The following is a 134038-nucleotide window of genomic DNA, read 5'->3' on the forward strand; positions in this document are numbered from 1 at the left end:
AATTATTTCAGTAGCTTGTTTTTAAGTGGCAACCATATATGAGGATAAACATGTAAGGAATGGTTCACATCAGTTTAAAAGTAAGTGTATATACTTAGTTCGCTGGTTGTACTGGAATACTAGAACACTTTTATTACAGTAAACATGCATTCTTTTCACTTATTTTTTAGCCTTTTGAGTATGATCGAACAAATATCTGGCGAAATGCACTTCTCCATTTTTCAAGATGGCTGGTTGGTATTTTTGATGACAAAGATTGGTTGATTTTAGAAGACAATCATATTCCATTTGACAATGTAGCAGTGATTAGTTTTTTCTCGTCTGGATTGAAAGTATTAGAAAACAGTCACATGTTAAAGAAACAGGTATGTGTTTTCATACTTTTCTTATTTCCTGCTTTTTCTATTTATTTCTTTATGATTGGTCGCATGTGTTAAAATCATGATATATGTGTTATACGTCGCTGAGAAAAACGACCATAAGATATCAGCAAATAACGTCGGAATAGTCCTATGTTAAACAATAAATTTGAAGACACCAAGAGGTCAGCTGACATCCACAAACAAAAGATATAGTCCACTACAGTCAATCAGACAGCAAATCGCCTCGATTATTAAATATGTCAATAATTTTGACTATAAATTATGTTCGCCCAAAAATATTACTTTTTATTGACTTTACAATGATTTTTATGTTAAATATTAAACATTACATGTAAGCATTGATGGCATGCAGGTATTCGAATTTGTGTGTAGACCGGATCATATAGCTATAGATATGTTCCTAGGATGATGGAGTGTGTTGTTATTCGAGACTTGTTTTTCATTATTCAAATATGATTTTGCTGAACTTTTACTGGTGTGTATCTGTTTCAATACCTTTTAATTAAGAGTGCATTTTTATGGCTTTACAGAAGTTTCACAAGAATAAATCGTACCAGACATTTATTTAACTATAGATAAAGTAAGTTCTTCATATATTTAAAAAAAAACCCAATAAAATCTTGAATGGAAATTGAGAATGTGTCAAAGAAACAACAACCCGACCATAGAGAAGACAACAGCAGAAGGTCACCAACAGGTCTTCAATGCAGCGAGAAATTCCCGCATCCGGAGGCGTCCTTTACAAATATATATACTAGTTCAGTGATATTGAAGCTTGTTTGTATTTTAGCAAAACCCGTGTTCACGTGAGGCAGATAATTGTAATTGGTTTCCAATCTATACCCTATTGTGGCACCAGGATCGGCGTGGTTTATCTGTTGTAAAGTCAAATGGAAGTACACTAACAGATAATGAAATATTTCCAAATGCAAAGTTTGGTTTTAATAAGAGAAAGTTTCTGGTCAGCACAATACCTGTAAGTAAGTTACTGCCTATTTGATGTCCGTCATTTAGCTATTAATAGTATAAGTCACTCTTATAACATGTATATTGTTCAACTAATTCAGCAGACAAAGATATTTGGAATAATACTCTGCTGCACAAAACAAGTGCCACATAATATGCAATAACTGTGTAAAAGAATAATGATAATTTCTTATGTTTTATTATTTTTAATGGCAGTTAAATACTGTCCTTCTATAACTTAAGAACAGTTTACTTCTCACAATATAAGACCTGTTTTTAAATTAGCTGTTCGTGGTTGAACTCATTACCCAGTGACAAAATAAGCATTTTACGCTGAACTCGTAAAGTTTATGATTTTGTCTAGAAATTTTCATTTATCTTACCTTACAGCAGAAACCTTCTAGCGGTGTCTATTTTTGTTATTAACATTATTGTAATTCTCGTTTTTGTTTAAAATAAGCACATGTCTATGGTTGTGTTTTTGATATTGGGAAAGATCCGTTAATTCTTCATCTCAATTATGTCTCTAAAAACATTTTCTGTTCAAATTCGCCTGTCAACTGTTCTATTATAGTTATTTATTATTTTTTGTATAACGCCATGGCACTTTGGAAGAAATCATATTTACCCCAAATTTGACTAGCGATATCTGTAGACTGAAATGAATTTTCAGACCAATATATTTTATTACAAAAATATAAAAAAGTGTGATGTATAAATAAACTCATTATAGAAACCAGGTTTAACACTATCTACGCCAGACGCGCGAATTTATCATTAAAAGACTAATCAGTGACTCTCAAGTAATAAAATTAAAAAGCCAAAGAAAACATCTCAAGGACCGAAACCGCAGAAAAATATACGAAGCTAGACAACTCAAAGTATTTTACATCGTGGATTTAAGTGTGTTGAAAGTCAATTATAACAGGAAAGTACCGCGCATAATTCCAATCATGATGATACGAAACCCAAATTAGTAAAAAAAAAAATTAGAAAAGATTTAGTTTTCGATACTTTCTGTGCATTTGTGCATTTGAAAGCAAACATTTTAATTATATATTAATTTGAAAATGATACATTCATTTTATTAATGATTCACAATACATTTTTGTACGCAGCATTCCTTACATAACAACTTCATTATTGATATATGCCGAATATCTTGACTTTATGCAAAAAGAAAAATCACAACAATACTGAACTCCCAGGATAATTAAAAAAGGAAAGGCCCTATGCACTTAAGTTTATAATGTTACCTTGATTTGTCTTTGTAATCGATTACTAATATTTTAATTTTTTAATGCCTTAGTTTACATAGATGACTGTGTTAAACTTTCTAAAGTAACATTCTTCTTTTTCTGTAAAGTCGTATCCATTTGTCGTGTTGAATAACCGAACAAAAACATACACTGGTATAACAATGGACCTACTAAAGCACCTGTCAGACGGTCTTAATTTCACGTAAGTATTTTGCGTTTTTGTTAACATGACACTTAACCATTTAGTTTTCATAGATTTTCATAATAAGATCTAGATATTTTTGTATTTACCTTAATCGAATACTATGCAAACAGTTCTTACCGTATGACATGTATTGTAGATTGTTTCAAGTACTCTCATTATCTCGTGGATATTTTGGGTTAGTGTGAACGGATTCGAAAACGCAGTATAAAGAAAGTTGTTGTCAATAACAATCCTGTTTATATAGATACAAAGTAATAGTATGTCTGATACGTTTTGATTTGAATATTCATGTAAAAATGCTTTTAAATTGATTGTTCAAAAATTGAAAACGTCAAAATTAACCGAAACCTGTATGGAACCTTCCACTATCTAACTGTCATTTCACAGTGTTGAATTTTGTAACTTTTCGCTATTTTGTATTCTTAACGCATTTGTCTTACAATATAGCTTTTGATGGACAATACTTGTTTTAAAAAATAGATATGATCTCATTGGACCACCCGACGGTAACTGGGGTGCAGAAATTGGTAATGGTACTTGGAATGGCATGGTTGGACAACTGCAACGAAAAGTGAGTATTTTTTATCTCGGTGGTACACACTTTAAATTGTAAAATGTTACCTCCTTTTCAGTTTTGTAACCATACAATAGAAACTTGCTTTTAATCCTGTTTGAATGGCAGTCTAAATAGTATTGTTGCTTTATGTGGACAAATTAATTATAATGGACACAATCCCTCGATTAACAAAGTAACTATGAAAGGCAATTTCTATTTTAGGATATTGACCAACTAATTTCACTACACCCGACGTGCATATCAGCAATAAGTATTTAGCATGCTCGATGCCAACATAATTGAAATGAAAAAAACACACATATTAATACAAACGTTAAAAAGCTGATAAAACCAATAAGGAATTATTCATACCCGGACACTGAATCAGAGCTGTGTTTAAAACTGAATTGTTCCAAATTAAAGTCAGTTGTTTTAGGTGGGCTGACAAAAGCCACCGATAACGTATAATGCTGCATTAGTTTTTTCCGTGTTATATATTACAGGAAGTTGACATGGTAGCCACTGCTTTTACAGTTCTTTCACAACGGGAAGTGGTGATGGATTTTACACAGCCTTATTATTATGAATCCACATCAATTCTGATAAAGAAGCCCGATCCAGACGATAAACAATGGACTAAACTACTTGACCCTTTCAGTTCAACAGTCTTTTTATGCGTCGGAATATCGGTACCATCATGCGCGCTTTTACTTTTCTTATTTGAAAAGTACAACCCGTTTTACAGAAAAGTCAAAGACAAAAGGGAAATACGGGTACTACACCAATTTTCTGAATCAGTTTGGTATATGTATGGTTCACTTTTAACACATGGTAAGAACACTATCACGATATAAGCAAAATTATCCACACATTATTATTATAAATTATTCTTGATTTATACTTATTTGTAATAATTTTTTATGGTTGACAGTATTTGACCATTTCATCTGATAAAGAGTGTATATTCTCATATAAAGACATCGAATATATTGCTAACATTAAAAGATATGTTTATTAAAAGGGTCGCAAACACAGTACTTTCTATAATCCTACTTCAGAAATCAAAATTGTACACATATGTTAAATATTATTTTTACAGTTAAAGTCCTGGTCACAACGAACCCACGACACATCAATGCAGTGCCACGACATGAAATTTAATCAAATCGCAGGTCATCTGTGATCGACGTACGATAGTCGCAAGATTTTTTTAGCATCGTGGCGCTGTCGTATGTCGCGGGACGAAAATTTGACATGCACTGTTTTTGCCCTACGATTTTTTTGTCGTGTCACTGTCTTGTGGCTCTCGTGAGATTCTTATCACAGCCGTGCGACTATCTTGCGATAAACACATTGTCGTGGATACCAACTTAAACCATTTTGATAAAAAAAAATCGTACGACTGTCGCTTAACTGTCGGACGATAATCTTACGACTGTCGCAAAACACTCGTGATACAGTTGCACAATTACCAAATTTCGTACGATGCTCGCACAATATTGATTGTCTGTCGTACGACAGTGGTACGTTCGTCGTGCAACATATTTTCATTTTATTAAGAAGAATACAATTCGGAGAATATGAATGTTTTGAAAAACATACCGTCTGTCTTTTAAAGAGGAAAGCTATTCCACCAGCATGTATATTAAGCTTGGCCCTGCTAAATAGGCCCCTTGTCGGACTCCAACAAGGGCAAAATATGGTCCTGTTAGCGTTGCTACCACCTTTCTTTTGTTAATTTGTCTTTTCGGGGGCATCCTGGTTTAAATTCTCTGAAGAATTATGATAAAAACTAATACGAAAAAACGTCGTTTACTTGGACCGAACTTATAATGACACTGAATGATGTTGAAAGCAAATGGCAAATGGATTGCAATAAATCGGGCCTTCTTTATTTACTAGTAGGTTGGAGTTAAACGCGCGAGTTATATTTGTTACAAATTTTTACGGTTGACAGTATTTGACCATTTTTAGAATCTGATAAAGAGTGTATAGTCTCCTGTAACGACATCGAATATATTGCTAACATTACAAGATATATTAATTAAAATGATCGGAAACACTGTAGTTTCTATAATCCTATTCCAGAAATCAAAACTGTACATACATATTAAATATTATTTTTACAGTTAAGAAGTAATCATGAAATGTACAACATATGTCGATCCAAAGTATGCTATCGTCACCGAGGGCATCACCAGCCCAGTAATCAGCACTTTGGTGTTGGCATGACTATCAATTATATGGTTATTTTTATAAATTGTCTGTTTCAAAATTTTTATTTTTTCGAAAAACTCTTGTTCATAATTGATATACACATTTCATAAACTAATCAACATTTATAACAAAGTATATTTAAAGATATATGCAGAAAATTGAATTTCAGGTGGTATACACATCGCTGCATCGACAGCAGGAAGGACATTTCTTAGCTGCTGGTGGATATTTTGCATAGTAATAGTGGCAACATACAGCGGGAATTTCGTTGCCGTTTTGAGTGTTACTAAAGAGACTCTTCCGTTCGAAGGCATTGAGGGATTAGTAGGACAAGACATGTATAAATGGGGTACGATTGGTGGATCCGGGTATGAAACCATATTTAAGGTAACTGCGTGAGTGTTATCACCTGAAAGATAAATAGTTTTAAATACTTTGAATAAATTTGATGTCTTGTTATATTCCTCTCTGAAACTGGATGCATTCAGCTCGACTTTCCAAAGCATCATTTCCGTCACAAATTTTTCGGGTACGACCGAACATAATTACTTTATTACTGTTATAGTTAATCAGTAGTTTGGCAGTGATGCGTTGTAACGCGATAACACTATTCAGATCTGTCAGTCACCCTTGTCCTGTTTGCCGAGACTCAATCACTATGTTTGTCGCCACATTTGTCTCTAATACTGTTCAACAGAATGACTTCATATTTACTTAACAGCTTATTAGAGGTATTACGATTCTGCTTTAAATTTTATAAATATAAATATGTATGGTTCATTCATGATAGAAGAGTATGATTTTTATATTTATTGCTTCCAAGAGATCCTTCATTCATTGTTTTGTCTTAACTAAGTTAAAATGAATTACACCGTTTTAAACTCTCAATTAAAACATACAGTTTGGTATTTATTAAACATCATGATATAAAATTTAAATCAAGAAATTTACTCTAGGCAACTTTTGGCTGTCTTAAATAGTCACATCATTTTACTGTTTTAAAGCTTCCCACAATTTTCGTCCTTATTTCACTTTGTAAACAAAGTCGTCTTCTTATTAAACCTAAAATACGTTTGACAAATACGCACATTTTTTTTTCTTAGTAAAATATATATACCTTTGCTGATTACAATTTTGTTTTATAAAATATTGTTTTTAAAATTCTATACACTTATCCTGCTTTAAGTTATAAATTTATTCAAAATGAAAATGTAATGATTATAATTCATTAACAGGAAAAAGTAAATTCACAAAAATACTGAACTTAGAGTAAAATCTAATCGGAAAGTCCATAATCACATGGCAAAATCAAATAACAAAACACATCAAAAACGAATGGTCAAGAACTGTGATATTCCTTACTTGGTACAGGCATTTTCAAATGTAGAAAATGGTGGATTAAACCTGGTTTTATAGAAGGAGAACAGCCAAATAATCCTACGGTATTTTAGAAGGCTTTGACATATAACAATACATAAATATGTGCTCTATAAGATTTGAAATAGTTCCTTCCTGTCATGCTCATTTTAACATGGGTAGGCATTTAACGTGATCATATCGTACACCTCTCTAACGCTTAGTGTAAATGTCGAAAAATGTAATGAATACCCATGTTAGAATGAGCATAGAGCATAACAAGAAGGAATTATGTCTTTATTTTACCATACAACAAACACCATACATCATACACTATCCCCCTTTAAATCTAACACAATTTGCATTATAAAACTGAAAAAAATAAACATGCAACATTCTTAATGCACCACATTCTATACCCTATATGTTTTAAACCATCAAACAATATACCTTACGCCATTACACCGTGCACTGTACATATTTACTCTCTGTTTGATTTGTTTTTAATACAAATATATATGATTATATATTTTTTGGCATTCTATATACCTTTTTTAGTCATGCCCGTTTTCTGTTCTTTTAATTTGTTTCAGTTCTGTAGTGATCTTTGAATTATTTTTTCATATATATTTTATGCCTTTAAAAATGGAAGGTTTGATATTTTTGAAAATATATGATCACCCCTGGATATTGTATTGCCTTGAATGCCTAGTTGTTGATTTTATGCCTGATGTTTTGTTGACATAGGTTGTCATTTTCCCATGGTGTTTAGATAAAGGAAGATGTGACATGAGTGTCAATGAGACAACTCTCCATCCAAGTCGCAATTTATAAAAGTAAACCATTATAGGTCAAGGTACGGTCTTTAACACGGAGCTGACACCGAACAGCAAGCTACAAAGGACCCCAAAATCACTAGTGTAAAACTATTCAAACAGGAAATCAACGATCTTATAAATATATGTTAAAAAAAAACGAGAAAAACTTATGAACCATAAAACAGACGACAACACCTGAATATCAGATTCCTGACTTAGGGCAGGTGCAAACTATTGCAGCGGACTAAATTGTTTGCTTTTCGACATACGAGCTTTTATTGTCCGGAATGTATGTATTATCTGCCTCTTTTTTGTTGTTTTAACTGTTTTCCTTTTTGATTATGTCTAAACAAAGTCACATATTTAGGCACTTTGAGTTCTAATCGTCCAGAAGGAAACAAATCAAAAGATCGGTCTGTTTGAATTATTGTAAGTTACTGTTTAGGAAATCGTATATTATCCTAATTTTATACACGTCAATTGGGGGCACGATTTTTATATACGTAATTAAATTTGTCCAGTGCTAAAATATGTATCGTTAATCATAATTGTACAAATACACAATTTGTAAATTAAGAGTCGAACATACAAAAATATAAAACAAATATGTGAACTGCGATGGTATATCGATCCGTTAGGGTCGCACTCAGAAGAAGGATTGACGCGCAAGTTATTTGCCAAATATGCTGAAATTCGATGATGAAATTATCACCCTTTCTTATTAGATGTATACTGACTGTATTTTCTTTGTTTCTTCGATTTTACGTTTCCCTGACTTTTAATATTATGGTTTGAGTGTTTAAAATGCAGGCGACTCTAGAAAAACTTTCGGACGAAATAAATCTAAAGAGTTATTTTCATTCATTGATAGATGTATTGTTAAACAATGGGAATTATAGTTAGTGTTATACACGGTAATGTATATGTGTATTGTCAAACAATGGGAATTATAGTTAGTGTTATACACGGTAATGTATATGTGTATTGTCAAACAATGGGAATTATAGTTAGTGTTATACACGGTAATGTATATGTGTATTGTCAAACAATGGGAATTATAGTTAGTGTTATACACGGTAATGTATATGTGTATTGTCAAACAATGGGAATTATAGTTAGTGTTATACACGGTAATGTATATGTGTATTGTCAAACAATGGGAATTATAGTTAGTGTTATACACGGTAATGTATATGTGTATTGTCAAACAATGGGAATTATAGTTAGTGTTATACACGGTAATGTATATGTGTATTGTCAAACAATGGGAATTATAGTTAGTCTTATACACGGTAATGTATATGTGTATGCCCTTTGTGCTAAGGGCCAACGAACTACTTAGAATACAATAGACGTGAAATAAGTACATATGATATCAACATAGTAACTCAAATAAAAACCGGGATTTCTTTTTTGTAAACTAAGAAATGACACAGAGAAAACTTTATATATAGAAGTGAAGAAGATGTAATAAATAGATTATTGAATAATATGAGCAAATCCGCCCTTAATAGAAAAAATCAGCATGTACAATACTGATGACGTTGTCCTGTTGATATAATTTAAGAGTTAATATAGCTTTTCGGACCAGTTTCAATTTCTTACGCCAACATGTAAGCTTACTTAATTTTGGATGTATGGTTATACATAAAATACAATCGTAGTAGCATTTTTTTAAGTAAAATAACACAAACAAAATGATGTTCCGTGTTTTATAACGTCTTGAAACGGAAATATTTCACAACCTTTTCGATTAAAACTTTCGATTATTATAACTGTTTCATTTCCGTTTATCAATTATATTCAGAACGCTGACGATTCAACAGTAAGAATGGTTAAACTTTATGCTTTATTCTTCCCAGCTACTTTATATTTACTAGATAAAATGAATTGCAATACCAGAAGAAGTTCATTAAACTTTCATATTTTAATCAAAGAATCGAAAAAATATTTTAAACGAGTGTTATACATTGGCTGTTGATTTTGTATTCGAGATTTTTGATCACCTGTATTGTCCCTAGACTGAATGAGCTTCGTCCCAAATACAGGTAGTCTCTAATCTTTAACAGGGCCAATACAGAAACAGCCAGTTACTCATACTATAATATAACTAGTACTGTTTTCAAGATGTCTTCACAACAAACATTGGAATCAAGCGAACATTATTCTCGGATTTACATGTTTGAAAGTATTTTTTTTAATAATAGTAATATCTTGGTATCATATATGCATTTTGTGTTTCTTCTTCAGAATTCAAAATTACCAGAGCGGGAAGAATTTTGGGATGGAGTCCTTAAATTTAGCAGGAGTGATCCTTCTGTTTTAAGAGGTGATTATGATGCACATATACTAAAGGTTTTACAAGGAGGTTATGCTTTTCTGTGGGACGACATTCCAAATGAGATATCTGTAACAAATAGCTGTGAATTAGCGAAGATATCAACTGATATGTTTTCAACGTATGCCATCGGTTTACCTAACAACTCGCCTTTTGAAAAGATTTTCACCGACGGGTAGGTAATTCTATAAAGACATTGGCAATTATTCTTAACAAATAATTCTACATATGAATAAAAGTCATAATTTTAAAATCTGTGTATCAATTGGTCTATTTCTTTTCGTAAATAAAAATTTCAAAATAATTTCTAAAGTGTTTGAGAAAGGTAAGATCATTATACTGGTTAAGTTTGTTTTAGAGGAAAATATCACGATATTTATACACAACCAACAAACAAACATATATCAAAATATGACAAAATATAACAAAAACGAGACATATTTTTAAATTAGATGTTGAAAAATTTAATAGAAGTTCTCGATCGTACAATATTGAAAAATTCAGCACTATCCAGAAAAATACAGAGAAAATGTGTATGCAAATATTTGTAATCAAATTAAGTCAGAATATCCTTCTTATTTTATTAAAGGATAATACTAACACTAGAGAGTGGACTCATTGATCTCTGGATGGCAAAGGTTTGGCCACAACACAAATCCTGTCGTGAATCTTCTCTCACCTCAACAAAACCAATAGCAATTTTTGACATACAGATTGCATTTTATATTATTGGAGGTGGGATATGTTTGGCTGTTTTATCGCTCCTTGCTGAATATTTCAAAATCAAATGTCAAAAATGTCCCCAGAAACAGCAAAGGACACGGGACGAAGATGATATTCAGGAAAAAGTCAACTATGAGCAAACTAATTCAAGAAATAAAAATACTAGATCTAGGATTTAGTTAGTCTACATTCAATATGAGATATAGGTTCAATATAATTCATAATTAAAATTGTATTCCATAATGCATTATCTTTTCAAGATTTATTTTGCTTTTTTTTTTGCAAACAACCAAACCATCTAATTGAACTTTCTAGTATTTTGTAAATTTTATTTTAAACGATTCGCATGGGAATCAAGGTAAAATAATTGGCACAATGGTTATGCTCATAAATATTTGTATCGTAACATTAATGAAACTCATATTTTTATTTTTGACAAATAATGTACTTTGTAATTTCTTTCCGATACATAAATGATAGCTGTGAAAATATCGATTAACCTTTGTCGTCAACAGCATAGAAAATAAGGAGAAAAACAATTAAAAAGTATTTTATCTAAATATCAGATCGGGAATAAAACCATTAGTGTCGTAAAAAATAATTATAGATGTTTTGCTTTTGTATGATGTTTTGTCTCATTGAAATTAAATATTTAGAATTTCGAAATAGGAAATATTTATGAAGGCAATACAATCTGTTTGGTTTTATAATAACGACATTTCACTTTTTAAAAACAGTAAAAAAAGTCAACAAAAACGAACAGCGCCCGACTTTTTCTGTACTCAATTTCTGACAAACAAATAAAAACAATAGTACATAGTTAATGGTTCTCAGTAGTTTGCGAGAATTGAAAGTTGATCCAATAAACTAAGAATAAATTTTGTGTTTACGCCAGACACGATTTTCGTCTACAAAAGACTCATCAGTGACGCTCAAATCCAAAAAAGTAAAAAAGACAAAATAAAGTACGAAGTTGAAGAAGCATTGAGGACCAAAATTCCTAAAAGTTTTGCCAAATACAGCTAAGGTAATCTATTCATGATGTAGAAAAGCCTTAATATTTGAAAATTTCTAAATTTTCTAAACAGTTATTTTATACATATGACCCTTTTAACGATATTTCATGTCAGCACAGAAGTGCTGACTACTGGGCTAGTGATGTCATCAAGGAATAAGAACTCCACCAGCAGTGGCATCGATCCAGTGCTTTGAGCGGTCGCTTTTGAAAATATATAATGTGTGCAATTATTAAGCCAATAAAGTTATACAATTATATATTATCCATTAGGTCTAATTTTTAAATTTTTTGAATTTTGTGAATTTCTTGAATTTGTATCCACTTTTAATTGTAGACTCTAGAACAAAAGAAAACATGTCCTTATCCTACTAACAGCTTTGTATTATTTGGACAGATATCAATTGTTGCTTCGACAAATGTTATATATCCGCGATCATGCCAATTTGAGGCAAACAACCAGACCATTACATATGATTGTCTAGTATTTGTACATTTATGTTGTACGATTCACATTGGAATCAAGGTTATAAAAATGGCACGGTGAATATGCCTACTAATTTACCTTGATTTATACAGCCGAACAACAAATAAATATGACTATGTTAATATTAAATAAACTTGCGGTGTAATTTAACTGTTTAATATGTATTGAAATAACAAGGATTGAGAGGTAGTTTTCTGGATTATTGCATGATCACCAACAACGATCAACCAGGCATAATGATTTAAAGTAGGTGGTTTGATTATAAAAAAGGTCATTGATTCGAGAAAGAATAATATCCTGTTAATGACGTAGTGAAACATGCTTATTTTCTTTCCCAATCAGTGATTATTTCATAAAAGTGTGATTACTTCATTTATTAATTTCATTTTTTCTCGCATGTGAATACTTTGGAAATAAATATCCAGTTTCAAAGAAAAAGTATTCAAGGAAGTGTTTAATTTGTTCGGCTTATGTTGGTCTTGCTGTAGTTTTATTATGTGTTTAATTTCAAAATTTACTAGTTATGAAAAAAAAACATTCCTTACTGAAAGTGCTGAAAACACATATAACAGATTCACTACCTCAGCTAATTTTCATTCACCATTATAAGAGGAATACATTGACTTGTTTCTGCATATGAAAAAGTAAGTTTTCAATCATCTTTTAATGTACTGTTCAGACAACCGTCGAATTCTCTGAAGATTCTTACGGAAATAGGCTTTAAGAAGATAGGTCAAAACTAGAAGCCAACCAACATTTAGTTTTATTCAATGCTTTTTTTTTAAAGGATTTTTATAATTTTCCAATTACTAAAAAAGTGTGTTGCTGTCTTTCGTACCCGCTTTCGTACTGTTTTTCGTTTACTATTGTCTCATACATCAGACTGCTTTTTTATTTTTCATTTGAATTGTTTAATATTTTGTTTTGTCTGGAAATTAAGGCAGACTTTACAATATATTGTTTTCATTTTTGATTGCCTTAAAACCAAAATTCACGTCGCTCAGTCTTAGGTGGAGAATTGTCTGATTTGCAATTATATCACATCTACATATTCTACAGTCTCATTTCGGGGGTTTATCAGTATTATCATCCTGCACTTCATCTAATCTCATTTAAGTAGTTATAGTAGAATAGTTGCTAAAGTGGGGTGTCTACTTGACTGCGTAAGGTGTATTGATTTGTACAAGAATGTAATGTTAATCTATTAGAATCAAGTTCCTACATTTGATTTGGGTTACACTTAAACTTATAATTATCCAAAAAACAAAAAGTCCAAAATAAACACTTAACAATGCTTGGACTTAATTATGTAGCAGCATTTCGTGTATGTTTAAGACTAGGTTCCATCTTTTAAATATCTCTCACCCAATTTAAATATACTGACGAGCATGTACAAGCGTTTAAGAAAATCTGTATATGTCTTATTGAATTGGTTCTATGTCATAGATTCAAAGAAAAATAAATCATAATCATGACTTCTTGTAGGTCAAAATATTTTTTCTGGGTTGCTCTCCTGTTGTTTCATTTTCAATGTTGAATTTTTTTTCTTTTAAAAAAGCTTTTTTGCTGATGTTTTACCCGTCTCTAATAAGAGCTAAAACCAAAGTTGGCATGCATATCGATTTAAATGACGTTGGATTGATTACCTGCACGTCAATAATACATCAGCGATATGTTTTGCTTTATTTTGACAATATTAAACTAATCGGAATAGTAATAGAGATGTAACATAAAATTCTGCTTTTACAAATGCAGGAATCCAAAGAAAAAAAATATATTTGTCAAAATCTTAGATAATGCCCCTTTAATTAATCAACACTCTGTTAAATGGGATAATCCGTACAGAGTATGTGATCTGCCTCATCTTAACAATGCTGGGATATTCCTACTTAGAGAATAATGACAATGGTTGATAAATCTGGTATTTTGTTGCAATTGAGGTTGTCCAACAAAGGTTTTGAAAACTTATAGTTCCCCACACATATTGATTATGTGCATATAGGTAAATGAATGTATTTTTTCTAATTTGAAAAAAAAATATTATTCGTAGCGAAACAACACAATATCATTAGGAATCTGTTTTTCCTAATTAAAAAAAAACATAATTGTCGAAGCGAAACAACACAAAACACATCTTTTCTTGAAAAAAAAAACTTGATGTTTTCTTTTCGAATCACAATGTCAATTTCGAAATGATAGCTTCTGGCGATGTTTATTCTCAGTTGTCGTCAATTGACACGTTGTAGATAACGGAAAAAAGCACAATAAAAAAGGTGTTTTGTCTGAATTTCAAATTTAACTTACAAAAGTTTTACTTCTGGTGTGGTGATAATAATTGGATGATTTGTATTTTTCTGTTGATTCATAAAATCGTGATAATAGAATAATTTATATTTCCGCAATATGAAATATTAATGAAGTCAAACAAATCTATTAGTATTTATGCTCAAGACATCCTTTTAAACATAATATATCCGATTTGAATCACTGTGCGTCATGGTTTCTTGACATCGTGTTAAAATTTAAGAAAGAAAAAATCAATACAGGCGTTCAACCATAAATCTAAAAAAGTAAGCTTTTGAACACAAAGATAGTCTATTGCCTTTCGTTTAATCAGTGATGGCTTTATCTATTCACCGGTGTTAATTGATAACCGTAACTGGAATTACGACGATCCCAATATGGCGACGGTATAAATAGGTAAAATCTTTTCACTCATTTTTCTCAAATGTAGCCCGTTGTTGTCAAGATTTACTCAGCTGCAAGGTTTTTCTATGCCATTACATCATATTTGAATTGTAACGGTGCACTTGAATTATCTAACCACATAGAAAATTGCCGTCGAAAAATTCCGGATGATAATCGTAACTCCAAAAAAAAATAATAAGAATTTCGGTAATAACAAATGAGAAGATTACCGTAACTGGATAGCGTTTGATTGATACTGACACTAAAAACTGTCTAAAATAGCATGATGAAAATATGGTGTTCAATTAATCACAGAAACATCTAACACATGGTACAGAGGACGTTCGAAGTAGTGAGAGCGCTTCGCTGCTTTCTGTGGTAAAAAAATATTTATGTGATTTGTAAAAGTACAATGTCTGCAATTATTCACTTTTTGAAAAATTAAATGAAAAGGAGATCTGGTATGAGTGCCATTGAGATAACGGTCAAGGTCGTAAATATAAAAATAAGAAAATGTTGTATGATTGCCAATGAGACATCACTAGACAAATGACACAGATATTAACAAATATAGGTGACAGTAAAGCATGACAGCAGCGTATAGCTTAAATACTTAGTTATAAACAAAACCGTATATAACTTTATTTACGGCACGGGATAACAAAATATAGAAAAGAATCAAATCAATACAAAACATGATAATAGTAGACGTTTACCAACGAAACCAACTGTTTTATATGGCTTCTAATATGTCACAAGCAGACACATAATTTGAGTTGTTAAAACATATTTCTTCAAATAGGATTTTGTATAAACATACTGTAAAAATCAGATAAGTAGTAAAGGTACTGGGTTGATACTACTACTGGTAGACTGCTAGTCCCTGGTGGTATCATCAGCTGAGTGGTCATGACAGTACACATGTTTTGAAACATCTAAAATTACCCATTCGTTGATAGAAGACATTATCAAGAAAGTTCAGGAAAAGTTGACCCTAGGTGGATTTGGTTTTGCTTTAGGTACTTTTTACCTATTATGTCTGTTTGTTTTTGTTCAAACATCGATCTTTGTCAATATAATGGAATTTTGTGCAACTGTCATACTAGTGAGAGGGTTAGCTTGCTATTAAATCATACAATAGAAGATGCCTGTATTAAGTCAGGAATATGACAATTGTTATCTGTTTGTTTGGTGTGTTTGAGCGTTTGATTCGCAACTTAAATATGAACTTTCCGTTTTGACTTTTCCTCGGAGATCAGTTATTGTTGTTATTTTTCATTTTGGTACTGCAGCTCTTCAAGTAAGCAGATGTAAACTTTTATTTTTTGGTAGACTATGTAGGTTAAGTCTTCTGCGTTACCAAAACAACTAATGATAAGCAGACTTATGGAATTCAAACATAAATGCGTTCCAGAAAAACTTGGTTTTATACCTGACATCTATAAAGCAGCCGAAACATTACAGATTATATTGTTAATTTTGCAAATACTGGTTTTTTCCCATCAAAAACACGTTGGTCAGTTATTGTAAATCAAAATATAAATGCAAGTGAAGAAACATGGTGGTCTTTCAGAATTTCATGCGATAATGACTTTTATATGTTTAGACATATTCATTCTGCAATCAAACCGCATAAAGCATGGACAATTGCGAAACAGTTTCCCGAACTTCGTGTCTCCGCCAAGTATGTTATTGACTTATGTTTTGTAGTACGTTATGAAGATGAACATTTACTTTGCGACAAATGTGGAAAGTTCTTCTTGAATATCGTTGAACACTACTGGTATCCTGTGATTTTATACAAGACTATAGAGATGATCTATGGCAAGACAATATTAACATTATTCCCATTCAGTTCAGTGTTTTTATGGACAGTCTTTCGGCACATGAATTAACAACAGCATTTCTCTCTTTCAATATGTTATATAACTTTTTTCTCTTTGACTTGTGTTCGTCACGTTGAAAAAATCTGCAGAGATTTCTACAATCGATAGAAGATGTGTCCGTTATCGATATTATTGACAGTGCTCATGTTTTCTTATAGTAACTTTTACCAGTAACTTTAATCTTTGTTTTTAATTTTCTGATTCATATATGTCATGTACACCATATCTCTATAATAGAGGAAATAAAGTTATATATATAGATCTGGAAATTGACAATGAGCGTTAATTTAAAACAAGAATTTACGAAAACAAATCGGATTTTAGCGCCCAAATTATAGGGTTTCTATATAGCTATTTCTGCGTAAAAAAATCCAAAGCACTTACGCTGATTATATCACCTAGTTTGTGTGATATTCAACATATTACAGTTCGGTTCATGAATTTCTTGGTAGATAGTTGTTGCCTTCATTGACGCTATTAAACTAAGAGTTCCAAGTATTATCCCGTGAGTATTTTACGAACGCCACAACGATTTGGTTGACAGTTAATGTTATTGAATATCTGTTTCCAGTTTTTAGTGGGGTTTGTGTTGTTATTTTCTTTTTAATTTTCTATGTCGTGTGTAGTGTACTGTATGCTTTTTTTCTAAATATCCTTGTGGTATCTTTTGCCTGTCTTAAAATAATTGCGAGCCTTCATCTTGGTCGACCAAATTTTGAGCTCCTTATTATTAGAAATAGTAACACTCCAAGTAAAACTGAAAACAGAAAGCCTTAAATGGCAAATCAAAAGCTCTTCCGTATCAAACGAATGAAAAAAAAACAACTGCCATATAGCTGATTGGTACAGACTTTTCCTTAAGTATACAATTGGGGATTTAATCTAGTGTAATAGCTAGCCAAACCTCTCATTATATTGAATGTTACGCGTAAAAAAAAAAAGTCTACATCACATGAGACAGCAACATAACGACACTTAAACTTAGGTGTTTTACAACTTAGTCGACTGGGAATAAGGTGCGAATTTCAACGTCCAATAGAAAATGAAGGAATATTAAAATTAAAATGAAGTTAGACATTTTGCCTTGTCACAGATCGCCAATAAAAGCCAAGATGCTAGGGGTCTTTATAAGGAAGATAATGTGGAACTCCCCATATAAAAAACATTGAATTTAACGCCCATATTTAGAACGGATGTATTTGTACATCCCGCACAATAATACGGCACTCCTCTTGCATAGCTGTATATCTCCAGATAATTATAGCGTTTTTTAGAAGACGATAATAAAACAATAATTAAGTGAAAACAGTTTTTATTAACAAATGTTAGAGCAAAAACGAATCGTCATAAATGCAAACAAATTAAAACCAAAGCACACTAGATGTTAAGTTTTGAATCTATATTTAAAAAAAAAGGATGTAACACAATATTATTGGTTACACACGCAAGCAAATTGTTCCTGATACTATACAACACCACACAAATTTTGACTCCATTTGGTGAAGATGTTTATTGATTTCAACAAACATCAAACTGTGTAAAATTAGATAACCCTGATTCTAGTAGCATTAATAGAAGACATGTACCAGAACATTTCAGTTTTCGTCGTATAAATATGGAATGCTTTCGTGTTTTTATTACTTTAATCTTTATCTTAAAAGTGTTCTAATTTAAATTGGTAAAACTTGAAAGGCACATCCGGAAACAGTAACGTTCGAATCGACAACATGTTAAATACGAAACTGATGTAATTTAAATGATAAATTATCATATTATCTTTAAAATTCATGCACGGATTTTGATTCATACAAATTTAAGGCATTCATTTCATCATTTTTGTTCGTTTTTGTTTTCGTGTTTGTCTTTTTTCAACGTATAATTACTTCTATTGGTATATGTTCTGCTTTGAAACCTCTTCAACTACTATTTTTTACACTGTCCTGCAAGATGATAGCTAACTCGAATACTGAAAAGCACAGCAATTACAAAACTTTAATGTTATTGGTAACTTTTAGAATGAGTCTAATATGAAGTACCGTAGCGCAGGAATGATCCTTTATTACCTTTGCTGGTGGACTATCAGTCCCCGATGGTATCATCAGCTCAGTAGTCATTGCATCGGTACTGACATGATTTAACAAACTTTACGACGTACTAGTTGTGATCGATTCATATAATCTTGGAATAAATGTCAAACATATTACGCGCAATTAAAAAAAAATATACAATCAAATATTATTTCTGCGCTATTATATAATTTTATGCAAAATGTGCTATGTAATGGTAATTCAATCAATAATAAATAGCGTGCTTAGATAAATGAATAACTCGCTTTCTTTAAAACATACAACAAATCATTATATAGACTTATAATCAGGTACGTTAGGTGCGCGTTTATTCTAATTAGGATTTATCAGTGGTTAAGTTGAAACAAAAACAAAATACTGAGTTAAAAATAATTAACAACCAAGTTTGCTCAAAAGTTGTGCCTAAATATGTTAAAGCCAATAAACAGCCGGTAGGTAGCAAATCCTTAGTTTCTCGATTACTTAGTCATTTAATAATTTGTAAGATGTAAACTTACTGAAAATGAACATCATTAGCTGTTACAGTATTTGTTTGCACCAGACCTAATTCAGGAACCTGTTGTTCGGTGGTTGTCGGCTGTTAATGTATTTCATAAGTGTTTCTGGTTTGTCAATTTTTATATCATAGAATAAATCATTAATTTTCCTGCTTGAGTGGTTTTACAGTAGTCATTTTTGGGACTTTTATAGCATGCTGTTCTGGGGTAAGACAGGATTCCGTGTTGAAGACTTTTACCAATAAGGGGATTATTTTTACAAATTGTGACTTGGATGAAAAGTTTTCTCATTGGCAATTATATTCAATTTTCTAGAGCACACTGATATCCGGGTCCGTGACTGCGTAAGCCTTATTTTAGTATTGGTTATCTTAGAAAGTCTTACTGATTAAAATACTACAATAGGGAACAATTTGACAATGCTTGAATTTAGTAGTGTTAACTCCGTGATTATGACCCGTGTATATAGCAAAATCCTAAATACACCGTTTGATGGTGCGCCTGTTAGATACGGAGCGTACATATAAGGTAATAGGTAACAGGTGAATATGCTATCGGGTATCGGATTCGACCCGGAACTTGTTACATGTAATTATTGGCAATATTAATTATGTGGAAACAAAAGGGTCTGGAGTGGTGTAATTTTTAATCTAAACCATTGTCTTATATTATCTATATATAAAGTTGAATTCTTCGACTTGTTATTTTTACCCGATGACGGCTGACAAATTGGACCTCGTTATTTTAGTATTATAGATATACGATATCAAAACAGTATTACTTGACTGGTGACAGGGAATATGTATACCACAAGCTACGATTAATAGTAGAAAATCATTTAAGAATAATCGAATAACCAATAATCAAATTGTTTTAATAATTACTTAAATAGGAGTGTTTGTTTAATTATTACTAATTGCTCACTTAAAAATATAAATCAATTACTGAGAAAAAAACGATAGACAGTAAAAAACTATTGCCATCTCTATAAGTAAATTAAATTTTGTTGCTAATTGCTCACTTAAAAATATAAATTAATTACTGAGAAAAGAAACGATAGACAATAAAAAAACTATTGCCACCTCCATAGTCAGGATTCTACTTCAAAATTATCTCCCCATTACGCCAGTTTATTTTCACAATCGTAGAAATGGAAGCCATTGTAGGGATGACGCGCTACTAATTTTGCTCTTTGAAACCGATAAATTTATCCACATTGCACCATTACGATCCTTATATGTCAGTTGTATTTTAAAAGACAAATGTATCAACTAGCTTATGAGCATCAGTTAATGATCTTGTCTACCTTGATTCAACTTAAAACTATTGTCTGATCGGTTGTCAGGTGGAGTTTTCGAAAATTCATAAACATTAAAAAAAATTCTAATTAAATATTTCGTAGAAGGGCAGACTAGATTTTTTAGTGGTTGAAGACTATAAACCCAAGTTATCATACACAAAAAACATTATAATTTTTCGAAGATATGCATTTTCATCATCCAACTTGAAAGTTTCAGTAAAAAAAAAGCTATTCGAACCCAGCTACTCTGTTTTTGTGATTCATTAGATAGGTATTCCACTTGACCCATATATTGCATCTTTTAATACTGTCATTTTTGTATGTTATAAAGTCAACCTGTAGCTTTGATATATAAAAATAATAGAATCTGAAGCGAGACAATGTATGACATATTCTTGCTTTGTACGATATCAAGACAAAATATTCAACTCAAACACGCCCTAACATAAAAAGGTGCACTCGATTTTCTCCTTTCGATACTATTGTTACTCATTTTTTGGAATTTTTTCTTGAGTCACTTAATGGAAGAGCAGACGCGAAAATTACTGTACTGATAGATTGATATGGTTTCTGTCCGTGGTAATTTATTTTTTTAAATCGGAGGTTATGCAATTTTTTCATCCAACTTGAAAGATACCCATGCCGTCGACTTGATATCTAATTGTTCTGCTTACTAGATACATTGAAAACTTATGCAAATGGTGTTTTTTTTTTTAAATAAAACACTTCGTAATTGAGAAGAAAATTGTCATTTTATTTGTTTCTATTAACTTTTAAAATTTTTGTCAGTATAGTAAACATTACAGTACACATTTATCGCCTTCTTTAACAAAGAGCCTCGATTCTTTTGTTCTATTTCAACCGGGTTAATAAGTAAATTAAATTTTGTTCAAACAAAACGATTGAATGAGGAACAACTCGACCAATTGCAGTTTGTGCTATGAATAACAGTTTAATCTTCGTCTGTACCGAGTAAACGTAACTTAATTGAAACACGAAGTTTTCTGTGACAATCAGAGATGTTATTAAAGAACAGTATAAAATATTTTATTGATGTAGCTTTAAAAAATAATATTGACATTTGTTATTTTGCATTTAACATTTTAATTACTTCGAGCAATGTTTTATGTAGATACATCTGTTTGTGCTAGATGCAAACTTTAAATCCAATACTATTCATTTGTTAATTAACAAAAGATGTAATAAGTACTTATCTCCATTCTTATTTTGTTTCTGAATTAGCAGTAGGATCATTATATTTGTTGACATGACGACTACTGCTGAAGCTTTATTTCATGGATGCCAGCCACCATCATGGAGTTTGATATATCCAAACAAAGTAGATAGTGCCACGCTGACTTTGATTTCTGTGATTACCCATCTTAAATGGACTTCAGTTTGTGTCATTTTCGATAAAAGCACAGGTTAGTACATTATATTTATTTGTATAATTTGTTTTTCGAAATCCGTAAAAAAAGCAAAAAAGTGAGCAATCATGATTCAACCAAAAAGTTGTCACTTGAGAATGAAGGAGCATTTATATTTTGCATTACTTTTCCTATATTAATTAAAGTATTATTCCACAATTTTGCGTCTTGCTAAATGTGTTTATATGTCCATTTGATATGACCAATTGTGTGTGAAATTCACGAATTTGATATGACAAATTATGATATCTTTTATGTGAAATTCATGACTTTGATTACGTTACGTTCTCAACATGTTTTGTCATCCTCAACTCATACTCGGGGATTCATATTTGAAACGGGATTTAACTGTAAAAGTTATTGGCTTTCAAAAGAAATAAAAGAGATAGATATTGCAATTACTCGCATGACTTAAAATGGGAAAAATGAACAAAAGAGAGACTTAAAGAAATTGCTGTTGGTTTATTTATTTCTTTTAAAAAAGATGGGGATCAGAACTGTTTTCAATTAATGTGTTTAAAGTTTATTGAAACAATAATGGTGAAAATGCTACCTGGTTTCCGATATGTAATTAAGCGAATTTATAACTATAACTATACTTTTCTGCTTGACAGATGCCACACATTCAGTAGTACACCTGATATCTCCCCCTTTTTCCCAATATTAAGTTTCTTATAAGCTTTGATTTCCCCTTTTTTATCTGCCATTATTTGTAACACGAACAATTTCTGTGGATTCATTTATTTTCATGGTTATCATATTTTGTGGATTTAGGAAAACTTCCATTTTCGTGGATATCAGATTTCGTGGTTTTCCTGTAGTCAGCATATATTTATATGGAACACAATTTTGTAATTCGTTGAACTCTTTAATTCGTTGTTTCCCTTTTACCACAAAATTATCAAAAATTTATATATAACGAATAATGAATACACAGTAGTCGACTAGTAAACGATCGTGTTGTTATGATGAATTGAAAATAAACAATAAAGAAAGTTAATGAAAACAGACGTCATCAAATGCCATAACCGTTTTCTAATACACACGAGAAAATGGTAAATTCAGATGAATGTTTGGCGTAAAATTCAATTTTCATATGCAGACAATATTTTTAATCAGGATTTTCATATGATGAAGACATTATCTTTCAACCAGTTTAATTGAAGTCTGGATTTAGCATGTCATTAACCGCTAGTATTCCTTAATTAATTTATGTTTCATTTTCGTTTTTCTCAGTTTCATTTGTTACGTTTTCCAACATCGGACTCGGACTTCTTTTAAACTGAGTTTTACTGTGCGTTATTAGTTTTCTATGTTGTGTCTTGTGTACTTTTATTTGTCTGTCTGTCTGTCTGTCTGTCTGTCTGTCTGTCTGTCTGTCTGTCTGTCTGTCGGTTTTGTTTTTCTTTTCTAGCCATTTCGTTGTCCGTTTATTTTTTATCTATGAGTTTGAATGTCCATCTGGTATTTTTTGCCCCTCGTTTGCTATCTTTTTCTCTTTTCTACATTGGCTAGAGGTATAGGAGAAGGATTGAGATCTCGCAAAATATGTTTAACCCCGCCCACAAGACCCAAATGTAAACATTTTCATAACACCGTTGCAACATCACACGTGACCATATTACACTAAAATTTCAACTAATTAACCATCTTTTGCACTTGAAGGGACCAAATCAAGCTCTGATCAACCCACCTTCTCGTATTTTACTTTATAAAGTCTACGTCTTGATACGATAAATCACAGTTCAAATGAGTCCGATTATTCAAAGGTAACAATCATTCGATTCCCTCCGCCCAAAGTGTTCTTTAGAACGCTATATTGCTGTGAATCATTTTGTACTTTCCTCACGTACAAAATTGAAAAATGTTTTTTGTTTGAAAAAAAGTACCATTCAGATTAAACATATATTTGGTTATAAGCTCGATTGTTTATTGGCATTGGTTTTAAAATATAACAACTATAATGTAAAAACAATAATAATCATTTGATATTGGTTATCTTGAACTACTTGCAATCCGTGGAGTAAACATCTTTAACATTAAAATATAATTTGTAAATGCACACTAATCGGCTTACAGAAATCATTTACCAACACAGGTACAATACCAACGTAATTGAATACTAATGTGACATGACATGCCATTTGCAAATAATGACTTAATTTTCAAAACGAAACAAAACAAAAATTTTTTAAATCGGCACGGTGCGGTTTTTTATTTTAGTTTTTGTTCATCTCTTCAAAAGAGAAGCGAAAGGTCCCAAAGGGACATTCAAACTTTTAAACCTAAAATTAACCGACAACGCCATGACTAAATAACGACAATACACAAAAATCTACATGGGAAACTAAAAGTTCAATCTGAGTAGTCAGGTCAAGTCATTTCCAACTAAACTTTACAGTTTGTTCGTATATATGTTGTGCTGTTACAACAGTCTTGCGTTAAGGTGGTGGTTGCCCTATCACAAATAATTATCTTAAAATCCGCCATATTCTATATATATCTGTCCTTCACACTGATACGTTCCGTTTGTTTTTTGTTATTTTTTTGTCATACATCAGGCTGTTGGTTTGTTGTTGGATTTATTTTGTCAAGTTTGACCTTTAATAAATGAATTTACAGTATGAGTTACACAATTTTAGATTTCTTAAATCTATTTCATTTTTACTTGTGTGTAAGTGGCTTAATGATAGTCATATAGGGTTATTGTATGAATATTGAGGTATATTGTCCCGAGTAGAATTTTATATTGCACGAGCTTGCGAGTGCAATATATGTTCTACGAGGGACAATATTCCTCAATATTCATGCAATAACCCTTTTATTGTATAGCAATATAATATTTGAAAGTAAAAATGGGTTTAAACTAACATTTTGTTGTTGATGACGTCAAGATTTGAAGATTTATTGCACTAGTGCAAGATTAGAATTTATTGCACGCTAACTGTTGGTTACTTTCTGTGGAAAATATTATGTTGCTATACAATAATATCACATCTCCTTATTTTACCTAATATTTATAACATGAAAACGGTGACAAAATACTTTGATGTGATCGCAAGAATACAAAATAAAATCGTGATCAATGCATCTTGCCTTTCTTATATACTAAATGTAGGAGATTGATTTGTTTCAAGTTTTAGAAATTGATGTTGTTTAAAACATTATTACCAGTTTTCTATAGAAATATAACATGTGTTTAGTATAATATTCATCGATCGCACTCGCGATGTCTTATTCCTTAACTTGCATTATAATTAAGAATTTATTGATATGCAGTAGAAACGTTATGAATAAAAATAATGACATTTTTATATAACACGCTAATTTCTAAACGTATTTTGGATTATTACAAAGAATCTCTACAATTAAGAAATGAGGTACTTTTATGTTAAATAAAGGCAACAGTAGTTTACCGATATTCAAAAGTCATAATTCGATTGAGAAAAAAAAATCCGGATTACAAACCAAGACCGAGGGAAACACATCAACTATAGGTAAAAGAACAACAGGAACACCGAAGTACAACAAAACAAACGCCAACATACATAAAACGGACCATTTGATAACAACTGTCATATTCCTGACTTGGTACAACACATTTTAAGAAAACATTGTGTGTTGAACCTGGTTTAATGACATGCCAAACCTGCAAACCGCTGTATGACAATGTTAAAAAAAATCTCAAAAAAACCCCCACTACGTTACAGAAATACAAACATATCAAATTTCTCTTGAAATTACGAAACATAAATGAATTACGGATAGTTTATTTTGATTTTAATTTGGTTGAAACGTTTATATAAATAAGTTCTAAACCCGAAAGAATCAGAAAGAAAAAATTAGTATATCTTAGATAAATCAATATACCTCAGAAACATTGAACAACTTTGTTTGAACGAAACACGCATCTGGCGTACACAATTTGTAGCTGAGTATCTATGATGATTTTATTTACATTTAGATAGATTAACACTCGATACATAGACAATGGAAATGTTTGATCTATTTATTGATATAAAGCTAAATGGCATGTAGGCGTCAATATTGAATAGGTACTGAGTTTCTTTAATCAGTCCGGATATTTAATAAATGAAATACAAAATGACAATATAGTCTATAAAATTTATCCAATACAAAATTTGAATACTTTACATTTAATTAGCGTTGAATAATAATTACATGACTAAAATCGAGAGAAGATAAATACATGAGTTGCCTTAATTCTTACAATCCACCATTTTCTACATTTGAAAATGCCTGTACCAAGTCAGGAATATGACAGTTCTTGTCCATTCGTTTTTGTTGCGTTTTGTTATTTGATTTTAGCATGTGATTATGGACTTTCCGAATTGATTTTCCTCTGAGTTCAGTATTTTTGTGATTTTACTTTTTTCAAACGTAGTTGATAATTGTTTTTTTTTTTTTTTTTTTAGAAATTGCTGATAGTTATAGCAATCCAATAGAGAATATTGGAGTTGGAAGGCAAAACAAATTGTATTGATTTAAAATCATCTAAAACAAACAATTAGTTTACACTTTTTAATACGGATGTTTAAGTACCAAGGGAAACAAGTGCGGATGGATAATCTTTTTTATAAAATTTGCAAATAAATGTCTAATTCTGACTTTGTAATGAAAATAACACTTTATTGTATCACTTGATATAGTGTTTGATCAAGTTTGCGTGCACAAATAATTCGTAATAATAACAATTTTCCATCAGTTAAGGCATATATAGCTGGTCATTTGTTTTATTTTGAATTAACACAGATGGTCTTAATATGCATTTTTTATTTGTTATTATTGGTAATAAAGATACATGTAAGCCGATTTATCGAAAAATGTTTTAGAATATGCTTCTTATGTCGTAACTACATTCCCGGTATTTCCCCGAATGTTACCTACCGGATTATACTTTTGTGGTTTATAGTTTTGTTGGGTTTCGTGATGCTCAGTCTTTAAATTTCTTATTGTGTTTTTATGCTATAGTTTGTTGGTCATTGTTTTCTTTTTTTTCCATGGCGTTCTCAATTTATATTCAACTTCTGAGTTTGAATGTCCCTTTAGTATCTTTCGCCACTCATTAAGAAGTAAAAACAGACAAGATAAAACGCGAAAGAATTATTCTTTAAGGTACTCTCAACTGAGTCATGACCAGGTCACGTTTTGATAACTCATGCTTTAAAAAAAACAAAGATGAACAACTGTTACATTTTTCCAAACTAAGCAAAAATTCGTATTAAAATCATGTTTTGCTTTTACTTATGTAATACGTATTCCGTACCTATATTTCTAATTTTATGTGACAATTAAAACAGTGTCAGTACATACGACAATTTAAACAATGGACTAATAAGATACTTAAGACTTTATTTACGCATCCGTCTTCTTTGAATTTGACAAAGTAATATTGAAGATCGTTAAGGGTAAACTGTCTATTTGTGTTGTTATTGAAAAATCCAAAACCAACATATTCTCAAATATAAGTTTCTCTCAATTTAGGAAAGACATAATTGCAAATAACTCCCCCATAATATTTCCTGTTGCCCAATCAAAATCGTAAAAAAAATGAATTGCATTATGATTATTCGCGATTAAAAGCTGGATATAAGCATAGTTCATACAGTTATATTTCAAAATCATATATTGACATCTTTGAAGCCTTTTTCATGTCATCTGTTTTGCTAATAAAATATATATCTTTGCGATTTCTATGCCTTTTACAAATAAGTCATGTTATAAAAGTTGTATATTAATGTTTCTTTTATACGAATTTTACCCGTGGAATACTTTATTTCTTTCTATAGATACAACACCAATATATTTTTTCAACTTTTACTACAGAGTTTTCAAAAACAATTTCTTTAAGATCTTTTATGTGCATTTAAAAAAAATTCCACACACAAATTTACAAAATCTAATAGATTTTATTTCTATGTTATGCATTTAATTATTTATTCAAAATTGTTATGTTTTTTTGAAAATTTACAATTGTCTAAGGACAAAGAAATACTGATTTCATCACTGTTATAAGTGTCTTACGACATTTATATACTCGAGACAATTAAAATTCAAATATTAAAAGTGCGAGGCTTTCAATCTTTTTAGATAATTAAAATTTACCCATTGAGAGTGGAGAAATGTCGTAATACACGAGTGAAAGTGGCGGAATTTGTTTCTCTAATAGTTTTCATCCTCCTTTTTCAAAGATTTGCTAAAAGGTGTTTTCTTTTTTATGACGTCATCAGGCTAATCGCTTTTTTCAAAAGAAACTAAAATCAAATCAGGGTCATAATTAAATTTCGAACAATCATTTGCTGGAAACAGATTTTTCACAAGTGATGAGAAATCTTTTTCATACCAAAATGTAGCGCAGGAACAAAAAGTAGAAAAGCAAGGAAAAAACAAAATCTTCGTCCTGAAAAAAATCTGTCCTCCTCCACGAACAGAATATACAACGTTGATACCTTATCCTAATTATGCCACTCATTTCTAAATATATCAGATATTTCACAACTAATGAGAAATGTTTCTCTCGCACCGCTCAGGAAATGTAAAAATAGCACAAATATATGAGGCAACATCGTTTCGGTCATAAAATAAGTATTTCAAGAGCCTGTAAATCAGGGGTTGTCGTTTGTTTATGTGTTACATATTTGTTTTTCGTTTAGATGTTTTACATAAATTAGGCCGATAGTTTTCTCGTTTGAATTGTTTTACTATTGTCATATCAGTGTCTTTAATGCTGACTTTGTGGTATGGGCTTTGTCATTGTTGAAGGTCGTATAGTGACCTATAGTTGTTAATGTCTGCATCATTTGGTCTATTGTGGAGAGTTGTATCATTGACAATCATACCACATCTTTTTTTTTGTATGTAGAATTCGTTTCTGTCACCAATATACTTGAGGATTAATTTCATGTTAAAACTATTTCATATTACCAAAATATTTTATGTTTTCCTGCATTAAAAAAAACAAAACCGTAAAAACTTCTCAATCTTTAATATTGATAAAAACCTTTCATTTAAAAACCAGATAACCATTAATTATACATGGCATAGCACTAAAATAAGAATATTTGCTTTTAATATGTATATGCAGGTCTTCAACGGTTCATGATGAATTATATAAAGTAATTATAACATCAGTGGTACATGCAAGACTTACTGAAGTCTTTCAAGATACATATCGACATTTTGTTTTACCTAATTCTAAAAGTAGCCTTCATTCCATCGGTAGCCTTTTTTCGTATAGTTACTTTTTTCCCATTAATATTCTTGGTAATAATCATACTGTTACTTGTCTCTTTTAGTGTTTTCGTATTTTGTTTTATTATTGCAATTTTTGGTTTGTTTACGGTAACAAATTTGATTAAATTCTTGTTCCAGGAACATATACGGAAATCTCCTCAAACTTCCCCATAGTTTTTCCCGATAAAAATGCTTTAAATCTCCATTCTGTTTCAAGTGCACAAATTATTCTTGGAATAACAGAAAGGCAACAATGATCGTCCTTTATGCTGTTATCAATGTTTATACGATCATAGTATAAAACTTTGTACCAATCATTTAAACATTTTGGCAGAAATCGGATTATTGAAAGCGATCAGAAAACAATAACACGGTTGTGGCTTACTGAAACATAGATGTTTATTTGTGAATTTTTCTTTTTTCTTTCTTTTAGAATTGGAAGCTTTAGAATTCCATCATAGATTATCAGTTGCCGGAAGGTACGCTGTGATGTATAGAATGGAAGACATGACGTCATCGAAAATAGACGATATCATTAGTACATATTCAAAATCATCAATCATGCTTAACTTTACGGTTTTCTGTAGATTAGATTCTTGTCAATCCTTTTTAAAACAGGTAATATAATAATTTTCCGTTAAGATTAAGATCTATCATTCTGTTGAGAAGTACGATATATGAAACATAAGCCGTCATCATCCAATGGACCATTTATAACCAACTCCAATTATATTGTAATCGCAATTTTAATGCAATCAGCAGTACAATGAGTACCTGCACAAACATTCCCGACTTAACCCTTGTTTTGGTGAAGTTCATGTTTGATTTTTCGTTGGAAAGGTTTCTTTCTAGATTATTGTTTGTCTGTTGGTCTCTTACGTTTTCCCATGCTTGGTGTTGTATGTCTGTTTTCAATTTTCAATACTCCAAAACATATTGTCCCTTTATCAGGTCAAACATCCTTTCAATAACAAAAACAAAAACTTGAAAAAGCATTACGAAATAGGTATTCGGAAGTCACATCTTAAGTCTTCGTGAATATCAATAATGTGGTCATTTTAATAAATTTCCTTTTACAAAACTTTGAATTTTTCGAAAAACTAAGGATTTTCTTATCCCAGGCATAGATTACCTTAGCCGGGTTTGGCACAACTTTTTGGAATTTTGGATCCTCAATGCTCTTCAACTTTTTACTTGTTTGGCTTTATAAATATTTTGATATGAGCGTCACTGATGAGTCTTATGTAGACGAAACGCGCGTCTGGCGTACTAAATTATAATCCTGGTACCTTTGATAACTATTTACACCACTGGGTCGATGCCACTGCTGGTGGACGTTTCGTCCCCGAGGGTATCACCAGCCCAGTAGTCAACACTTCGGTGTTGACATGAATATCAATAATGTGGTCATTTTAATAAATTTCCTGTTACAAAACTTTGAATTTTTCGAAAAACTAAGGATTTTCTTATCCCAGGCATAGATTACCTTAGCCGGGTTTGGCACAACTTTTTGGAATTTTGGATCCTCAATTCTCTTCAATTTTTTACTTGTTTGGCTTTATAAATATTTTGATATGAGCGTCACTGATGAGTCTTATGTAGACGAAACGCGCGTCTGGCGTACTAAATTATAATCCTGGTACCTTTGATAACTATTCGTATAAACAATAAAAAATTGAGAGCTATAATGCAGAATTGACGGAAAAACATAGTCAAACAATTTATGCAGGCACACTACCTGATGAATGTTGATCAAAGGTGGATGTAGTTATGTGCTCTGTATGGACAATCAGTGTCCACGTCTACAAATAATACCAATTATGTTGATCATGACAAGTATTAACCTAGATATCAATCGTATGTAATATGTCTTAGACGAGAAAAAGGGAACACGATCAGTTCGATTGTGAAGATACTGTCCAATCCATTACTTGCCAAGTACTTAGATACAAAGAACCCTTTCAAAAATTATTTCGCGTGCATGTATGGAAAATCAGATTTGTTTTTTACTTTCATTTTAGCCTTTCGAGTTTGATCGAACAAATATTTTGCGAAACTCACTTCTCCATTTTTCAAGATGGCTGGTTAATATGTTTGATGACAAAGACTTGATGATTTTGGAAAATGACCATATTCCATTTGACAATGTCGCTGTAATCCAATACTCCTCTTCTCAATTGAAGTTATTTGAAAACAGCCATACGATCAAGAAACAGGTATTTTATACTATTTATTGAATTTGTCATGTTTATGATATTAACAAATTTTAATTGCAACTGCGTACCAAATCATCGGCTTAAATCTTTGTAAAGTTTCTACGACCAGAGAGTTGATAACACAGTATTTTGAGATTTTGTGTTGTTATTGTCAAACTACAAATTTTCTGCCAATAACAGATTATAGAATATTCAACTAAATACCTTACTTTTTACTGGCTGCAACAAATGGAACATTTTAATGATCATATAGGATACTTGATGGCGCAAGTAAAACTCTGAAAGGGATATGACTTCAGCTTTAACACAAGGAATCATGGGATCAATAACCTCCTATAACAATTAACCCTATGTCAAGGAGATAAACTTGCTCTTGAATAATTGTAAAAAAATATCCCATCTGCAGACGGAATAGCGTTATATACATGTACATAAACAGATGTAAAGTTCACAACTTGAAAACCGAAATGTTCTCTTGAGTCTTAAAGGTTTGCCTTCAATATCAATTTTTAGATTTAATTTAAGTTAAGATGTATAATTAACTGTTATATTTTGTGGTACCCTTTTTCGCCATATGATATACGAGTTCAACATAGCCATAACATTTTGAATTATAAAGTTAAGACATCATATTTTCAGCCGAACAAGTTCTAAAATTTGAAGGATTATATTGACTTATTTCTTTGTTTGCAGATCCCATCCTCTTGTCGTATCACATACATTGAAAGGTTAAAACCGATAATGAATTGACCTATATCGACAAAATGTTATACCGTTAGTATTTATAGATGCATTGAATAGCTATTTCATCTATAGAGAAAACAAGTAAATACAATTTTTATCAATGATTATAGACATATATAAAAAAAACAGTTTGAAGCTCAATAAAAAAAAATGAAAAAAAATCCGACCTAATTGAATTTATAATTAAATCAGGTAATGACATTATTTGTTACCAGTGCTATTTATAGGCCACAGTAGTTTTTCGATGTTTAAATCTCACAAACCGATAAAAGGACAATCTATTGTAAAAATCCAGGGAATGGCACCCAAGAGAAACGAAACTAGTTAGGTCAACAGGGTCAGTGTCTCCCGCTTTGAAATACTGGCTTGACATATATAACGTAAATAATCATATAACATTTGAAAAACAAAAAATACAAAGTGAAGCTAATCACATTTCATATCTTTGTACTCTTTACTTATACATCTAGACCAAAAAGAATGAAATTGATCGCAAGCGTTACATAACATATATTAGCTTTGAAACTAGATCTTATTTCGTTATTATAATATAAAAAGTAATTGATGTAGTGTGTAATGTAGTGATAAAACAGTTTCGTCGTTTTAGATTTCTGAAAGCTTCGTGAAAGAGGTAATATCTAATCATATATAATGTAACATTTCATAATCCAATTAATAATTTGTTTTTATAGTCACGTAATATGGCTTTAAACAAATTTAATACAAGATATTAAGATCAATTTGCAATAAATTAAATAAACTCAATTACTTAAAGTTCTTGGTAAATATTGAAGACCATATAAACTATATTTTTTTTTGATTTACAAACCAATTTCTGCCATTTTTAACTCTTATACTACTTTAAATTTTACGGTAACCCTATCAGGATTATATATTGTCTATCTTATGAATACCTGCTTAGGAATACCTGTATACTGAGCTTTAGATTGTTCATCATGGAACATTCAATTTGATCCTATAGTACATTGTAATTAGTAGACTTAAAGATGACCATAAAAGATTCTGAATTCATTACTGTTTTAATTCATTTTGTCTTGGAATACATGATAACAAGAAAATATAAACATTTTCAACCTACAATTTATAAAATGAACATAATCCAAAGTAGCTGAAACGCATGGTCTTACACATCTTCTATGCTTTGAACTAGTCAGTAAATGCACACTGATGTTTTAATGAAATGTATAAATTGGTTAAAAATACGGCCATTTCTATGATAAAAAAAATGGTTAGCCACAAGAAATCGTTTTTGTTTGTATGTACATATATATAAAAATTGACGCGTCCTAAGATAAATTAACAAATACACCAAAATTTACACAATATATTTTAAAGATAAAGAAGTTCAATAGATAACTTGTTCTGTTTTTGGTTCGGAGATCGAGATGTCTGTTTCTGTGAAATCTAAAATGTATTTGGAAAATTAAGAAATAATTCATTCATGTCATGCTTTATGCTCATTTTAGCATGGGTAGGCATTATATTTGTCGATATTTTACACTGAGCGTTAGCGAGGTGTAAAATGTGGTCAAATTTAATGCAACCCATGTTAAAATGAGCATAGACCATGACATGAAGGAATTATTTCGATTCTAATAGGACAAATACAGTGTTTTTATAGGTCGAGGCGTCGAAATTACCGTAAAAATGTTTGGCTGTTCCCGTTTCCTCCTCAAGGAGTCTGTGCATTGCAGTTCCTATTTGATAAGTTTAAAAACTACGAGAAGGGTAAATATATATTTTTCATAAGAATATATATTATAAAAGTTTATTTTAGCTGCTTAAATGTATATATTTTGAAGGATAACAATGGAAATAAATTTAATATAAACAATATGTTCGTGCGCATGTGTCAAACATATTTTGTGCTCATTAGAACACGGCTTTGTTTACAAAGCGTAATAAGGACGTCATATTAGAATACATCAATTTACATGTAGTCTAAATACTCATATGGTCTGGTTCTTTTATAACCAAATGAGTATAATACTTATATGGTCTTCGAACCTTATGAGTATACGCATATTGGCATGACCATACGCGTATGTTCCAAATACTCATACGTATAGGAACAGTTAAATAAATCGCCACTAATACCTTGCATACAATTTTGTACACCAGATGCGCCATTTGACATTTTCTTTGCTTGTGAAACTTCGCTTCTCTTGTTTTTATCTTTGTAAGATATTCGGAATCATCTAGTTTTATCTATGTAGTGCTATTAAAAAATGCGCAATACCCATTTTTCATAACATTATTACGTATCGTTTTAATATCCATTTCTTTTTTTTTTACAATGAAAAAAGTGTTAATATTAAATGTATTGAAAGAATACCGAAAATAATTTTCCCCTCAATTTTTAAAAGCTTAAATCTCAAACACCAAGACAGCAGACCCTTTTACTACTTTTAAATTTATTTCATTTACATTTAATCAATGTATAATCGGCTTTTTATAAGCTTGTTATTTTGAAACAGACGAACGAACATCATGATCCTTCGTTTACTGTTAATGCTGCATATGTTATATTTTATTTACTGTTGTCTATGTTTACAACATTGATGTATTTTTAGGAAAAGTCATGTACACACACTGATTGTAAATGGTTTCCAATGTATACGCTTATGTGGCATCGGGACCAGCGTGGATTATCAGATATAAAGATTAACGGAAGTGTATTGACGGACAAAGACATATTTCCTAATGCAAGATTTGGTTTTAATAATAGAAAGTTTTTGGTCAGCACAATACCTGTAAGTAATATATTAGATTGTAGATGTCCCGTTTTAAAGGTTCAGTGTTAAAATGTTGTTACGGACAGTTCGTGGTTCTGTTGTGCTGTTTTCGTGTTCTGTCTTGTGTTGTTTTGCGTGTTCGTTGTTATTTCATGGTTAGCATGTCCAAATGTACTATTGTATTGTTAATTTGTGTAATTTTCTGTCCTGATTGATCTTGCATTTATTGTACAGAAGTCCTGTCATGTAATGTTGTCATTTTAGTAATTTAGTAATTCACATTGCAATAAAAGCACGAGGTTTGGCTGGCCACAAAACCAGGTTCACTCACCATTATTTTCTTGATATGTTCTGTATTAAGTCGGAAAATGGCAGATGTCATCTTATAGATCGTGTTTTTTGGTTTCGTGTGTTCAAACTTAATAGCGAAATGTTTTCCTGGCGTGTGTTTTTGTTTTGCACTTCAGTGTATATGTGTTTTCTTTGTTTTCCTCTTATAATTGATGTGTTTTCCGCGGTTTTAGTTTGGAACCCGGATTTGTTTTCTCTCAATCGATTTTTGAATTTTGAACAGCGTTTTACTACTGCTGCTTTTATTTAAAGTGACTATGCAATGGTAAATGTATCATGTAATTAGTTATATAGACCAGTCATTTTAATTAGTACGGGATAACAAGCATACAATATGCCTAAGAATATTAGGTACACACTATTTAAATATGACGTGTCTTCTAAATATTGGTACATTTGATCAAATGCTTATAATTTTAATCTTTCAGTAACACTTAAAAGAGTTTTTATCATATGAGCAAAGGAATAAACTTTCATATAAAAAATAAAAATAAAACCACCTGTCCGTCAAACAACCGGTACATGTTCTACGAATTAGCAATATTCCATCGTATTTCCTGTTATTGCTATCTTTCGGGAGCTCTATCTCTGGTATTTCATGGTATTGTAGTATTATCATATTTGATATTGTTTTTTTGTATATCATTGTTAATTTATTTTGTATATAAGTAATGTATGTTTCAGTGATTAAGTAAAGTCTACGTCTACGTTATTGAAAAATTAAAACTTACTCTTTTACATGGACCATTTAACTTGGATGCTTTGAAGTAACGTTTTCCCGAATATCATTTATTACATTATTTTACGTTACACAATAAAATTTGGCACATGGAGTGCGTAGTGCTTTACTGAAATGTCATTTTAATTACTGTTAAATAAAGTTTAATTGTGTGAGTATTATATATGTATATTTTTTTCTTTATTTAAGTCATATCCATTTGTAATGTTGGATAACACATCAAAAACATACACTGGAATAACCATGAAGCTTTTGGAACAACTGTCAGAAGGTCTAAACTTCACGTAAGTAAATTTTATATTTTGCCAGCTTGAAATTAAAACCTATAAGATGTTATAAACAAAATTATATTTTGATATCGACATGTTATCTTTACAAGATCTTGAAAAAATCCAAAGGAGCTTCATTTTAATACTGAACTTTATTCATAATCATTATATATTTTCTACATCTTACATACTTGTTCTCATTTAGAACAAAAACCCAATGGGTAAAGAAGGATGACATATGTCATCACTGTAAATTATCGGTCCGGAGTAAAGCCTTTTCTAAAGAGGGTGTATGAGACTTTAAAAGACAGCCTTGTTCGTTCTGAATGGTGACATTAAACTCGAGTCCTCATGTCGGGATATTGACATGATTTCTGAAACCTTCCCAAAAGTGTTCTAACATAACATAAATGAACAAATGTGTTTAATATTGTAACATTATCACAAATATGGAGCTACATAAATGTATAAATGAAAATATACAAAGTGGCAATCTAAAATTGCTCGTTTTTACTCGAAACTGGGTAAAAAATACTAATTTCAACTTAGGCATAGTTAATGTAACCCAAGACTGAAATGTCAATTAATACATCTTCGAAGAATTTAATGCAAAGACATTATGAGTAGTCTTGCAAAATGTATTACCTTGACTACTGTTAAAATATACGTATCGACAGGTTATGGGAATGGGAGTACCTGAAAAGCAAGGATGGCTATTTATGTTAATAATGTATAAAGAATTTAGTTCCATCACTGTATTGGATAACTAAACTACATAAGGGTCCTTACAAACAACGGTATATTGCTAGGTCTTCCAAGTGCTCCACGAAACCTCTTTCTAAATTATTAACATCTATTTTATCAGCAAGCAAAGACGGGCTTCAAAGTTATTGTGAAACTGCCTATTCTAGAGGTGGCGTGAATCAGATGTGGATACTGAAAAATTCCAAAGATCTTTTAGAGTACATACAATCTAACTCTCTTTCATCTTGTAACAGTATTAAAACATTTGACTTTTCTACTCTTTATACAAGTATTCCACATTCCAAACTAAAAGACAAATTGAAAGAGTTGGTATTACTTTGCTTCATAAAAAAGAATGGCCAACGTAGATACAAGTATCTTGTCTTAGGGAGGGATAAATCCTACTTTGTAAAGAATCACTCTGATTCAAACAAAAAATTCGCTGAAACCGATATTATCAAGATGCTTGTTTCTTGATTGACAACATATTTGTAACGTTCGGAGGACGTGTTTTTCAACAGACTGTCGGCATCCCAATGGGAACAAACTGTGCCACTCTACTTGCCGACTTGTTTCTTTATTATTATGAGGCTGACTTCATGCAGGAACTTCTGAGGAAGAAAGATAAGAAGTTAGCAATATCCTTTAACTCTACTTTCCGCTATATAGATGGCGTTCTTTCACTAAACAATTCAAAATTTGGTGACTATGTGGAACGCATCTATCCCATCGAATTGGAGATAAAGGATACTACAGATACAGTTAAGTCGGCTTCATATCTTGACTTACATCTAGAAATTGACAATGAGGGTCGGTTGAAAACAAAACTTTACGACAAAAGAGATGATTTCAGCTTTCCAATTGTGAACTTTCCATTTCTAAGTAGCAATATTCCAGCAGCACCTACATACGGGGTATATATCTCCCAATTGATACGATATTCCCGTGCTTGCATTTCCAATCATTATTTTCTTGATAGAGGGTTACTGCTCACAAGGAAGCTATTAAACCAAGAGTTCCAAATGGTGAAGTTGAAATCATCCCTTCGTAAATTTTACGGACGCCATCACGAGTTGGTTGACCGTTATGGAATAACCGTTTCACAAATGATATCGGATATGTTCCTTACGTCGTAACTACAATCCCCTTCCCTTTCATGAATGTGACCTACCGAATTAGACTATTTACCGGATTTGTAATCACATAATCAACACGACGGGTGCCACATGTGGAGCAGGATCAGTTAACCCTTCCGGAGCACCTGAGACCACCCATAGTTTTTGGAGGGGTTCGTGTTGTTTATTCCTAAGTTTTCTATGTTGTGTCATGTGTATTATTGTTTTTCTGTTTGTCTTTTTCATTTTTAGCCATGGCGTTGTCAGTTTGTTTTAGATTTATGAGTTTGACTGTCCCTTTGGTATCTTTCGTCCCTCTTTTAGTACGATGATGAAATTTTAACATTGTCTCAAGGAACATCAGCTGTCCAATTCATTTTCATCGACCTGCTTCATTTTCTCATATTTGATCCAAAAAACTTACTAAAACGTATATCCAAATTTCAATAGCAATGAATGCGCACGGACGCAATTATATGAATTCGAATTTCGTGTATATTTCTATGAAGACGTCTTCTAACTTTAGTATCGAGATAACCTTCGAAGACTGCTGACAGTCAAACAGTCAAACACTCGATATAAACAAAACTAAAAATAGATAGTTACCGATACCATTGTCTAGGTCTGTTTGATGTCATATTGTAGGTTACACAGTATCTTTATCATCGTTTTTGTCTGTATGAAAACGATTTTTTATAGATCGAATCAGACAACCAAAAAGTTCATCCTTGTTTCACTTTCAATGCTGAAAATCGTTTCCTTTCAATAGTTGTATACATGCGCAACCAATCTCAAGCTTAGGGAATAAATTGTTGGTCACATGAATATGGATTCAATGATTTTTTGTTGACACAATTGGCTTCTAAAAGTGAAATATTATTGCACAATATCACTGTTGAACATAAACAATCATATTTTACTATTCTATGTCTTGTACGAAGCTAATATCCCTTTAGAAATACTGTTTTTCAATGAAAAAAACGTTTTATTTAGAACTTATCTTCATTAGGAGCTTCATACATAACAAAACCGTTAAATAAAAATTAAGTATATATAATGTGTTACGCGATTTCTGCAAATATAGGCAAACTTAAACTGTATTAACAAAAAATCGAACTTCAAAGTAAAAACAAAAGGAAAAGTGTAAAAAACAAACCTGACAAAACCAAACACCAGACTTTACCAACCACCCGAACGTACACGAACGAACGAACGAATATATACAAAGTCATATTCCTGACCTGTTACTCGTTTTTATAGCATAATCTCACATGAATATTGCCCTCGTCTTTGTATCCATGACAGATAATTTATTAAATGTTTTTATTATTTGTGATTGAAAAATCCCGGATATAATGGTTGTCCAGAAATATACAGATTACGTTAGTTAAGATCGAAATAGAGATTTGATTGTCTATGATAAATTCAGAGAATCTGCATGTCCACAAATAGAACTCTGAAAACAATTATTCAAAGGAATCTATAAATAAACTTCTGTCAGGCAAAATGTGGCACAAACACCAATATATTATAGTAGTACTAGCTTCTTCATACTATGGAATTGTTATCAAAAGTGCGTTTTGTCTACATAAGACTCGCCAGTGACGCTCTCAGATCAAAATAGTTTTATAAAGCCAATAAGTACATTGTTGAAGAGCATTTAGGAACCAAAATTCCAAAAACAAGTCGTGCCAAATACGGCTTAGGTTATCTATGACTGGGATAAGTTTTTTAAACAAGAAATTTATAAAAGTGACCACAAACAAATCATAGTTTTAAATTCAAAACGGCATCTGATAACTGAACTGAACAACTTTTCTAGAATAAATTAAATTCAACTTTGACATATGATTTAATTTTGAAATGCGTAAGTATCTTTCAATCGTTTTATTGAATGTTCTAAGTTTATATTGATAGTGCATGCGTATATGTTCCATTTATATAACCAGATATGATCTAATAGGACCACCGGATGGTAACTGGGGAGCAGAACTAGATAATGGTTATTGGAATGGTATGGTGGGACAACTTCAACGAAAAGTGAGTAAGGATTAATCTGTAGTTGATATATGAATTATATATATTGCTTTCAACTCAAAACATACTACTTTGCCCAATAGTGTATCTGTATGAATCAAGATGGCAGTGTTAATATATGAGCTAGTAACCCTACACTTAACTGTAACAATCTATCAGCTATCATCTATCAACAATATAAAATAAACAGTTATTCGACAAAATAATTTGCAACTGCTTTGTTAACATTATGGATTATATATTTGTATGTTGTTTTTTTTAATCTGTTGCCATTGAATTTATTTTTGGTGTTTGTTTGTTTATCTGGGTATTAATTAGATTTAATTCTATAAATTAAAAATACTTTTATATTCCAACTAATTGATATTTGTCATGGATTTCCCCGGATATTACGTTTAAAGATATGTTTTGAAAGCGTTAAAAAATATCGTTCATCAAAAGTGAATCATTATTTCGGACTTTGTTCACTTAGTTACAAAACCAATCGACGGTTGACTAAAATAACTTTTAGAAATAGAGTGTTTTTTTTTTATTGAAACGATTTCATTGACTAAACATTGATATTTGCAATGCAATGAAAAAAAGAAACATGGCAATGCAATTTATAACATAAACACCGGACACATTTACAACACTAACATGCATTGACGTGTCGATAAAATTATTGAATCTGTGAGATTAAAATAACAAACACTCATTTATTTAAATTTTTCTTTAATGTGATTAAAAAAATTAAAATATGACATCAGTGCATCAACATGATCAAGTGGGCGGGCAGTCTAAAACCAACAAAATACAGTATTTTTGCAGATTTATGTAATCAAACAAATGCATTGCATATGATCATATAAAGCTTAATCACAACGCTAAAACGAAGAAAATTGTTGCTGAACAAATGTTTCATACAGAATATATACAATACTAATATTGTTTAGAAATTTTCTATTTGGTACACTAGGCTGAATTTTTAGTTGCATTCAATAAGATATCAGTTGCATCCCATAAAATATCGGTTGCATCCAATAAGAAATCAGTTTAATCCTAAGAAATATCAGTTGAATCGTCTTGTTTCGTTTTACAGGAAGTTGACATGGTAGCCACCGCTCTCACTGTTCAATCACAAAGGGAAATGGTGATGGATTTTACCCATCCTTATTACTATGAATTCTCGTCAATTCTAGTGAAGAAATCCGATCCAAGTGAAACACGATGGACTAAACTACTTGATCCCTTTAGTTCAACAGTTTTCTTATTTGTTGGGATTTCGGTGCCAGCTTGTTCCTTTTTAATCTTTTTCTTTGAAAAGTACAACCCATTCTACGGCAAAGTCATACAGAGAAGAAAAACCAGAGGACTACACCACTTCTCCGATTCATTTTATTATATGTATGGGGCACTTTTAACACATGGTAAGAGAAATATCACAATGTATTTAAAGATATTTTCAGAATCAAAAGTCTTGAACATAATTTCTTTATTGTTCGTGTTTATTTGTCACGTTTGTTACAATTTCAAAATTGTCTAATTAAACATCTTGTAATATAAAGTTTACATTTTTATGTAAAGAAAACTGCAGATTTTGATACATTACTGATAAGAACGCCAATATTTCAATTATTCTACTTCAGAAATCAAAAAGAGCTCTTATCCTAATCATGGTGTTGAAAGATGTTATATATAGCTAAGACAAAAGTTCCTTCTTATGACCAAATCGTAGATACAATATATAAAGGCATCAATTTCATACCGGCGTTCAAAGGTCATAAATGGTTTGAGAGAAAACAAATCCGGGTAATAAAATCAACTATAAGACGGAAAAAAAGGAACAACAGGAACACTGAATTGCAACAAAATCAAACGCTAATACACATAGAAACAAACAATTTGCTAACAACTGCCAAATTTCTGACTTGGTACAGGACATTTAATAAAAGTTATAATTTAAAAAAAAAATATTCTGAAAATCAACGTAGAAACAAATCAGGATGATGCCAGTTGTTTAAAGCAAAATAGGCAAAAACTTTTAGTGAAATATTATACGGTGTATGTATATAACAAATTAAGAGGTAGAGAAACCGACGGGAAATTGTATATGTAAATTAATATTGATATTCGAGTTATAAATCATTTGACATTTGTGAACGCATTACTTTTTATAAAACAGAAAATTACAATGTCTATTCGAACATGTTATTTTTAAGGAGGTAAGCACGTCCCTGCCTCGTCATCAGGAAGAACATTTCTTAGCTGCTGGTGGATATTTTGCATAATAATAGTAGCGACATATACCAGCAATTTTGTCGCCTTTTTGACTATTACTAAAGAGACGCTCCCGTTCGAAGGCATTCAGGGACTAGTAGGACAAAACGTATTTAAATGGGGAACGATTGGTGGATCGGTGTATGAAACTATCTTTAAGGTAAACAAACCAACTGTCTGTTATCGGAGACATGTATATAACATACTTCAATCGATATCGTTTTTAATTTGTTTATTTTATCACGATCGCCTGATTAATATATAATCATTAAACATTCATTTATGGTTTGTCTAATGAACACCACATCCAAATCTAACTTACCTTCATTTTTATCAAATTCGCATATAATAGTTATGATATATATAATAAATAAACCAAGCAAGTACAAATTTGAAGAGCATTGAGTGCGCAAAATTCCAAAAGGTTGTGCCAAAAACGGTTAAGGTTATCTATTCTATTCCTGGGATAAGTAAATCCTTATTTTTTCGAAAATTTCAAGTTTTGAAGCAGGAAATTTATAAAAAAAAATGATCATATAATTGATATTCATGTCAACACCGAAGTGCCTACTTTTGAGCTGGTGATACCCTCGGGTAGCATATTAATTGAAAAAAAACACTTCACTATAAAAGGCAGGAGCCGAATGGAAGATTCAAAACTTTGTTGGCGGTATTTTCAAGGCATACTTTTGGTTAATGTCCGGTCTTCCTAAACAAGCATGTTAGGAACGTTAATGTAGATATGCTTATGATTTGATTGGCTTATGTAAAGTCCTCTAAATACTACTTTTTCTAAAAAAAAATCGTTTATCGGAAGACAACAAGACCTTGTTGATAAACTTCACAAATAATACACGATGGTATTGAAGTATAGATTTTGGGTACTGACGTTGTTTATCATCTTAATAACGTTTTATAGTATAACGTATTCTTCTTCAAGTATATTACTTTTAATGTTTATATAAAAAAAAAAAGGAGAGGCGGTATTATTTCCAATGAGACAACAATTAAATTCATAACTTTGTAATGAAAACAACATGTCGTCAATTTATTTTTAATAGGGTCAATAAGCCGATCGACCAATTGTAAGATAAAAAGATTTGTTTTTAACTGGTATCAAATTATAAATATGGTATGTACATATGTAACGTCATTTATTAAAGATTGAAACTTTAGCTTCTATTAATCCTACTCCGACATTGTATTCAATAGTAAATAGTGTTCGAATTTCTACGGTAAAGTACATTTTTGGTTTTATTTTTAGAATTCGGTACTGGCGGAGCGAAGATCATTTTGGAACGGCATCGTTAGATCTAATATCACTGATCCAAATGTTCTAAGCAGTGATTATGATGAACAAATACTAAAGGTTTTAGAGGGGGAGTATGCGTTTGTATGGGACAACATACCAATGGAAATATCTGTAGCAAAAAGCTGTGAACTATCAATCATCTCCACTGATATATTTTCAACATATGCACTTGGTTTACCTAACAACTCACCATTTCAGAAAGTGTTTTCTGATGGGTAAGTCCTGAATCTAGAGAAATTGATGGACATCTCATTCATTTCTATTAGTTTGGGTATTAAAACGTGTTTTAAGATTAAATGTTTCTCTTTCGCTCTCTGTTTGATGCTGTCATCAGCCTATTAGTCAATGCTTCGGTATTGACATGATTCATAACAAATATTTTAATAGATTGTACGTTTATGAGTTAAAAATACAAAAAAAGACGAGTTTCAAATTTCCCAGCCACATTTAATTTTATGTTATGTTTATAACAATTTAGTCATATAACCTTTGAATTTGAAATATCTGATTCTGAGCGTTCTTGGTTAAAATATACTGTAGAGCTCCCCGAACCTGTAAATCTATAAAAAAAAAAATAATATCTATCTGAGACGAAATAGTCGGAATGTATTCTGCAAATTTTGACAAATATTGATTTCTTTTTATGTGAGTTCATGATAATCACGACCAAAAGGCAACTGCTATATACTGACCTCATACAAAGGCTATATTTGTTATATTATTAATTTCCGACCATGTTTGTATCAAAATCGTCATTTATGGTTTGTTGGAACTTTATAGATATTACATTGTCTCCTTGACAATAGCAACATATTAGGTGTTATTTCATTTACTTTTTTTTGGACATCTTATGTATTTGAAGATTTTTTTTTCGTCAAATAATCGGTCACAGATACCATTTGTTTCAAAGCGTTAAACAATATCCTGAAATTAATTACATGACGTCACAAAGTATATCGGTTTTTAGATATTCTAAAAATAACCGTGCAATATGTTATTTGCCGGTCAATATGCTTTTTGCTAACCGCCGTTTTCTCTCTACCTTCGAAAATATAGTTTAACATGTGACTATCTCTAAACGAATCAAATTTGTTAAAATATACGAATATACATGTATATAAGCATAATTATATACGTCATTAGTATCAATCTTGTTTTATTACAGAATAATGGCAGTACTAGAGGGTGGACTCATTGATCTCTGGATGTCAAAGATTTGGCCAAAACTTCATTCTTGTCATGAACTATTGTTGACGCGAGCAAAACCAATTACAATTTTTGATGTGCAGATTGCACTGTACCTTATTGGAGTGGGGATATGCTTAGCACTCTTATCTTTACTTACTGAATGTTTCAAACGTAGATGTCAAAGATGGCTCAAGAAACGTTCAAGGTCTCGACAAGAAGGTGAAACACTGGCGAATGTCAACCAAAACGAAACTATTTCAAATGCAGAAAATACTGAGTCACAATCAATATGACAAACAATGAATTAAGTGTATTTTTTCTGTGATATGTAAAACCTGCCTTGCAACGGCATTAAAATAGGGACATCAAAATAAAATCATAATTAGCATTTTATCTTAATATTAAAAGTACAATATTTATACGGAATTTATGTTGTGCGTTAATAGAATATTACGACCACTAAGAGACAAACACCCACATACACATTAATGTAGATGTCAATATCACTGGGGTAAAGCTGATGACTGTAACTGCACTCACGGTCATCCCAAGATGTCGGATGAAAAATTAGGTCATTATCTGTATTGTCTGTTAAGGATGTACTTAGGTGAGTTTAGGTAAAAAATAAGAAATTAAGAAATGAAAATTGATATTATTAGCTGGTAGAGCATCAATTAAGGATAAAGATAAGCTAAATATATTGACAGGTCATGGACCTCCTTTTCGAGATATTTGAGATTTAAAATATGGCGGAAAAAGGCTGACTCGGACTTTTACCTTATATTTGTATTGGTATAATTTGGGTCTCAAAACAAAAGAAAGAAAATCAAGAATCTTCTAAAATTTTGGTAAATGACCTTTCATGAGCTATTAAGTCTAATATGAAAAAATAAATGGGTGTTATGGGGCAAAATATGTTACATTGTATTGTATGGAAAAACACCAAGGAGTCCAAACATTTGACACAAATTCCAAAACCTCACCTAAGTACATCCTTAAAGTGTTTCTATATCGATTTCTTTACACAGCATATATGTATCTCAAAAGGGGCTCGGTTAGTGGATATAAATATGTTTAATCAATATCTTTTTAAGTATTTGCGGTATTTGGAGTTTATGAAAATGATAGTTTATTGCATTTTTCTCTTTACAAATAAAATATTTATTGATACCCAAGACGTTTAAATTTTAATACAAATAGACAGCGATACGACGAAAAGTTGGAGAAAACACCCTATTTATATACGAATATCCGGTAATCGAGCCCATGTGTATGGTTCCAGGGGAAGCAGATTAAAATATTACCATCTGCCAGAAAACTATCACATTCCCTTGACAACACCGGATCCAATAGAACTGCAAAATGTATTTGGCATTCAGTTCGTTTGACTGGTGTGTTTTCAGCTGATATTCCTTGTGCTTTATAACCTCTAAAAAAGTGAACTTCCTTACCCTTGAATAGTTTCTTTTAAAATAGTAATCCAGAATGCCACCGTTTCCGGAACATAACTTGCGGAGTATATTGTTGACTGGGAATTAAACCTTCCGACATCCAGTAACACATGAAAAGCAATAATTTCAGTAAATATTCCATTAGATATGGATTTCAATACGGAAATGAAGTCTTCGTATCTCCGTATCTCTTTTAGTTTTGCTTCAATAAGTTCAAAAGTTCATAAATATAAAAAAAAAAGATGTGGTATGATTGCAAATGAGACAACTCCCCACAAAGCGACGTACAGATATTAACAACTATAGTCACCGTACGGCATTCAATAATGAGCAAAGCCCATACCGCATAGTCAGCTATAAAATGCCTTAAATAACAATGTAAAACAATTCAAACAAAGTTCATTTTTACATTTCGGTTCACACCCTTCTTCGACACCGACTTTCAAATTTTAGGAACATCTTTTGAATGGAACAGTTGGCTCTTCTAAATTTATATTTGGCCTATAAATTTGAATTTTTCTTAACATCATTTTAAGTTTTGTTATATCAACTCCGAAATGTACGGACCGATATGCAGATTGACAAGTGTTTTCATCCAAAACTTTCTTCCTAAAACTAAATGTTTGTAAACCAACATGTTTGTCCAAAGTGTGTTTCAAAATGCTGTCGACATTCGATGAGGTGAATTTGCAGGTAATCATTATGTTTGACATGAACTTATCTGAAATAAAAAACATTTGCAATGGTAGTTGAAACGATATAATATCAACGGGTTTAAATGCATTGGCATTTTTAAAAAGGTGTATTTATTATATGACATTAATAGGAATCCCAGCAATAAAAATATTTTGGCTTGTAGTTGGAGGCTACATATGGTGAACTATGCATTTGAAGCACGTCTTAGTTTCTACTACTTATAGGATAATGCTGTCTTATAAATACGTTTTATACCAATTAATTATTTGATACAAAAAAAGGTAATACAAATACGGATATTTCTTAGAATTCATGGTTATCCTTTAAAAGTTACAGTCATCCTTTATAGATTACGGTCATCCTTTACAAATTACGGTCATCTTTTTACCAATCACGGTCATTCTTGTTATATGTTACGGTCATCTTAAAAATAGTTTGGATGCCACTGCTGATGGACGTTTCGTCCCTGAGGGTATCACCAGCCCAGTAGTCAACATTTCGGTGTTGAAATGAATATCAATAATGTGGTCATTTTTATAAATTTTCTGTTTACAAAACTTAAAATTTTTCGAAAAACTAAGGATTTTCTTATTACAGGCATAGAATACCTTAGCTGTACATGTATTAGGCACAACTTTTTGGAATTTTGGATCCTCAATGCTCTTCAACTTTGTACTTTTTTGGCTTTATAACTTTTTTATATGAGCGTCACTGATGAGTCTTATGTAGACGAAACGCGCGTCTGGCGTATTAATTTATAATCCTGGTACCTTTGATAATTATTTACACCACTGGGTCGATACCACTACTGTTGGACGTTTCGTCCCCGAGGGTATAACCAGGCCAGTAGTCAACATTTCGGTGTTGACATGAATATTAATAATGTGGTAATTTTTATAAATTTTCTGTTTACAAAACTTAGAATTTTTCGAAAAACTAAGGATTTTCTTATTACAGGCATAGAATACCTTAGCTGTACATGTATTAGGCACAACTTTTTGGAATTTTGGATCCTCAATGCTCTTCAACTTTGTACTTTTTTGGCTTTATAACTTTTTTTATATGAGCGTCACTGATGAGTCTTATGTAGACGAAACGCGCGTCTGGCGTATATACAAAATTTAGTCCTGGTATCTATGAGTATATTTATCGCAAATTATAACCCTGATACCTTTGATAACTATTTACAGTATCTTTGGTATCATTCACGTCTGTAAAAATTCAAAAAAAATTGTGATTAACAAAAACATTGAATATCATTCTATTTATAGAGAGAGCAAAATGACAATATTAGTTGATTACACTTTGTTAATACTTATTACTTAATGATTTTGTTAAAGCTAGAATCACATAGGTTTGTTATAAATCATGTTTGTAGGCTGAAAGGGCTATAAACGCTTCCTATACTTTCCAAATGAAATACTGAACTATAAAATATTTGACCTACATACTTCCTTATATTCTGTGACAATTAAATTATTTCGTATAAAGAAAGCAAAATTATTATGCCCTAAGGACTAAACTAAGTTTTAATGACCCAATTCCTTTCCAACTGTATATTTATCATCAGAGATTTAAGTTCGGGGACAAACAGTATTTTTGTGAAAGGTGCAATGACATTAAATCACTGTTCAAAGTTTATATAAATTAGTTAAGTCAACACCGAATCTTATTTTCGTGAAATAAGGGAGGCAAATAGGAAAACTTAATATCAAACAATGTCATTAGTCTATTAAACCCAAGTAACAATGTTGAGTTGTCTTTCTTAGATGCTTTTTATCAAATCGTAAATTGGAGATAACAACTTTGTCTTGAATGAAGCTTGAACGGTTGATTGATTGTTGTTTTTATTTCCAGCGTCAAATATAATGCATATTCCGGGCAAAAACGTTTAATTGTAATATGAATATTGACTATGCATTTTACAAATTTGAAACATGGAGCCGGATTTTAAACGTGTTAGTTCACAGGAAGACATGTCATCGTACCCTAGGCCTGACACATTATTATAAATCTGAGTTCACAAATCTTTGATGTAACTCATTTTAAAATGCCGCGTGCCTACAGAGGACGCTGCAATATTAATTCCAATGTCTGACTCTGCTGGTGTTTAAACCCACGAACTCCCTCACTCGAAGTAACACGTGACCAAGAGAACACCGAGACTGTTAAAGTCAAAACGTTATTGCACTTTTTTTCTATAAAGGGACTGTATTAGAAAGGGATTGGATCGAAACCTTTTACTTCAGCTACAAATATACCCACGGAATTATTATTTTAGAATATGATTAGTGTTAGTTTATTTATCTTTATCACACATTTAAAGGGGCACTAGCTACGAGATATATGAAAAACCTAATATATTATTGTTGTGGCTCAATCAGTAATGAAATACAAAAAGTGAAATAATAATTCCTTTCTAGTAGCCAATAAGGTTCAATTTTGCCAAAATTAGCAAAAAACATTGATTATGAATTATTCACTTGTAAGTGAATAATTCGACCTCATTGAATCCATATTAATGTGAACTTTATTGTATTATTTTAATTTTAGTTTCTTGTGTACAATTTGGAAATTAGTATGGCGTTCATTATCACTGGACTAGTATATATTTGTTTAGGGGCCAGCTGAAGGACGCCTCCGGTTGCGGGAATTTCTCGCTACATTGAAGACCTGTTGGTGACCCTCTGCTGTTGTTTTTTATTTGGTCGGGTTGTTGTCTCTTTGACACATTCCCCATTTCCATTCTCAATTTTATTTAATTATACCTGGTAGCTTGAGATGGATAACACGTGAGTGTAAAGTTATTTAAAGGAAGAGAATGCAGAGGATTTGATTTCACAGGATTTGAGCTTATTCATGTAAGTCAGTTCTAATCTAATACAAATTCTGTTTTGATATATATATATATATATATATATATATATATATATATATATATATATATATATATATATATATATATATATATATATATATAAGCATAAAAAATATTCTTCTTGAGTCATGTGTTCATACTTCCATTCTATTTCACTTTCTTTGTAACCACAATTTTTTTTGTCTTAAACAAAATGTAAATGATTTATGGATTGTGGTCATTTAAAGAATATGTCTGCACTGATGTATTATAACATTTGAAATGATTTTTATCATGTACAAATGTATACATATATGTATAAGTCATATTGTGTGGTCATCAGTTATGACAAAAACATATCATATTCTGGATAAGAACTATTTGCAAAAGATGCCATTTTTTAAATGGTTTTGAAGAAATAACTAGTTCACCTCACCACATATTCATGTACCCATTTAAAGTCAGAAACCATTTCAGTGGTTGTCTATAATCTCATCTTAATTAAAAGAAAATTATTCAAAGAATGTTGATGGCAGCTCTTGACTCATATTGTAGTTGTTTATACCATTTGCACCGGTCCCCCCTGCTTGATAAAAAAGGTACCGTCCCTAACTTTAATTCAATGAGAAATAAACCAGCCTTGTCTATAAATTAGCAATCATTTACCCAGAGGCGGATTTAAGGGGGGCCAGGGGGCCCGGGCCCCCCTTTTTGGGAAAAACTTTGGCTGCTTATATAGGGAATCACTGAAGCGTGACTGGAGCGGGTCCCCTCTTAGGTCAGTTAGTGGGCACCCACTTATGAAATTTTCTGGATCCGCCACTGTTACCACACATTTAGCTTTCAAATACAGAATTTTCATAAACTTGTGGGGGACCACTGACTGCCTAAAAGGGGGCCGCCCCAGTCATGCTTCAGTGATTCCCTATATAAGCAATCATTTTTTTTCCCAAAAAAAGGGGGGGGGGGTGGCACACCCCCAACTGCCCCCATAATCCGCCTCTGAAATAATATTTTACTGTCAGTCAATAAGTTTTCATAACATACATAAAATTTAGAATGGAAGTGGGAAACCATTGTCAAAGAGAACAACCTGTCTAAATAGCAGACAATAAACAGCTTTCTAATTCATCTAAGAAACTATATGAAAGACCATAAATTTATTCATTATAAATAAAGTCAAAAAGATATTTAAAAATTTGAAATCAGTTCTGAAGCAGATTTTATGGGAAAAAGGAGGGGTACCACTTTCCCACGGTACCTTTTCTTTTTACAAGTCTTTTCACACTTTTTGCATATCCTGAACCCATATCTGTCAATTATTACAACTTTATTTACTTTGCCTTTTTTTCTGTAACTATTTTCCATTGATTGGAAAAAAAATCCCATAAGAAATGGGGCACTCAAAATTTTACATTAACATTTTTTCCAGAGTTAATAAGGACAATCCTAAATAAACTACATAAAATATACCTAATATTTAATACAAAAAATTATATAAACTAAATAAAGATAAAGCTTTTTACCTGTTTTACTTTAAATTTTTCCCATTTATTGACAAAACCAGACAACTCATCAACTCTTAAGGAAAAGTTAACGACTACGGACGACGACGACGACGACGACGACGACGACGACGACGACGGACGCAAAGTGATGAGAAAAGCTCACTTGACCCTTCGGGCCAGGTGAGCTAAAATTATGGAGCAATTTTGATTGGGTCAAAAGCACATTCAAAGGAAATATTTCACCAAGGAGAAAGATTAAACTGGAATCAGGCAAGAAAATTTAAACTCTTAGGTATAAACTATGATCTGTTTGCTGTCGACAAGATTGCATGTAATTTCAAAGTGAAATTGAAAAGATAAAGGCATTATTAAATAATTGGATTTACCAAGATCTTACATACCTTGGAAAAAATACAGTCATAACGTCTTTAGCATTGCCAATTCTCATTCAGTCATCAACAATATTGCCAAATCCCTTTTGAAAATTTTAAGGAAATATTTTTTTACATTTCTATAGAATGGCAAACCAGATAAAATCAAAAGAAATGTACTAATTGGATCATATGATACTGTTGGACTAAAGATGCCTCATATTGAATCCTTAAGATATTCACTAAAAAGAACATGGATCTATAAATTATTAGACCCTTCAATCTTTCTCCTTGGAAAATTCTGTGATATAGATACAATGGATAAGCCTTGATTCTTGAAAAAGAAACCATGAGCCCGCAGGGATCAACGCTTATCCATTGTATCTATCACTTAAACTATTGTGATAATGTCTTTTGAAAATTAACGCCTTTTCTTAATTAGAAGGTATTGTAAGTGGGTTTAATTAACAATGATATTGTGTCAAACGATCCATTACAATAAATTAGATATCACAATTAAATGTAAAAAAAATACAAATATATTATACGTCTTCCCTTAAAGATCTTCATATCATCAGGCATCCAAATGTTATCCGTTTTTACAAAATAAGATATATTCGAACTTATTTCTATTTGAATTGATCTTAATGGAAATGGAGAATGTGTTAAAGGGACAACAACCGGACAAAAAACATATAGTGCATATAATAAGTATGTTTCCGAAATTTCTAGCAATAAGCCTAATTCAAGTAATATCACAATTTTCTAGCATAGGAATTCGCGAATTAAAATTTGTAAAATTATGTAGTAAAACAGACGAAATCATATAATATTAATTTATAAAACAAAAATGGACCAATATTATGCAATCCATTTTTGTTTTGTTTCAAACATATGGAATTGACAAAACCAGACAACTCATCAACTCTTAAGGAAAAGTTAACGACTACGGACGACGACGACGACGACGACGGACGCAAAGTGATGAGAAAAGCTCACTTGACCCTTCGGGCCAGGTGAGCTAAAATTATGGAGCAATTTTGATTGGGTCAAAAGCACATTCAAAGGAAATATTTCACCAAGGAGAAAGATTAAACTGGAATCAGGCAAGAAAATTTAAACTCTTAGGTATAAACTATGATCTGTTTGCTGTCGACAAGATTGCATGTAATTTCAAAGAGAAAATTGAAAAGATAAAGGCATTATTAAATAATTGGATTTACCAAGATCTTACATACCTTGGAAAAAATACAGTCATAACGTCTTTAGCATTGCCAATTCTCATTCAGTCATCAACAATATTGCCAAATCCCTTTTGAAAATTTTAAGGAAATATTTTTTTACATTTCTATAGAATGGCAAACCAGATAAAATCAAAAGAAATGTACTAATTGGATCATATGATACTGTTGGACTAAAGATGCCTCATATTGAATCCTTAAGATATTCACTAAAAAGAACATGGATCTATAAATTATTAGACCCTTCAATCTTTCTCCTTGGAAAATTCTGTGATATAGATACAATGGATAAGCCTTGATTCTTGAAAAAGAAACCATGAGCCCGCAGGGATCAACGCTTATCCATTGTATCTATCACTTAAACTATTGTGATAATGTCTTTTGAAAATTAACGCCTTTTCTTAATTAGAAGGTATTGTAAGTGGGTTTAATTAACAATGATATTGTGTCAAACGATCCATTACAATAAATTAGATATCACAATTAAATGTAAAACAAATACAAATATATTATACGTCTTCCCTTAAAGATCTTCATATCATCAGGCATCCAAATGTTATCCGTTTTTACAAAATAAGATATATTCGAACTTATTTCTATTTGAATTGATCTTAATGGAAATGAAGAATGTGTTAAAGGGACAACAACCGGACAAAAAACATATAGTGCATATAATAAGTATGTTTCCGAAATTTCTAGCCATAAGCCTAATTCAAGTAATATCACAATTTTCTAGCATAGGAATTCGCGAATTAAAATTTGTAAAATTATGTAGTAAAACAGACGAAATCATATAATATTAATTTATAAAACAAAAATGGACCAATATTATGCAATCCATTTTTGTTTTGTTTCAAACATATGGAATTGACAAAACCAGACAACTCATCAACTCTTAAGGAAAAGTTAACGACTACGGACGACGACGACGACGACGACGGACGCAAAGTGATGAGAAAAGCTCACTTGACCCTTCGGGCCAGGTGAGCTAAAATTATGGAGCAATTTTGATTGGGTCAAAAGCACATTCAAAGGAAATATTTCACCAAGGAGAAAGATTAAACTGGAATCAGGCAAGAAAATTTAAACTCTTAGGTATAAACTATGATCTGTTTGCTGTCGACAAGATTGCATGTAATTTCAAAGAGAAAATTGAAAAGATAAAGGCATTATTAAATAATTGGATTTACCAAGATCTTACATACCTTGGAAAAAATACAGTCATAACGTCTTTAGCATTGCCAATTCTCATTCAGTCATCAACAATATTGCCAAATCCCTTTTGAAAATTTTAAGGAAATATTTTTTTACATTTCTATAGAATGGCAAACCAGATAAAATCAAAAGAAATGTACTAATTGGATCATATGATACTGTTGGACTAAAGATGCCTCATATTGAATCCTTAAGATATTCACTAAAAAGAACATGGATCTATAAATTATTAGACCCTTCAATCTTTCTCCTTGGAAAATTCTGTGATATAGATACAATGGATAAGCCTTGATTCTTGAAAAAGAAACCATGAGCCCGCAGGGATCAACGCTTATCCATTGTATCTATCACTTAAACTATTGTGATAATGTCTTTTGAAAATTAACGCCTTTTCTTAATTAGAAGGTATTGTAAGTGGGTTTAATTAACAATGATATTGTGTCAAACGATCCATTACAATAAATTAGATATCACAATTAAATGTAAAACAAATACAAATATATTATACGTCTTCCCTTAAAGATCTTCATATCATCAGGCATCCAAATGTTATCCGTTTTTACAAAATAAGATATATTCGAACTTATTTCTATTTGAATTGATCTTAATGGAAATGGAGAATGTGTTAAAGGGACAACAACCGGACAAAAAACATATAGTGCATATAATAAGTATGTTTCCGAAATTTCTAGCCATAAGCCTAATTCAAGTAATATCACAATTTTCTAGCATAGGAATTCGCGAATTAAAATTTGTAAAATTATGTAGTAAAACAGACGAAATCATATAATATTAATTTATAAAACAAAAATGGACCAATATTATGCAATCCATTTTTGTTTTGTTTCAAACATATGCAATAGCCAACCATTATCCGATAATAACGACCAAAATCGCCTTTTTTACACAAAATATCCGCAATAACATTCAAAACAAGAACAAAAACTTGAAATCTAGACTATTGGAACAACAAAGAGAATTCAGGGATTCGAACCTAAACAGACAAGTCCTTAGCTTTAACTCATTTATCTTAACTACGAAACCTCGTGGCTACCAACTCATACTATACGATTACCTATTATGTATATATAAAGATACAACCCATGTGTGTCCGTTTTACCGATGTATATCATATATTCATTTATATATATATATATAGAATAGACTTTCGAATCGTAACCGATTTGTAGCCCAGAGGTTTCGTCGATATGTTAATGTTAGTAACAAGTTACAAAATTTATGGACGGGTTCGATTCCCAGTGGAGGCATATAGACATTACAAAAGTTAAAGGTAACTTTTTAAAAATAATTCCATTAGTGAACAGAAATCAGGAAATTAGTCAATTCAAACTTAATGATATTAGGCACACAAAGGAAACAATAGAAAATTATCTGGTGAGTCCATTTCAGCGACGGATTTAGTATATGTAAGAACATGATAATCCTCTTCTTCATGGTTAAGTACGAGCGTTAGCGAGTACTTATCATGAAGAAGAGGGTTATCATGTTCTTACAAACTTAGAACATATAAACTCTATTCTTGATTAATTATATGTACTGTGTTAAATGGTATACATGAACACAGTTCTTGAAAATATGGCCAAACAAATAACCCCTCTAGCTAACTGTCTTGCTCTAATGACTATTAAAAGTATTATTATTTTCAAGTCAGTAACATGTATGCATCTTTAAGTCTAAAATGAATCAACTTGTTGGAATTGGAACTTTTGAATTAAAAGAAGAAGTGTCCGAGAATGATTTAATGCTTTTACCTACTCAGGACCTTGTAAAATATGAAAACGAGCCGGTCGTGTGTGAGGCTGCGGCCCCGCGTAGATTTTCTGTTCCATTGTCGGATTCAGACTTACAAGAGAGAATTCTTAAAGCTATTCCGAAAAAGACTAGAAATAACAACAAGTGGGCTTTAGGCGTCTGGGTTGCGTGGACTTTAGAAAGAAATTTGTATCAAGAAACAATAACTGATGGTGGTAATGCAATACCAAGTGATCCGAATTTACTCTCAAATGAACTTTTAAACTATTGGATGGCACACTTTATACAAGAATGTAGACGTGTTGATACCAGTCCTTATCCACCAAATTCATTTGTCCAGTTAGCATTAGGCATTCAAAGGTAAGTTACAAATTTTAAATTTCAATATATATAACACCAGGACAGCCGTTACAAGTAAAATCATCAAAATCAACATTTTATTGGAATTGTAGTCCATAGCTTCCACAATACAGTATATAGCGTTTGATGTAGATGTTACATTGTACTAAAACTATGAAAATGTAATTTTATGAATTACATTTGTGTTGATTTTGATATTTGTTTTTGTAACCGCTGTCTTGGAGTTCGGTATAGTTAAACGGGTTGGTGGAAAGGGGGGGGGGGGGGGCAACAACTGTTGAAATACGTTCGTTTACTTGTTTTAAGGGAGCAAACATTTGATTTCGAGGGGAAAAGGGGGGTTTGCATTCTGGGTTTTTCAATACATATTGGAGACGAACTTTTACCTGAATCCTCATTTTACATTTACTGTGTCATATATATCTTGCCTTTTTTTTTACTTTTTGTCATGGGTCATACTGCTTTTTTTGGCAAAAGGTTTCACCTGTCCTTTTACATTTGATTTTAGCCCCTCTCCTTAAAATTAGTTTACTTTTAAAATGTATCGTAACTTGTTTTGTGGATGCAACATTTGAGGCAGGAATTCTAGGCAGGGGGCTTATAAAAAAAATCATCAATTGATTTTTTACTGCACATCAGAAAACCTTTCTGCATTTTCGTTTACAAGTACTGTCAAAAAGGACAAGCCTGTCATATTCATCCTACCAGTTTGATTTTATAACACTGCTCATTCTGCATTTTTTTCCTAAAATGTTCGATCGTATTTTTTTACTTAAAATATCTTCCCCTCCCCCTCCCCTCCCCCAAACCTCCAAAAATCAAAAGGGTGTTCCCTTGTTTTTTTTAAGGTAAAATCCTTTCCTTTTGTGTGTTTTTTTCTCTATTCGATACCATATATATACCCCAAACCCTTCAACCAAAAAATATATTATAAAAAGGTGTTATTTTAAAACTACTATTATGGACAAAAAAAAATACAATAAAATAATTTGACAGTTATTTTTCGGATATTCTAATAATTTTATTCTGCTTGCCAATAATTATGTATCCCAATGTTATTATTTCCGAATATGCTTAAATTGTCTCAACCTATACTTTCAATATACTGTTTTTAATAGATAATTGAGATATGATGTATTCGTGAAGAGACAGCAAACAAACAATAATTAATTCTAAGACATACTATTACAGTTTAAATTAGTCTAGTTTTAACATGGCTAATTTCATTTTGTTTTGATTTACTAAAAAGCTGTATATTCAACTCATTCGGCCAATTTTGGAAAGCAAACTCATACATGTATACATTTCTTGTCTTCTGGGGTCGTCTCCCACCCCCTCGCTCGGGAGATAAAACTCGCGTTTAAAAAAACACGAATGACAATTTTAATCTCAATTTTAACTACGTTTTTAAACTACAATGAAACCAGTGTAAACAGAACCTTGAATGAATCGAAAACCCACCTAAACTTAACATATATGATCCTAAGTCCAGTCATATGAAATTTTATGCGATGTGAATCTGTTAAACCGAACATCTAACAAAATCTAACAAAAAATTGAAGTACCAAGGAGGTCGTACTAGACAGGTTTCACTGTATTGCAATTCGTCGTCGGTTATTTTACTTTTCTGAAAAATAATTTCTTCTTCAACCAATTCATCTTTAAAAAGTTCTACTAATCCTTTATAAGTCTTTATATGTATTAAAACAAAGAGTAAAACCACCACTTTTTGTAGGTATCTGAGAACAGATTGTAACAGAAATGACGTGAGCCTCTTTGAAAAGGATTCATCTACATTTGCGTTTTTTAGAAAATGTCTTGACAGTCGAATGAAAGAACTAACCAATAATGGTATTGGAACTAACGTAAAAAGGGCAGACCCTATATTAACAACAGACGAGGAGGCCATGTGGGATAGTGGAGTTTTTAATTGTAACACTTCAAATGGGCTAACCAATATAGTTTTTTTCTACAACTGCAAGTTATTTGGATTTCGTGCTTTAGATGAACACAAACAACTTGATGCTAGTCAATTTCGAATTTCTGTGGACACAATTGGTAATAAATTACTCCATTATACCGGGAGGCTGTGTAAGAATGTACAAGGTGGCCTGAATAACAGAAACGTTGATGTCAAACGCATAACTCAGAAAAGTGACCCAACAAACCCAAGATGCCTAGTTACAATTTATGAGAAATACTTGTCACTTATTCCACGTGAAGGTAGGTTTTACCGTAAACCGCTACCACATATAGCTAACGATGGTTCTATTCGCTTTAGCGTCCAGCCGATTGGTATTAACACATTGTCTAGCAAAATGAAGGAATTATTTAAGGCTGCGGGAATTTCAACTACTGATCGTAATATCACCAACCATTCTGGGAAAGTTACATGCTGCACCACACTTTTCAAAGCCGGATTTTCCGATTCAACTGTAAAATCAAGAAGTGGTCACCGATCAACGGCCGTCGACACATATAAACACCCGTTAGAAACATTACAGGATAATGTAAGCAAGGCATTACAGCCTCCAGTACCCACAAGCAAAAACGTTAAGCAAGAAAATGACTTGTCCATTGCCAAAAGTAACCAGCACAGTTTCGAAGACAAAGAAAACGATAATAGTACCATGACAATAAATGTGCCAAATTGTATAAACAAAGTTGTCATTTTCAAAAATGGAAAAAGATATTGTTTAGAAATTTGAACTGCTTGTGTATTAAAGAATATTTATTACAGTTAAATTTATACAAATAATTGAATCTTGATTAAAAAGCCTGGGGTCATAACTATTTTTTCAGTACACTGTCCTTGCGAATTGCCTCTAGGCAATATTGGCAACACTAATTGGCCCTTTGTAATTCAGAGCATAACAATAAGATAATCACTAAATAAGAACATGTTTTGTGTCATTCTTCACTATTAAGAGGGTGAAAATCCTTGCATTTCATTGGTCGAAAGCACTTTACTATGTTCTAAGGAAGCGTTGATTCTAGAAAAAGAATCCACGGTAAATGAATAGGCTGACGTCACTACAATGGAATAATTTTAATGATATACATGTATATAGAAAATATGGTGCAGATAAAATATGGATGATAAATAAGGATAGTATTAAACTAATTTCAATATATTTTAATAGATTTTGGAAGGACATCCTTTCTAAATTGGACTAAACTGAGGAATGCTATCCATGACCAAAATGACTTTATGGGCCAACCTTTTTGGTTTAATACACTTTTAAAAACTGATAATAAAGCTATATTTTATGAAAATGGTGTGAGGCAGGAATATTTTTTTCAATGATTAACTGAATGAGAACAATGAATTTCTCTCTTTTAATCAATTTAAAGCAACATATGATATTGATAAGAAATTTCTTCAATTCTACGGTATATATCATACGATCCCAAGTAGGTGGAAGGACCACATAAAAAAAAACTGTGAAAAGAAAATCAACATTACATGCGATAAATATACTCATCATAGATACCAGGACTAAATTTTGTATATACGCCAGACGCACGTTTCATCTACAAAAGACTCATCAGTGACGCTCGAATCCAAAAAAGTTAAAAAGGTCAAATAAAGTACGAAGTTGAAGAGCATTGAAGATCATGATTTATAAAAGTTTTGCCAAATACAGCTAAGGTAATCTATGCCTGGGGTAGATTTTAAGTCCAATTTAGACTTTTTGAAAACAAATCAGAAATCATATGCCCATATTTTTATAAAATATTTTTGTCCACTTAAAAATACCCATAAAATCACAAAATAAATGGAAAGAAATTTTGCCTTTGGAAATAGCTAACTGGGATCTTTTCTATATGCATCCTTTCAAGTGTTCTTTGAGTAATAAAATTATCATTTTTGAACACAAATGATCTCCTATATAAGTGTAAACTTAAAAAGAAACACCTATGCATTGTTTTGCAATGATACCAAAGAAACAATAGAACATATTTTTTGGGAATGTAACATTGTCAAAAAACAATTTGGCTTCAACTAGTTGATACATGACATTCAGATTTTTACTGTTCTCATAACGTACTATATTTATTCTTGTAGATTGAACTGACTGTTACCTTGTGTAAAGATTGCACTATAGAAATTGAAAAATTGTTATAGTATTGAAAAACTATATTCCACCTTTCAAGTTCTCCTGCAATAGGTGAAAAAATAGAAAAAAAATGGGAACCATTTCAACAATTAATTTTTTGATACGAGAACGATAACTCATACTTAACTGAAAATAAATGGGTAACACAACTTGATGCACATCACAATTGGACAGTGGTTAGTGTGCATTCTATAGATATTATATATATGTATGTAAGAATTGAATATATGTTACTATGTTATGATAATAGGAGTTAAAATACTGTTTTTATATGATTTCCAGATATTGCCGGGAGAGAAAATAACAACAAAGTACAAATGTATGTGACTATATGTATTTTGTTTTATTATGTGTTTATGTATGAATAGAAAAATTAGGTTGCATTAATGATAATTTTAATCGATTAATCAATTTTAATCGTATATGAATATAAGTCAACGATTTTTTATTTTATTTTTTATTTTTTGTTTATTTGTTTTTATGTATTATTCATTGTGTTGTGTTTTGTTCTTTTTTTTCTGTTGTGTGTTATATTTTTTTGTTTTTTGTTACTTATTTTTTGTTGTTTTTTTTTTGTATGGGGAGGGGAATGTTAATATAAGCGCCGACCCTGACAGGTCAAAATGATTAAACATGTATTGTATTCTTCTTTGATAGAAAAAATGCATATAAATATTGTATGAGATGAAGACATACAAAATAAAGAATTATAAAAAAAAGTTCCAAAAATCCTCAGCAATTGCTGTTTAATTTTTTAATGAGGTATCTGTAGCGTACAATTTAGTTTTCTGATCTATTGTTCATGTACTATTGTTTTTCTCATTTTTCAGATGTTTATGAGTCGTTTGTCACGTGGGCATCTTTCGACATATTTTAGTTGTCTTTTTCTTTGTATTTTCCAGCTTTTTGCAACTTTACCTTACATTTCCTGAGAAAAATAAAAAGGCTTAAATCCTTTGATACAGACTTAGCATCAAATATGGAAAGAACACTGTATGCGTTCGAAGTGCTTATAAATTGTACTCTCCGCTTCAATTTACAAAGAACTATTACACAGAAAACAAAAGACTGAATCTTGAAAAAAATGGGTATCCCATTCCATCACTAATTTTATATGCACATGTATATATTGACGAAACATAATTTGCATAAGTTGTCGTTTTATTGCACATGTATACAAATGACCGACAGTTTATGCGTATTTTCGAGAAAAAATCTTTAAAAAAAAACACAAATAAAATTATTATTTTCCTTGGAAAAAGAACAACAAAAATACCGAACTCCAAGGAAAATTCGAATCGGAAAGTCCCTAATCGAATGACAAAATAAAACACGTCAAACTAACTAAAAACAACTGCCAATTCCTGACTTGGTTAATGCATTTCTGTATGCAAAATATTGTGTTTTAACCTGGTTTTATAGCTAGCTAAACCTCTCACTTGTATGAAAGTAAGCCGATCTATAAAGTACTTCCTGATATATTTTTTTTACTTGTCATGCTATCGCTTAATATAATAGGATTACCTCATTTAAATAGATTTGCAGTACTGCAGTCCATATTATAGGTAATTTGACGATTTGATTATGGGAGTTGAACACGATATGAATTCATTTTATATAGGTAACTTTATCGATAAGTTCAAAGCATAAACAAATCAAGTTTAATTAAATGGTAGCAATTGAGTATTAGTAGTTTTATATTGATCTTATCGATATATATTGGCTTCATAAGCACCTTTGTCTTAAAAAAAACCCAGAATTTACCAAACCACAGTTTGTTTTTGTACCATATGAGGTTATACTACAGGTACAGTTAAGTCTGCCTCATATCTTGAAGTACATTTGGAAATTGACAATGAGAGTCGGTTGAAAACAAAATTTTACGACAAAAGAGATGATTTCAACTTTCCAATTGTGAACTTTCCATTTCTATGTAGCAACATTCCAGCAGCGCCTACATACGGAGTATATATTTCCCAATTGATGTAATATTTCCGGGCTTGTATTTCCTATCATGATTTCTTTGATAGAGGATTGCTGCTCACAAGGAAGCTATTAAACCAAGAGTTAAGTGTTGAAGTTGATTGCTCCCTTCATAAATTTAACGGACGTCATTACGAGTTGGTTGGCCGTTATGGAATAACCGTTTCACAGATGATATCGGATATTATCAAAAAGAAGATAGGGTATGATTGCCAATGAGACAACTATCCACAAGAGACCAAAATGACACAGATATTAACAACTATAGGTCATCGTACGGCCTTCAAAAATAAGCAAAGCCCATGCCGCATAGTCAGCTATAAAAGGCCCCGATAAGACAATGTAAAACAATTCAAACGTGAAAACTAACGGCCTTATTTATATCAAACAAAAATGAATGAAAAACAAATATGTAACACAGTAACAAACGTCTCCTGACTTGGGACAGGCACTTACATAAATACTGTGGTGGGATTAAACATGTTATCGGGATCCCAACCCTCCACCTTACCTGGAACAGTGGTAAAACAGTACAACATAAGAACGAACTATAAAAGATCAGTTGAAAAAGACTTAACTCATCCGATGGACAAAAATACAAGTGAACGTGGCCGGTTACTTATACATCCCGACACGAAAAGACACAATGAACAGATCTGAAAGTACTAACAGTTATCTGACAGCTAGTTGAAATCCACTAACAACTAATAAAGAAATCATGCATCTAAGACTAAACCATCAATCCGGATACATCCAAGATCTATTGGATATAGTGTAAAGGCGTCATAAACAGTCAGAAAAAACATGACCTTGTGCAATGCCAAGTTACAGGTCTCGACAGATTGTAGATCCATGAATATGTATATGTATATAACATACTAGTAATATTTAGTTAGCTTTTAATTTACTGATAAGAAAATCAATATTTATACCAATGAAAACAATATGAAATGTTCCTTATGGCGTAACTACAATATCTTTCCCTTTTCACGAATGTGACCTACGGAATTAGATTATTTACTGGATTTGAAGAACCATAAGCAACACAACGGGTGCCACATGTTGAACAGGGTCTGCTTACCCTTCCGGAGCACTTGATATCACCCCAGTTTTTTGGTGGAGTCGTGTTGTTTATCTATAAGTTTTCTATGTTGTGTCTTCTGTACTTTTATTTGTCTCTCTTTTTATTTTTTGCCATGGCGTTGTCAGTTTATTTCGATCTTTTAGTTTGACTGTCCCTTTGGTATCTTATGTCCCTCTTTTATAAGGATTGGTGTATTTGTTTCTGTTTAATTTAAAATGCAAAGTTTTTAATAAGTAGGGTTGTGATGAAAGATGTAAATCAGTCTATAAGATACAACTCAATTAGAATTCAGTTTCCATTATATGACATTTTTTAGATGAAGATCTTTATCTAATAACGCGAGCCACACGTAGGCTGCTACATATGGAGCAAGCTCTGCTTACTCTTCTGGAGAACCTGAGATCATCCCTAGTTTTTGATGGGGTTCGTGTTGCTTAGTCCGTATACCTTTTTAATATGGACAAGCATTCTCCCCGAAATTAAATAAGGGAAACAAGTGTTTACATCAATTCAATAGTGCGAATGTGTTTATATGGATGTTACATCACATTATAACAAGTTAGAGGTTTAGCTGGATGAAAAACAAAGTTCAATTTACAATTTTCTACATGAGAGAAATGCCTGTACGAAGATGAAAAAGAAGTTCGAAAGATCCACAAGGGCATTCAAAATTATAAATCGAAAATAAACTTACAACGCCATGACTAAAAAAGAAAAAGACAAACACACAATCATTAGTAAACAAAGTACAACATAGCAAAAAAGACTAAGCATTACTAGTCCAATCGAACAAACTGGATGATCTCAGCTGCATCGGGATGGTAAGCAGATCCTGCTCCTCATGTATCACATGTTGTGTAGCTCATTTAAGTACAAAAAATAAGTACCAAGTCTTTTTAAAGAGGTCACATTCATGAAAAGGGGACGGGATAGTAGTTACGACATTAGGAACATATCCGCTATCATCTTTAAACGGATATACCCTAACGTTCAACCAACTCGAAAATTAACGAAGGGAGGATATCATCTTCATCATTTGGAAAACATGATAGCTTCCTTGTAAGCAGTAAACCTCTTGATAGCCCGGATATATCGTATAAATTGAGAGATATAAACTCCGTATGTTGAAAATAAAGTTAATGGATACTTCTCGAAGAAGTTCCTGTAAGAAGTCAGCCTCATAAGAATACAGGAACAATTTTACAAGAAGATATGCAAAGTTAGTTGCCGAATGATTGTTGGAAAACACGTCCTCCAACGGCAACACATATGTTGTTAATCAAGAAAGCAAGCATCTTGATAATGTCAGTTTCAGTGAAGTTTTTATTTGAACCATAGTGCTTTTTCACAAAGCAGGATTTATCCCCAGCGTAAGTCAAATACTTGTATCTACGTGGCCATTTGTTTTATGAAACAAAGCAATACCAACTTTTTCAATTTGTCTTTAGGCTTGAAATTGGGAAGACTAGTGTAAAGTATAGAAAATCAAATGTTTTAATACTATTATAGATGAAAGAGTCTTAGATTGCATGCAATCTCAATTCTTTTAATGTGTTACCTATTAGTGCAAAATTCAAAATATTTTATATGTGTATGAACGAGGTGAAGTAAAATAAGAAATGTGTTGGACTTTTTTGGGAAATATACTTGATTGCAGGTCTTCATAAGTCTCTAAAAAGTGTATTCTTTAAAGTGGACAGAGGAAAATCGAGGCATAACATCATAGTATATACACTTGTTTATTATTGACGAACGTGCACATACTGGGTTTTAAGTACCTTTATAGTAGTTTTTTGTATCGTTTTACTGTTATGGGTTATTGATGTATAACCAATTTTTTTGTTCGAGTACAGAAAAAGATAAGTAGACTTATTTCTTTCGATTTAACCTATATGCAATGGGATAAACGGAACTGTCTTGTTGTTGTTAAAAGATTATCTTAACTGAAATTTCAGGAAGCACATATAAAATGAATTCTGAAAAAGGAATTCAATAACTGCGTAGTTAATATGATTGATAATTTACATCATTTTATATAGAAAATTACTAGCAAAAATATATTTTGAAGGAAGTAGAAACAACTTAGTACTTAATAAAATTAATATCCGTGGTAATCTAATCTGCATTTCAATTCCTAATCAAAATATGATCGATAAAAGGCTACACGCAATTGATGATTACAAAAATGATATATTCGATACAGTTATTCGGTTGAAACATAATTTCAGAATCGTTACAAAACTACTATAGGACGAAGGAATTATGACCCGCATTAGTTCTTCATTACAGAGCAAAGATGTGTGTGTAAACAACGTTACTAATTGTAGCTCAGCCCTTTCTCTGATTTCCTTGATAGCTCATCTGAAGTGGTCATCCGTTTGCATAACCTTCGACAAGGAATCGGGTAAGTAAACATTTATATTACTTTATATTAATGCCGTACTGTGACTTTGAGAGGAGGAACAGCGCTGTTTCTTTGCTTTTTCTGGGTATTTTAGCTGTGCATATACTGAAGTTGTATCAAAAATGAATACCCAATATACTTTTTATTCTATTACCTACTGATTTTGTGTTATGATTGGCTACCCCATGTCCTTTTTTCTAGTAAATACCATTTCATCACGAAAGAACCCGTCTAATAAAGTATTGAGATATGGTTAAACTGTCATGTTCATTCTTATCGTTCATTTATTTTCAAAGTATGAACGGTAACTGTAGTTAATCGTTTCCTTTAGAAGCCTCATTTTTTACCTTGAGTTTTATATTAACTAAATACTAGAGTGTGGCTCTTAGAGTAGAGTAGTTTACTCTATCAATTTCCAATAATGTTATATTCAGTGATACTAAATATACTGCATTAATCTATGACAAACGAGATGAAATTATAAAATGTCCCCACCTTCGTAGCAATATACCAACTTCACCTCCATATGGGATATATATTTCCCAACTTATTCGATATTCAAGAGCTTACAGCTCCTACTCAAACTTTGTAAAACGTCATCAGTGTCTGAGCAGAAAGTTGATGATAGTTATCAAAAGTACCAGGATTACAATTTAGTACGCCAGACGCGCGTTTCGTCGACATAAGCCTCATCAGTGACGCTCATATCAAAATAGTTATAAAGTCAAACAAGTACAAAGTTGAAGAGCATTGAGGATCAGGGGTTTGTCAAAGAACGTCTCGTCCTTTTTAAAAAAAAAGTTCATCGGAGGGTACGAAGATCTTGTTGATGAATATTCCGTATTAACTTCACAAATAGAACATGATGGTCTTGGTGTATAGTTTCTGCGTACTGATGTTGTTTATCATCTTAACAACGTGTTATATTGTTCTTTCATTTGTCTTTGTTCTATTACTAATATTAATTTTACTGTTAGATTGTTTTATGTGATATCCATTTAACGTGGATCGGTACTTAAACATCCCGTTAATGTGTTTGTATTATCTTTCATTTTTTGCTGGTTTGTTTTGTATATGTGACTTTTTGTGTTTCTTTGGTTCTTATAAAAGTGACTCTGTACTTTAAAAGATCCCGTCAGTATGATATTGTACTATTATATGTCATTATGATATATTTCTATTATGAATTAGAAAATACGTTGAACCACAAACGTCAAAATATTCAATCGCGTAGTGGAATGAACTATTTGTGGATTCTTATAAATTCTATACAACTTTTGGACTATTTTAAATCTCGGTCTATTTCTGAAATTAATTCTTACATACTTTATATTTTTTGACCCTGTATGCTAACATTGCCCTTGTGAAATTTTAAAATTGTTTGTATATACATCGAACGACAAATATATAACACGATTTGTTTGCAATTCTGGGTAATAGAATCAAGATCACTAAATATTGAAATAAGGATATAGGGTATGATTGCCCATTAGGCAACTATTCACCGAAATTCTAATGAAGTGAATGTAAGCAATTAAAGGCAAACATACGGTCTTCAATGATAAGAAATACTTCTACCATATAGTTGACTATAAAATGCCATGATAAGAAAAATATGGATTAGTTCAATTGATTAAGCTTACGGCCTTATTTGAAAGTAAAATAATTTACGAAAACAAAATATGACAGACATGAACCAAATACAATCACTAAACAACTGGCTCTATAGATATAAAAAGAATATAATAATAAGATGCGGTATGAGTGCCAATGAGACAACTCTTAATCCAAATAGCAATTTTTAAAAGTATGCATCTTTTACACAAAGAATGTAGCGGGTTTAACATGTTATTGTTAAGAAACAAAATAATGATATTTTCCACTAGACATTCAGCAGCCACCAACGTTCCAATTCATAATACTAATTTCGATGTTTTTACAAAACACAAAAATCCAAAGAGAAAATTATACGTTTAATAAGGACATTATATCGACCTCAATAATGCGCTTTCAGTTTTTTTTAATAATTGAAGTCAATTGATTAAAAATGAATGCCTTTGCAATGAACGAAACATGCAAACTATTTAGTGTGGAAATATGGGGAGTTAATTTTTTTAATATGCGGTGGTTTATTGAGTAATCGTTTTTTCCCATGAATAATAGATAGCAATATTTTTACTGAATTTTTCAATTATTTCGACAGATATAATTATATTTATGAAATGTTATATTGTTTTTCTTGAAATCAGGTCATACAACAAACAAAGCGTATGATTTGATCATGGACGTATTATATTGACTTTCATTTTACCTGTTTGAATATATGGAATTGTTTTAGGGTATTCTCAGCGAAGTTTTTCTAATGAGACCAATAAGACATATTACTTTTAATTTAAAAAGTAGAGATTTACATTACGGTAACGTTGCTTAGGAATTTTCCACTCATTATTTTTGGGGTTAGATATTCAATATAACAATTCAGTATACAAACATTTGGGATCAATTAAAGAGAGAATGAATACTTGAAAAAGAAAGAATACATAAAGAGAAATTAAGGTTTTGATGATTAAAAACCTGGAAGTTTTGGTATGCTGAATTCTACACAAGTATAGCTGCATTCCGTATTCAGTATTCATCAAAACACAAAATAAAACACAAATCAAATGCTGACAAAATTAATTACAATGTGAATCATAACAGATTTACACGAAAAGCATTTGGAGTAGGGGCTATAAGGTCTAGTTTTGGCCCAAGAAAATAAAATGTTTAATAACCATTTCAAACTGGCACATAATGTTTAAAAATGCATAGGGTCAAGAAATATACAGGAAAAACATAAAGATTTTTATCTGATGACGTCACAATTACGTCATAATATGTACTGTTTTCACAAAAACGATGAAAAATACGGAATTCATGCAGTTTTCTGTCTTTATTTCCGTTGTGGAAACACCCTGCGCAGCCGAGAAACGAAAGCAGAATTTAAAAAAAGCTTTATTATAACTATTGGCATAATCTCACCAAATATAAAGCTGTTTCTGGGGTGCGCACATACTTTTTAAATTTAAAATATACTTAAAATTTGATTTAAAAACAAGGAAAATCACGAAATTTAACAAAATATGCAAATTAGGTCATGATTTGTTGCCATGGTAACTTGTTCCATGTCAAATTTGTTTTGTTTTCTTAGTACCTAATACCTTAGTCAAGTTTTCAGTAATTTAAGAATATGTATGATAATTTGTAAATTTGCAGTAATTTTTGGGCCAAATAAGGGCCTTATTGCCCCTACTCCTTTAACATGTTTAATAAAATACTGTATTGTTTAACTATGACAAAGTCAATCAACGATATGGATGATTGTGAAGCATGAAAAATAAACACTTGGTTAGTTTTTTTTTTGTTGGCTATTTCATAATTTTTGATATTCTTATTTATATTATAGGAAGATTTGTTCGCGTTCGATTTTAAAATGATGGAGAATTAAACAATAATTCGTAAAATTTTGTTCTTTTTATAAATGATTCTCGATGCAATCATCTCTTAATCGCAGCAAATCAAAGACCATGTAAAAGGTCAAATTTGCTGCAAAGCGTATAGATTAAAATTTCATTTCATAAATCACACACCGAGACATAGACGCTTAAAGTACAAAATTAAAACTTTTACAAGTTGATGAAAAATATCACTAACAACCTGTATTCCCTCATTTCTGAACCATATCAACTATTTGATATTCCCATTTGGTACTTAAAGCTTCAACAAGTTTATTTACAACCACTGGGTCGACGCCACTGCCGGTGGAGTTTTTAATCAAGGAGGGTATCACCGGCCCATGCCCCGTAGTCAGCACTTCTGTTTTGACATGAATTATTATTGATATGGTCATAATTATTAATTAACTGTTTACCAAACTTTGAATTTTTGAGATACTTAGGTTTTCAACATAACGAATGGGTTACCTTATACGTATTTGGCAAAATTTTTATTTTATTTGGCCTTATTAACTTTTTTGTTTCAGGCGTCACTGGTGAGTCTTTACTAGACAAAACGCGCGTCTGGCACATATAAAGTTAACTCCTGATATATATGATAAGTTTATTTTCCTTGACATACTCTTGAAAAATATCCCATATCTGAAAATATATTGGATCAAAAGTGACTTTGAAGGACTACTCAAAACCTCTACAAGTCAAATAAATAAAATAATATAACACTAAAGTAAAGGGAAAAAGTCCAATGTACCGGAGGAAATTAATACCTAAGTTTTTTATGTATGATATGCTCAACATAAGCATGTTTTTATTCAATTAACGCATTATTATTTTTTGGTTTTGAAGCAAATATATTAAGCACTGCATTTATAGTTACACATTCATCAAATATTTTTGAGAGAAAATATATTGCTTATTATTTGTTATTTTGATGAAATTTTTTTCGCATTTGTTTGTTTTTCATGTTTGGTTGTTTTTTTTACACTAGGCAATTAAATATAAAACAAACAGCATCAAAGTAAAAGCAAAATGTTAGAATCATAAAATCTACAATAGAATATGACATAAGATATGATGATCCTTAAACGAGTTTTTTTTTAAACCAAACTTGGATTAAATCCATTTTGAGATTATGAGTTAATCCCAGTAGTGATGTCGGCTTGTTAACAACCATATCCAAATAGAATACTTCATAAATAATTAAATGCATCCAATATAATATATAATGAATTCGTTTAAAATATTCGATTACAATGATTAACTTTTGAAATGTTTGATAATAAATATGCAGGCATCTTAACTTCTGACATTCATTAGGAATTCATTTGCATTTTATACGAGGAATGGGAATACTAATGCATAAGTATTACTATAATATGTTTTACAGTGTTTTCAATCGTTACGTAAATTAAAGATAATCCTTGACACGTGTTTATGTTTAGAAAGTACCATACAAAATAAGATGTGGTATGATTGCCAATGTGAGAACACAACATTCACAACTATTTATCACCATACAGCCTTCAACAATGAGCAAATATCATGCCCTGGACCAATTTATTGAAATAAATATACAATTAACGTGCGATACAGCATGTACAGCATTTTAAAGGAATTTATTGGTGTATAAACTCGAACAACTAACTCACAAACAAATAAAAGTCCTAACGAATTACATTGTTAACTATTTTTTTTTATAGGGTTGTATGCAGACCCAGGCAAACCTCGAAATAAAATATTCAAAAAATAATTTTTACAGTAGTTTTGAGAATTTCAAAGAAAAATAAAAACATCTCCATAAACAATTGCCTCCTGTATCTAATTTATAACAAGTTCATCCATGCCAAAAAGGAAACATTCCGGAGTATCAGAACAATTTCGTGAAAACTGAACAACATTTAAAGTACTTCATCAAACTGCTATTGGTGCTAGATTTAAACTAATTCATGGTAAATATTCAAAGGGTCTTCGGGAGTTTCACGTACTTGGGTTAAAAAAATAAGAAAACGGTCTTACATAATAAAAAAACTAATTTATACATAATTCACAAATAGGTAAACATTCTTGAAGATAATGTAAAACTTATATTTCAGGCCAGCAGGCATTTGAATTGCATCATGGTTTATCTACCTATGGAATACTTGCAGTAATATATCCTTTGGAAGAAGTCACATCTTCTCAGATTGATGCATTATCTAGTTCTTCACAAGATAAGTCAACCAACATCAATTTCACTGTTCTATGTCAACATGTTTGTCTCAAATTTCTTGAAAAGGTATATTTTATCTTCATAACAATCCTCGGTCTTTAAATTTTATTATTTTAGGTTTTTTGCGACAGCTGCAGTTTTACTTGACCTACCCCCACCTTTGCATCTATTTCATTTATTCATTTCAGAATTTCTATTTTTTCTAAAAAAAAAACTATGATAACCACAATTTATAGACATGGAATAAGTAATTTAGAATAAACGTTTTACAGATGACGACGGATATGTCCGCAATGTAGTTAGTAAAATTGTGTCTGAATCATTCGATTGTTAAATCACCGAATCATACTTCATACCAAACATGTACTTACAGTTTGACATGTGGAATAGGATCTGAGGAACTAGTTTTAGGTTGGGTTTAGTTGCACCAGTTGTGAATGTAGTGTTTTATAAATGGTGTTTTTCTTTTGGTAGTTTCGTTTTTGCAATGACGTTGTCAGTTTGTATTCAACTTACAAGTCCGAATATCCCTTTGATATCTTTTTTCTCGCTTTACCTTGACGATAAAAATGGAAAGCAACGAAACAAGTCAACAACACACTATATAAAAAGTATGTATCAACAGTAATTACACCACAATCTGGGGTGATGTCATGTGTTCTCAGAAGGAAAACAGGTCCTGCTCCACTAGTCACACGTCTTGTTTTGAAAAAATTGAAAAAAATACTTATTTTGCTGACAATCTGATAAAAGAGCATTGTATTTCCAAATATCACCGTTATGTCCTATAAAGATTAAAGATTTTTTTGCACATTTAATCCATATGTCTTTAAAAAGTAAAAAGATTCTAAGGGTTTAATAAAAGACATCAATTGAAGAAACAGAGCAAGAGTCTTTCTTCAACTGCTTTTTAAGAGTAAACAGGCAACATCATCACCAAAAGTCAAGCAAGTATACACAAATCATAAAACACAGACAGAAAACGACGGGGCAACGCGAATCCACAATTCAAACCCAAGAAGAGTAAGCACATCCTTACCCACTAAATGAAAACATAATGTTTACCAAATTAGTACAATTCCAGTGTTATATCGCATTCTATATGTTAAAAATAGAAAAAAAAACAATCGATTATGTCTAATACCTGTGTAACATTCTTTATTATTTGTGACGTTAATATGCCATAGGTTAGTGATAAAAACCGTAAACTTACACAACTAAGAACCCTTTAGTTAGTTATATACATTGTATGCAAGTATTAACTCTCTTAATCAATAAGGCATGGTCATCTTCCGATGAACATTTTTATAAAGACGTTTTTTACATAACCGTGGTTCATCAACTTTCTGCTCCGACACTGGTGACGCTTTAAAAAGTCTGAGTTGCAGCTGCAAACGCTTGATTACCGAATGAGTTGGTAAATGTATATCCCATATGCAATTGAAGTCGATATATTGCTGCTTCGGTGAGTGAATTTATAACTTTTGAATTAAAATCGCTTCGTTTTGTCATGGATTCCGGTACTAAGAAACCGTTCATGTCAAATAAAAGGTGTAAGTCTACAATTAATGCAGTAACCATCGACTTGGGGTTTAAAATAAAGGTCTCCATACGTCCATTGTATCTTGATAATACTTTGAACAGTTTATCCTGTTCAGCTTGTGTAACCAAAGATGTGTTGTGAAAATCAAACACGTTGTGTTTCAAATATATATTTTGTTTACATGTTTTTTGTTTTCATGTCACAATGTCTTGTACATTAATCTCTTTAAACATTCAGCCTTTTGAATTTGGAAGAAAAAACGTATGGCGGAACTCCTTACTTCACTTATCGAGGTGGTTGGTAGGTGTTGATAAGGTTGCAGACTTGCTGGATTTTGAAATAGCTGATATAAAGTTCGACAACGTAGCTGTAGTAAAGAATTATACAACAAACAAGAAAGAGATTAACAACTTAACATCAGTAAGATAACCAAAGCTTATTATACTAGAGTGAATGTCATAGCTAATCCTGCAATTTTTAGTTGTTCATCTCGAGAAGGATGTGTTCAATATTGAAGGCTGTACAAAGATCTAAATTTGTTAAATACACATAATTTTGACTCATTTGGTTGCATTTTTTATTTATTTTTTTTTAATTTCTTTAATCCTTTTTCTTCAATTGAATTGAGAATGCAAATGTGAAATATGTCAAAGAGACAACTACCCCCCGACCAAAGAACAGATAATAGTCAAACGCCTTCAAGGGGTCTGCAATGCAGCGGGAAAATCCTGCTCCTAAGGTGGACCTGAGCTTGCCCTTAAATAAGAATGTGTACCAGTTAACCATGTTAAACTCCAAAACATAAATTAACTATAGTTAAAAAAAATATATACAACACTTACGAAGGCCAGATACTTCTCACTTGGGACAGGGGCAAAAATGCGGCGGAGTTTGACATGTTTAGTGAGATTTCAACCCTCCCCTATACTTCAATGCCATATGATATAAAGAAACACACAGAAATACGCAAAGTAAAACTCAATGTAAAAGAAGTCCATGTCCGATGTCAGAAAAGCTAATGAAAGAAACTAAGCAGAATGACAATGAGACATAAATTTAAAAGGACTACACTACCAATAACTTGCCAACGTTTATTTGGTATATTTTTTTTTCTACCCTCTTACATATCAGTACTGTTAGGAAAGACTAAAAACTTATAATGTTATACTTTCTATTAATTTAGTATTGTTCATTATCTTACAATAACTGTAAATTTACTATTTTTTTTAATTCAGTACTGATTTCGTCAGTACTGTTTCAGAACTGATTTTTACAGTACTGTTTCAGTACTGATATTTTGTCAGTACTGTTTCAGTACTAATTTTGTCAGTACTATTTTAATACTAATTTTGTTGGTACTGTTTTAGTACCGATTTTGTCAGTACTGTTTCAGTACTGTTTTCGTCAGTACTGATGTTGTCATTAATGTTTCAGGACTGATTTTGTCGGTACTGTTTCAGTATTTTTTTTTTATATGTGACCGATTTTATTAGGACTGTTTGTGTATTGACTTACATTTCACTGCACGCATTAATAGTTCACTTTCAGTTTGTTCATTAAATAAAAAAAACCATTTAAGTACAATGATTTTTTCAAGGCTTCTTTGTTAGGTACACATTGGTTTATTTTTCTAACAATAAGTTACAATGTTTGCTAGCAGTAACTGACATGCCAGCTCAAGACCTCCGTTAAACTGATTGAAAGATAATGTCTTCATCATTTGAAAATAAACATACTCCCTCCCGTTAGGGGTTTAGTATTATACCATCATAAGATATATGAGAATACATAATCCGTATCATGCCAACAACTGGTTATAGAATTTTTTTTTATTTCGAATGCAAAGACCCTATCAGTTAACCAAAATTAATACCAAAAATATGCCGTCTGTTTGAAGGTTTTGTTACCTTTCGAGGTAAATGCGGACATTGTTGTGCTTTGTAAAGAATATTACCATAAAATATTTGATGAGGAAAACCTAAAAGTATCAGATATATGCGTGTTGATTTATATATACGAATTATGTCCTAGTACAGATGATAAAATTTAGTAAACGTTCGAACAGTTTGTGATATCGAAAACCCTGGTGTAATAACTTTTCAATAATACACAAATTTCTTTCTTTGCAATCAAATACATTTTTATATACACTAGCGAATCAAAAAAGATGAGATACATAAAAACCATAAGATGGTGACAAGGGAATTTCACCATTTAAAAATGGATAATTAACAATAGGAAATGAAAAATCATCTCTTTTATCATAAATCTTTGTATTACGCTTCCCGTTAAAGATATAGATATATAGTATCAGGAAAGGGCAGTGTAAATTGTTAGTAACTTAATCTAAAGTCAATTCGGCAGAATAAATCTCTTGAGTGTACATACTGAGGTCGTCACAATTGAGGACCAATATATCATCCATGCAATTATCTAAAAGTGATATCACATTTTTGAAATACATTTTATTTCGATGGGTCCTTGCCGATTTTAGTCATAAATTGTAACTCGTAACACTACAGAAACAGTACCGCAATAATAGGTGCACAATAAGTTCCCATAAGATCTAAAATTCCCATAAATAACTGAATTCCAATACAAAAATTTAAGGGAAAATTCAATAATATAGTATTTGTTCCTTTTGTACTTTTTTTCATTGTAGTGTCAATGATGACTCTTTTGTAGACGAAACACGAGCCGGGCTTAAAAATAATAATCCGGATATCTATGAAAAGTTGGGTTTTTGTTTTTTTGTCTCGTTGCCATTTGCAACCCTATCCGATCGCATTATTTTATATGCGTAACGTCATATATTTTCAGATACAGACTAAACGTTTTCATATATAAAAATTTCCGAAAGAATACACTAGTATTAAATAATATTGCATTTTACATAATCCTAACAAAGGATCCAATTAAACATTCAACACGTGTCCCTTTGTGTAGGAGTGAGAATAGTACAATCGAGTTATCTACATCTAATGTGACAACTATTTTCCAATAACTGATACATGTATAATAAACCGTCAACTTTCTTTGACAATATGTTTTATATGCATTACTAATAAATGTCAGTTCAATAGAAATAGAAATCAGTAAATGCACTTTTCGTCTTTTCTTCTTTCCTCGCAAATCTTTTTTGTCGTTTAACTGCAATTTTGATAATCGTAATTATTATGTGTGTGTTTTAGACTGACCAAGATGAGGGTAAGCAAGAGGGTTGTACCCATCAACAAATACATACACTTATGTGGCAGTCCAGTCGACGTAATTTGTCACCAGTGCTATATACAAATCAACAGTTACCAGAAGAAAACAAACTATTTCCAAATGCCGACTTCGGGTTCAATAAAAGAAAGTTTTTGGTCAACACATTACCAGTAAGAAAATGTTTCTACTAGTTTACTTATGTGTTATATAAAACAATCAATGCTTATAATCTCTTGTGGTTTCCAATAAAAATGAAAAAAAAATCTAAGGAATCATGGTATTTGGTCAACATTCAGATAAAAAAAATATATATCATCAGCATTAATGTCCTTAATTTTTTATTCTACTACTAGTACTAGAAACTCTTCAAATCAGAACTTTTACACTTATTAGGATCTGTTTGTATAATTAGCAATGGTCCATGCTTTTAAATCTACTAGTAATCCATCTAATTTTCAAAATGGAAATTCACCTTCTTATTTGTTGCGTCTGAAGTAATGTTCTGGATTTTCCTTTATTACGCACGCTAGAGCCCAAAACATAAAAATAAGAAGAAATGATATGAATTCTAATTAGACAACTCTTCACAAGAGCCCAACTCGTACAGAAATTAACCGCTAATGGTTACCGTACCATCTTCATTAATGAACATAGCCCATACTGCATAGTCAGCCATAAAAAGCTCCGAATTCACATCTGTAAAACAATCTAAAAAAGAAAACTAACGGCCTTATTAATGTACAAAAAAATGAACGAAAAACAAAAATGTTACGCAGCAACTAATGACGAATTACAGACTCCTGACTTGGGACAGGCACATATATACATAATGTGGTTGGGTTAGAAATGAACATGTAAGTGTGGGATCCCAACCTCCCCCTAACCTGGGACAGTGGTGCAAAAGTATAAAATAAGAACGAACTATAAAAATCAATCGAGAAGTCTAAACTCATCAGATGGATACAAATGAAAACACATCTAACAAAAAGAAATAAGTCTTGGCTGGTACTTGTATGTAATATTAGTAAAATCATATATTAATAGTTAAATACTTGAAAACTACAATGAGTGACTTAATTGTATTAAAAAAATACCGAACTCCAATGTAAATTGAAAAAGGGACGTCCATGAAAACTGAAAAAATAAAAAAATAAACTGAACGAGTGAAAAAGAACATCAATTTTATATTCATGACTTGGTGCAAACTTTTTGATTGTAGTTGGTAGAACTTTCTTTCTAAACAATGTACAAATTAGGTAGACTATCAATACATAGCTAAGAATATGATAATTGCACAGTAAAAAACATCCTGCGCCCGAATCGTACCTCAGGACCAATCTGTCAAGATGCACCTTAAGCGGGATGTATAAATTCCGAATCAGATCAAACGTCATATGGCTAAAAAGTAAAACAATTTCACTACCACGAAAAAGAGGGTAAAAGATTAACTAAGTATTATTTGTCTGAGTTAGGTGGTTACATAATATAAATTATGTCAGTACATGAGGTGATTTCTACCCCCAAAACATTGTTTAAACTGTTTTGGACATTGATGATCTTATGATTTATTTATGACAATCCCATCCATTAAGAACTTTTAACGTTTAACATTTCCTGAACTTCAACGATTAAAATTATTTAAGCAACCGATACAAATGAATCACAATCAGAATTTTGAATGAGTTTTCTCATAGTCTGGATCTTAAAAAGTTGATACGAGTCAAGTATATGAGATAAACACGTTACAAAACATATAGTCTTCTACGTTATAAAAACATCCAAGCTACACATCCTCCTCATTTTATGCTTGTGTTTGCGTTTATGTGTGTCTTTTTATTTTATTTTGTTTTATTTTATTCTATTGCATTGTATTTCTTTCGTTTTTCATGTCATTACAAAAAGAGTCATATAAGTACCACATTCATTGATGATTTTCTTCTCAATTGCAGTTTTCTCCCTTTGTACAGTTCAATATAACGAAACCGGTCAGTACACAGGAATCACAATTGAAATTTTGAATCAGTTATCTCGTAATCTCAATTTTACGTAAGTGTGATTATTGAGTTTTAAAAAGAATTTACCAGCATATAGTTAGTTTTATCTTGATATGTAAATATCAGTATCGATTTATTGTTCTTAAATATTACATTCATAATTTGGACGATTCATGAAAAAGGCTTGAATTTAATGTACCCAATATCACACAATGTCCATCCACATGACTCCATGTATGGTAACAATGCAGGAGCTTTCTTTTAGTAATTATTGTGTCATATACTTGACTTAAATAAACTCATCATAGATATATACCAGGATTAAATTTGTGTACACCAGACTAGTGTTTTGTCTGCAAAAGACTCATCAGTGACGCGCGAATAAAAACAGTTTGAAGGGCTCGAAAAGTACGAAGTTGAAGAGCAATGTAGAACCACAATTTCGAATTATGTATTGCTATTTTTGCCTAATTTTGTTACAAACTGCACAATTCGTCATAAAAACACAAGCAAACTCGAATATAAGCATATGATGAGATCATAAACATATTGATATTGTTTCTGAGAGGAAATCGTTGTACAAAGCGTTATTCAAATGCACTATTTTTGAGCTTATTTAAAATGTATGCAAATATAACGACAGGTGCCACATGTCGAGCAGGATCTGCCAACCCTTTCCGCAGCACCCCAGGTTTACTCCCAGTATTAGGTGGGGTTTGTGTTGCTCAGTCTTTAGTAGAATGTGTTGTTTTGTATGCTATTATTTGTCTGTTTATCTTTTTCCATTTTAGCCATGGCGTGGTCAGCTTATTTTCGATTTTTTAGTTTAAATGTTCCTCTGGTATCTTTCGCTCCTCATTTACATTAATTTCTGCTGTGTTCCTTGCACAAAACTTCTTAAAAAACCAAGACTAAAATCAACACCTCTCACGTTTTTAGGTCACAATCCCGAATTGGTTGTCCGATACTATTTTTGTGTCCTTATTCTATAGAAAACTGGAAAAGTCGTCTGATGTACAATTTACCAGTTGTGTCCTATTCTGGGTTGTGATAGTTTTATTGAGGGTTGATTTTCATGGTTGTAATGTATGCATAGCAAAGGATGCATACTCTGCCATCGCATCCAGTCTGGTTCATTTTGCCTGTGCAAAGTCTGAAATATGACAGTCAATTTTTATGGTGTGTTTGAGCGTGTGACTTTGAATGCCATTTGATTTGAGAAATTCGTTTTGAGTTCGATCTTTTTGATATTTTACTTTTTTGTAGTTCACGAATTTCCTTCATTTTTGTAAATTACGTTATTATTTTTATTCTTTAATCGATTTATCAGATTTAAACATCGGCTAACTAATGCTGCTTTTTGAAAGAATTCATGTCGCTGTATTTTTTACCACGTCAGTAAAATTTTAGTAAAGGTTCAATCAGGTTTTATATAAAAAAATATATATAATTTTGTAGCGTACAAACTATTTCTAAAACCAAACGTTATTGTTTTATGAACACACTTTCGTCAATCGGTGCACGCCTTATTTAGTCTGGGAAAAATTAAAGTAGGATATTTTGTATATATAATATAAAATATACTTTCGACTATATATAGATATGAAATTCAACCACCACCTGATGGGAATTGGGGAGCTGAAAAATACAATGGTTCATGGAATGGTATGATAGGACAACTGCAACAAAGGGTTTGTATAATTCATTAGGAAAGAGACAATGAATTGATTAAAACTATTTGTAACCATTAGTGAAGCTTCCTGAAATAATCATAAAACGTTTTTTATAATGTTTTTTTCAACAGTAGTCTGAAATATATAGGAAGTGAAAAATATAGTTCACATTAGTGATTTAAAAATTATTTATTTAAGTTACTGGTATAAATAAAGTCATGGCTTGGTCAGGAATGATCTAAGTTCATCTGCTTACCCTTTCGTAACATCAGAGTTCACACACAGTTTTTGATGGGGTTGATGTTGCTCAGTGGTTAGTTTTCTATGTTTGGTTATGAGTACTATTGTTCGTCTGTTGGTCTTTTTCTTTTCTAGCCATGGCGTTGTTTTATATAATTATTGATCATGAGGAATGTTTTTTAGCCGAAATAACTGTCAACATGAATTCAAAACATCATCTTCGTTTATTATCATCTTTATATGTTAGTACCGTTGTGCAAATGTTAAGACTATTATATATAAACTCTGAGTACACCGGTTTTACATAATTTATAAATACCAAGTATCAAAGTTAACGATGTTAAATCTGCAAATGTTCAGCGCCCTAGAACCTTCGACCAACTAGGATTCATCAAAATAAAGTTTCCTTTTGTCGAGTCATGATTTCGTCTTCAGCTTTATCTTTGTTTGTAATACTTTACATGATGTAAATATATAAAACCTTGATTATATTTTTAGGGGGTAGACATTGTAGCAGCAGCCCTTACAGTTCATGCAGATAGAGAAACAGTGATGGATTTTACATATCCCTACTTTTATGAGTTTTCCTCAATCATTTTCAAAAAGTCTGATCCAGACAATTCAAAATGGACAAGATTACTAGATCCTCTTAGTACAACAGTGTTAATATTGGTTGGAATTTGTCTACCTACTGCGTCCTTTATCCTTTGCCTTCTTGAAAATACCAACCCGTTTTACAACAAAAGACAGGGTAAAAGAGGTCTACATAATATGTCTGATTCATTCTGGTATATGTATGGAGCTTTGTTAACTCAAGGTCAGTCACAAAACTACTCTACGGATGTTTATTGCTACAAGTATTTGTGAGTAATAATATGCCATTACAGTGTCCCCTGTCTTTCGAAGCAATATATTAAATAAAGTTGCTATGCATGTTTGTACTTTTTGGACTGAACATTGATATCATTGTTTAAGATTGAACTTGATCTGTAATTTTTTAAGATTACTGTAATAAACCGCAGAACTTCATCCCAACATATTGCAACAAAATGGACAAATAGTGTGTAGACTATTGCTTTTTTAAATGTCATACAAGGTAATTCTTCAGAAAAACTTAAGCATGAACTGCTACCGCTCATATAGTGACTATTTACAGATAAATGATGCTATATCTCTATTTTAAGTTTAACACTTTCTTTGCTTTTTATACTTAAGTCAAAATGTTAAACTAATATCCGTATTTCTTGCCAATATTGACATGATTGCAATGCTGAATTAATGATCGGCTGAAATAAACAATTTTCATTAATTTGAATGTCTATAAGTAGAAGTGTTGTTTTTTTCTACATAAGATAATGCTTATACCAAGTTAGGAATGTGACAGTTGTTATCCACTCGTTTGATGTACTTTAGCTTTTGATTTTGCCATTTGATAAGGGACTTTTCGTTTTGACTTTTCCTCGGAGTTCAGTATTTTTGTGATTTTACTTTTTTCTTTGTATTTCTTCCGAAGACAAATGGTGATTGCTATTAACACCTTGCTTTATCAAATTATTAGAGAACTATTTGTTTTAATATGAACAATTAATCAAACATATACTATATTATAATAAACTGTCAATACTGTTCTTTTGGTATTTAAGGATAGTTTTATTTTTGGCCATCGTACCATATCTTTTTTTTATGTATTTAGATTATGAAATAAACAGAACCATAATTATTGTCCATATTGATTTGCCCGTTTTAATGAGGGGCTAAGAAATTGATTTCAGTTATAATTTGCACATTTCAGGCGGAGAACATATGGCTGCATCCTCATCAGGACGAACACTTCTAAGCTGTTGGTGGATATTTTGTATAATAATGGCGGCCACGTACAGTGCAAATTTTGTGGCTTTTCTGACAGTTCGAAAAAACAAACCACCATTCGATGATATCAAAGGCCTAATTGCTCAAGATGAGTATAAATGGGGTATTGCAGGTGATTCCATATACGAATCTATTTTCAAGGTAATGTCAAAAGATGCTGTATGCTTAATTAATGAAATTTGATTTATATAAATAAACATGACAAAGTAATGCACACAAATATTAAAATTCGAATTTATATTCTGTATGACTTGATGCAACAGTTTAAGGTAGCACAATACAAAGATTTTTTCACTCCCAATCAGACAGCTTTAAACTGATGTAATTCATGTCATCCTTCTTTATATTTTATTAATGAGGTACCGAAAGAAAGAAGAAAGATTAATCTTTCAAATTGTGATAATTTCATTGTGACATAACTATTACATAATTAATTCTTATGTAATTAGTTGCTATATTGTGATGTCCACACTTGAATGAATTTAGCGTCTTTGTTCTTCATAGCATCCTAAAATATTTTATAGATTTTTGTACAACACAGCTTGACCTCCAAAACTGTGTCTCAGATTTCCAAAAATATCAATAGAACAAAGTTTATACCCAATTAAATTTAGTGGTCTCTTATGAATTGATGTTGCAAACTTCATTGAAGATTTATGAGAGAATGAAATACAATAGAAAAAATCTGAGACACAGTTTTGGAGGTCAAACTGTGTTGTGCAAGAATCTATAAAATATTTTGGGATGCTATGAATAACAAAGAAGCTAAATTCATTCAAGAATGGACATCACAATATCAACTAATTACATAACAATTAATTATGTAATAATTATGTCATAATGAAATTATCACAATTTTAAAGATTAATCCTTCTTCTTTCTTTTGGTACCTCATTTATAAAGTTTAAAGAAAGATGAGTGGAATTACATCAGTTTAAAGATGTCTGATTGGGGATGAAAAATCTTTGTATTGTGCTACCTTAAACACGAATTTTCTGGCATTGATGCGTTGTAGATCAATCAATCCATATATTGTTAATTTCTGTGTCATTTGGTCTCTTGTGGAGAGTTGTCTCATTGGCAATCATACCACATTTTCTTTACTTTTTATATATCATATGTAACACTCAGAAACGTGTCCCCCTCCCAACGTGTCCGACTCCCCTAAACTTGTCCACATCGACGTCACTGAACTGCAAAACATGTCTAGTTGTAAAAGGGCTCCAAAACTTGTCTTTTCTTTAATTGGAACTATCATTCGAATGCATATTATAAATACGTATGTTGATTTTTCATTAACGTATACTCATTTTACTATTTCATAAAAAAACAAAATACTTTTGGCACAATATAACCTGAGTATGTAAGCAGCCCTCAGTTAAATTGTAGAGATTAAATCAGATACCTCATGTACAATGGTGTAGGAAGATGTCTCTTTCTCTGTGCATTAAAACATTTGGAGCATTGCATCCTTTAATTGTGCCAGAAGTTGTATTTTTGAAGGCAACATTTGTTTTTTAATTTCCGCACATATTTTTTTAAACGGCATCGTATTACATATCGGAGATTGAAATAGTTTCTTACTGAAGTCATAAAAAATTGAGCTTTACTCGCTCTTTTATTTTTACATGAAAATCCCAACTAGTGTTTAATCCTGAATAACCGTAAACATTTTGACCCAATCCTAAATTTCTGGTATGATAATACATTTGTATAACATATGTATAAACAAAAAGATAAAAAATGCCCTAACCGATCCAAGTTGGTATAATATTTCAAATTTGACAACGGTAGGACAATTGCAACAGAATTACATGTTTAAGCCTTCCAATTGAAAAGCAGTTTAATAATGATTAGAAGAATAAGTTTTATCTAATAAGGTAAAAAAAATGAACGTGGCTACGTACTTATACATCCATCCCAAATGAATGGAGCCCTGTAATTTAAACTGGTAATTTAATAAATCTTCAAACTGTATATATAATATTTTCCCTCCGGTTGATATGATCCGTTCATCCTATATTGACACTTAAAATTTAAGAGTCTATCTGAAATTGAGGGTAAATTATATGGCCTTCCAAATACCGTTTCGATCCCTAACATCACTGAAGAGACATATATTGTCGAAATCTAGATCTGGTGTACAAAAAAAATATTGACACCTTGTGTTTGTGGCATGACATCTTTTTCACAAGTTTATCGTTTTCTGTTTAGTATTAAATTTATATTAAGATCCATTTTGTTACATCTGGTAATCAATTTTATTTGGCAGTCAGCAGGGTTTAAGAACATCAGTTGTTCGACCTGTTAGTCAAATGCGATTTGTTTAAATATACTTTTTCACTTTTTTGGTCTTTTGCAAAATGTTGTTTGTGCTGTATTTAGACCCTTCTACAACGAAATTTGTTTTACATGCACACGTATAAAAATGGCGGGTTTTATCCAACGCAATCATAGGTTTGAACGTAGTTTTCAATTTAGACTCGTATATATATATATATTGCTTTCGCAAATGTTTTGTTCTTCCCTCGCCGGGAGTCGAATACATGCTAATGAGATATCGTGACACCAAATCGCCTGCACTGTAGCCGTCCCGCTAAACCACACGACCACCTGGGCTTCATAAAAATGAAGTTTTCGGTGGCCGTGTGTTACCTTTCCACGTCAGTTTTAATCTAGTATCGTACTACAGTACATGATATATAAGGCATGAAGATGTTATTCTTACAAATCAGCTAAATTACCTGTAGCAAATTTACAGATCTAACATTGTTGGGTTGATGTTTAGACGAGTTGTATATACATATATACATATATATATATATATATAACTCGTCTAAACATCAAACCAACAATGTTAGATCTGTAAATTTGTCACTGGTTCAAAGTTGTTGGGTTGATGTTTAGGCCAGTTATTTGTTTGTGCTGTATTTAGACCCTTCTACGACGAAATTTGTTTTACATGCACATATAAAAAAATGCGGTTTTTGTCCAATGCAATCATAGGTTTGAACGTAGTTTTCGATTTAGACTTGTTTAAATTTTTTCCTTTGGCCTTGTATCATATTTTCCCTCCGGTTTATATGATCCGTTCATCCTCCATTGACCCTTAAATTTCAAGAGTTTATCTTAAATTGAGGGTAAATTATATGGCCTTCCTAATATCGTTTTGATCCCTAACATCACTGAAGAGACATTTATTGTCGAAATCCGGATCTGGTGTACTAAAAAAATATCGACACCTAATGCATGTAATGTTTGTGGCACAATATCTTGGCCACAAGTTTATTGTTTTCTGTTTAGTATTAAAGTTATATTAAGATCCATTTTGTTACATCTTGTGATCATTTTTTATGGCAATCGCCAATGGCAGTCAGCAGGGTTAAGGAACATTAGTTGTTCGACCTGTTAGTCAAATGCGTTTTGTTTAAATATACTTTTCATTTTTTTTTTTTTTTTTTTTTTGAAAATGTTGTTTGTGCTGTATTTAGACCCTTCTACAACGAAATTTGTTTTACATGCACACGGTTTTGATCCAAAGCAATCATAGTTTTAAATTTAGACTTGTATATATATATGTATAGATATTTATGAGCTGATCTGTAACAATAACATCTTCATGCCTTATATATCATGTACTGTAGTACGACGCTAGATTAGAACTGACGAGGAAAGGTAACACACGGCCCCCGAAAGCTTTATTATAGAAGCTCAGGTGGTCGTGTGGTCTAGCGGGACGGCTACAGTGCAGGCGATTTGGTGTCACGATATCTCAGTAGCATGGGTCCGAATCCCGGTGAGGGAAGAACAAACAATTTGCGGATCCAACATTGTTGGGTTGATATTTCTACAGTACAAGATATATAAGGCATGAAGATGTTACTGTAACAATAACATCTTCATGCCTTATATATCATGTACTGTAGTACGCCGCTAGATTAAAACTGACGAGGAAAGGTAACACACGGCCAGCGAAAGCTCTTTTTTTGAGAGCCCAGGTGGTCGTGTGATCTAGCGGGACGGCTGCAGTGCAGGCGATTTGGTGTCACGATATCACAGTAGCATGGGTTCGAATCCCGGCGAGGGAAGAACCAAAAATTTGCGAAAGCAAATTTACAGATCTAACATTGTTGGGTTGATGTTTAGACGAGTTGTATATACATTATGTACACAGCCATGTATCACCATCATTGATGGCGCTCCGATGGATACATCTGTTGTAGAGTTGTCACTGACTCAGACGTACTTATAAATATAATTATTTTCTGTGACTGTATATTACATTAATTTGTAGGATCCTTTACTATAGATAATTTAGCTGATCTGTAACAATAACATCTTCATGCCTTATATATCATGTACTGTAGTTCACCGCTAGATTAAAACTGACGAGGAAAGGTAACACACGGCCAGCGAAAGCTCTTTTTTTGAGAGCCCAGGTGGTCGTGTGGTCTAGCGGGACGGCTGCAGTGCAGGCGATTTGGTGTCACGATATCACAGTAGCATGGGTTCGAATCCCGGCGAGGGAAGAACCAAAAATTTGCGAAAGCAAATTTACAGATCTAACATTGTTGGGTTGATGTTTAGACGAATTGTATATACATTATGTACACAGCCATGTATCACCATCATTGATGGCGATCCGATGGATACATCTGTTGTAGAGTTGTCACTGACTCAGACGTACTTATAAATATAATTATTTTCTGTGACTGTATATTACATTAATTTGTAGGATCCTTTACTATAGATAATTTAGCTGATCTGTAACAATAACATCTTCATGCCTTATTAGCACTGCAACCAGAGTTCATTTTTTAAAACTTTAATGGTCCGGAAGAACACACACCTAAATTATATATCGATGGAAAGAGGAAAACGTGTACAATAAGAAAAGTTGGGTCGTAAAAATCCACAGTGGTCACAATTTTGTGAAATTGAGGTCAAAGGTCAGACAAAAAAATATCAATATTTCAACCACAAGGACAAAAAGGAGAAATATTCTAATATTTATTCAATAGAATACTACAAAACGATTCAATCATAAGCATATGCTATAAACGATGTTAAAACGACAAATTTGACTACTTATATGAAGAGCTGCCATTACAAAATGGCGTTGATTTGGAACCTTCTGATTTTTTTCCATTTAAGACATAGCAAAAGAAGAAGTGGCCTTGACCTTTTCACATCCATAAACTTTCATATTGTGTATAGTATTTCACTATAGTATATTACAGAATTATTTTCTAACGTATAAAACACCAGTTTATCAAATTATTTCAATATTTTTTCTATCTTTGAAAAAAAACTAAATTGAAGCGCTGAAACATTGTTTTTAATTTTGCATCTTAAAGGTTGTGTATTTTGTTACCATTAGTATCTAGTTATAGATATATACATATTGTGTATTTGCAAAGTCTGGAAAGAGCAGTTATAACACAAAATATACTATAGTCACCCGAGGCGAATGCGAGGTTTAAAAAAAAATTGAGTGTAAAACAAAGTCAGTTTAAGGGAAGGATTAAAAATTATGCAATGCAATGCCAATTTTCTAATGTTGTAATTTAAAATCAGTCATGATCCTTATATAACTTTTAAAAGCGACACACAATAGCTCAAGTATTCATAAAATAGGGACATGAATCAATCTCGTAGTCATCATATGCGGATTCAGTACGCGTATTAGCATTACAAGCCACTTCCCTTTTTTATAAGAACAAGTTCGGCGCAGGACAGAGTTTGTGCAAAGCAAACACAGTTTTTGAGTACAAATGCTATCTGGAGCGTAAATACCGTCATGATTCGGTCAAACTCGTCAGATATAGTCTAAGCTTTGCATAGGAAACACAAAAGAAATGTGAGTACAAAAGTTCGATCAATGTTCGTGACCCATATTCCCATATTCATATGCATGATGTATCTGCACTGCCAAGCCCAAATGTAATGGGTCGAATGTTGCAATAGAAACGATTGATTTTGTAATAGCCATACATTTACGAATTTTTGTTATCTTTAGGGATAATATACGGTTCAGAAGCGCCTTTGTGTTATTTTTCATCAATTAACTAACAAATGGACTTTTGAGCCTAGGCTCCGTGTTAAAGACCGGACCGTGACCTATAATGGTTTACTTTTATACATTGTGACTTGGATGGTGTGTTGTATCATTGGCACTCATACCACATCTTCCTATATCTATTAACAAGCTATGCGGGCATCATTTCCATGGAAATACCAAAACGAGGACATAGCTCATAAGAGCACTGGTGGCAGGGTGAAGTAATTGTTCTTCTTTTAATGTATTTGGTATTTTCAGACACACCTTGGTGTAATTCTGAAAGTCTTAACATAGACTTCAATTTTCCTGCAGCAGATATGGCATCCCCTAAATTGAGTTCAGAGCTAAACTCTATATTTTATATCCCTTGGCCCCACTGTGTCTGAAAGGTGTCACAATATCTAGTTAGTTCTTGATTTTGGCAGTTTGGTAAGCATCAGAGACAATCTTGGGTAAAATTGATCGGTATATATAGAGGATGTGCTACATAAGAATGGCTTTTTCTTATGGAAGAACAAATCAAATCACTAACAATCGTTATTAATGAACTGAGAGCAAGTTCAAATTCTAATTTTTCAGTAACTGTTTTACTTAATTGCACAGGTGTTGACTTCAATAAGAACTTGGTTATGCATGGATAAATGATTACTCAGATTAATAAGCACAACTTAAAAGACTGTCAACACGTTTAGAGGACTCAGTTTTGCGTAGTTTCTGGGTTTTTTTTAAAGGTGTTTCTTTTACACAAAAACCCTGTTTTCATATCAAACTATAAGGAAGAAACTGAGCGCGAGATCGTAAAAAAGTGTCAGGTTGTGAGGATACATGTCGATCAGTTTGATCACATATATGGATTTCTGTTGTTTCTAATTTAAAGTTTCCCAAGGGTGACTGAAGAAACGAAATATGGTCACTTGGTCTTCCCCCGACCGGCAGTAAAACGAAGTGGGGCGTCCGTTTAGCTGTGCGGGATGTATCACGTTCACAGTCACGTCCGGTCAGAATGGGGACGTTAAATCCGATGCCTCGTGTAAAGGGAGTTTCACGTTTTTTGCACGTTAAAAACCCTTGCATCAACTCTTTGAGGGATCCGTAGGTGGCATGTTGCAATGGAAAATTTCTGTCCCAATCCAATATACCATCATTTTCCAGTGGCAGTCTAAATTTTCCGATTATCATCCCGAATGACCTCTATTACGACAAAACCTACCTATTGTTTTTATTGTTAACTTGTTCTCGTCCTGAACATGCATGAAATATTTGCCACTGGATGTTAAGCAACCATCAATCAATCAATAAATCTAATTTAAAGACGCACCAATTTTGCCTTCTCATAACATCACTGATGATTCGCCCACGGAAAGCAGAATATCAAGAGAAGTTGGTTTTAGCATCACCTTGTCACACACCAAATCTCTGCGAAACTTCAAAAGTGCTTTTCCCCCGACCACTTGCATGCATTTTAATTGCTCTGAGGTTAAACATTAAAAATACAATGTATTTTCACACAATGTCAACTATAGTCATTAAACCTCTTATCCGAAGGATTTGGTTAACTTTTATATAGTCAAAATTTTATTAACCAAAATATAACTTATTTACAGAAAATACACGATAGAACTACTATATATATTCAAATCACTCAAAAATAAATTAACTTCTCCTACAAAATATACATAATCACATCGAAACTATTAAATTCATTGTGAAGGAAAAAATAAATGGTGGAGCTGATTGACGGATAGGAAATTTCCGCAATTAAAAAAGGTACAAATGATGTTTTTATTTTTGAGTTTTTGACAAAATTGTTTTGAATTTGCCCAACAAAATGTGCATGCAGTATAGCAATAATATGCTTTGTCCTCTCAAATGTCAAATACTGTTTTTGAATCATATGTTTTCTTGTTTTCAAAGAAAAACGCGTTAAATTTCTATCTAAAAAACAGCCAACTTTGAAGGTTTTACTTGGAGATGGTATTATATTTATATCTTCATCATTCCGATGATCCTTGATGATATGTGCATAGAAAATATTTACGAAAATAGCGGGAAATTTAACCAAAATTTTTTTTTTTGATTTTATGGTAACAACCCAAACCGTAAATTCAGGGGTACCCCCATTAAAGGGATAAAATACAAAAATGTGACCATAGAAACTTTTTACGACCCGACGGAAATTAAAATATAGATATTATTCTATCATTTAAAACAATTTGAAGCCGTGTGTTATTCCGGACCATTAAACTAGTTAACTAAGCGTCTTTTTCGATGTCAGTTGCAGTACTATATATATCATGTACTGTAGTACGCTAGATTAAAACTGACGAAGAAAGGTAACACACGGCCAGCGAAAGCTCTTTTTTTGAGAGCCCAGGTGGTCGTGTGGTCTAGCGAGACGGCTGCAGTGCAGGCGATTCGGTGTCACGATATCACAGTAGCATGGGTTCGAATCCCGGCGAGGGAAGAACCAAAAATTTGCGAAAGCAGATCTAACATTGTTGGTTTGATGTTTAGACGAGTTATATATATATATATTTACATTCAATTTTGATTTTACGTCAACATTTTATTTTTTTATTAAGAATATAAAGAAGTCATCGAAACATTATTGTCAAGAAAAAAAAACTTAAAATTGGAAAGGAGAAATCTTTCCAGTATCATACAGTTATGTACGTTTACAGATGATTTGTATTCCATGAAATAAAAAGCAAACTGTGAAAGGCAGTTCATCATTCTGAATGGTAAACTAAAATAAAATAAAATTTTCTACTCTCTAGTTACTTTGCTTGATCCATGATTGGAAAACTATCTAACAGCGTTTATCATTTAGTTTTTGTCAGATGAAAAAAAGTTTCAATTGGAACATCTTCTTATTAATATGTAAAATCATAAAATACTGAACTCAAACAAAAATTCAAAACAGAAAATCCGTTATCAAAAGGCAAAATCAAAAGCTCAAACGCATCAAACGAATGGATAACATATGTCATATTCCAGACTTGGTACAGACATTAAATTATTTTTTCTTATGTAGAAATGGTGGATTAATATTAATATGTAATGTGAAATCGTGTTCTTATCTTATTTCTTCTGCTCGCAAATAAAAGATAATGATTGCATAATCTGATAAAGTGCGGTATTTGTGACAATATTTGTTATCCTTTTTTATACGCTCGTCAAAATTTTGACGGGACGTATTATGGTATACAAATGTCCTGTGTCCGTCCGTCCGTCCGTCCGTCCGTCCGTCCGTCCGTCCGTCCGTCTGTCCGTCTGTCTGTCCGGCGAAAACATGTCGCATCGAACTTGAGAATTACTTATCAAAGTTTCATGAAACTTAATATAGTTGTGTTTTATCATGGTCAAATGATCTGTATACTTTTTGGTGAAAATAAGATTTAAACTTTTTGAGTTACGGCACTTTGTAACTAAAACAGGGGTGTGTTTTTTTCACATGTCGCACCGTATCTCAAAAACGATTCTTGATTATTGCTTAAAACTTTACACACTTCTTAGTTGTTATTAATCTTAATATCTGTATACTTTTTGGTGATGATTCAAAATTTCATTTTTGAGTTATTGAGTATTTTGTAAAAAAGGGGGAGTTTTTTTTTACATGTCGCGCCGTATCTCAAAAACGATTTATGATTATTGCTTAAAACTTTGCACACTTCTTTGTTATATTAATCTAAAGATCTGTATACTTTTTGGTGATGATTCAAAATTTCATTTTTGAGTAATTGAGTATTTTGTAAAAAAAAAAAAAAAAGAGGGGGGGGTGGTTTCATGTCATGCCGTATCTCAAAAACGATTTATGATTATTGCTTAAAACTTTACACACTTCTTTGTTATATTAATCTAAAGATCTGTATACTTTTTGGTTATGACTCAAAATTTTATTTTTGAGTTATTGAGTGTTTTGTAAAAAAAGGAGAGGGTTTTTTTTTACATGTCACGCCGTATCTCAAAAACAATTTATGATTTTTGCTTGAAACTGTACACACTTCTTTGTTATATTAATCTAAAGATCTGTATACTTTTGGTTTGATTCAAAATTTTATTTTAGTGATATTTGTAAAAAGGTTTTTTTTTTACAGGTCGCGCCGTATCTCAAAAGCAGTTTATGATTATTGCTTGAAACTGTACACACTTCTTTGTTATATTAATCTAAAGATCTGCATACTTTTTGGTTTGATTCAACATTTTACTTAAGTGATATTTGTAAGGTTCAGGGGGGGGGGGGGTTGTTCACATGTCCCGCCGTGTCTCAAAAACAATAAATGGTTATTGCTTAAAACTTTCTCAGAAACTATTTATGATTATTGCATAAAACTTCCACACAAAACGTCGGGCGTATCATGCGCTCATGGCGCAGCTGTTTATTCTTAAATGTTCTATTTCAAGGTTTGCCACTTTTAGCCATAATTCAAATGCAAGGTGTGCTCTTTTTGTACTTAAATCTATCAAATGTTTCCTTCTATTGATCCATATGGGTTGATTTGCTAAGAAAGGGAACACGTAATTCAGTTGAATAGGTTTTTAGACTGCTAACTTATTGATCTATTCGTGTTATACACTTTCGGTCAGCTGTATGAACTAACAAAGTAAGGAAAATAGAATGGATAGCTGTCGTTTGTTGTTGTATGTTTCTCGTTCATTGTATTGTATATAAATCAGGCCGTTCGTTTTCTCGTTTCAATTGTTTTACATTTTTGGGTCTTTTATAGCTGACTATGTGGTATGGGATTTGTTTATTGTTGAAGGCCGTACGGTTACCTTTTCTTGTTAACTTCTATGCCATTAAGTCGCTTGTGGAGTGTTTCCTGATAAGCAATCAGTTCAATATGCTTATTTTTCATATAGAACAATATTAATATTAAGCCAACAACTATTTCATTTCTTCACTATGAGGTGACCAATTTTACCTTTCAGGATTCGAATCTTCCGGATCGTAAACTGTTTTGGAAAGGTATTGTTGCATTCAACAAAACCGATCCCTCTGTACTAAACAGTGGAACAAAATCACACATAGAAAAGATGTTATCAGAAAAATATGCTTTTATTGATGATCACACTGGAACGTCAAAGTTAGTGGCCAATAACTGTCAAGTCACACTCCTACCAACTGATATAATGTCTACGTACGCCATCGGACTGCCAAATAATTCACCTTTTGTGGAAAAATTCTCAAATGGGTAAGAAGTTTATTCTTGTAATTTTTAACTCATCTGGCTCAAAGGGCCAAGTGAGCTTTTCTCTTCTCTTGGTGTCCGTCGTCCGTCGTCGTTAACTTCTACAAAAATCTTCTCCTCTGATACTACGGGGCCAAATTTAACAAAACTTGGACACAATCATTATTGGAGAATCTAGTTTAAAATGTGTCCAGTGACCCGGCCAACAAACCAAGATGGCTGCCATGGCTAAAAAAAAACATAGGGGTAAAATGTAAATTTTGGCTTATAACTCTGAAACCAAAGCATTTAGAGAAATTCTGACAGGCTAAAATTGTTAATCAAGTCAAGATCTATCTGCCCTGAAATTTTCAGATGAATTAAACAACCGGTTGTTGGGTTGCTGCCCCTGAATTGGTAATGTTAAGGAAATTTTGCCGTTTTTGGTTATTATCTTGAATATTATTATTGATAGAGATTAACTGTACAGAGCAATAATGTTCAGCAAAGTAAAATCTACAAATAAGTCAACTTGATCAAAATGGTCAGTTGACCCCTTAAAAAGCTATTGCCCTTAACAGTCATTTTTTTACCATTTTTTTGTAAATTTTTGTAATCTTTTACCAAATCTTCTCGTCTGAAACTAATTGGCAAAATTTAACCAAACTTAGCCACAATCATTATTAGGGTATCTAGTTTTAAAAAAAGGGTGCGGTGACGTTGTCAATTAACCAAGATGGCTGCCATGGCTAAAAATAGAACATTGGGGTAAAATGTAGGTTTTGGCTTATAACTCTGAAACCAAAGCATTTAGAGCAAATCTGTCACGGGGTTAAATTGTTTATCAAGTCAATATCTATCTGCCGTGGAAACTTCAGATGAATCGGACAATTAGTTTTTGGGATGCTGCCCCCAATTGTTAAATTTTAAAGAAATTGTGCCGTTTTTAGTTATTATCTTGAATACTATTATAGATAAAGATAAACTGTCAACAGCAATAATGTTCAGCAAAGTAAGATCTAGAATTAAGTCAACATGACAAAAATGGTCACTTGACTCTTTAAGGAGTTATTGTCCTTTAAAGTCAATTTTTAACAATTTTCATAAGTTTGGTAAATTTTTACAAAATCTAAAGGGCCAAGTTTATTATAGATAGAAAACATTGTAAGTAGCAAGAATGTTAAGTAAAGTATGATCTACAAACGCATCATCATCACCAAAACACAATTATGTCATGCATCCATACGTGTCCTTTGTTTAGTATGCTCATATACCAAGGTGATCGACATAGGCTCTTTAGAGCCTCTAGTTTTTATAAATATGTCAAACCAAATGCTGTGATGACAAATGCAAGTTTGTTTGCTGCATTTTTTAACATGTAAAACATATTATCTCGCTTTGTTACAAGTAACTGGTAGATAAAACCTTTGTGACGAGAGTACTTGTGTAGTGAATCTTCAATAAGCATTCAAACAAACAAAGCAGTGCTTTAGAAAAATGAGAAAGGTACATATTGATCTAACCTCTCCTAACATATTTAATATTCAATTATTTAAAAGTTTATACACTTTTCTGCAGAAAAAACATTTCGCAAATTTTACGGTGTCTATCACGAAATGGTAGACGTTATTAAACATCCACTTTACCGAATGTGACGTCACGAAATAGACTTATTACCGGGTTTGTACTTACATGTATGTGAGTAAAAACACGATAGTCACATGTGGAGCAGGATCTGTTTACATTTCTGGAGCACCGTTGATCTGCACGTGCATTCAAATAAGATAACTGTAATAAATTTCTGATTATTTTTTACGCTTTCAATTATTTTTTATTTTAGGATTATGACAGTTCTTGAAAGTGGACATGTCTCAAAGTGGAGAACGAACTATTGGCCTTATACCAGTCATTGTGCCGAGGAATCGAAAACCGAAGCAAAAGCAATCAAAATTATAGATTTACAAATTGCATTTTATCTAATTGGTATTGGAATATTACTGTCTTTGATGTTTCTAATTTGTGAATATATTACGATTAAATGTCGACAATTATTGGAGAAGAAAGGTATAATCACCCATCCGGATAATCCAGTGAGACACATTGGAACAATAAGCATGACAGATCATGCGATTCATGATTATTAACTTGATCAATGCAATGTTTCTTGTTTGAAATTCTAATAGACAGCTGGTGGCGAGCATAAGAATGCGATTATTATTTTTTCTGTTTTCCAGAAATAAACCTTATAACTTAATTTACCATGTATGACATAAATATAGGTTTTAAGAGTAATATTTTTCAACTAATTTGGTTTGACCGTAGCACTCGTGTATTGATTGTTGACAGCACTCGTTCTGCTTCATACATGTATCTCTGTAAGTGCATTTTTTTGTGTAAAGAAGTATGTATTGTTCGAACATGCATGCATAACGTATAAATTGAAATATTTAAAGCCCCTCATCCAAAAGAACATGTAACAAACGCGTGTGTTTCCAGATAACTATATGAATTATGTTAGGAGTCACATTGTGTAATGCTGAAGGACTGAGTCCTATACAATTTTTTCATGTTTTCCATGTTTTCGCATAATCTTGATGGGAGTTCTCGGTTGAAGGAACACCTTAATATGTACAATATCTAGAGGATTTAATCCTCAAAATGGCAATGGTTTTTGGTACTTTTATAATTGCAATGATACGCAAGGTTAGCATTAACGCTTGTCGTGTAATGTTGTCATTTTAGTGTAATATTTAACATTGCCAAAAAAGTCGAGGTTTGACTGGACACAAGACCAAGTAAAATCTCCATTTTTTCTTAAAATGTCCTGTACCAAGTCAGGAAAATTGCAGATGTTATCTTATAGTTCGTTTCTGTGTGTGTTGCATTGCATTTTTGTTTTTTGTTGCACTTCAGTTTTTCTGTTGTTTCGTTGTTTTCTCCCAATCGATTTATGACTTTCGAAAAGCGGTGAACAACTGTTTGTGGATCAAAGACTTTTTTTATAAATTTTGTGGAATATTTCGCGTTCCTAAATGTTTTATTGGAATATAGTAGTATTTCGAATGACAGCATTATGAATACTTGAACACTATTCCCAAATAATCAATTGGCAAACAATGCACGATGACAGATATGACCGAAATCAAATATCATGTGAATGTAATCAATATGAAACTATCTAATCGGTTTTAGATTTTTATTGTTGATTAGTTTCTTTTCAGAACAGTTCTTCATAACATTGGTTGCAATGACGTTCCATGATTTCCAAGTTAGATAAGATCCGATAATTTCACTATTAAAGTTCACCAATCATCTCCGATATTGGTCAGGATAAACTAGAAATAATTGTTTTCAATAAGCACTTAATCACAATTTCCTAATGACAACAGTGCTGATTATCAAATAAAATGTATCGGCTGGTTTAATTAGCCGAATGATTTTTGTAATATAGCATCATATTTTTTCAAACGCTCACTAGGCATGGGGAGGATGTGCAGGTGCACCTAAACGCACTAAGGATGTTCGCTAAAACCAGTTTTTGACGGAATTGCAACGAACTCGAAAGTGGTCTATTGAGACTGCGTTGACAAAGATATAGTTATAATTATCATCATTTTCAAAGTAATTATTCGATTCATGGGAGCCTAAATTTTGAAACTATATCAAAGAACGGACAATACATGACATGACGTTCAGTTAGTTTTAAACAAAATGTGTTGTTTTTTTTACTTTCCTTTAGTGCAACTAAGCTTGTGTACATTATAATGAACATAAAGGAATCTTGATAATGATTTCCAATAATCAAACATGATATTTATGACAGAGTTACTTAAGAATTTTAAATATTCATGACTTGTGATTTTGTATTCCTGCTAATAGAAACATTGAGTATACGGTGTATACAGATATGAAGGGTATACATCAGTGAGGGTGAAAACACAGGTCACTAATTAGCATAAGATGTAAAGTGTTTAATTTTCAGTGAAAAACACCTATTATGGACAGGTGTCTACTCGATGTGTATTTTCCATTAACAATTCTTAATATATGTATTATCAGAATAAGTACTTTTATCAATTTTCCTGATGCATAGTTACTCGACACCTTGAAACCTCATTGATAGTTGAATACACATCATCATCTTCAATCGTGTTTATATTATTCTCTTCATTGTCATACGTATCTTCTTTTCTTTCACGTTTATCAAATGTTTTAAAGCACCAAAATTTTACCCGTTCAATAAATAGCGTTATGGCTGCTATGCCTATTCCAAATGATATTAAATAAAAAGAAATGTGTATGTCAATAACTCCAATTGACTTGGCTTCCGTCGCAGATATTCCTTCACAATTTCCTGGTTTAGGCCATAATTTTAGCTTCCAAACTTGCAGGAGTCCACTTTCAAGTATCGAGATAACTCTAAAAGAAATCATAAAACAATGACTTGACTACATTTAAGCGATTTCCAATATAGATATCCAAATCACAACACAATATTACTCAAACATCCTGTAATTAAGACTACTGTCTGATAAACTAGTGTCTTATCAGCATCTGGAAAATGGAGTTTGTTAGATTCATAATACTTTTTTATTTTCGAATTCAAAGGGGTCTTCTTTAACTTTCCCTTCTCCTTTTTGAGTGATCAATTTATAAACAAATGGCAATAAATTCTTATTTATTTTCTTTAATTGATATGAAGTTACAGAAAGAGTTAGCTAATCTAAAAATAATGCCATATTTATTTAGGTAAGCTCAAGAAAGCATTTTTAATTATTTATAATATTACTTACTCGTCGGAAAAAATCTTCTCAAAAGGTGAGTGATTTGGAAGACCTAGAGCGTAAGTGAAATAAAAAATATCAGTTGATGCCAAAACCAAGTCACAGCTGGACGCCATTGATAGTTCGACGAGAGTTCTATCACCAAAATACGCATAATTTCCACCTTTAACCTTTCGTATGTGGGCTTGAGTGTCATGGTCAAGTACAGATGGATCTTCTTTGCTGAACCTTACTATTCCGTTCCATACTTCTTTGACTGCGGGTACTTCAGAAGTCTGTGGTAAATAAGGATGCAAACACTTATTTAATTGTTTAAGAAAATTGGAACATCAATAAAAGGAACAACCAAGTACTGATTCAGAGGTAGATAAAGGCAACAGTAGTATACCGCTGTTCAAAACTCATAAATCCATGGACAAAAAACAAAATCGGGGTAACAAACTAAAACCGAGGGAAACGCATTAAATATAAGAGGAGAACAACGACACAACACTAAAATGTAACACACATAGACAAAATCCCACGAGAATAACAAATATAACATACATATATAACATCAAAAACAAATACATGAATTTGGGATAGACAAGTACCGTGACACGTCTTATTGCAATGTGAATTTACACTAAAAAAATAAGCACATTCATTCAGTTAAAAAAAATGAAAAAGGGTTTTGAAAATGTTGTTAAAAAACATTTAAAAATGTGTAATATTATTGACATTTGATTGTTGTTTGTGTAACTTTTAGAAGCAGGTAATCTTGCATTTTTAGAACATGGTATAGTCTTTCATGAAATCAAAAAGGCATTAAAAAGAACGAAGGTGATCGATGTATTTATCTAGAGCTCATTATGTAACTTTTCAATTAAATTAAGTACAAGAAAATGTAAATGTGATATGATCATGAACATTATCTGTAACTTTAAGCTTTATTATACTGTACATATATTACATGTACAAACAATTTTATTGGATAAAAGGTAAAAACACAAAAATACTGAACTCCGAGGAGAATTCAAAAAGGAAAGTCCCAAATCAAATGGCAAAATCAAAAGTTCAAACACATCAAACGAATGGATAACAACGGTCATATTCCTGACTTGGTACAGGCATTTTCTTATGTAGAAAATGGTGGATTGAACCTGGTTTTATAGCTAGCTAAACCTCTCACTTGTATGACAGTCGTATCAAATTCCATTATATTGTCAACGATGCGTGAATAAAACAAACCGACACAATAGGTAAAAATGTCAAAAATAGGGGTACAACAGTCAACATTGTGTTGTCATCTTAATCACTATAAAAACAACAAATGTAACGAAGAAGCACAAAAAGGCATACGTTACATTTAACATCCTCATTTTTCTTATATTATACGATTTTATTTATCTATGCAAAATCTACCCATAAAGGATGGAAGGTTTTAAGTACTGGTGTAAAATTGCGCGTTTGAAATTCTCACAAGTAGACATAAAATAATTTTGTCGTTCAAAGTATGACGGGCTACATAAATAGAGTCACGTGACATGGACTAATTCAGTTAATTTTCATTTAATTGCAAGGAAGGACGAATAACCCTAAAAAATTACACCAGCGTTGAATAACACTATTATTCACCGGCGAATAACCTTTTGAGTTTTTTGTCTTGTACTCGAGTTACCTCCCGTGCAAATGAATTCACAGGCGTCAATAAACAAAATGGAAACTTTCACGGAACAAGAAGCCATCGAGAGACGAGGAATTAAGGCTTTGGACAAACACCTACTGACAATGATATGATTGTCTCTTATCAGGACCATCAATATTTTTCATAAAATTCTACCTTTGTTGTACAAACAAGTATTTCTAAGACACACATGTATATTCGAACTTCAATTTGAACCTAAACTTTTGTTTAATAAAGTAAGGTAGGCGTTTTTTCAATGCTTCAAAAGGTCCTTCTACCGATAGTTCTGTATAATAAAACAATTGTGGCCCCGTTTATGATTATCCAAAAGTGTCAAACCTTAAAAGTTATTTCACTGCGAGCTGCACCCTCAGTAAAATAACTTGTTCGTGTTGACAATTTTGGATGTTCACTTTTTCAACGGGCCATAATCGTATAGTGTCGGATGTTCAATATTGATGATCAAGATTGTGTAAAAAAGCTAATTAATCGATGATTATCTTCCATACCTAAACATATTGGAATGATGATATGGGTCAAATTTCACAGCAATTGGTGAAAGAAATGGATAAAACAAAATGAGTGCAAGCTATAATAAAATGGTACTAATATGATATTTCATATAATATTTTGATTGTTCGTCCGCTTATGGCACTTCTGTTGAAACTGACTTTGTTTTGAGAGTAATGGTAACAATCAATGTCAGTATTTTTTATGTTAGATCTAGCAAAAAATGTAAAATCACAAAAATACCAAACTCCGAGTAAAATTTAAAACGGAAAGTCCCATATCAAATGGCACACACATCAAATGAATGAATGACAATTATTATACCTCAGGTATAATTTTCTATATGAAATTAGTACACAATATTTTCACTATTTTTCAAATTACAAGCGTTGAACTATTGGACCGGTCAATAGTTTCCAATTATTATACCTCAGTTATCATTTTCTATATAAAATAAGTACACAATATTTTGACTATTTTTTCAAATTGTAAGCGTTGAATTATTGGACCAGTCAAAAGTTTCCAATTATTGGACCTCGATGAAACTATTTGACCGCAAGTGTCATTATATTTCGCTGAATTTTAAATGCAGCTAAGGGATTGGAGGATTTTAAAAATCCTGCGGGAGTTACGACGTCGCGTTTTACCTGTTGTATCTATCTAGGGTTGACGTCAGTGCAGAAAGTAGCCTTAACATTTCAGAATATTTATGATGAAGCAAACAGTATGGTTGGGTTTCTGCTTTTTATATTACGATATAAAAAAAGAAGATGTGATATTAACCTCGGCTACGCCTCAGGGTTATAGTTGCACCTCGGAGACAATAAACTTACTACTCACACATACCCAGTCAATAAGTGTATACTATCATATGACTGACAAACATTTTCTGATGTTGAAATGGTTGATTAACATCTCTTTTGTTCATACTGTTTTGCAGGTAGTTTCTACAAACAATATATAATACATTTTCAAAATCAACTTTAATTAAAAACTACTTAAATGATATAACGAGTAATCAATTACTAAAAGAGGGAAAAAAGATACAAACTTACCTGAAAAAGAGTTTCATACACAGTTCCTCCTGTGGTGCCCCATGTGTAAGTGTTTTGTGCTATCAGGCCATTGATATCTTTAAAAGGAAGAGCAACCTTCTGATATGTTAAGAATGCAACAAAGTTTCCGCTATATGTTGCCGCTACTACAATGCAAAATAGCCACCATGAGCTAAGAAATGTTCTCCCCGTCGTTGACGCTGCTACATGTTCACTTCCTGTAATAGTGTTGCACAGTATAGGCATGAGATAAGCAGATATACGGCTAAATGAATAGTAACATGCTCATGCAATTGTACAAGAAGTAATATTATAGGAACAACCAAAAATATAATGGCGATTCGTCAGCAATTCCATCAGCTATCAACTGGTAAAATAAATATTAATTGATATTAGATTGAATTACCTTCTTAACGACTTAAAATGGTATTCCTATGGTGTCCCTCCATTCATATATTTTACCTATGGCTTCTAATAAACTAGTATGTGTTCTTCTGAATCTGTATATTACAAAGCTGTTCAATATTTTGTGTATATGATATTTGTGTTTTCGAATTAGAATTGTGCAAAGAAATTAGAATACAAAAAATAAAACGTTTGCTTAACAATTGAACTCTCACCTTGACATAGTAAGGCTCCATACATATAACAAAATGCATCACAGAAATGGTGAAGTCCTCTTTTAGTCCATCTTTCTTTGTTCTCACTACTGTAGAAGGGGTTATATTTTTCAAAAACAAAAATAAGGAACGATGTGACTGAAAGCGCTATTCCAATGCATAGAAAGACCATAGGACTTAAAGGATCAAGCAATCGAGTCCACTGTGAAACATTCTCATCCGGGGTCTTCATTAAAATGACCGCTGTTTCGTGATGATACGGATGAGTAAAGTCAATAACCATTTCCCTTTGTGCTTGAACTGTCAACGGTGCTGCTACAAAATCTATCTCCTAAAATGAATAACTTAATATGTGGTTGAGATACGCATGAGGTAAGGAAATATTAGTGTATTCTATCATTCAATCAATAACAGTGTAAATCAGTATAAGGGCAATGAGAATTACAAAAAAACTTTTAAGGTTTTGCTACATAATTAAAGTACATATCAAGAAAATGAAATCCGTCCATTGTTTTGCAAGATTGTTTATGAAGTTTACTTCAAGAGAACATTACGAGACCGAGTACTTATAAACTAATACTAAGTAATAAGGTGTTTTCTGATATTTCGGGGTAAACATCATTCTGGAATTATTAGTTTAATTGTTTTCTACATTGTACAATGCTGTACACGTTGTTCTGTGTACTCCTTTGAATCGTGTTATAATTTACGACTGTTTTTATGTAATGTGCATATATCTATTATGGGTAATCGGCAATATAAGAGTTTAACACGGCATCATTTTACACCAATACGCTATGTACTTTCAACTTATACAAGACAAAACATAATCAATAAATTACATAAAAAGGTTCTGCAAAGTGGGATGCTTTGGTAGAGTAGATAATATCATTGCTATTGGTAATCTACAAACTATACAAAAATACTTCATAGATTTGTATTAGTGAGAATACAAGGTGTTTACTTGCTGGTGTTGCAAGTTGTTATATTGTGGAAGTGTATTAGTGAAAGTGCACTGTGTTAAACCTTACCAGTTGGATAATATTCATTGTGTGGGAACTCAAAGGGATAGTTAGTGCGTGAGTTCAGCTGTGTTATATATATATTCCTTGTGAATTGAAACATTGTGCAAGTATAATTGTGTCATTGTGTTATTGTGGTTAGTTGCAGACTAACAAGGTGATACTACATATTGGTGGACGTTGTAAAAAGAAGTTGTATATATGTGATTTTTTGTTCATACGTTTTGTGTAATACTTACTTGATGCATGTTGCAAAGTAATCTGTTAGTGACATGGTGTAATAAAGGGCCGTATGCATGTTGCATAAATATTTAATCTGTTAGTGACATTGTGAATAAATCGGTCTGATACATGTTGCATATATATATAGTGATTGCATAGTGACATTGTGTAAATATATTCTGTTATGAAACATTGTGTCTGTGCATTGTGAATGAGGTACTTCACCCGGCATTTTGATTAATGTGCATTGTGTGGCGTATATATTTGACATTGTGAATTCATTTAAGGGTGTGTTAATTGTTTTCAATAGGACAACTGGTGGTGGTGAAAAATTGAGTTGAACACTTGAAATCCTGATTTATTCAGATATGGATCCATTGATCGCCCGGTTACACGTTACAATATAAGTCTATTGGTTACTTACCCGACGTTGCAACTGTCCGACCATTCCTGTCCAAGAACCGTCATCCAAAGGAATTCCCCAATGTCCATCTGGTGGCTCTTTGATTTCATAACTACACAACAGTATACAAAAATAAATTTTTATCTTACTAAATTTAATATTAAAAGGATTTTTTTTAAACAGATTAAACATTATTTTTAACACTTTGTGCTATATATCTAATTCATTGTCAATTACGTTCAGCATAAGGTTAGATGCAGAGTAATCTTTAAGTGCCGGGTAAAAAACAAAAGTGTGTGGGCTTTGATTTCACTTATTTTTATTTCAGATATTGAAACATTAGGGCAGTGAAAAGATGGCATTATTTTCCGACCATCAGTTTGTTTTATTTAGATTTTGTAGCAATAAAAGTTGCGGGTCATCATGTGCATTTAACAGTTTCAGTGATACCACTAGAGGTGTACATGTAGGCACTTAATATCTTTTCACAGCGCATGAGTTCATCCTCCCGGCTTTGGGTGATGTTCGCTTTTTTTTAGTCTTCAGTGAGGGGCGAATCCAGGGAGTTCCAGGGGTTGAGCCCTCCTTTGGACAACCAATGCATTTAAAATGGAACAGATATTTATAATCTCCCTTTCTCCGGATCTGGGTTGAATCCACCCTTTTAGAAATTGCTCGATCCGCTCCTGTTTCAGTTCTATTAAGTATTAGGTTTTTTTTTTTGTTCATACATTAATTTCATTCTAAAATTAATTTGTTTTTACATAATGATATTTGAACTTCGGTTAATCGATACATCTTACAAAATAAAACTTACGTGAAATTAAGTCCATCTGCAAGTTGCTTTACTAGTTCAATTGATATTCCAGTATATTGTTTCGTTTTGTTGTCAAATTTAACAAACGGTGGCCACTTAAAAAATAGAAAACAAAAAACTAAAACATAATGAATTAGTTGCATAAACAAAGGAAAGGTTCGTGTTATTGGAAATGAACTGTCATATCAAATAGAAACCGTAATTTTTCCATAAAACATACTATGAATAATAGACTTCTGCTACTTATTGGTGTTGTGAATTACCCAACTGTACACGTTATGAAAAGTCCAGAAATAAATAATGAGTCCTTAAACCGGCAATGTTTGTGCAATGGTCCACAGAACAGAACTGCTGATATTCGAATTTTTAATTTATTTTGAATCCTTCACTATGAAAAAATCAATACGTTGAAATTGTTCATTCAATTTTTCATACATGTTTTAATCAAAATTTCTTCAATTAAATGATGTTATCGATTATTTTCACACTTTTGTTTCAGACATAGAACATCATAAACTATACATTCGTCATAAAGTCATAAAATATTCATGAAATAGTCAAGTTTATTTATTCATGTGCACTGTCAATAATACAGAAAATGTTTCGCAACATAAACTTCTGACTGAAAAATAAAGTAAAACAAAATCTTGATTTATTTTTAAAGACTTTGTTTTCATAATCTTCACTCTTTTGTGATTTAAAACATACTTAAGGCATAATAATCAAATTTTAGACAGTTGCAGGGTATGCAAATTCTGAGGTAATCATGGGTCAAAATTGAATGTCTCAATTTAAACAATTATTGCTTATGGTCTAGTTAAAACAAATATATCAACAACGCACAAAATGGATGGCATAATTGTGTACATATGAGCAGCAACTAACATTTCCCTTGCAATCTAAATCTAAAAAATGGGAGTGGCACTTTTTAAAGCCCCTCGCCAATTTTTTTTTTTTTTATTTACTCTTGTTATTCATCTAACTTTTTTAAATCCCGAATGTTGTTAATTTCAGACCATTTCTGTGCATTTTTTACAAGATATGAACCCTTAAAGTTTGACCCCATTGATCTCAATGAAGTGTCAAAAACTGAGAAGTATGTTATAACTGTCTTGAACTAAAACATACCCTTTTTTTATCAACAAAATAATTCTATAAGTGGATACATAAAAGGAGTCCTCCTTATCTTCTGGCACTTTACATTGTTACATTGGTATATGATAAAATTATCGTTACCTTAAATATAATGCAATACTTGTCACTGAACGTTCAGTAACCTATCAACAATCGATCAATACAACACATTCTACATTAAACACCAGCAACCCAATCCTTCATTCGACCTTTTAAATTTGATTGGAGCAAATAAGCTATTTTGTATACTTTCAAATTGAAAAATCTTTTTTTCGCTGTGACGTTGTAAATGTATTGATATATGAACTTACGGGTAAGGTTCTTGCCTCAAATTTTCTCATGTTGAAACCAAACTTAGCATTTGGAAATATATCTGTCTCTGCCAGTAATGTACCATTACTGTTGACATACCCTACAGTAGAAAACTCTCTCCTTTCTGTCCGCCACATAAGTGTTTGTATAGGCATCCAATCACAGGAACTATTTAGTCTGTTTACAAACTAGAAAAACAATCATTCACATAAAACACGTTTCATTTGTTTGCATCTGTCTAAAGTCAGGAACCTGTTGTTCAGGGGTTGTCGCTTGTTGATGTGGTTCATAAGTGTTTCTCGATTTTCTGGTTTTTTTATATAAATTAGATTATTAGTTTTCCTGTTTGAATTAATTTTTGAGCCCTTTATAGCTTGCTGTTCGGTGTGATCAAAGGCTCCGTGTTGACGGCCGTACTTTGACCTATAATTGTTTACTTTTTACATGTTGTGATTTGGTTGGAGAGTTTTCTCATTTTCACTCGTTCCACATCTGCTTATTTCTATACAGTTTATCAAATGTTGGCTCAAATATTATATTGTTGTTCGATTACCTTCATCCAGAGTGGATGAATCTTTAAAAAAAAAACACGTTAAAATGCAAATGCAGTATTACAAAAGATTTTTCCTCGAGTAGATTCTTTTCAAATCCATATATCTTTCGGAAATGTTTATGTCTTTCTAATTAAAAGATCTAACAATTGCAAAATTATGTATGTTAACCTGTGCAGATGTGTACTGTCCTGTTGAAGTTATCAGCTATTGTTTTTTTTTTCAACTATTAAATAAATAACTATTTTATTGGGTTACTTGTATGTAGAATAATTTGTGCAATTCTGAATGCATCTTATTTTGCAGATTTTTTAAAGAATAATAAATAGATAATCTTTCAATCCATTTAATTGAGGGGTGACGTTGGCATGTCAGTAACAGATCGTAGTCCTGTATTAATTCGTGTTGATCATTGTCATTTTGCTTTGTTTCTTCCGATACATATTTTAACATCCTACTCGAACTTCTTTATACCACGCATTGATATGTGTTTGTTTATTCTACAATGTCGAAAGGTATAGAGGGATGGTTCATATATCTTATAAAACGTGTTCAACCCCGCCACATTTTCCTACTTGTCCCAAGTCAGGAACATTTGGCCTTTGTTCGTTTTGTGTGTGTTTTTTTTTCTATTATTTTGGTTTATTTATATTTTATGATTTTATATTGATCTTCATTTTCGCTGAACGAATACACATTTTTGTTTAGGGGCCAGCTGATGCCCGCCTCCGGGTGCAAAATTCTCTATCGCTGGATTGAGGACTTATGTATGACTGTTTTCTTCTCTTAGTTGGATTTTCTCTCTTTGACATATTCCCCGTGATGCAGTAAATATTGTCAAAATTAGTCAATTGGTGTCGTCAATTCATACAGATATTTTTTCAAAAAAGGTATAATGTAATAAAGACTGAGTTCTTTACTTTGGACTGTATCTGTGAATTATACATATGGAATGTCGGGAACTGTAAAACTGCAACGTTATCGAAAGGGCAACTACTGTTGGTTTCTAAAACTGTCAAGGTTCCAGAATGAAAAATAGCAACAAGCCATCTTGAAAAGTGAAGTAATGCACTCCGCCAAACATTTCTTCTTCCATAGTCAAAAGGCTAAGAAAAAAGAAAAAAACAGAAAAAGAACATTCACATACAGTTTATCTCTGTAATATAATTCCCTTGATGTTCTTATATAAGTCAACACTTGTGACAGTATAATATGTATTTAAACATATTTTTAGTGAAAGGAAGGGCCTTTCCACTAATTATGTGATTTGTTCAATTGAAAATCCATTGTGTACTAAACAAGTTGAGTCGTATTATTGTTTTTCATTCTCATTTATTGTTTTGTTTTTTTTATTTATTCTTGGTGTTTTGTTGTTGATATTTGACTCGTGTTTTTGCAGTGGCGGATCCAGAGGGGGGGTTCCGGGGGTCCGCACCCCCCCCCTTTATTTTGGCCGATCAATGCATTTGAATCGGGACATATGTTTTGCACCCCCTGCACCCCCCCTTTGCCTTGGGCTAGCACCCCCCCCTTTCGAAAATTCCTGCATCCGCCACTGTTTTGGTTGACAGTATTTATTTATGTGTGTCTTTGAAATGATTATTTAGATATGATTATAAAAGTTCAAAGTTTTCTTTAAATATACTGTCAAAATTCTTCGTTTTAAACCAAAAGCTTGAGAATTTCCTACAGTCATACCAGTGGAAGTTTAACTACCTTTAAAACCAGGTTTCATCCACCTTCTCTACATTAGAAAATGCATTTGCCAAGTCAGGAATATGACAGTTGTTGTCCATTCGTTTAATGTGCTTGAGCTTTTGATGTTGCCATTTGATTAGGGACTTTCCTTTTTGATTTTTCCTCGGAGTTCAGTATTTCTGTGATTTCACTTTTTTCCTATCATATGCTTCAACCTGTCACTTGTTTATACCTTTTTCAGAAAACTCTGGCAAGATTCTAAACGACAAAGAACTGTAAAGTTCAGCTTCTTTGATTCATGTAGCGAACTTGTTGCTAACAAATCGTCAATTTTGGATGATGTCACCTCCTCCATAGAATACATTACAGCATAAACATGGATAGCTGATAAACCTTCATGGAGTTCTATGGCCTCTTGTTCTGAAACAAAAAAATAAATAGATCGGTAAGTGCTTTTTCAAATAGTCTGATATGTTTGACTGAGACTCAAACCAACATATTTTAGTGGTCATGGACAGTTTAAGAAGGTTGGCAGTTGTTCTGAGTGTTAGGAATACCATACGTTCAACTCGCATACGAGAATCTTGCAGCACCCGTTTTGGATTTTAGGATGATTAAATACACAGTCACGTCTGGTCTGACAAGGTTAATCAACTATTAATGTACATGCAGATATCCTTACAATTTGTTGATAGTATCAGATGAAACAAATAGACAATCAAGTCTGAGCTGGTAATAAACCATAAAAATAAGGTGATGTGGTATGATTGCTAATAGGACATCTATGAGGAACGCATATAACGTTAATAAATTATTGATTATCGTACGAATTTTAATTATCAGAGAAAAAAACAATACCGTGTTGTATCAAGCTATACAACGCCGCGACGTAAAATATTTTAAACAATTCAAATGAGAATACTAACGGCCTTATAAATTTATAACAACACAACTTCAGAAAACTAAATATGATGGTTTATTTATTTTGGTACTCTGCGTTCAAGTCTTGTTTGCATTCACAAATACCACAAACGCTATTTTACTGTTTGAATTTCTGAATGTTTCATTCTGTCAGCAGCAGTCCTAATAGACAATTTTCGAGTTCGATGCATTTCCGTCAAAAACTCTGGTTTTAGTGAACATCATTCGTGTGTTTAGGGGCCTCTTCACTTCCGTTCCAATGTTGAGCGAGTGGCTGGGAAAACTATAATTTTATATTGTGCGAATTATTCGGCAAATTAAAATCTAATAATTGACAGTCAGCACTGCTGTCATTAGGGAATGGTAATTTTAAAAGTACTTACAAAACAAACATTATTTCTAGTTTATCCTGCACAATGACGATCACTAAGATGCTTGATGAACGTTAATAGTGCAGGGATACAGGCGATCCCCGATATCTGGTAAATGACGTCATAAATGCGCGCATAATTGACGAGTTTTTTTCCGGTGACGGATAAACTCGAAAGTGGTCTATTATTTGAGCATGTCTTTTTCTGCAAGAAGTTAAAGCTTATATAATTAATTTTGTAAAAAATAAAAAAATGCATTAGATAAGGTCAATGTGGAACGCCTTGTTTGATTGCTTTAATATCGATGCTACTATACATGCACATTTCCTATTTTTTAGATTTTTAAAACGATTTCTTTTAATTAGATGGAAACTAGAAAACGTTCGCTATTACACAGTCTATTTAGACCAAGTTGACTCAGAATTTTAAAATCAGAAAACTTTATATGAACATATTTGTCATTAGCTTTGCCTAGCTAGCTCAGGTACGTGAAGAATTGCTTTGAACTTTATATATCTTTATTCTCAAAAAACTATATACATAGGTAAAGAGACAATATTTTCAATATAAGACAGAACAAACAAGGCCATTTATAAGACAATATTTGAAATACATTTTAGCCAGGAGCACATATACCTGTGTTGATAATCTTTATAAATTTTAAAAGTTGTAACAGTTCTGATTTGTGTTTTGAAAATATAATTTGCGTATATATAACAATATTTGCATTTTTGAAATAATAATGTAACATACAATGTTTCCTGTTTTCTTTAAAGTATTTACATTCTATGTTATGAAATTCATCATCAATGTCATTTTTATTACACAGACGACACTGTCTATTATATCTACTCTGTTCAATAGGGAGCTTGTGATTTGTGGTCCCAAAATCTACACAAATCAATAGATAGTTGGTTCCCAAGAATTTCAAAATAATCTTCTTTTCCCAAAATATCTTTAAAAAGTTTATAACTAATTATAAGTGCTTTTGGTGAGTATTCATGCAAAGAATGCTAGAATTGTACAAACTGATCTTTAAGTCTGAGCTTGATGAATGAAACTAACCATTTGAAGTAGATACTAATTATTCAATTTTACAGATTTTCTAAATATACAATGAACCTTCCCATTCTCAAACTAATAAGCTACCATTCTGAATTACGTAACTTTTCTATGATAAAAAAAATCAGTAAATTTATATTTGTATTTAACAAACATTCTTACGGTGTCCTTAGTTTGTTTACATTTCCTTTGGTCTCTAGTGGATAATTGCCTCATTAACAATTATATAACATCTCCTTATTTTCGTTATTTGTAGACATCAAACTCCAGTCTCACCAATTATTTTGTAATCTAAATGCAAATAGATATTAATCTAGACTTCTCAATAGTTTTTGTCTATTCGATTACATATTCTTTGATGCCCTTTTATGAGTTTTTACTCTTTCCTCATTTAATCTACCTGGCAAATCAACTAATGACGCTATTTTCATTCTACTTAGAATAATTTTGTATACTACAAAAAAAAAAATCAGACAACTGTATTGTTCGTTTGTGTACTTCCGCAAAGCTTAAATTCGCCAAAACTAGCAGGAGTATTTTAATTTATGAACTACTACGAATTGGTGTTAGCTTAAACATTGTAACTATGGCTTGATGAGTATATTCGTCCATGCAAATACATGTTAAAACAGGTGATCTCTAATCATTTACTTTAATATAACACAGGTCCCAAACTCGTTAGTTTGAAAAAATGACAGCCGGTCATGAACTTCAGTTGTATTTATATTCCACGGTTGCCTTTCCCACTGAAACTTGTTATTTCGTCTTGTCATGTTTGTCTATAAGAAATTGAAATAGTTAATATTGAGGGTCGGTTAAAACAAAACTTGTCGACAAAGGAGATGATTGTAGCTTCCCAATTGTAGAACTTTCCATTTCTATGTAGCAAGATTCCTGCAGCGCCTGCATACGGAGTATATATCTCCCAATTAATACGATATTCCCGGGCTTGCACTTCGTATCATGATTTCCACGATAGAGGATTGCTGCTCACAAGGAAGCTATTAACCCAAGAGTTAAAAATGGTGAAGTTGAAATCATCACTTCGTAAACTTTACGGTTATTTCTTATGTCGTAACTATAATCCACTTCCCTTTTCACCACGAATGTGACATACCGAATTAGACAACTTACCGGGTTTGTAATAACATGAGCAACACGACGGGTTCCACATGTTGAGCAGGATCTGCTCACCCTTCCGGAGCACACGAGATCACCCCAGCTTTGGTGGGGTTCGTGCTGGTTAGTCTTTAGTTTTCTATGTTGTTTCTTTTGTACTATTTGTCTGTTTGTCTTTTTATTTATAGCCATGGCGTTCTCAGTTTATTTTCGATCTATGAGTTTGACTGTCCCTTTTGTATCTTTCGCCCCTCCTTCACATATTACCTTCTTGGAGGGACTGCTACGAATGATTCCGACAACACAAATATACGTATAATACATATTTTGAAGAATATTAAAATCTAGATTAATGACATAAGTTTAATTCTCATAGATGAATTAACTGGGTTTCTCGTGTTCGTGGCCTGTTGTTTAGTATTGATATATAACCTACTTATTGTGTCTGCAGCCAACTTAAATTTAATATGTTTTTGTTTGTAATAACCACGTGTTTAAGCAAAATTATGCAAGCTAATTGACATGCTTGATGACGATTTTTATTGGTACTATTTTTATTTACTATTTTTGTTTTGATAAAGAAAAACGATTTATAATAATAAATAATCTTTGTATAAAGTAGCTGTTTACATTATTGTTGTTTGCCAAGTAAACTTCCCATGAATACTTTGGAAATGTAAATGAGTTTAAATGAATAATATATATATACAATCATACTGGAAATCGGTTTCCATTAAGACAAATGACAAACATACATTTTTATAATGTTTAATTAAGCATTTATAAGACGTAAGTGTCATGCTATTGAACACAATGTATCATAAATTGTCACAAAGAGATTTTCATGTTTATGAAATAAAAGTACATGAACTTACGTAGTTTATATAATACAATGTAATAATAGGTCTATAAATCTCTTAAAGAAAAAAATAGATTGTTTAATTACGTTTCATATTTTGACCTGCGTATTTATCATTGGAGAAAAAAGTATTATTTCTTCACAGTTAATTCCCAACTGTTTTTTGCAGAAAAAGAATACGCAATACAGCGACATGTCGAATTTCTATGAAACTTTAAGTACTACTATTAAATTGTAACTGAAACTTGATGATATGCAAATGTCATTTACAAGTGAAATAATAAATGTATAGAACGTATATATAATGCGATGAAAACATTTTCACTTTAATTTGGAAAAAATAAAAAGAATATTGTCATGCTTAAAACATTTCCGTTTACCACCATGAAAATATTAGGAAATGCCTTGATTCGTTGCTGTCTATAGAATATAAAGAATAGTAATAATAGAGCAAAGAAATGAAGGATACTGAAGGGGAACATCCTTCTTCTAGACCCTCTTATCTAGGAACAAGCGAATACAATTGACTTTTAAAATTGTTTGTAAATATATATAGAATGGCTTTCAAAGCTTTTATTAATGAGTTCGTGTTTATATATATTTCGGATACGTATGCACAGTTATAATAAGTGACCATTTACCTTCTTAAAAAAATATTCAGAGACATTTCCTCGTTTTTTCATGTCTACTATTATCTTGGTATTTGGTAGATTAGCTAAAGTTTTAATTGTGATTCGGAAATTATTTACAAATAACGTATCGCAAAAACCTCTAGAATTATTATAGTTAATGCATCCGTTTCAACTACATGAATCTTCTACTTTTCAATTTGAAATCTAATGACTTGTGCGTAACAGATACAACCAAATATACACAATGTAATAGTTCACTGTAAAAAAAAATTAAAAAAATTAACAAATAACATTGAGAATGGAAATTGGGAATGTGTCAAAGAGACAACAACCATACCAAAAGAGCAGGAAAAAAACCACAGGCCACCAATGAATCTTTATCACCGTGAGAAATCTGCGTCCAATTAAACACTTAATTAAAGCTATAGATGTTAAACCTTTCCAATGAAAAAAAAACCAGTATTTTTTCACTATAAAACATGGTGGCATGTCTACGATTATCATTAAGCCGCTAATTTGCCTAAATCAGTTGTCGGAAAGAACCGAACAGACTGATATGAACTCTTCTACTAGAAATTATATTGTGGAACGTCTTTATCTATTTATATTTCTGTTGTGTGGTTGGTTGCCTTACGAAATTTACATTGTATTCCAAAATAACATAATTCATAATTCATGTTATATTCAATTGTGGTCCTATTGATTCTTCGAGTCTTAACAGTGCTCTCCTTTTTTCACTAAGGTAAGATGGATATTTTGGAAAAACCAACATAGCAAAAAAGGTTGTTGTTTTTTTTAAACATTACTAACCGGGTTTTTTTAACTGTTGGTGGAGGTCACAAAAAGAAGGATTATTATTATATTCACATTTAAATTGATTTAATGGAATTGAACAAAAATAAATAGATGTGGTCACATAAACTGGCGAATTGGTGTTGCTAAAGGGCGGAAATGGAATTGGAAAACGGAAAAGCATATTTATTTGGACGGAATTTTTTTTTCTACTGATTACCGAAAGTGTTTCGTATTATTACGCAAATACTATAGTGTGCAAAATAACAATAACATTTCTTATTGCTTGTTGTATATTAATTTCATCAATAACTATTTATGAAAATATTTTTTAAGTACATAAATAAATGATATATATCATGTACTACGTATTACGACGGTAGATTAAGTATTGGCATCAAGATTTAATGAAATTATTTGATTTTTATCCCTTATATCATTGCGTAATAGCATATATTTGGCAGATAACATAGCCTGATGTGAACATTGCAAAAACTAAAAAAAAAACAACATTTATTATCTCAAATGAAAGTTTTATACCTTAAATTGTATCATTTGATAGTAAATTAAAACAGTTAAATGACCATGATTGCACTTTTGATCATTTTATAGTCCAATTACTTACACCAGGTGAAAAAAGGGGGGTCAATATTCCTTGACTCTTTTAAAATACCTTGGATTATTTACTTAACTCATTGTAAAAATTGTGGAAATATCTTAAATTAGTAGAACAAACAAGAAAAAAATCAACAAAACTGATCTTGATATTGAAAGTGTATGTTCCTTTAGTCCAAAATGAAATTTTCAAGTATTTTCTACCAATGTCATACATTACAGTCAGTTTAAATTGAGCTGTGAAATTTGTAATATAAATCACATTATTCTCAGATAGGATGATTCTTACTTCAAATTGACCAAGGATTAAGAATAAAACAAGGCAAAGATTTCTGAGCAACTTTTTTTGGCTCTTTATGGGAAATGTGGTGAAACCCCAAATTCAGAAAACAATTGATTTTTATTTACTTAACTGATCATAATAAGTGATCAAGTATTTTCTACCAAAGTCATACATTACAGTCAGTTTAAATTGAGCTGTGAAAGTAATATAAGTCACAGTATTCTCAGATAAGATGTTTCTAACTTCAAATTGACTATAAGGAATAAAGCAAAGCAAAGATTTCTGAGCAACTTTTTTGGCTCTTTAAGGGAAATGCGGTGAAACCCCAAATTCAGAAAACAATTGATTTTTTTACTTAACTGATCATATGAAGTAATAGTAGTCACATTTCAATCTTTTTGGGGGCAAAAAGTCACATATTGCAAATATAGAGCCTTAAACCTGAATGTGTGCTATTTTTAGCTTTTCCAACCCTGACAATATGCTTTTATATAAACAAAATGTCCTAAATTGTTATAAATGCACAGTAAGTTGTTTCTGTGGTATAAAACATTAAAACATAGTTTTTTTACTACCAAAAAAAGTTGTTGTCATTAAGATTTAATGAAATAATTTGATTTTTATCCCTTATATCATTGCGTCATAGCATGTATTTGGCAGATAACATAGCCTGGTGTAAACATTGCAAAAACTCAAAAAAATCCCATTTATTATCTCAAATGAAAGTTTTATACCTTAAATTGTATCATCTGATAGTAAATTAATACAGTTAAATGACCATGATTGCACTTTTGATCATTTTATAGTCCAATTACTTACACCAGGTGAAAAAAGGGGGGTCAATATTCCTTGACTCTTCAATACCTTGGATTTTTTACTTAACTCATTGTAAAAATTGTGGAAATATTTTAAATTAGTAGAACAAACAAGAAAAAAATCAACAAAACTGATCTTGATATTGAAAGTGTATGTTCCTTTAGTCCAAAATGAAATTTTCAAGTATTTTCTACCAAAGTCATACATTACAGTCAGTTTAAATTGAGCTGTGAAATTTATAATATAAAGTCACATTATTCTCAGATAGGATGTTTCTTACTTCAAATTGACTAAGGATTAAGAATAAAGCAAAGCAAAGATTTCTGAGCAACTTTTTTTTGGCTCTTTATGGGAAATGCGGTGAAACCCCAAATTCAGAAAACAATTGATTTTTATTTCCTAAACTGATCATAATAAGTGATCAAGTATTTTCTACCAAAGTCATACATTACAGTCAGTTTAAATTGAGCTGTGAAATTTATAATATAAGTCACATTATTCTGAGATATGATGTTTCTAAGGGGTTTGCGCGCTAACAATAACAGTCGCAATGACCTGTTACAGTACAAACGGAAGAGGGGCATCAAAATAGTCCCGTTTGTTCTAACATACAATCCAGTCTTTACTGACCTTTCACGTTTGATCCGTGTCAATTGCCAAACACCCTAAATTATCCAAGATCTTTTACAATCCTCCTGTCTTAGCTTTTCGGAGATTAGCAAGACTGAAAGACTTATTTGTAAGAGCTGATGTCTCCTCAAATAAAAGCTGTTCAACTGCAGAATGGAGCAAGACATGTGGTAACAGACGATGTCTGACTTGTCAACAAATACTAAATACTCAAACATTTACTTGCCACTCGACTGGGTCTATGTACACTATATTTTGCAATGTAACTTGCAAAACTCATAATGTTGTATACCTCCTTCAGTGTCGATGTGGCATGCAGTATGTTGGCGAGACAGAGCAGCCATTCAGCAAACGTATGAATAGTCATCGAAGTGACTACACTTGCAAGCCCGACTTACCCGTAAGTCGTCATTTGAGATCACCTGGGCACGCCAAGCTGATCTCAAAAACCTTACCATCACAATCATAGACCACAACGAGTGTTGGTCGAAGGTCGACAGAGTCGCTCGGGGAAGATTTTGAATTAGAAAGTTTAAGACAGTTTCCCCCGAGAGGGCATAAATAAAATAACATAGAATAAGTCACTCATTTTCCTGTCATCAATTTTTTTCACATTTTTTTCCCTACTTTCACTTGTTTCTAGTAACTCCGGCTTCCGCATTGGATTTACAGTTTGAATAAAAAAAATCATACCAGTTTAAATTACAGTGCTCCATTCATTTGGGATGGATGTACAAGTACGTAGCAACGTTCAATTATTTTACCTTATTAAATAAATGGTTTCTAATTTTTCTAATCATTATTAAACTGCTATTCGTTTTGGAGGCTTAAATATGTAGTTTCTGTTGCATTTGCCCTACCTATGTCAAATTTGAAATATTATACCAACTTGGATCGGTTAGGGCATTTTGGGTTTTTTTATTTGGGGACTGCTATCCATGCAGTTGTTGTAACATCTCAACTGCTACCACCTTTGGAAATTTAGAGTTGTGTCAGTAAACATCGCAAATAACTATTTTTATTTTGGCATATCTTTGTAGTCTTTGCGCCGTGTTTTGAACTTTTACAATTGTACCAGAGTCTGTGATGTTCGCTTAAATTGTATAAATTTTCAAGATTTTGATAGTGTCTCAGTTTGAATATATTGACATGATTCATTTGACATTGTGCTATTACCGAAGAAGGATATCTGTTCACCTGCACTGCACTATTATTAGAATACAATAATAGAATGATATACAAATGGATGAAAATTGTGTATGACTGTTATACAAATATTAATATAATATAAAAAAACAAACCAGAGTATACTGATAACAAAATTAATGATTCACTACAATATAATAGCTCAGTACTACGGTGAGGATGCATCTCCTGGCATTCAATCATCATCCACACACGAACTTGTCTCACAAAAAAATATATCTATGTACCTTAACCTAACTTTCAGGTATAGAGATGTGATTTTTTTCTGAGACAAGTGCCTTTGACCATCCACCAGAACATGCGGTCATCCGATGTTCAGTACTTTGGTAACTTTATGTGAACGTAACTATGTTTGTCGAAAAGTATATATACATGTACGTCATCTGGTATCTAGTGGAGAGTTGTTTCATTGTTACTTCTTCATATTATCCCAACAAATTATGTTATAAATAAATTAATACAATACATATAGCTTATTATTGTAACTTACTTGTTTCGTTGTCGAAGATGACACAGACAGATGACCATTTGAGATGGACAATCAGAGCAAGCATCGTCAGCATTGCAGTGCTAGTTATTTGTGAAAGTGGCTCTTGTTTTATAAAACTTCTAAACGTATTGTTTGAATGAACTACTCTGTTTGCAATAGTATCTGTTGTACAAACTAAGCACTGTTCTTTGTAAATAAATTGTCCATAAGGTTTTGGACAATGAGGTTTATCTGTCAATACACCACCTCCTCTTGTCCAATTACATTTCTCAAAATATTCCATATCCCAGTCAAGATGTTTCCACTGTAGCGATTCAATACCGATTTTTTCAAAAACACTTGTTAATGTTTCTGTCAAATATTGAGAAAATGCTGTAATGAATACATCATAAATACTACCTTTATCGATATCCTATAGCACTGTTCTATAATATCCTGGTAAAAATACCTTTCTATTTTAATTACGTAGTTCCATTAGTATTGAGAATTTCTGGTAACTTTAAGTTTTATTATCATGTGAAAATATAGCGAGAAAAAATTCAATTATTCATCTTTTTGTCAGCTTTATTTTTCATTAAATTGAATAATGAATTATTAGCTGTAACCCTCTTTTAATTAAGATTTATAATTACAATGTTGAAATTTGAGCTAAATGGTGACGAGTTTCTTTTCAGAATTGGATAAGTTAACTATTGCCATATCGATTATGTGTATTAAGATTTAACCATAAAAGGCTTTATTTACAAAGAAAAAAGTCTTTGGAAAACTATATAATTAAAATCACGACAAAGCTAGTAAATGTTATAAAATGACAATTATTCATTAAAGACCAGGGGACAGAGATATAAATAATTACAGGTTATCGTACGACATTCAACCACAAGGGTCTTCCAAACAATGCAATTACCTATAATAAGTCCATAGATTATAATGTGAAACAATTCAAAAGAAACAACGAACGACATGATTCATGCTGTAGCCATGAACGTTGAAATACTTAGAAAGACAGCACTTCTGAATTAATACTAGCTTTGGCTTGGAACAAGCACATGTTGCAGATTTACTATAGAACTAAATAAGATGTGATAAATTATGATTGCCAATGAGAAAATATTCTATTAAAGACCAAATGACGTAAATGTAAGCAAAAACAGACGACATTACGGCCTTCAACAATGAGCAAAACGAATTTCGCATTGCAAGCTATATAAGTTCCACAAATGACAGATGTAAAGCAATTCAAACGAGAAAACTAAATGTCTGATGTATGTACAAATAATAAATGAAAAACAAATATGATTTACAAACAAAAACACTGAAAAAAATGTTTATGTTTTAGGTCGCAAATACTCCCCCCAAACATGGGACAGTAGCACAAATACATAGCATAACATATTGTACAAAACAATAAACGAAAAACAAATGATATTAACATCAAAACACGAAAACCACTTAATTACATGTTCCTGACATGATACAGGCACATATAGAAAGTGGTGCGGTTAACATGTTATCACCAACCTATGACAGTTGTGTAACAGCACAACATACCCCCAAAAAAATATACAAATGTTTTCAAAAGGTTTAACTCATCATATCGATACAAAACACATAGACGCAGGTAACAATAGAAAGTATAAATCTGAGAGAACTAGATTGAAAGCTACGTCATAGCAGAAAGGAGCATGAACTTTTAAAATGCGAAAATAAAGGTATCTACAAAATAAAGGGCCATGAATGTCTGTAGCAATAATATTTAGTTATTCTAAAATCTATTGGTAACCAATTGTATAAATACAAATCCACGTTCATTTTGTATATTTAGAGATTAACTATCCTACTGCATGTCGATACTTTTATTTTTGGCATTGAATAAGTCATAGTGAAATCATAATTCATTGAATCCTTATTCATGTGACCATTATTTAACCCCTTAGTTAGAGATGGATAACGCATGAACCAAAGGTTTTAAGTAATAAATTCTTGACTTAATAATTTACCAGTAATTGATACAGGAACTTCATAGGAAGACAGAAAATACGTAATCAGTATTTTTAACTTCGCTCTAGATCTTCGCTTTAAAGATGATGTTCTCTCAATGAATAATCAAACATTTGGTGACTACGTAGAACGCATCTACCTCATCGAACTTACGAAAGGTTTCAACAGATACAGTAAGTATGCCTCATAAATTGAGATGGGGTTCATGTTGCTTATTGTTTAGTTTTCTATGTTGTGTCATGTGTACTATTGTTTGTCTGTTTGTCTTTTTCATTTTTAGCCATGGCGTTGTCAGTTTATTTTAGATTTATAAGTTTGACTGTCATCTGGTATCTTTCGTCCCTCTTTGACTTACATCTAGAAATTAACAATGAGGGTCGGCTGAAAACATAAGAAAAACTTTACGACAAAAGATAGGATTTCTGCTTCCTAATTGTGAACTTTCCATCTAGCAGTGCAAGCATACACCCCACCACGTGGCCCCCTGAGCCCCCTTCTTGAAAGAGGTTTGCTCTCAAAAGGATGTTTAAAACCAAGAATTCCAAATGGGGAAGTTAAAATCATCCCTTTGTAAATTTAACGGACGCCATGCCATCACTAGTTGGTTGATCGTAACGAAAGATTTGTTTCACAAATGACGACGGGTATGTTTCCAATTGTTGGATCTATAATCACGTTCCTCCTTCTCCACACAAGACCTACTGAAATAGACTTATCACCGGGTTTGCACTGACATGGGCAACTTGACGGGTTACACTTGTAGGGTTGGATACGCTTTCCCTTCCTGAGCAACTGAATAACCCCCCGGTTTTTTTTGTGTGTTTTGTGTTGGTATCTTTCGCCTCTCTTTTATATTCAATGAAACTCTAAAAGGTTCTTACAAAAGAACCAAACTCCAAAGTAAGGGGAAAGTCCTTAAAACCTGACAAAATCACAGCGCAAAAGTCAGACGAATGTCGTTTAGTGGTTGTTTTTGGTTCATGAGCCATTTTTGTTTTATTTTATAAATTGTTTTGTTAGGAATTAGGCCGCTATTTTTCTCAATCAAATTATTTCATATTTTTCATGTCGGACCTTTCTTTTGTAGCCGACCATGAAGCCATACGGTTGCCTATAATTGCAAATTCAGTTTATTTGTCTCCTTGGCAATCATACCACGTCTCCTTATTTTTGTATATATTGGATTTTTTTTAGTGGGATCATAACAGGTATTACAAGTGTATCTTTTTTGCCGACAAATAAAAAATAATGTGTAACAAGGTGTTACTTGAAAATCAAATCAAAAGTAACAAGAATCTCTTTCAATAGATTATCTCTGGCGTTTGACACAATGATGTACAATGAAACACAAATTTAATATGATATGAAAATATGGCATTTAGACATAGGCATTAGTTACTTCCCAACAAGGACAAATAAAAGTAAAAAAGTAATTGTATTTATGACAGAAGACAGTATATATGTACGGAGCCCGGCTAGGGACATACAAAGAAAAAAAAATATATTGTGCGCACAAAATAATATATTGTGCGCACAAAATAATATATTGTGCGCACAACTTAAATATATTGTGCGCACAAAATAATATATTGTGCGCACAACTTAAATATATTGTGCGCACAAAATAATATAGTGTACGTTAAATTCTTTGTCCTTACACATGGTACAGGTCTTCAATGTCTCCTTTTTAAAGTGACAGAATGGAGAAATGCATAAAGTTTTCTTTTGAAATGGGGCTAGAATACATGGAAATATTCATCACTGCATTTGTATCAACTCCTGGCAGGAATACTGAAGAAGTAACGTTTATTTCGTCTGACACTTGGTTTACCAACAAATGCGTTGGAAGCCTCCACTTTATATCAGAGTTTATTGGAACGGTTTGAAACAGACTTGGCAAAAGAGCGAGGAAACTATCGAACTTATGTACACTTTGATACTATGGCTTTACCTGTTTTCTTGTAACAAATATGAAAAAAAGTACTTTTTGCACTTATACTCAATTCATGACTTTGATTTTGTTACCCTGTTCGACGACAGAGATGGTCATTACATTGTGTATATTTAAAAGTCTTTACGTCCGTTCATCCGCCCGTCTCTGTTTATTGTAAATGTTTTGGTTATAGTTTATGATGAAGTTTTAGTGTCACCAACTTCAATGAACTATGTGGTTTCTAAGAAGGTATCATTGTAAAAGTGTAGAGTAAGTCAAATCCACTGAAAACTGAATACACGTACAAGTTGTTTTGTTGTTGTTGGTTTTTTTTTCGTTTTTATTTTATCAAAGATGACTATGTTTTATCATGGTTAAGTAAGGTTCTTACCCAAAATGTACTGTTCGTTATTGAAATGTGACGGTGTGTTAAGTCTTCGAAATTCACCTTGAAGTTGTGATCAAATAAAGATAAAACTGGGTACATAATATATAAAGCAGAAGATGCAATATGAGTGCCAATGAGACAGCTCTCCATCCAAGTCATAATTTATTAAAAGTTAACAATTATTGGTTATAATACGGTCTTCATCACGGAGCGTTGGCTCACACCAAACCGCAAACTATACGGCCCAAAATGACTAACAAAACGATAAACAGATACGAACCACACCAACAAACGACAATCACTGAATAACAAGCTCCCGACATTGAACAGTATGCTTATTATGATTTAAATTTTTAAGCGTTGAATACAAATGATTCAGGTCAAGTTATAGTTTCATTCTGTTTAATGGTCTTTAATAGAAGAGAGGATAAGAGGTCACTTATAGTATCTATTTTTGATCGATTTCATTATAAAATTTTACAGTATGATGTCGTATTCAATGTTACGAAACAATTTAGGAATAGCCAATGAAATTCCTCAGTGGAATATTTTGAAAATAAACGAAACACTTATGATTCATTTTTTCCAAATATGGTCCGTTTATTCAAAACTTTGTGACCCTCGATGCGATTGCCAAAGAGACAACTATATACATATACAACATAGCTCATACAAATACGGGTTATATTCTTCTCATATATTTTTATGATGGCATGATACTCAACCCCTAGCGGTAAGGATTTTGCTTGATATTCATATGATTAAAACATAATCTTTCAATCAGTTTAGTTGAGGTGTGGAGCTGGCATGTCAGTAACTGCTAGGAGTCCTTGTTATTTTATGTATCATTGTCATTTTGTTAAGTTTCATTTGTTACCTATTCTGACAACGGACACGTGCTTCTTTACTGTCGGTATTACTGTGTGTTTTTTTTTAATCTGCATTGGCTAGAGGTATATAAAAGGATGGTTGAGATCTCACAAAACATGTTTAACTTAGCCGCATTTTTGTGCCTGTCCAAGGTCAGGAGCCTGTGGCCTTTATTGGTCTTGTTGGATTTTTAATTTTAGTATTTTGTATACACTATGGATAGATAAAGGAAGAGATGGTATGAGTGCAGATGAGACAACTCTCCATCAATTTATAAAAGTAAACCATTATAGGTCAAGGTACGGTCTTCACAAGTATCTTAGGCTCACAACAAACAGTAAGCTATAAAGGGTCCCCAAAATTACTAGTGTAAAACCTTTCTAACGGGAAAACCAACGGTCTAATCTATATACAAAACGAGAAACGAGAAACAACTGTAAAGTTTAGTATGAAGTCCATTTTCACTGAACTAGTCCATATTTTTGTTTATAGGCCAGCTGAAGCACGCATTTGGGTGCGGGATTTTTCTTGTTGTGTTGAAGAACCAAATATATCTGAGAAACAACCCTTATATGATTTGCACGCCTTATAATTATTTTGTACATTAAATACAGTTTAACTATACCATGTATACCTTTATCATCGTATCTAAAAAAAAAAATAAACCAATTCTGAGATATGACGATACCGACCAGCCAAATATATATACATTACAATCATTCTATAAAACAAATATTGTTAATTTATTCCTTATAGTATCTGAAAAACATACCAAACAAGAATCAAATAACATGGACCAATGAACCATGAATATAAAATCAAGGTCAGATTAATATAATTGCAAGATAGACAATTTCACTATACAAACATTCCATACTCCAAAAATATATCTAACTTAATGCTTAAAGTATCCGAGAAATACACCAAAACACAAACATTTTACTTTGCCGGACCACTTATCCCTGAAAATGATGTCAAGGTCAGATGACACCTGTGAAGTGGACATTTAGACATTAAAATCGTTCAATCCAACCAAATATAGAAAAACTATTGCATTTGGTATCTTAGATTTTGTCTAAACCACGAACACGTAAAATGAGGTCATGGTCAAGTGAAAACTGTTTTCCTAATTTTGGGAGCACACCATATTATTTTAGTGCGCACAGTATATTAAAATGTGCGTACAATATGTTTAAGTTGTGCGCACAATATATTTAAGTTGTGCGCACAACATATTTAAGTTGTGCGCACAATATATTTATGTTGTGCGCACAATATATTTAAGTTGTGCGCACAATATATTTAAGTTGTGCGCACAATATATTATTTTGTGCGCTCAATATATTATTTTGTGCGCTCAATATATTATTTTGTGCGCACAATATATTTAAGTTGTGCGCACAATATATTATTTTGTGCGCACAAAATAATTTTTTTTCTTTGCATGTCCCTAGCGGGGCTCCGTATATATGCATTTTATCGAGGTTACGCAAACATTTTTCTACTTCCTAGTTACTATTTATTAATCATGACAGTGAAGATATTCAAATACCAAGCTTATCTATACTTTGGAATAAACTACCAAATGAAATAAATTGTTGTGAAAACCTGGACACTTTTAAACAAAAATGTGTTGATTTCTTGACTATAAATGATTTATAACAACTTACTCAAATATTCTAATGATTTGTATGTTATGTGTATATATATATATATATATATATATATATATATATGAATTTATTTTTCTCTTGTTCTACAGACAGTTTATAGTTAGTATGAATAGTGCATTTACATGATATGTTAGAAACTGTAAGCTTTGTAATATTTGTACTGTTTGTTCTTTGTGAGGGCCTCAAGGTAGATTAGCGAAAGCTAATTGAGTCACCCTCTTTAAATAAAGTCATTACTTACTTACTTACTTACTTACTTACTTACTTACCAGTACATAATTAGCGCGTCACGTGAATTAAAAATTGTATTCATATCTTCTTCCGCGTTACATTCATAGTCTTTATTATAGACAAAATGAACGTACTACAATTTTTGTCAATCGTATTCCTTTTCGAGATGGTCCTTCCTTTGCTGGGGGGACATTTAACTACAAGTATTCAAAGCAGCGTTACAGTCATGAACAATAATCAGGATGAATGTGTTAATTATGGAACAGTTTATCCACAAAATGATCATTTAAATGATGATTGTCAAGTAACCATCAACCAAATGGATATACACGATTTCGTCAATAAAATGCGAGCACAAGAATATAAAATTAGTCTGCTTAAAATAAACTTAAATGTTTCAGAGGACATCAAATTAAATCACACCATATGTACAATTTCTCCATTCGAATGGATATGGACTTATAAAGGACAAAACGGTGGATTTCAGTACTTATCTTTGATGAAGGAATTTTCCTATTATTCACTAAGCTTGCTTGACCATTACACTATAACGATGACATTCAATCTAAATTTAAAAAGAGGTTGTCATTTGAGAATTGGAGACAGGAATACTACAGAGCGTATAGGATTAGCCTTTTTACAAGCTTTCAATCAGTCATTTCAACATGGCCGTGATATCGGATTAAGGTATGGATATGTTTGTTATTTAAGTAGGACATACATGGAAAATATCATTTACATGCTAAGTAAATATATCATAAGTCCAAAGCAAAGTATGGGTTACCGCTGCTGCCGAAATGCTTTCAATAAAACTACCCATAAAGACACCATACCATGCACGAGTGATACAATCATGATTGATAACGGTTTGTGGTGGAATTTTCCTTATGTAATGGGTTGGCTTTTGTTCCTTTTTCTGCCATTACTATTTTTACAGTTCTCTGAAAATAAATATAAAAATTTCAACGTTGGTCATGGAAAATGGCTACTATCAAATCCAATATCGTTTGGTACCGTACTGAAAAATACTTTTAACCGTGCTTATGCTTCAGGAAATATTTGTTCAAGACTGTTGAAAATCATATGTATTCTTTTAACTTCGCTGATCGTTATTTTGGAAGTACTGTCGTATTATTACTTCATGAATGACTTTGTTGTCAGCATGACTAAGGCACAAATTCCATTTAATTGGATCAATATGGCTGCTGGATATTCATTGAGTAAGGAGAGTTTTCTACCGTGTTTTGGAGGCCCGTATATTGCACTTGCGTTGTATTACATTTCAAGTGCCCTTCTGCTCTGTCTCCCAACTGACTTGAGTAAATTTGTAGATAAAGGAATAGACGATAAAGCAGAGATGTTTATGTCTTTGTTAACAGTTGATACGAGTACAAAAGGTAAATTAGGAGCTGTATTGGATATCCGCAGACAAACAGGATATACACGACTGTATTCGGTTCTTCGAGCAAACATTTACATGCTGATCAACCCGTCATTTTGGGATATTGGATTTCATATTCAAAAAAGGAGATTCAACGGATTCATCCGGGTATTGACAAGAAATAGAATATTGTTTAGATTAGTTCTAACTTGTGCTCTTATTCCAATTTATTTCCTTATATGCATTATTGAATGGAAGCTGGCAATATTTATGTACGGTTTGCCTGTCGTAGGATTTTTCTTTATCATTATAAATAGATATTATAATACTGTAAGGGAGTTCAACAGCAAGAGGACTGGTTCAGCTGGCTATGTTATTGGTATTATAATAATTATATTGATGTCCGTATGTGCTGCCTTTGACATTTACATGTTCTCACTACTTTTTATTGATAGTTTTATCTTTTTATGTCGGATTTGTACATACGCTTTTGCTGGACTTATTGCCTATCCGGACATTACTTACGGCTACCTCGTGTTCACGATTACAGTTACAATATATGTTACCGAATGCATACAACACGTGAATGTTGTGTATACATACCTTTTTGAAACAGTTAAGAACATCTGTATAAAGATGAAAAAAGGAAAACACCTCCAGGCCGTTCCAATGATCAGCTGTAATGGATATACGACTTCTGTATCCAAACCTTTGTTTCGATATGTCGTTCGGTACTACAGACCTTTAAGGATTGAAATACTATTTTCCTGTCTGAAACTGACCATCATCGTTATTATTCTTTATATGTCAATTTCAATTCTTCTCACATTTAAAGAACTTAGTAAAATGTCGACTCTCACGCAAGCTATAACAGCTCTTTTCATTTGTTTAATTCCCAAATTGTGGCATATGTTTGAGGAAAAGGGAGGAAAATATAAAGAAGAGACCGAAATTGCCGAAGTTAAGAATATCATTGAACAGTATTGCAGATGTTACATTCATAAACGAACTCCTTCGAGTATTCAGGATGACAATACTACCGTAGATGATACGGAACAAGACAGAAGCAACAATTCATCATCAGATGACGAACTCCTACAGCATTTACTACTTGATGTAGAGATTGAATAAATGTCGACACTCACGCAAGCTATAACAGCTCTTTTCATATGTTTAATTCCCAAATTGTGGCAAATGTTTGAGGAAAAGGGAGAAAAATATAAAGAAAAGACCGAAATTGCCGAAGTTAAGAATATCATTGAACATTATTGCAGATGTTACATTCATAAACGAACTCCTTTAAGTATTCAGGATGACAATACTACCGTAGATGATACGGAACAACACAGAAGCAACAATTCATCATCAGATGACGAACTCCTACAGCATTTACTATACTACTTGATGCAGAGATTGAATAAATTGTAAGAATTTAACCAAAATTGTACATAAAAAATTATGAATACACTCATCATAGATACCAGGAGCACTACCGGGTTTAAGGGGGTTTGCCCCCCCCCCCCACCGGCTTGAAAAGCATTTTTTTTTTTTAAATATCTTTACTATAGATTGAATATCCAGCACTGTATAGGGTAACACATTGTCGCTACACTCCTTTAAATATACACATGTCATAATTACATTGGCCTGAGGGTTACTTGATAGTTAGAGGATCTAAGGATTTAATTAATACAATTAAAGGCAGCTATCCCTATATTTTATTACTTTGTTGGTTTTATGATTAAAACGACGTTTTTTGTTAGATAGATTTGAAGAAAAATACTTTTTTGAAAATGACACCTGCTGAATCTAAGGAGATTGTAAACTTAATTTCCACATCTGTACCTAGTGCTCAAATGTATAGCATTCTAAATGAAAACTGGTATCCACCTAGTTCTTTTCCTTTTCATAAACGTGAAATGTACGGGTTTAAAAATGCTTTTAATATGCGTGGCTGCACTATTTCCCATGCATTGTCTATTCAACTTCACAGGACGGAATTTATTGCAAATTTTGCGTTTTGTTCACTACTGACGACAACCCCGGACAGATTGTTAAAAACACGTTCAGACTTGGGTAAAGCAAATGGTGAATGTTAATCTCACAAACAAACAAACAAAAACCACCAAACAGCCTTATTAAGATAACAAAACTTTACCAACACACATGATACGACGCGACTAGTGGAATAGATGCAAGGAGTGATACAGCAATTGCAAAACGGGTAGATACGATCTGTAATTAAATAATTAATCCCGCTGCAAGTGTTTGCATCTGTCCTAAGTCAGGAATCTGATGTACATACAGTCGTTTGTTTATGTAATTTATACGTGTTTCTCGTTTCTCGTTTTTTATATAGATTAGACCGTTGGTATTCCAGTTTGAATGGTTTTACACTAGTATTTTTGGGGGCCTTTATAGCTTTTTGTTCGGTGTGAACCAAGGCTCCGTGTTGAAGGCCATACATTGACCTATAATGGTTTACTTTTATAAATTGTTATTTGGATTGAGAGTTGTCTCATTGGCACTCACACTACATCTTCCTATATCTATAATCTAAAAAGTTTATTTAGAGTAACCATATGCTGCCCGGATGAACAAAAAGTTTGCCAATTATTGACAAACATATGGTTTGGTATAACAAGAAAAATTCTCTAGTGTTCAAAACCATTTCTCACAACTCCCTCCCCCATACCCACCCTCCCCCTTCAAGCTATTGATCCACGCCTGGGAAGTAATTTCTGAGTGAAGAAACAATCATTAGTAATTACACTTTTGAATTGAAATGTCTTATACAAGTAAGGGTTTTCACAATAACTCTTACGTTTTCAGAAAAACTTCCAAGATAGAGGTAACAGTAGTAAACCTTTGTTCAAATCTCAAAACAACAATTACAAAGATACAATTCCAGGGGGTGGAATATAAAAATCAGATGTTCACTAAAAAGAGTACAATAACAAACAATCTTTTTTGCTTAAAAGGCAAAACAAAAAAACGGCTCCAAGATAAATCCATAAAGAAAAAAATACATACAAACTGACGAAATCTAACGTTATGCTTTACCAGCAGTACGAATGGAAAACAACTTTCATGTTATTAAAGATGTGCTAAACTATGTTTTAATTTAGTACATTTAAATCAGGATTATTTACAAAAACACGATTATTGTTGTATAAAAATCTGCAGTTATTAAATTTCTAAATCATTTAAATTATGGAATGTATCCCACTCAGGCATTGCTTCTGATTCATTAAGTATCGGGGTTGGCTTCCCATTTGGTAGATACATTTGCAGATGGGCTGTTATAGTCACCAAGGTTATCACTTTTAAATGTTATATGTCTAGCCTAGCAGTACTTCGGTACTGGCATGAAAGAGAAATTCTACAATAAGTCATCATGGCTGAAATAATCGCTTAACTATTTAATTGTAGAGTTATTGACCTTTCTTGATGATATTTACCTAATAGTTATTAAAGGTACCAGCATTATACTTTAATACGCGAAACACACGTTTCGTCTACATAAGACACATCAGTGACGCTCAGATCAAAATAGTTATGAAGCCAAACAAGTACAAAGTTGAAGAGCATTAAGAATCCAAAATTCCAAAATGTAGTGCCAAATACGGCTAAGGTAATCTATGCCTAAACTTGCCCTGGTTGACGATGCATGTGAGCAACACAGGATAGTTCGTACCTCTAGTTTATTTTGTATGATTTTAACTTTGTTATTGGAAATATTTTACAATTCTTGATACATTTTCATAAATATGTTAAAAGAGTTTCGATTGCTGTTGATGATTCAATAAAATATGACAAGGAAGGAAACGCAATATGTCTAATTAATACTGCATACATTTTACACTTAATTGAATCAATTACAAAATTTTCGAGTCATTTAGATCGCTTTTTTATAAAAATCGAATGTATTAAAAACAATTCTAAATAAAGTTTACAAACTTCCTTCTTAAAAAAAATAGGATTTTGAAAATTAAGTTTAAATGTTCTTGTCTGTTTGAACCTATTCAATATAAGAAATTGACAAGTTTTGTTTTTGTTTATTTAAAATTCCTCTGATCTGATAAACATTAAGTTATGTCACAGACATACACGATAGGAAAATCATAATTGAATTGATACTTCAATTAGTTTTACACTTGAATCTATCTTGAAACATTTCCGGGTTACGTCGTTCTTTTTCGTATGACATTGAAGTTTAAAAAAAATCTTAAAATGACTTTGATTTGAAACAGAGATACCAACTGATATGGAATAAACAGACATGGTATGATTCAAAATCAAGCAACACACAACACGTATTAATCTAACGTGATTTCAAAGGTAAACTTTTTTAAACTTCTACGTAGAAAGAGTTCGTTCCATTTAACTAGCTCTTGTTTAATTGCAAATTCATATATTGTCAAGTCGGCCTATTATGATGATGCTCTATGGTTGTCTTGGAATTCTCGTCCTTGTAAAGAGATGAATATTAGTATTATTATATTACCACTTGAAACAGAAACAAAACGCATTTACTTTCTAAAATCAGTAATCTTTCTTAAATCCTATTTAAAATCCTAAGTAAAATCTTCATAGCTTACAAAGTTCGACCAGTAGATCAAAAAAAAATTTTTTTTATTTAGAATGTCCTATCAATTTACGCAGTATACTAAATGATTAAATGTGAAAAAACAGTGTCTCAAATTTGACAATTAAGTCTACCTCATATCATGAGATACCAAAAGGATATTAAAAACTCACAAGTTGACAAGAATCTGACGACATAACGAGAAAAAAAGAAAACAACTATATTAGAAAATTTAAAATCAAAACTGGTGTAATCTTATGAGAAAATTACTTTCAAGGTCGATTGAAAACTTTAATCATCTTTACGATAAAAGTAATGACATCAAAAGAGAGGCGAGTAATACCAAATGGATAATCAAACCTACTAGTCAGAAAAGAAACAGATCATTGCAAAAAACGGGAAAATGCGAACAGACGAAAATACCTCACACAACTCAACACCGGGTGTAATTTCAGGAGCTCCGGAAGGGTGACCAAATCTTTCTCAACTGTTGATGTTATTTGTATTTGCTCTCCTTTTTTTGCATTGTCAGTTTTTTTTCTCGACCTATGACCTTAAATGTCTCTTCTGCATCTTCCACCACTCTTTTTTCAAAACTAGCAAGTTTCCTACTATTAACTGTCCAATGTTTGTAACAAAATTCAATTCCAGTAACACCTTCACATGGAATATGAATCTACGAATTTATAACATTTCAGGATTTACTATGTTGGTTTTTTTTTATTGTCTCCCTCTTTTGTGGCCTATTATTTCTCACAGTTTGAATGGCGTTGTATGTTTTGATTTAACTAATGTTGTTGAATGCCCTTTTCGTATTGTAGGAATCATTTTTGATAATATAGAATTTTCTGCTTTACCTTACACATGTTTATACACCTCAAAATTCTAATAGATAAAAAGAGGTCGTTTCTAATTACATGAAGTAATTATGAAAAAAATGCTTTTAAATAAGTAATGTGAAAGGGGGTTCAGATTATTGATTTAAAGGAAAACATATTTTCAAGGAAACATGAAAACCCGAAATAGGTATCTTTTTTTCTTATTTTTGTGATAGCTGTCTCATTGACATTAATTCAATTCCAATACTTTTAGTCATATTTTAACCAGTTTCGATTTTAGCTAATTCGTGTGAAATAACCAAAATAAGTTGCATAAATATGCATTATTAATACTAACCGACTTCAATTTCTTCAGAAAATACTAATCAATGTTTTTATCGTCCTTCAATTCTGCTTGTCCTTATTTTATGAAGATATGCCCTTATCCCCAATATCGATATGCATAGTGTACCAGTGATTGTCAAAGATTATAACGTAGCCTTGTCCATATTGGCCTTCGCATCAGCCCGAGACTCCCATATCAAGCCAAATGGCGTAACCCGAGGGGTGATTTGGCTTTAGGGCTGATACCAGTACCAACATTAAAAGGACAATGATCTATTTATCACAAATTTTTGTTTTGTTAATTTTGATTGACTGGTTTATCAGAAATACAATTCGGGAACTCAATATGGATATATGAGGGCAAATATTGAAATTGGCCTTGAAGACAAATAACTGGCTCCTGTATGTTAGACTTAAAATAAAAATCAGAAAAATCTATCTTTTTAAATGATATTGAATACAAGTAATACTTTTAAGATGCTTCCTTGAAAAGATATGAAATTGAGGAATAAAACCCAAAGGTTCTATGAATAGTCTTTAAATGATAAAATATCAAATTACCAATGTAAATAATGTTTTTCAAAATTGATATGTTGTTCATGTTGTTGATAATTACATTTTCTATTGATCATGGAAGTATCTCAAACTTAAGGGTTAATATACAAGACCGCTATGATTAACTATTCTTCCTTGTTTAATTTAAAAGTTGTTTACACTTGTAATAAGTAGATTGGCATATGTTATGCTTAATTCTTACTTCATTAGATCAATAGTTTTAACTTCCCTTTAGCAAGACGGTATTTTTGTAGTTTTATACTTAAGATGATTTTATTTATATTTTCGCAATGATCAAACGGCGAACACATATATTAATTATAAAATTTTCAGACAAAAGATATATTCAAGCATGCACGTTTACTTTTTTGTATTGAAATGCTTCAAGATAAGCGTTGCAAATCGGTGTTTAATAGATTGACAGAGAGATTACATGAAGAAACATATCCACACATTCCTATCTTGTTCAAGTGATCTTTTCAGTATTCCTTTGATGTGTTTAATACCATGATCAAACTTTTTATCTGCTAAATGAGATTGCATATGCGATATTTACTGCCTGTGCATATAACAAAAGGAGTTGTGATTTAGAAGTGATATATATTCCCTATTGTACATTTGTATATTGTATTTGAATTTTCTTCCCAGCTTATCTAAAACATCAGTAAACAAGAAACGTTGTTAATGGAAAAGTTTTGCTGGTTCGTTTAAATAATGTAAACGATTGTTTACATTTTGCACACACAAGAAACATGTTTTAATACTCATTGATTTAGTAGAAAGGTCAATTGGTACTCGAACTATATGACCATAAATTGAGAATAGGTTTGAAACGCATTTTTATCGTTTTTATCTTTACTACTTTAATAATTTGGAAATTATTATCTATCTGATATATATTTTTAAAAAAATAGCAGAACTTTCAGAGAACTCAGGATCAATCAA

General features: G+C 31.9%; 6 protein-coding genes across 6 annotated transcripts; 5 read left to right on the plus strand and 1 right to left on the minus strand.

Annotated features, from left to right (window-relative positions):
- The first annotated feature begins 2721 nt into the window (after window positions 1-2721).
- On the plus strand, window positions 2722-11395 carry LOC139481100 (glutamate receptor-like). Its single transcript, XM_071264201.1, has 6 exons — window positions 2722-2810; window positions 3294-3384; window positions 3873-4200; window positions 5756-5973; window positions 10011-10273; window positions 10688-11395. Exons 1-6 carry the CDS (start codon window positions 2770-2772, stop codon window positions 10998-11000), a joined length of 1254 nt encoding a protein of 417 aa, XP_071120302.1. The 5' UTR covers window positions 2722-2769; the 3' UTR covers window positions 11001-11395.
- Window positions 11396-22030: 10635 nt separating this feature from the next.
- Window positions 22031-45611, plus strand: LOC139481101 (glutamate receptor U1-like). Its single transcript, XM_071264202.1, has 10 exons — window positions 22031-22205; window positions 29896-30080; window positions 31484-31678; window positions 35017-35196; window positions 36458-36552; window positions 40346-40436; window positions 41515-41842; window positions 42635-42852; window positions 43957-44219; window positions 45170-45611. Exons 1-10 carry the CDS (start codon window positions 22049-22051, stop codon window positions 45483-45485), a joined length of 2028 nt encoding a protein of 675 aa, XP_071120303.1. The 5' UTR covers window positions 22031-22048; the 3' UTR covers window positions 45486-45611.
- Window positions 45612-56230: 10619 nt separating this feature from the next.
- LOC139483033 (zinc finger MYM-type protein 2-like) lies at window positions 56231-59372 on the plus strand. Its single transcript, XM_071267062.1, has 2 exons — window positions 56231-56664; window positions 58400-59372. Exons 1-2 carry the CDS (start codon window positions 56231-56233, stop codon window positions 59370-59372), a joined length of 1407 nt encoding a protein of 468 aa, XP_071123163.1.
- A 6670-nt stretch (window positions 59373-66042) lies between these two features.
- On the plus strand, window positions 66043-78761 carry LOC139481102 (uncharacterized). The gene is made up of 5 exons (XM_071264203.1): window positions 66043-66256; window positions 71844-72025; window positions 73740-73922; window positions 76694-76882; window positions 78662-78761. Exons 1-5 carry the CDS (start codon window positions 66115-66117, stop codon window positions 78728-78730), a joined length of 765 nt encoding a protein of 254 aa, XP_071120304.1. The 5' UTR covers window positions 66043-66114; the 3' UTR covers window positions 78731-78761.
- A 566-nt stretch (window positions 78762-79327) lies between these two features.
- LOC139483034 (glutamate receptor ionotropic, kainate glr-3-like) lies at window positions 79328-96812 on the plus strand. The gene is made up of 6 exons (XM_071267063.1): window positions 79328-79458; window positions 80307-80397; window positions 81118-81436; window positions 82412-82629; window positions 93482-93744; window positions 95561-96812. The coding sequence occupies exons 1-6, from the start codon at window positions 79328-79330 to the stop codon at window positions 95862-95864; spliced, it is 1326 nt and encodes a 441-aa protein (XP_071123164.1). The 3' UTR covers window positions 95865-96812.
- LOC139481103 (glutamate receptor U1-like) lies at window positions 96739-118674 on the minus strand. Its single transcript, XM_071264204.1, has 10 exons — window positions 118311-118674; window positions 108747-108934; window positions 107737-107922; window positions 106265-106453; window positions 104820-104914; window positions 104024-104114; window positions 102356-102686; window positions 101736-101953; window positions 98514-98779; window positions 96739-98139 (listed from the first exon to the last, which is right to left on the minus strand). Exons 1-10 carry the CDS (start codon window positions 118591-118593, stop codon window positions 97794-97796), a joined length of 2193 nt encoding a protein of 730 aa, XP_071120305.1. The 5' UTR covers window positions 118594-118674; the 3' UTR covers window positions 96739-97793.
- Window positions 118675-134038: the final 15364 nt, after the last annotated feature.

Source organism: Mytilus edulis, chromosome 7 (genome assembly GCF_963676685.1).
Source record: "Mytilus edulis chromosome 7, xbMytEdul2.2, whole genome shotgun sequence".
Classification (NCBI taxonomy): domain Eukaryota; kingdom Metazoa; phylum Mollusca; class Bivalvia; order Mytilida; family Mytilidae; genus Mytilus; species Mytilus edulis.

Coding starts and splice junctions, on each gene's coding strand:
- LOC139481102 (XM_071264203.1), top strand. CDS start 66,115: ATGACCCGCATTAGTTCTTCATTACAGAGCAAAGATGTGTGTGTAAAC. Junction 66,257..71,843: donor AACCTTCGACAAGGAATCGG/GTAAGTAAACAT, acceptor CTTATATTTCAG/GCCAGCAGGCATTTGAATTG. Junction 76,883..78,661: donor TTTTGGTCAACACATTACCA/GTAAGAAAATGT, acceptor TCTCAATTGCAG/TTTTCTCCCTTTGTACAGTT.
- LOC139483033 (XM_071267062.1), top strand. CDS start 56,231: ATGAATCAACTTGTTGGAATTGGAACTTTTGAATTAAAAGAAGAAGTG. Junction 56,665..58,399: donor TTAGCATTAGGCATTCAAAG/GTAAGTTACAAA, acceptor CACTTTTTGTAG/GTATCTGAGAACAGATTGTA.
- LOC139481103 (XM_071264204.1), bottom strand. CDS start 118,593: ATGGAATATTTTGAGAAATGTAATTGGACAAGAGGAGGTGGTGTATTG. Junction 108,935..118,310: donor CATCTTCGACAACGAAACAA/GTAAGTTACAAT, acceptor TTTTTGTTTCAG/AACAAGAGGCCATAGAACTC. Junction 106,454..107,736: donor ATTCACAGATACAGTCCAAA/GTAAAGAACTCA, acceptor TTGTTTTTCTAG/TTTGTAAACAGACTAAATAG.
- LOC139481101 (XM_071264202.1), top strand. CDS start 22,049: ATGACGACTACTGCTGAAGCTTTATTTCATGGATGCCAGCCACCATCA. Junction 22,206..29,895: donor CATTTTCGATAAAAGCACAG/GTTAGTACATTA, acceptor TCTTTCTTTTAG/AATTGGAAGCTTTAGAATTC. Junction 30,081..31,483: donor GTCAATCCTTTTTAAAACAG/GTAATATAATAA, acceptor CTTTCATTTTAG/CCTTTCGAGTTTGATCGAAC.
- LOC139483034 (XM_071267063.1), top strand. CDS start 79,328: ATGTATGCAAATATAACGACAGGTGCCACATGTCGAGCAGGATCTGCC. Junction 79,459..80,306: donor TTAGTAGAATGTGTTGTTTT/GTATGCTATTAT, acceptor GACTATATATAG/ATATGAAATTCAACCACCAC. Junction 81,437..82,411: donor TGGAGCTTTGTTAACTCAAG/GTCAGTCACAAA, acceptor TGCACATTTCAG/GCGGAGAACATATGGCTGCA.
- LOC139481100 (XM_071264201.1), top strand. CDS start 2,770: ATGGACCTACTAAAGCACCTGTCAGACGGTCTTAATTTCAC. Junction 2,811..3,293: donor TCAGACGGTCTTAATTTCAC/GTAAGTATTTTG, acceptor TTTAAAAAATAG/ATATGATCTCATTGGACCAC. Junction 3,385..3,872: donor TTGGACAACTGCAACGAAAA/GTGAGTATTTTT, acceptor TATATATTACAG/GAAGTTGACATGGTAGCCAC.